Here is a 121,896-nt window from a genome sequence, read left to right as displayed (position 1 = left end):
TGCAGTCACTGGTTTTGAAATACAGCTCTCAAAAACGTCTCTGTATGCAGATAATTTATATAACAAATAGAACAAATGCAAAACACTTTTAGTAAAAATATAAAACAGGTCAATTTGATCTGAACACCACACCGGTGTTTAGGCAAGACGCTACCAAAAACCTTTCTGTTTCTGTTAGATTTACATTAGATTTTATACAAAACATGTCATGTTCTCTTGATTAGTATAAATAAATAATTTTAATTGAGAGATTTCACCATGATGTAAACATTTTAATTCTAACATTATTCTATGAATAGATTTCATGTATGCATATGTAATGTACATGAAGACTGATTTACAGAACTGTTTATTTAATACAATAAAGACTTGCCAGCAATCGACTGTCAAAGATTACTATATTATTTACATTTAGCATACACCCTTATCATCTAGAGTGACTTACAATTTATACAACTGAGGTTTAAGGGCCTTGCTCAGGGGCCCAGCAGTGGCAGCTTGTTGGACCTGGGATTTGAACCTGATTTTGACATTCTGTTCAGTATATATAAAATGCTACATAAAAAGTTAAAAAAAGTTAAATTAAAAAAAAAAAAAAATATATATATATATATATATATATACATAGTATTGAAACCAAAATCATAAAGGCTTGTATCCTTGTATCTATGAATATACATGTTATACCAGGGGTTTAACCAAATACACAAGTCAAACACACATATGTACACTTGCAGAATAGCACCACCTGGTGGATGTAAAGATGACATGCACATTTCTTAGAAATATATGATGCCCTGCACTTCAATTTATAGAAGAAAATTGGGAATGACAAAAAAAAAACACCACTAACATAAAAGCACCATTCAAAACACAAGTGTTAACGCTATAAACCTAAATAAGTCTTTGTCCCATTGAAGGAGAAGCAAGAAAAAACAAACAAATGGTAAATTAGATAGAATTAGACTCGTATATAAAATAACAGCCAAAATTCGAGCATACTGTAGGAAAAAAATCTCTCTATGTTAAAACGTACATAATAATAAGTAAAAAAAAAATAATCTCGATTTCTAGCCCAGCTTTTGTTTCTCTGCTAGAAATAACGCCCGTATTGTCGCGGTGCATTGTGGGTGTTCGTGGAGAAGTAAAATGGCGGACTTGGCAAACGAAGGTAGGCAAATGGGGCGAAGCAATGAAGCCACAAAACAAAACCATAAATGACTTTACGAAGTGCAGAAGCATGTGGAAGTGTGTTATAAGAGTGCTGCGTTCATTCTGGACGTCATTTGTAAAGGTTCGGTGTGATTTTGTTTAGTTAGCGAGCTGGTCATTTGGTGGGAATGTTTTAGCTAGCATGGCTAGCGCTAACCTGGTTAGCATTAGCATTAGCCTGGCTAACTGTGCTAGCTACGTGCTAACCAGCCTCCTCGGGAGCTCGCTAATGTTCCGGGCCTTTCTGTTTTCTTTGATTTTTAGGCGGGTTCATTAGTTTTTACACTCAGGGACTCGAGATCGTAGCTTTCGGAGTAAAGACACACTTTCATGCTGGAACAAATCACATCTAAATATTCTGTGTTGTGTATGTATATAAAGAGAAAATAATAATAATAATAAAGGAGATATTTCGTGTTTAGAGAGGAATCACAGTGATGTCAGGTTACAAACGTTTTGTTTTAACACGTCGCCGACAAAATCGTGCGTGTTATTAACGTTAGTAGTCGTATTAGCATTAATTAGCGCTGTGTGTTAATCGTTCACATTCATTATTAATTCGGATTATTCTGAAATCTGAACCGGTCCGGACTCGATCACACAGGCAATGCTTAGCTTAGCTGCTAGCTAACGTTAGCTGGATTAATTATATTTGCACTTGATCAAACCAACACACCTGTTTGTCTAGTCTAAGAACATGATGTAGTTTAGTGTCTCAGTGTGATGATATAAACTGTTAAATGTTTTTTTTTCCAGGCTTTGCTGATTATTACATTAACAGGACAGTTCAACATGTGCACGCTTTTTTTTTTTTATTATTTTTGTTTTATCATCAACGTAGGGGTATGATTTAAAGGGGTATAAAGATAAACCGGGTAGTTTTGCATATGAAGGTTATTTTGGAGCACACAGCAGTTTGAGATCTTGCTGGTAACCCGTTTTCTGACATTTACAGCATAACTTGGCCACGTTTAGAATGTCAAATGGGATTTCCTGTGCTTTTAAAGGGTGTTTCAGAGAGTGAGTGATTCTGGAGAATAGATATGAATCACACGCGGTTCTCAATAACACTGAGAAATGAAAATATCCCTAGTCTAGATGCCATATGTCGTTCACACGAGTTGGGGTGGTTAGGAAAATGTGTGTTGTGAATGTGAAAATGAGTCACAAGAGTACAGTTATTATTATTTTTTGTGACTGTCATGCATCACTTTAAGCCCTTGAGATACAGGTACTGCATCCGATCTGTGGAGATGAGCATCGCATGTGCAGGCCAGTCGTCTGTAATGTAGGATGAATCCAGTTACTCTGGTAATGAACATTAATGCTGCTAAATCAACACGGTGTGTAATGAAAACTCTTCAGCACGTGAACATCAGGTCCAACTCAGGATTCATTACTGTGCAATGAAATCCTTTTTTTTTTTTTTTTTTTTTTGCATTAGTCAATCTTAAAAATTCTCGCTGCGATAATAATCGGCCGTCTCTATTTGTGGTTTGTGGTGATGGTGGGGGTTATAGGGGTGGGTTATGTGGCTTGATGGGAAATCAGTGTAAGACAGTGCTTAAAGAGAACACAAAAACTAGGCGCCTCCATAAACTATTTACAAACCTGTGTGAATTTTAGAGAAGTGTGTATCCTTGTGATCACAGAGATAACCTGATCCACACAATCATTTAGTAGATTGAACAAAATTGCTTTATTTTGCTCAGATCTGAGTCTAGACCAAAAGGCCTAATCAGAGCTGTGAGTTAACAGCTCAAAAAAAAAAGAAAATGTTGCCATGACTGAAAAATAGGTCAGTATGACTATAAAAATTTGTTATTGTCTTTTTTAAAACTCATCAGTATTGTGATATCTCTTTAACTTTTTAGTGTTTTTAAATAAATCAGGCTCATTGTAACTCTGTGAATGTCGCTGAAGTCACGTAATATTTTTTAAAACAATTTTTACTACTTTTTGTCATTAAACTCATTTGCATCAAAACAGTTGTTTAGTATATCATAATGCTTAATACATGTTGTACAAATGTTACAAATATTATATCACATCACCCAGACGTAGCTGAAAATATTTTGTGCAATCACACCCAGTGTTTATTTTATACCTTTTGTTGCTGTCTGCAATGTTTGGTTAACAGTTTGATGCAGATCCTCTGCTTTTGACTAAGTGCCACATGTACGATCTGTCTGTCTGTGTCTCTCGCAGCCACCATACTTTTTCCCTACACATGCAGTGGTCAGTCCATTTGAATTTAACCCTGGTGTGTTTTCCATCTTTCTGCATTTTATATGTGCAGGTGTTAGCTCAGTATTCACACTTGTGTCAGAACAACCATTCTGAGGCCCTCTGAGTGAGGTGCACTTGGTTTATTTCAAGCCGCATTACAGCTTGGTTTAGTTGCAGGCACAGTGACTTGGATCAACTACAAAAAGTGAACCAAAGATATTGTATGTTTTAGGATGTGTAAAGCTTTTTTTTTTTTGTTTATTCGTGCTGCTAAACTGATCCACAAGGCCCAAGGCACGAACTAAGCCCTGCAGAAATGTAACGTGTTCTGGATATTTAGACCAACGAACAGATTTTAAAAATGAATGCTGGCTGCAGTATGTAGAACTGACTGTTTATATAATTATTTACACCCTGTTTGCTATGCTTTGATGATTTAGGTGTAGCTTTGTTTATCGCTGTACGGTTGACTAATGAAGAGTTTTGCAAGGTAGTTTCATCCCTATTTACCGCAACCATTTATTTTTTGCATTTTACTTTGTATGTGAAGTGTGAAAGCAAACAAAAATGATCACTTTCACTCTGAATCAGACAATCAGAGTAGTAGTTGTGAAAGTGTTTTTGTACATAATGCTATGATATAACAATGAAGTAGGAATACAGGTTGTTTGATTGATTGATCTGTCAAAGTGCATCGTTGTGAAAACCTGTTTATCTGCTTTCATATTACATTGTGTGAGTGCCAGATGGTTCGGAGGTTTCTAGGTTTGAAAAACAACCTAGAAAGAAGTGACTGAATTGAGAAATGTTTAGAAAGATTTGCATTTGTTTTCAAGCATAACGTTATGTAAAAGCGCTGCATATACTGACATGGCAGACTTCCCTTTTGATCGTGTCAGGAAGGTTCACATTTTTGCAAAGTCATGAGTTTGTGGTTTTCAAGCATGACATTGAGAGACCACTAAAAGCATCATAGCTGCTGTACCCAAGCTAGTGCACTATACAGTGGCTATAAATTGTCTACACACACCCACACCTGCTAAAAGTGAAGGTTTATGTGATTAAAAATGAGAAAAAAATTAAACCAGGATACGTCATGTCAGTTCCTTTGCACATTTTGATTGTCTTAGATACTAAGACTTAGAACAACCAGCGTAAGTCAAGTGGGACTTCTTACAAAGCATGCATGGGGTCTCTCTTTTAAAAGGTATCAATCAGGAGAGCAACGTGAAGGTCGCCATTAACCACTAATGAAAATGAATACTTGGTGACATGACCAAGAATAGGACGTTCCACCAAAATAGCTGAACAGACAAGATGAGAACTAACCAGGAAGGTGCTATCTACAACAGATATCTACAGATAAAAGAAAGGAGCTGTGAACTTTGTGTGTCTGTGTGTGTGCGCAAGGCATTTTATAACACTATCTCCATAGTTGTCTTGAAGCATGGTAGTGGCAGCATTTTGCTGTGGGGCTGTTTCTCTTCAGCTGGGACTGGGACTGGGACTTTACTCAAGATAGGGGGAATCCTGAACAGCTCTAAGTACCAATTCTGCCCCAAACCCGACAGGTCTCTGTTAGACAGCTGAACAGTTTCACTGACCAAATGGAAAATGTCCTGGTCATGTGTCGTCCTACTTTTGTGACAAAGCAACAGACGGTCGTTAATTTTCTGTGTTTGAGACGGGGCAACAAGTGACATTTGAAATGAGATTTTTATTTTATTCATTATATATGACCTGATTTTCCTTCGAGCATTGTGTGTGTGGTCAGACCTTTTTTCAGTCTCCCCCATTTATGACATTAGCCCTATTAATTGTCTGACAGATAAAAATTAATATTTAAAAATGTTTCATCTTATCCTGTCCTACAGAGTCTTTGAAGGAAGTAGCGGAGATTGTTGGTGATTGTGGTCAGTTTATGTAGCTTGTAAAGTTGGCTTGCTTTCCTAATATGCTATTGAGAATATAGAATATTTCTCTTACTGATTAGTAGACTAGTCAGTTTGTGTTTTACTAGTTAGATTTAGGATCTATATATACCTACTGACAGCGTTGGCACGTTCGCAAGCAACAGAGGTGGTCACGAGACTCGTCACTTGCTCGTCTAAGCATAAGGTCGTCAATACCTACTTATTAATTCTGTTTATAGTTGTAAAGTGAAGCACACACATTCATTGCTGGGATTTTTTTCAATCTGTCCACACTGAACCACACTGACTGAGCCTGGTCAGTTAGTATCAAGTTTCATTTACAGCACTTACGGCAGCAGATGTATTACTACTGTTGTCAAAAATATCAGATCAGGGTCAGGCTGATCATGTGTCTTTGTTTATTTACAAACTGCAATGTGTATTCTAATTCCGGCTAACCCTGCCAGAGTTTTATTGGGCCTATTGATCATTACATTTGCTTTATCAAAAGTTTACTTTAGAGGTCACCGGAAGTGTTTGCTTCATAATTTGGTCTTGACTTTAGGCCCAATTTTCCTGCCGCAAGCTAATTTTATCGTCTCACCAACAGCCATCTGCACCAGTGTTCACCAAAGGTTCTGTCAAACATGTTTGATTTATTCTATTCTATTCTATCATGTTGGAGGATGAGGGTGAAATGTAAGCATGGTAATGTTTCTGTAAATACGATTAGTACTCCAGTGGTTGTTAAGGAACTGCAAACAGCACAAATCCAAACAAATGTTACTATTCCTACATGGCAGTTTTTTGTACTGTTCCTTCCTTTTTTGCAGAGCAGACAATCCTCACTGCTTGCATTTTTATGCTTTCATCTATAATCTTTCCCCCTCCAGTGTTTTCTCTTAATTCTCCTTTTTTATCACAAGAAGATGGCTCTGATTTTCTCATGAGAAAGTGGATTTAGGGTTGAGGCATGGATCTCTCCATGTGTCCGAGCATGTGTGAGACACTGTACACTGGGCTCGTATGTCAACTGATAGCACATGATTAAAGTCATGTAGTGTTAAAGGTCAGCAATTCAGTGGTTTTGAAAGTCATGTTGTGTGGACATTGCTTAAGCTGTGAGCATTAATCCATCTACCAGTAGAACAGGGGCTGGCTCTGTTTAATCCGTTTCCATCTTACCAGAAACACTGAGACAGTAGAAGCAATTTGTTTGGTCAAAGCTATTGACAGCTTTCGAGAATGGACAACAGCATGTAGAAATAAACTGGAGTCTGAATATTGTGCTTTTATTACCAATGTTTTTTGATAAAATCACTATAACCACCAAAAAATTGACATTATCGCCAGTCTTATGACCGTGAACAGGAAGTATAAGTATTTTATAAGTTATTGTTCACATTGTTGTTTAGTTCATGTTAACTGGTGTTATTGTTCGGATGATTCCTTCCCCTCATCACCTCCACCCCCCTATTATTTATTTGTTTATTTATTTTTTAAGGAGAGAAGCCTGCCATAGCTCCTCCGGTGTTCGTGTTTCAAAAGGACAAGGCACAGAAGGTAGGTCTGATTTAATTTACTGAACGTTTTCCTAGATTTTTTTTGTCTGTGAATTCTCTATCTGTAGGTAGAGGATGGGTTTACGTTTTAATCAAGGCTGCTCTCAGTGGTTGCTCTTGCCACAGATCTTTTGTGGTCTTAACATGGGCACCTTAAGTAAAGCTTCTATTCCATAATGACTTGCATAACAAATAAGGTCGGCGAAGTCAGAATCAGGTTTATTGACCAAGTGTGTTGACATACACAAGGAATTTGGTTCCAGCTGTTTGTGACTCTCAAAAGTACAGACATAAATAGCACTATACTATACATTTAGCTTGGACTAGACAAGACGACAAAACGGACTATACAAGACAATACAGACGATGAGATACAATATAGACAGTATGAGTATTTATATAATATTTATTATATATTTATATAAATACAGAATATACGTCAGATCAGTAATGTACATAAAGTGTGAAGTGCATGGCAGTAAATAACAGTATTGTGCAATATTATGCTTTTGTACAATATGCAGCAGCAGTAGTGTGTGTAACGTATACGGATGATGTGATGACTGACAGTTCTGATAATGCAGTACTTATGGATATGAAGCAGGGAATATAATTATGGTGAGTTGTTAATGGAACTAAAGATTATCAGAGAAATGATTCTTATAAAGAATTTGATTGTGTTTTTTTTGTCAAATGAACATAGTTAGTTCAGCATTTCCAATCCCTTGATGTGGCTCAGTAAATCTCATTAGTTCAGGCATGTCGAAACCCAGTACATTGTTAACTTGGTTTGGTTAAAGGGGTTATGAAAGACTATAATGCCTGTGCTTTAATGGTTATGGCTTGCTTGACTGCTGTCCCCGTGAAAGCAATACTAATTATTTTTGATTATTTTAAACGACGAAAGCTGTGATTTTAATTACTGCCTACGTTAGTAATAATACCAGCATCGTTATCAAGTGGTGAGGACAAATTCAATCCAAGAACATTGAGCACATGAACTGCTTATAAAGCAGTTCTATAAATCTGAACTGTCCATGTGACAACAATAACAACCAATTCTTCCCACTTCTCCTGTCTGTCCTCAGACATTATCCTTATTACTGCTTCCTTAAGGACATGTTTGAAGTTCCTGACTTGAGCTAGCTAACTGTTGAGTAGTTAAGTAGAAGTTTTTCTTTTTTGTCAGGACAGTTAAAATTGCTTTGCTATATCCTTTCAATGCAACCCGGTGTTTAATATAGTACATTTTATCTTTGCTATCTAGCTTTTCACCTGTCAAGCTTTTTATACTTTGTCAGAACTGTTACTAAAAGCCAACCAAACTTTGTAACATTATCAGACAATGGAACCGTATCTGTGGTGACATGATGGCCCGTCCTGGCAGGGGGACCGTCACCACACTGTACGGGTCCAAATTCAGTTAACTGTAAGGGACTCGGCACAAAGACAGCTCTTAGTCAATTGTTTGTTTCCTGAAGGCAGGGAATATTTAGCCTTGTACTTTGATTTATTGAGCTTTATGTAGATTTCTTTAGATGCTTGAAGTTTGGTCAAAGATTTTGAATGGGTTTATTACATATATTTTGATATGTTCACAAATTTATTATGGTTATTATTTTTTTTTATTATTATTATTACGATGATGTTCGGTACATATATTTGATAGCATACTATCTGGAAATGTAATTTCAGTATTGTTTAGGCTTGCACTTAGGTATTTTCTAGCTGTGAATGTCTCTCTCATGGCTTATTTTCTCCATTGCAGCGATCTGCTGATGGGTCCAGTGCAGAGGACGGGGAAGGTACGGCTGCTTCATCTTCCATCTTAATCCACATTTAGAGTTGTTTAGTGCATTGTGTTACAAGGTCATGGTTGTGATCTTGGATTTTGGGAAACTATAAATTAGATTAAGGATGCACCAAGTTTTGTTTTCAAGTACTGGAGAAATTAATCTTTAGTCAGTGCCATGCAAAGTTCAAACTGAGGCATATGGTAAAATGTCTTGAAATCAGAGACACTTTCTGCTTTGATACTATGTGTAGTGTACGTTTTTTGAAATTCCCTTCTTGGACTTATTTGGGTTGACCAATAATACCAATTAAAAGTGCTGCGATAAATGGACATTAAAGCCAAACTTTGGATTGTTGGGATTGGAACTTTGGTAAATTATTAATTGTTGTTAGGGGTGGCTCAGCGGTGCAGCCTCATACCTCCAGGGTCCCTGGTTTAATCCTGAGCTCAGGTTCTTCCTGTGTTGAGTTTCACATGTGTGTGGGTTTCTTCTTGGTTTCCTGCTTTCCTCCTAAAACATGCTGCTAGATGCTGAATTGCTCCTGGGTGTGAATGAGTGTGTGAAAGTGTGTGGGAGACCTGGTGTCCCACCTGGAAGTGTTCTCTAGATCCACCAGGTCTAAAATGCTTTGTGGAAGATTAATGAATTAGTAAGTTGCATCCTCAGATGCCGATAGTGTATTTGCCAGTAAAATGCCAGTATCAATACAAATATTTATTTTTTTTTTTTGTTAACCATTGATTGAAGTGCTCGGGCATAGATAGTACAAAAAAAAAAACATATTTAAGCCGTGGGTTCATCTGAATGTAGTGCCAGAACTTGAATGTAATGCTATAAGTATTTGGGATTATAGTGGATTTGTTTTGTCTTTAGATTCAGACAGGGAGGAGGGAGAATACTGTCCTCCAGTGAAGAGAGAGAGAACCTCATCCTTAACACAGTTCCCACCTGCACATTCAGGTAACTCAGATGAGCTCATAATAATGATGTTTTTCTCCTGTGTCCCTATCTGACTTCCCTTTTATGTTTTTATGTAAATGTCATGCTAATGTGAATATGATTCTGCCACCGAGAAGAACCTCAATGCTTTCAATTCTGTTTCTTTCAAAAACTCTGCAAGCTACTTGGCACTTGGCTGTGTGTTATTCTTCAGCTTGGTGCCAACTGTTAATCAGACATCTGTGTCAAATATTGGCTCATCGTGCTGTCCTAGTCACGCGGCTTCTTCCTGTGTATGTTTGTGTGTGTCTCACTGCAGTTTCCAAGAATAATGTGTTTATGCCGTCAAGTTTCTGTCAGTCTCCAACAGGCAACTCGGACTCCGAGCCAGGTAAGAGAGCATGTGAACCGTGTTACTATTACTTGATTAATGCAAGTCAGTAGTTACAGATTGTGCTAGTTACAGATTGTTTAGTTACAGATTTTGTGCTATTTTAATCTTAATCATCATGAACTGATAGGGAGTTTTCATTGACTTTGTAATTATAATGAAGTTGTTAGTTGCACAGTGCAATTATGAAATGACTTTTCTTTATAACACAGACGTTTGACATGGAGAGGAATCAGTGCTCCTGCTTAAATGTAATCATTGTTGTAGATACAGCTCTTCTGACCTGCTTGTCCTGATGTATAAAATCTGTTTGGATATAGTGTATTTAACTGAGCTCTATCCCAAACTTGTCAGTGTGTTCAATGCGTCTTTGCGTATGCTAAATGGTATAATTGTCTTGTCTTAATCACATTTCAGGCTAATGTAAATAATGCTAACACAGTGCCAGGGTTAAGGTCTGTGCAGCTATTCATTTTTATCCAAATGCAGTTCAGGCTGTCTTTGTAATTGATGTAGCATTTTGTTTGTAAAAAAAAGACGATTTGAGGTTTGTGACGATTTAAAAAAAACAAAAAAATTGGTTTAAAAAGTGTAACACATTTTGACCTGACTGCTTGTTGATTGCTAGTATACAATACAACGAGATTCTTTACATTTATTTTTCATTTTATTTAGGTATGCTGCCTTCAAGAATGTTGTATTTCATGTTGTCTACTGATTGTATCTAAGGATGTCGTCTTCATTATCCATATTCCTAAAGATAAAGAAAAATAGTCGTTTTGCTATTTTAAATTCATGTCAAAGGCTTGTCAGGGAATGAGCCATGTTTTATGACCTTAGCTTTAGTTTTGACACGGTATTTCTGTGCTTGTACACCGCTCAGAAAGTGATTGTTTGTGTTGTGGGGACATAGAAAGGAAAATAAGCGTTGCTTTTTATTACTTCTCTGAGCAGTCAGTCAGGCAGAAACCAAATCTGTCTAGATACCATTTCTGAGAGAGCAAGAATGCTCAAGTTGGTTTCTGGGTCTAGAGGCTCTTTTTTTTGTAAGGGAATTGACTTGGAAGAAATAAACCCATGCTCTTATAAGACAAACGGGGAAAAGAAAACTGATTTTTTATTTTATTTTTTTATTTTTTATTTTGTTTTTCCTGCTCTGACCCTTTTAGAGGAAAAGCCAGTTGGATTTCGCTTGAAACCTCCAACTCTGATTCACGGACAAGCACCAAGTGCAGGTAAGACTTACTCGTTCCATGCAGTGAGAACAAGCTGAAATAATCCTTAATGTTAAGTCCACCAACAGGAAGGGGTGTCCTGTGCAAGGAGAAAAGGTTTCCTGTCAACTGTATGAGTATTTCAGTGATTATGGACGTCTATATACAGTAACGAAGTACCGGATTGATGTTTTCACAACTCTCCACTACTTGGCTACACAAAAATTATACACCCGAAGATACATAGGAAAGATCATCCACAAGTTCATCTGAGTTCATACTGCTATTAATAATTAATTTCACTGTCTTTTATGAGAGGATTTCATAACAGATTAGTCACAGGTCTGCATGCTAAACTAATAAATGAAATCCTTCCCTTTATATAAATGGATACAATTTGCCAACCATAGTTTTATGTAACAGACTAGCATTCACCTCAGTGACACTTTTATTTTCATTTGGGTTTTTTTGTTTGATTTTTGACCGAGTTTCTTCTTAATGTTGGAAGTAGAAAAACGTCTGTTTAAATAGCTTTACCTCACACTGAAAATACCAGGGGAAAACATTTGGCACACCTCCATTTGTACTGTTTAATTAGATCCAGTTGCAACAATGGTATATTTTTGTTTTATCTGTCCTTACTATCAAGGTTCTAATAGCTTTGTGGTTAAACCCAAGAAACGTCTTTCGCATGGTGCCTATAATTCTGAAGCTGATTGGATTGGTAGAAAAAAATAAATAAAATTGACTGTGTTACTTTATTAATGAGTTTATCTCCCAGTATTTTTGACAAGTTTTCATGTGTAGATCTAGGAAGCTGGGCTGTAATTTCTCTTGTAGATCTTCAGCATTGGCTGGCTATTGTAGGATGTTTGGTTTCCGTTCCAATCCATTAGTAGGCTGTTTTTCAGGTGTACCTAGTCAGAAACCTAAGGAGCAGCAGCGCAGCGTCCTCAGACCTGCGGTTTTACAGGCTCCACCCACCAAGTCCCTCCCAGAGCCCAGCAAGAGCAGTGAGTACTTTTACAACGTGTGCTTTCCTTACATACAACAGATTCAGCTTTACACTACAAACCTCCATTCTTTCTCACACCTCTATGTTCATGCACTCACAGTATTGTAAGCATTGTACAAATGTTGTAGTTCAAGGAACTGCATAGGGGATGTAGTGACAATATAAAGCATCTGTTCATGTTAAATACACTCCGTTGTAAAGCTAACCTGCTAGAAGGGTGTTATTACGGAGTGTTTTATGAAAACATGTTTTAGTTATATACTGACGATAAAGTCTGTTCTTGCGAAGCCATGATTCAGTGGAGAAGCAATATTTTGTAAATTATTACCCAGCTAAAGTTGTATTATGTAGTATTATGTATATACAATATTAACTGATTATGTTTCCATAATAGACTCGAGCTGTGGAACAAACGGAGTGGGCAAGTTTTCAGAGGCAGCTACAGAAGGCCGGTCGATTTTCCTGAACAATACAGAGAGCTCAGACAAATCACCGGTGAGAGTCTTTTTTTAACATTGTATTCTCAGCACACTGGATCATAAACACAGACATGCTTTGCTTCGTCTGTACAAGGTCTAAGAAAACAGACTTAGTAAGTCAGTAAACATTTTCCAACTCAAACAGCCTCTAATGATTCCATCATTTTAGCAGCGTGTATGTTTATTATACGTTGCGTCATTGTGTTGCAGAATAAAAAAGACCAGGAAGGAGGAGAGGAATACTTAGGAAAGACAGAGGAGAGCACACAAAAGAAGGATGTTGTGGTTGACCCAGGTTTCGTGTTTGGTCAGAATATCAAAGATAGGGCAAAGGTCAGTGAGTTCTCGTGGACATTGGTCAAATCACAGCCTCAAATTGTTCCATATGAAACGTTTAAATGTCATTTTGTCCGCAGGTGGATGAAAACAGCACAGGCGAATCTAAAGACGGCACACAGGACTCTGAGTCTGCGAGTACTAATTACTTCCTGCAGTACATGGGCACTTCAAGGTGACTACAATTCATCTGTTTGTCTTTAAGGGGTTTTTTTGGCACTTTTACATTCTGATTTAAAAAAGCAGTTTCTCAGTAATTGTCTAATTTCTTTGGCTTTCCAGCTCTCTGAATGCCACGAACAACACAGACAAAGGAGCCAAGTTTGTGTTTGGCCAGAATATGTCCGAGAGAGTGCTGGTAAGATGGATGCATTACTGCAAAAACGTTGGCACTGCTTAGTGGTTCTGGCTTCTAAATGTTAGAAAAGCAAAGTATCCACGCAGTGTAACTTGATGAGAGTGAATCTGAGGATTGTGTGCGTTTTGTTTTACAGAGTCCCCCAAAAGGCGGTGAATCAACAGCAGAGGGCTGCAAAGAAATGGCGTCAGCATCAGAACCCTCATCACAGGAGGCCACCCCAGAAAAGAGTGAGTGCTCTTAGCATTTGTATATGCTTCATAACATTTATTAATTAAAATCAGTGATGGCTACTTTTCTTTTTCATTTTCATGACATGCAAATGTCTCGATCCAGAAAGCTGCACTTGCCATTAGCTAACTGTTCTTGTTCAAATTCCATAAAACCGCAGCGATTTGAGATGTTGAGTCATCCACTGTTGTGCACTTTAAGTGCACCTTCTCAGTCCTGCCTGTTGATGCATCAGGAAAGTGGGCTTAAATAAATTGGCCCCATTTCAGACCGCATCTAATGGGGCAGTGTAATCACTTGACTTAACTGTAACTGACTACATTTATATCATCGGTGCCCTGATTAAACTGCTAGTTAATAATTAATACTCTGGGTTTAATATGAAAAGATATGCATCCCCTCACTCTACTCCTATTCAAGGTGCATCTGAATACTGTGTGTATCCAGATCACAGTGTGACAGAATCTCTAGAGGAATCGGCAGCAGCGTACACCAAAGCCACGGCCAAGAAGTGCATTTTGGAGAAAGTGGAGGTCCGCACCGGGGAGGAAGCCGAGAGCAATGTGCTGCAGGTAAAATGCCACTTTCCGTGTGACGCATGCACGTGTTCAGGGTGCACGTGACGCATGCACATGTACTTGATTCGTTTCAGTTTAGGTCATTTTTACATTTCTGTTTTTAAAAAAAATAAAAAATAAAAATAAAAATTGGAAAATAAGATGAATGGTTGTGTGAATAGCAGCTTGTGAGGGTTTTTTTATTTTTATTTTTTATATATATATATATATATATATATATATATATATATATATATATATATACACACACTCGTATACAATAAACATTCCCTGGTCTTGTCTTTGATCCACAGATGCAGTGCAAGCTGTTCGTGTTTGATAAGCCAGCTCAGTCATGGATTGAGCGAGGTCGAGGGCTGCTGAGACTCAATGACATGGCATCTACTGACGATGGCACACTACAATCCAGGCTAGGTCAGTGTTGTGTTGCATGTATTGTAAGGTTTATTTAAAACAGATGCATGTTTTTATTATATTCATTTCTTTTAGTTACAGAAATGTAGCTTTTCACACTGTCCCCCCCCCAATTATTATTAAACAGTGATGCGCACCCAGGGAAGTCTGCGGCTGATTCTGAACACTAAGCTGTGGGCTCAGATGCAGGTGGACAAGGCCAGTGAGAAGAGCGTGCGCATTACTGCCATGGACACAGAGGACCAGGGAGTGAAGGTCTTCCTCATATCGGTAGGCTGCTCTTAAAAGCATTTTTGCTTGGTTAAAGTGAAAGTGACATACGGCTAAGTACGGTGACCCATACTCAGAATTCGTTCTCTGCATTTAATCCATCCAAAGTGCACACACACAGCAGTGAACACACACTCCGTGAACACACACCCGGAGCAGTGGGCAGCCATTTATGCTGTGGCGCCCGGGGAGCAGTTGGGGGTGTTCACAAGGGCACCTCAGTAGTGGCCGGGCCGAGACTCGAACCCACAACCTTAGTATTAAGAGTCAGACTCTCTAACCATTAGGCCACGACTTCCAGGCATGTTAGGATGTACACACATATAGAGACTGAAATTGTATGAACTCTACTGACTCTTCAGAATGGTTAATAGATGTTCATTGCTGTTTAATCCACATATTTTTTTTTTTGTTTTGAGTTTTGGAGTTCCATTTTGTATACAACTGAGATTCTGTACGATCTGATAGTCAGTAGGTAGACACTGTCTGTCTGTTTATACACAGAGGAATGCAGCAAATCCTTCTTTGTCTGTTTTCTTGAATTCCCTATTAGAGAAATTGCAGCTTGTTTTCAGACATGATTAAACATTCCCCAAAACAGAGAACAGAAACTGAAAATAGACTCGCTGTAGTTGCAGTATTAGCTGAACCCTACACTTCAGGGTCAGTGAGGATCCAAACATTTAAATTTGCCCTGCTGAAGGAATATTTTGAAGGAAATCTCATGTATTCAGTTTTACAGCTGACCTGTAGACAAGTAGGTCAGTCAGCCAAGGGCCAGGTTTTGTGTTCAGACTTTGCTTCTTTATTTGTTTGCCATGTAAAAGAAATAGTTTTTGACGTTTACTATTTGAAGCTTATGACCAAAAACTTGCTTCATGCAAACAGCCTGCCTGTATCTTCAAACCTCAGTAATCTTGTATGCAAAACAGATGTTTATGATAATTCTTTAGAATTCTGTGCAAATGTGCATTCATTTGATTTGGGATCATGTTTCCCTGAGGCTTGTTTTTGATACAAACTGAAAAGCAAAAGCGATCCCCATACCGGTACTGAGAATCTCTTCTGCAGTGTGTTTTGACTGGCTATGCCTTGATGAGTGTGAGTTTCCTCTTACAGGCCAGCTCGAAGGATGCAGGGCAGTTGGCAGCAGCACTCCACCACCGCATCTTGGCCCTGCGGAGCCGAGCTGAGCAAGAGACAGAGAGCACACCCGAGCCGCCTCACACTGAGATCACACAGTCCAACGAAGATGACAGCGACGATGACGTCGAGCCTGCTAAAAACAACAGTGGCAGCAACATTGCCCCTACAGGAAATACCACCGCAAGCGGTACGTTCTTCCCTGTCTCTATAATATAACTACTAGTGATGTCTATAGTTATATCCGCGGGCGATGCCTGATAATCCGTGGGTCGGGCAATACAAAATTTATTGTTTTTTTTTTCTTGATTGTTATTTTTGGAAATTCCGAATTGTATTTTGAAAGGATGGGGCTGATAGCCGATATCCAGTCATTGCTCAGACTGAACAAATTTCATTTGTGTTCGTGTGTGCGTTCGCCTGTTCGGGAGGTTGAGAGAAACGGTGACGTACCAGCTAAGGTCTGACAGGGAGTAAAGATTGTGTTTTATGCTATTAATAAAATGTAGCTTAATCTGGACAAAGAACAACCTTTTGTTTCAATATATATATATAAATATATATATGTGTGTGTGTGTGTATATATATATGTATATATATATATATATATATATATATATATATATATATATATATATATATATATATATATATATATATATATATATATATATATATATATATATATATATACATAAAATCAATTAAAAGAAGCATATGTTCAGTGTATTATGTTACGTGCTGATCTCTGCAACTGCACCGAATGAGCTGTTAAAGAACATTAAGAAATTATGGTGCTGGTGGATGATTTATTTGAAGCAGCAAATTCAGGTGACGTTTGAGCTGATCAGCGCATCTCTAATAACTATATAAATGGTAGTGTTTTGGTCATTAAGAGATAATCACTGCCATATTTTGGTGGTATAAATAGGCTTGAAATGCACTGTTTTGTGTGTGTGGGGAAAAAATCTTCTTGAGAGTGGTGTGATGCAGTCTGATTGTTTTACTTTAACAACGTTCCCCATTGTATTTTCTGCCTACACATTAGGACCCTGCTTCTGGCAATCTCAGTGCATACTAGTTTGTGGTCTGTTTAAATTATATCTTGCAGTGGATGTGTGCTAAAAATCTGTAAACTAAAATATGTTGTTCTTCATATCATTGCCCCGGAGGCTGCAAGTTTAAGCAGCTCTTTTGGGGCAAATTTTCTTTCCATCATCTATTTAAGGCTGTTTTTATATTTAGTATTGTGGTGATATACTGATCTTAATATGTAACACATGACTATTGCACACACTTCCTTATTTTTAAAGCTATTTAAGGGAACGCAGTATATCAAGTGTTCTACAGTAACACCTTCCCCCCCCTCTTCCTCAGGCACTTCTGAAACCTCCGCAGAGGCACCGGCAGCTGAAGGCACATAACACCCTGGCCAGCTGCCTGACTTAAAAACTGCTCAACAGGGTTTTTTTTGTGCAGGCATCTGGGTGGACAGCCTTAACCACCGCAACTCTTTCAGCCCAGCGCTGTGGGTCCTTCAGCTCCAGCCCTGTAGCAGAGCTCCAGCGTCTCTCACTTAAAACTCGTAGTTCATTTTTTTTTTCCCCCTTCCTACATTTATTGTGAATCTGGAATTCAGTTCTTTTTGTTTTTATCACTTTGTTTTGCTTTTTTTGGTTTTGTTTTAGTTTTCCAGGACTGCAAACAAACTAAAAAAAAGAGGGGAAAAAAAAGAGAAACAGACTTTTCCATTTAAGGGTTTGGGACTTGGCTGCTCATCATATTGATGAGCGTGAGGGTATTCCTCTCTCGTTGTTAAGATACGGCACATGTCACAGCTGCAATTTCTACCACAGGATTGGTCTTTTACTTTCTTGCTTTCCCCCCAACCCACTTTTATTTTCTCCTAATCTCTCATGCTCGGCTTCAGACCACCACTGTATGACGTTGTTCAAAATTATCCAACATCCGTTCAGTAACTTTATGCCCTCAACCCAAAACCTTCCTGGACCTCAATCATTCTTTTTTTTTTTTTTTTTTTATTATAAGAGTCTAACTCATTTCCAGTGGTTTCCCCTAAACCAGTACTCCTACTAGTCTGCTATGATGGTAGTTAGATCTCTTATTGATATAATGAATAAAGGACTAAACCAACACGTGGACTGTGCTATTGTGGATCTGTGCTTCTTCAGTATTCCACTGAGAAGATAAGAAAGGTTAAAGGGAATTAACTTTGGTCCCCTCACCATTATGGATTTGCCGCAATCTGCCCTTTAGCTTTGCTTATGGACAGATGCGGTTATTTGTTTTGATTTGAACAAAAATATTGAAATTTTAAATAAACATCTCTGCAGATATCCATGTTTATTTTCCATATTCTGAATGTTTGTAATGTTACTTTTTTATTGTTTTAACTTTTTTTTAAATCCATTTCCATGCCATTGGAGACAGTACAATGGAGATGACTTTTTTTTGTGTGAAATACTGAGTGCATTTAGAAACGTGAATACAGAACTTCATGTAAATTTCTATGAATATATTATCATTTACTAGAACATGTCTCCAATCTCCTTTACAAAACAAATAGAAAAAAAAAAAATCAAAGTTAAAAAAAAAGGAAAGCTTTGAAATAAATTTTTTGTGTAATGTCAAATGTGGTCTATTGTTTACCTTTTTATCAGTCTTTGTCAAAGAAAAATCAAAGTGCTTGGTGTTATTAAAGCAGCAGACAGTGAATTAAAACCTGGAAGTCATCAGTTAACTGGTTCACACCATTAACCTGTTTAATTTTGTTATTTTTGTTGAATTGCACATGGCTTAATTTATAACAAGAAATAGCTGCACATTAACTGTGTAACACATTTACCTGATAATGTGTTCTGATTTATTATAACATGAATTCTACTGGATCTCCTGTTCAGATGACCAAACATCAGATGAATGGTAGTACATTTGTGTGTCCACCAGGGGGTGACATCTTTATTTTTTTAACTCTGGTTTTACAAATTTGTAAATTTCCATGAAGAGATGAGAACCGTGGTGATTACAACTTCCATGCATTCTGCATCATGGTGACAAAGTAATCGTCGCTGTCAACGGAGGCACTGACACCGCTGTAGTAATCCACAAACTCGTCCAAAGTGACCTGCCATGGAGAGGAGCATGTCAAGTTACTACTCCAGCTGCCTAAAGACTTGCATTGCTAGTATGAAAATAAAATGTACAGTGGGTTTTATATAGTGCATATACATGCATACAGTTGTCAGTTTAATTACATATACATATTTGGTCCACTGTTTTTTTAAAAAAAAAAAAAAAAAAACGTGTTCTAACATGATCTCGACATGGTACAGTGAGGTGATCGTGATATCAGTAGCACATACACTGCCACTATCGATACAAGTATAGGAGTCCATGTCCAGTGTGATATACTGTGCGTAGGAAGAGGAGTTATATTCTCTACCTTAAACCTACAAGATGTATTAGCATTATTTGTGATTATTAAAGTACATGTATACATTTGTGTGTGCACTTGGACTAGTCTACCACAAGACCAAAGGAAAAAAGTCAAAATGTTTTGACCAGATATGAAGCTTAAAAATCAAATCAAAATGTCACTCACTGACATAGGAGCTTGTATAAGTACTGACGTGTATAAGTGAACATGGTAAATGTGTTGCACACCAAAAACACTCTTAGGTTAATGTTTGTGACATTTTCTTATTCTGTGAGCTTCATATCTGTAGCAGCAGCTCCCAGATTACATGCACACTTCTACTGCAGAAACAAAGATAGCAGCATATGTGACTGTGCTGTTTTTTTATACAGAGAAACGTTTACAGTAATACCTTTCCGTCTTTATCATATGGTGAGTCGAAACTGTCCAGAAAAGAGCGGAACACTTGTTCCTCAGTCCACTCCCCACTCTTGTACTTGGAGTGATGTTTGCTGTTGTAGACTCCCTCTAAATCTTGCACAGTTACCACTCCATCACCGGTACGGTCCAGCTTCTGGAAGGCTTGTTTGATCACCTGCTTCCTGACACTGGACATAGGTTGCTGGGAACATATAATCTAACATGAGCTTACACAAAAACTTTTCTGTTGCTCATTTGGATGATGGAAAAAAAAAAAAAATAGAACACATTAGCTTTTGAGAAAGGAACAGATTTTATGGAGTCTTAGCACCTAGTCTCTTACCCTTAGTTTCTCAATAAATTCATTGAAGTCAATGGTGCCGCTTTTATCTTTGTCCACAAAAGTGAAGATCTCCTTGGCCTTTTCCTTTTTAATACACAAACCATAGGTCTCCAGACCTTTCTGAAACTCCTCCAGGTTTAAAGACTTACTGCCATCATCATCCATGATGCGGAAGGTTCTGTATACACAGTGGGATCGTTAATAATGACTTTTTAATCGACTCACTATTTTACGAATACAGATGTTACAACTTTGACATTATATTAAGTTCCTTATGTGGTCACGTATGTATGCATGCATGTATGTAATCATGTACATGAGACAAAAGATGCAGTTTCTTGCCTTCCCAAGCCTTTAATCCCAGCTGCTCCTCTACTCAGACAATGTTGTCTCAACTCCTCCATTGTATCAGCCATCTTCACTCTTCCAGGTTTAATTGTTTGAACCTCTGATCCACACAAACTTGACACTTGGCAGACTGTCACTCAGTAGTTTAGAGCAGAAACACTTTGACTTGATTCTCTGTGGTTCAGCTCTGAGTGAGAAGCTCTGCAAGTCCATAAAGAGTACATGTCGGCATGGGAACAAAAGGGTCACGTGGGCAAACAACAATAAAGCAGATACCCCAAGGGTTTAGTTGGCATGGAAACCAAAATGCAAACAATGTTACTTAGGTAGCTGTAACACAACGAACGGTCTCTAAGGTGACATGATAGTTTCTCATGTCCACAAGAACATAAAAATACAATAAAACAAGTACAAAATAAAGTACAAATAACTAATAATAACAACCACATCCTCATTGTTACCTCAGCGGCTCCATAACTCGCGCCGTCTTCCCAGCTGTCTTATATTATAGTCCTCTTCCCGCCTTTGCATTTTTGGCGGAACGCTATTGGCTGCTCTGTACGTCAATCACGAGTGAAACGCTAGAGACTTTGCAGTTGAAAAATTTCTCGTTATTTTTTTTCCCAGGAAACTTTATTTACTTTATTTATATAACTACAATTAAAATACACATATTATTTTTTTTGTGAACTGTATTTTTTGTTCATAGACATATTTGTGAGGTAACTTGTCCTTAGTGGGTTACATTATTAGCCACCTAACTTAGTTGTGACATTGGTTAACGGTCTTGATCCGTTACCTTGACCAAGTCACTGTCACAAAGGTGTACGTTTACGCCCAGTAAATATCTAATGGCTGCCCAACTTCCAACAGCAACAAAATGGTGTTGAAGTTTCTGTACTGGACTTTTTGTTACAGGCTTTTGCTCTGTAAGCTTTGCTAGCTACAGCCTTGAACGAAATGGGGTTACGTTTAATGTTAAACATACATTAGCAAGCATCAGTTTGAACAAGCTAAATAGTTTGAGTATGTGGGTAATCATTCTATTAAACAAACTCATAAATCTGACTGTCATCAACAACCATTATATCTTCACCGTCTTTCTGCACCCGCTGCAGTAAAGCGTCTCAAAAACGGTGAAAGACATTCTCATTAGCTAACTCATTATACAAGATTAAATGGTGGGCGACCAAGCCGTGTGGAATTTAAGGTGGTTCAGTTGCTGTAATGGTTTGACGAGTGTGTATGGAACGAACCCAGGGGACCCGTTTGAGGTGATAATAATTGGTTTCATATGTGGAGCATGAATAAACACAAACCTTTAGCAATCGAGGCCATTTTTAGGCAAATTCCAACCTGCAATTTGCTTTACAAAATTGTTTACAGTCAGTTGTTGTCTTGATGGTATTCACTCACATTTTCCGTGGATTTCAAATGCATGCTTTATCATTTGCTAAATGGAGCTCTTACATTTATTTACTGGTGGTAAGTAGAGTTTGCTAAATGTGTTAAATGTGTTAGCTTGCACAGTGCAAGCACACAACAGAGCAGACATATTTTCCCTGCTATGGTAATTGTTTATTGCAGAAGGCCTTGCTTGTATTTGCAGGCATGTTTCAACAAAGAGTATGTTGTAATACTTTTGTTTTTAATTTTTTTTTTAACTTTTGTATGAACTCATGGCTGATGGATGAGCTACTTGTGGTTGTACAAACATTTTCCCTCACTGCAAAAATGTTCATGCTGGGATCTTAAAAAAAAGACATATAGACTAAGTGGAATTTTACTAACCCTAACCCTGATGTACTGTCCATACTAATGAAGGTGTTCACTAATGTCTAATCTGGTTTCACTCAGACACTAAAGACCACCTCAGAAGAGCTACTTTATAAAATCTTGAATGAGTTTCTTAAAAAAAAATTGACTGTTTTCTTCAACAGAGTTTTTAAACCATGTTTCTTTGGTCTTGGCACATTATTTAAGCCATGTTTATTATTGGATGACGCAGTCAGCCATCATTTTCAGGAATAGAGAAGGAACAATTTGGGTGTAGATGCAATGAAAAGAAAAATAAGCATTGTTTTTTGTAAAGCTGATTATGTTTATTCAGCAGTTACTTAGGAATAGTGGATTTGTTAAAAAATACATTTGGCACAAGCTGTTTATTTAAATAAATAAGTCAATATCTCTTTTTCGAGTAAAGTATCTAAATAAATATGCACACCACTGTCCAATAAATATTGAGTATTCACATCAAAGATGCACTGCATCAACATTTCTGCTGTTGGTGTGAAAAAGTTCCAATGCTGCCAATCTGTAAATTGGTAACTTGGAAAGAAGCTGTCTGTACATACATAGTACTGCCTTATTCAGCTCATCTTTACACAGAGGTACACAGAATGATACAAAACAAAATACACTTTATGTACTTAGAAACAATCCATTCTAAAAAATAATGGACGGAAGTTACACAAAACATATCACCCTCCAAAAACTAAACCGTTGTTTTTAGAGACTTACAAAATATGAATATATTAATGTATATGGAGTTACAAGATGATAAATGTGTATTGAAATCCTATTGCATCACATTCCCCATGGAGTTTTTCATCTTATGCCTCTGAATTATAGAAGTTCCTTTAGTGATAAATTTGGGACAATTCATTATAATTGCGATGTCTAAATATACTGATAAAAATATGATTATTTATATAGTTAAAAAAAGGCCTTTATTGAAGATTTCTTTCCAAAGCAATCTTCAATAAAGACCTTTTTTTTAATTATATAAATCCACAGCTTTATTGCTGTGTTGTTTGAGTGCATCTATGAGGCTGCATGTTCCTTCAGCTGCTATTGCCTTGTGTTCACAGTAAGTCCATTAGATTTTATGGCAGGCTGTGGTAAGAGCTTGATTGTTCCGTATATAATTCAGGCACAATCTGTATTTGTTTGTGTGTTTAATTATGTCCTGTATTTAATTTAACAAACCTTCCATCAACCTGTAGGAGAATATAATCAGAAAGCGAGAAAGTAAATATAGAGGTTATCTAACTGTTCTTTTTGGTTATTTATGGCCGCATTGACTTAAAGGGAATTAGATGGTAATGCTGTGTACAGTGGGCTAAAAATGTGGGACAATCCAACAGCACAAGTCTTACTTAACCATGTGAATGTACTAGAGTATAATCTTTAAGAGCAGAATTAACCTTTTAAGGTGAACCACACACTTTCAGGTAACAACAGTCCATTAAAAGCAGCACATTTGATTAATATTTGACTATGTCATAATTAATATGACAGATAAAATAGATAATTTTATAACATTAACAGAAGTATCTCAAACATCACAGTGTTTATGACCTACTACACAAAAATCCCATTCTGTATTTGGATTGGGGATTACATGAATTTAAGGGAAGCTGGATTCTTGACAAGAGCAAATGAAACGAGGGTGTCCGTTGATGGGTTTTCACTTCAAGTAACAATGCATGCTGTTATTTACAGTATATGACCTGAGAAGACTGTATTTCTAAACATTTGTATCAACGAATAGTTAACCAGAAGGGAAATGGTGTGATGCATATTTCTGTAACCAAATACAAATGAGGTAGCTGTGGATAACTTCATACTTGAATATATTTGTTACAAAATAAACACACTTTTTTCATACTGCTGTAGTCCATATGGAAATATCCTATTTAACATTTTTCTGGATTTTCACCATTGCGGTTTTTCATGTCTTCAGTAAAAGGCCAGTGTTGTGTAGCACTGAAGTTCACTACATCAAATGATGCCACTAAAAATGCTTTTCCCTTAAGCTTGAAACATTCTTTGACAAAACTCCTCCTCACAAACTTCTATATCGCTCCACTCTGCCCTGCCAGAGAGACTGTGGCTTGGATTATGAAATGCATAGATCCAGCATGGATTCTCCAAGTGAGATTTCACAGGATTTGGTTCACCTTCCACTTCGATTTAACTGATTCCAGCTTCTTTCTGAAGCCCCTCTATACATACAATTAATCGCTTATATAATCCCATGACTGCGTTGAACTCGTTTACTACAATCATCTCAGCAAACCGTGCAGTGTCACACACAGCCACACTTTCTGGCTGACACGTCGTGAATTGTGAAGAATTTTGCCTTATTGTCAAAGAATGACATGTTCTCGTATTTGGTGGGCCGGCAGCAGCGGCTGTATGGTGGTCGCTCTTTCTTAGCAGTGCTTCCCTTAGTGGTTATGTCTTTCTCAGATGCCTTGGTCAGTATGACGTTTTTCAGCACCATGTCATAGTTGCTGAGGCGTCTGGTGCACTTCCCTCTGCAGTAACGAAAGCGCACCGTCTCGTCACTTTCATAGCCCAGGCCCAGCTCACTCACTGTTAGCACCACCTGGTGCAATGAGCATGTCTCTGTGCTTTTCGCACGCTTGGTCCTTCTCCCAACTTTTCTGTCCACTAGTGACCTGATGACCCTCTGCAACTCACCCTCAGTGAAGCTCTGAAACAGGTACGAAACTGAAAAAAAGCAAAATCAATATCATTTGAAAAGAAATATAAATCTGGAGATTGGCACTAAAATAAACCAATGAGATGGGAAGGAACATACATGTCTGTACTCTAGATGGCAGAGCATTGCTGACATACTGTTGGCCTGAATTCAACACCTTAGGAAACATGTAAAGAGGGATTATGTCTGCCTTTAAAATACCTTTTCACATTGGCTTGTTGAGTGATATCTTTTGATTTTTTTTTACATGCCTTCTTACATGGATCAGGTAAGTGTATATGATTTGGTTCACTGACAAAATAAATTTAAACCAAAGGAAAGCATAATAATACACCAGGAGAGCTTTAGTGAGCTCTTTGATTTTTCACTTGTTATCTAAATAGCTTACATTTGGAAATAGCATTGTAATATTCTCACTAATATTAAAATCAGTTTACTACTGGCCTGATTCTGAAAGACTGGGCTCTTTTATATCTCTACAGTCTGGCTCAGGCCTTTGGGACCTGAAACATGAGGTGTGATGTGAGCGAGATGTGTAAATGAAACAGCATGAACTGCTAAGCTGGACTCAAATCCCCCCATCAGTTTATTTTTAGACTAACTAATCCATGGGAGAATAATGTGTGTTTATCTTACACTCAGATAGGAGAGAATTCGTGTCCTCGGATGCTCTGGGTGCCCGCTGATGGCTGGCCAACATGGGTGAAGATGAAGATGATAATGGTGGAGATGGTGTGATGGTTATTGTTGAAGGATGTACAGACACGGCTGAAGCCCAGGGGATGATGGGCCCAGCGGGTTTCATTGTTATGAAGAGCAGAAGTGAGAGAGCAGCACTAAGGAGTATAAAGGCAAAAATGGCCTTTTTCCATAACTTCATCTTAGAACAGCGTGGAGCATTGAAACTCTACAAGACAAAGAATAGAAGAGCAGACATTAGGCATTGTTATATAAAGCTAAGGTCAACACAATACTAAACTGTTTCCCTTAAGGGGATATCAGGTAATACCATTCAGATGCTACGAATTAACGTTCGGACTACAGGTGAACTGGTGTTATATACTTAACAGCCTCCTTCAGCTTTTTTCATCAGTGCCACTTTTGATGAAAAAAGACTGTTAGTATGCCATGAAAGAAATCAAAAGGAAACAGATTAGCACTAATAGTTTCTGTGCTCATTATAATTTTTAGGAAATGAGTCACTCTTTTTCCCATTAGGAATGTCCCATTTGTGTCTCGCTTTTCATCACTACTGTACGCTTCTCTGTTTGCTCAAGATGAATACAAGGAGAGTTTTCTTTTTTTTTTTTTTCTTTTGATGCCCTAGGTCATTCTATACTCTTTATGTGAACCTTTTCTCAGTTTTGAGAGGGCGTAGAACATCCGCCAGGGTGGGGACCCCACATCAGTATTTATAAGCATGTCCAAACATTCAGCTTCAGTATTTGGGAAAGTGAGAAACCAATGCAGTTCCCTGTCTTATGAAACTGTTGATTCAGTGAATGGGAGCAGATTTGGCCTGACAAACATAGTTATTCTTGTTGATGTGACTGTGTGTATATATAGTATATATATGGTGTGTGTGTGTGTGTGTGTGTGTGTGTGTGTGTGTGTGTGTGTGTGTTTATATATACCTATATAACTATTGAAGTTAAACAGAACATGTGAGTGAGTGACAGAGACAGAGAGAGAGAGAGAAAGAGAGAGAGAATTAACTCCAAAGTTGAGTTTGCTTATGTTTTTAAGGCAGAAGTGACCTTATCATATATATCATCACCAATCCCCTTTAAGATACCTGTGTAATATTGCTGTCAAATTACCCAATAAAAAAGTAGCCTTACACCCAGTGTATGCCATCTACTGCCTTCCATGACTGGCAATGGGAAAACATTTCCCCCAGATCAGGAAGTGGGAAATGTATGGAGGTTAAGAACAAATCCAGACAGGCAGCAGAGTAAAGTGTTTTGGTACACTTGCTGTGTGGTGGTCTCTGTGGGCTGTGAGCTATGAGCTGTTTAGCCATAGCTGATACAAATCTTGAAAAGTGTATGCTGTATAGAAATGGTAACAAATACTCTACCAGCAGGAACTTTTGAAGTACGAATCACAAGACCACCCTTACTGCACATTTATGTCTCTTTAAAAGTAAACCCAGTGTTAGTTCTGTAATAGACAAGGCATGGTGTGTGTAACAACAAAACCAATTTGTACTTTAGTGGTAAGAAACAAGGAAGGACAACACTCTTCCCTGTAGTGGTACTGAGATGATGTAATAAACATGGCTCTTTTGTGCTTCCTTCAAACATGGTCTAAATAGTATTCAGTGTGAGCATGAATTACCACTAATCACATAAAATATTAGTACAGAGAAAAATGTAATCACGGTGACTTGGCATGGATGCTGGTTACAGATGGGCTGGTTTGACTATTTTGAGAGCTGCTAATCTCTGAGGACTTTTACAGCATTCAGTAGAATTTACATGAAATGGTGTGAAAAACAAAAATGTGTATCCGTCATCAGTTTGCAGGCAGAAACACCATGCTAATGAGAGATCATTAGCCTGGCAGTTTAAGCTGGCATGAAGGCTACAGCAACACAATAACCACTCTTTACAATCATGGTGAACAGAAATGCATCTCAGAATTCACAACATATCAAACCTTAAGGCTGATGTACTAAACCATCCAAAGACCAGATCATATTCCAAAGACCACATCGGATTCCACTCCTGTTAGCTGAGAACAGGAAACTAAGGTTATATTTTGTAGTGGCTCACTAAAACTGGACTTTTGAAAAACATTGCTCTTTTTCCAATTTTTAGCTGTGCTGTAAAAATTAAGTGTTTGACCTGTATTTGCATGACTACCTAATGCACTGCTGCCATATGATTGGCAGATTAAATCATTGGATTAATCCTATTAAAGTGGCAAATGAGTGTATAAACACTGTTTCCTGTTAGATTATTGGCCATCACTTTTGCAGGTCAATATGCATAAAAGCAGCCTTAGGTTTAGATGTCTCACTTTTTAAAATACCACCTGAATCCTGACAAATAATATCTGGCATTACTTTACCAGACAAAATAAATCACATTATTTAACACTCCTTAGTCTCTGTCACATGCAACATTCGATGGGAGACGTCACAAAAAGTTGCTCTGATAGTTCTTGAAACACTTATCTTCATTTATGAGAAACATGCTCCAATTTTGGATCCATTTTTATCTCCTGTTCTGTGTGTTTTGGATTTGGTACCACCTCAATAAGCTACACCACTGAGCCTTATCCATTCTGAGTATAAAATATGCAATAGTATTTTGGCAGACTTTTAATCTTTGTTTTTCATAAATGAAGATCATTTATTATTTTATAATTATTTATTCGTACAGCCGAGCACTTAAGTATTTCTTTACACAAATCCCCATTAAGTCCGATTGCATAATGTCTAACTATCTTTAAAAATGATGGTATTTCAGTAATCGTCTCCAAAAACGGAGCATATAAACCAATGAACTGTCTTTAACATGGAAATCCAATAATCATTTTCTACTCTCTTATTTTGTCATTTGATTGCAGGATGAATAATCAAACACTAAGCTTGATTGCTTGCATATTGAGCTGCATTGCTACCACCACCACCACCACCACCACCACCACCTTTTTTTGCAATTATTGCATTAAGCTCAGAACATTATGGGCACCTGGGGTTAATAGGTGTTAATGTACTCACTATTGGTGTTGTAATTATCTGGTCTATGTACACAAACTGTGAGGATAGAAGTAAATGCATGACTTATAGTCTAGAAAGTGAAGTTATGACAAAGTAAAATTGGTTATAAATGAATACAGAGCCTTGTTTCATCACCATGTCATCTGTTTGCATTTTGGCTGGCTAGAGATTGAAGCTATAGATACGCACGTCCGTCTTGTAAAAGCTTCTCTACCTAATGTACTACTGAGCACGTATATATGTCATCACGTATATATGTGCTGCAACAACAGCATAATACAAGCATAAGTGGTGACTAAACAAACAAATCGTGTGCCTTCTGTCGATGTAATACAAGCTAAACACAAAACAGAAATACAGACAGAAATAAAGACAGTTTAAAAACTTGACCAATACTGCACTGAATCCAGAGCCTTTCCTGACAATGTAGTTTTAACAGTCCAAATACCGGCATGTATTATGGAGGTAAAAACCCACAGGAAACCCACACTGGAATAACAAACACTTGTATGATAGACATAAAAATCTAAAACCACCATCAATAAAGGATGTCTTACTGAATCATTTGAGACTGACTTTTCTGCTAACAAAGTGTTGGAAAAACTGTGCTGCAATTCTGTCAGATTCAGAGCAAAATCATTGCATTATCATATGTGGGAGTTCACTAAAGCACCGCAAGACAGTAATAGCAATCATGTGGATTTAACAAGGTGTATTTTTTGTTGATAAAAATCCTTCAGCATTTACATATACACAGCACATACGCTCACTGGACAATTTAATAGAACATCTGTACACCTGCTCATTGATGCAGTTTTCCAATCAATCAATCATGTGACAGTAAGGGACAATGATGTCGGATCAAGGTGTTGCAATGAACTTTCTGTTCCTGTCTGAATAGCCCTGAGTCCTGTACTTTCTTCAAATACAGACTGTACTTTGACTCATTTGCCTGTTGGAAAGAAATCAAGGATGTGCTTGGTGTGTTTGTACATATCCGGAAGGGTCAATCACACAAACGCGTTCATTGGTTCAATTAAAAATCGAAAAAAAGCATTTTCTGTCAGAAATGTTTGCCAATTTCAAGTTTTTCCATGTCCACTCAAATTAGTTTGATGCCTAATTATTTGCCTCATTGGAATTGAATACGTGCTCATAGTGATCTGAATGTGAAACAAATTCAGCATAATGTCTGTCATTAAGTACCTTTCGTGTTAGTATTGTGTTAGAATGTGGTGGAGGCTGTCAATTTCATCACTGCAGCTGGTTGTAATTGGTGTTACAGCTGATCTCATGAGGATACAAATACACACTGTGGGTTTGAAGATATTTATTTTACACGGTTTTGTCCAACCAACACAACAGACTATTAGCTAAAACCATAGTTTTGAAAAACTTCAGACTTTCCAAAACTAAATAAGAGGATTTGGTTTGTGGTGGTCACAGTACTTAGCTGTTAATTGTTTTGACGATAGGATGTTGCAAATAAGATGCATACTGGTACACACACTGGCTCTGGGTGACTCATGATGACAGATTTAATGCACTTTGACACATTAAAGCATGCTGAATCATAGAAATTCTGCAATTTTGCAAAAACACTTTCTAGTGACTTCTTTCTATTTATATCCTTCCTTTGAAAGAGGAAAATTGTATTCATCACATTACCCAATAAATTAAAGTAAAACTTTCCTTATAAAGTAAACATAAAAGCCTATGTAAATTAAATGAATTGCGGTTAGGCTATTATTATTAATACTGTGATGGCAGTGCAGTAAACTATGACAGCCATTCAGCTTCACATGTTGATTTTCCTTTCACATTGCATATATAAAAATGTTCTGTATGGACTACATTCTGATTATTCAGCAGCCAGTTCAAACGTTTACTCAGTATAATTATCATTCACTGTCAACAGTGTTAACATTTTTGGGTGAATTATTCCTTGATTTTTTTTTATTTATTTTAAAGGATTGAAAAGACAATCCACACAAAACACATGGATGGCATATTTTACTCGGTTGGTGGCTGTGTGGAATATTCCAGGTTTTGATTCATGGCCTTATGAAAGGAACCCTGCAGGTTCAAACAGAGTTAACACAGGCCACAGGACTTCATCTGGCCAGGTGCAGAGCTCCAATTCAAAGTTGAGCTCTATTCAAAGATCTTTGTGTGTGTGTGTGTGTGTGAGTGTGTGTGTGTGTGTGTGTGTGTGTGTAGTGTATAAATTTTGGGTAGAAAAAAAGGTTTCAGAACAAAAATAACTTCTATATAAGCTCTGTGGTACCTATATCAGAGAAGCCTGCAATATGCAAATGGACCCTATAATAAGACAGAATATTCTACAATAAACATACAACGACTGCTGAGAGGTGAGGGTGAAGGTGAACATGTGCTTCCCCCGAGACATGTGAAACCAGCACCCCTCTTGTCACGTGCAGTACTCAGATGGAAGCACTATTTGCCCTCTTCCACATACAGTACATGATCTCAGAGACTCCCGTGATTGTCTAGTGTTTCTGTGATTGACAGGACAGAGAGAGTAATCCATGCCTCCCACCTACAGAGTAAGGCCAATATTGCTTCCTTGGCTTCTGGCCATAGATGGCTGTGGCATTATTTGGATTCAAACACAATCCGCTGATGATAAGACACTTTTTATCCACTACTTAAATATTTGTCTTATGCCATACTTTGCTTAATCAATCTGTGGGCAAGAAGAACCTGAGTTAAATATTTCTTAAACCTAGGATTCAAAATCTAAGTCAATAATCAACAGATATCTAAGAAGCAATTAGTCGAGCATGTGTTTCCTTCTCTTTTATTAAGAACTTTAAAAAAGTGGGTCACAGGTCCCTGTTGGCTGTCCTTTCAGAGAGTGTTGAGAAACAACAGGGGACTGGAAGAGGAGTTTTCTGCAAAAGATCAGGACAGGATTAGTACTAATTCTGCCTGCTTTATCTACAGTCACATGGGCAAACACCTGGGATCAGCTCTCTTTCTCTCTGGGAAGCAGCCAGTGACGCTAATCTGGCAGCTTCCTCATTTAACACCACACACAGTGCACCCACATATGCTAACCATTTCAGTACACCTTCCCCTTACAGAAAAGAAAGTGTACTAGTATACTCCAATTTGAAACCTCACACCACATTGATTATCTTAACTCGTGTCTCATTTCCCAGAAGCTTTGAATTATGTCTTGCTTATGTTACAAACTCATTGAGATTCCTATGCGCTTTGAGTAAAAGCTTTTTAAAAAGTTATTTCCCCTTAGTAATTCTTAACTTGCGCCTCAGGCAATGTTGGGACAGATGGCTGGACTAGTCAAATCAGATTTGTTTTTTCCTGTCTGTTTTAACATAATCACATTTGTGTATTTTTTCAGGTTAGCAGCATGTGAAGTTTTTGCTGAAAAGAACTGGAACAGATATCACAGACCTGGCGCGTACAAGCTAAGCTTGATTCACGAAATAATCCGTTTTCCTCTGGTGACGTGCGATTGTTTTAGCTTTTGATGCTAAAGAAATGGGTCCATTATGTGCTGGATTTGTGAAAACCTATTACATTTCATAGCACAGATGTTACAAAAAGCTAAAAGGGGAAAACAGATTTACATTTAGACTACATATAGTGACAGTCTGATTCCTTTTTACAGGTCTTTGGGTTTATGAGTGTGACACATTTAATTCTGCTGCAAAATTTCTTGTCCGTTTGCCTGGTATGATAGGAAGAATGAATACACAGTATTGTCATAGCCAATGTTGCTGAATTCATGTATGCCACAGAGTGAATCTTGTTTTTCCGCACTTTGAGGTCATGACAGGATAATCAGAGCTCACTTGAACCCTGCTGCTGCAGCCCAAATATCACAAAGCCAAGCCTTGTTGCTTGTCACAGTGAAATAACGCATCATCCCATTAAGTTCCCAAAATATTGGAGACAGTATGGCCATCCATCAACTGGGTTACTGCACTAATAAACACTGTCCACAAGGTGGCAAAATGAAACATTGCAGCCGTATGCTGCAAAATGAAAAAAATAAATAAGTAAAATTCAAAAGCACTGTCAGTGGGCTCAAGCATAATCCCTATACTTACCACTGATTATTGCCATTCAGCCATCAGGACCTTTGATGATCTGGCTGATCATTCATTCATCTTCTACCGCTTATCCGAACTACCTCGGGTCACGGGGAGCCTGTGCCTATCTCAGGCGTCATCGGGCATCAAGGCAGGATACACCCTGGACGGAGTGCCAACCCATCACAGGGCACACACACACTCTCATTCACTCACATAATCACACACTAGGGACAATTTTCCAGAGATGCCAATCAACCTACCATGCATGTCTTTGGACCAGGGGAGGAAACCGGAGTACCCGGAGGAAACCCCCGAGGCACGGGGAGAACATGCAAACTCCACACACACAAGGCGGAGGCAGGAATCGAACACACACACACACACACACACACACACACACCCCCAGCTGATCATGTGTTAGATTATTTAATAGAGCAATGCATACGTTCTTGTCATTAATGACTATTACCATTGTTAGATTTAATGTAATATTTACTCTGATCCATTGTAAAATGATGCTGTTATTTAGATATCCATTACTGTACAAGTGCTACACTATCTCTGTTTGAATGAGTTAAGTTAAAGTTAAGTCTTAAAGTTAAGTCTACATATATGCAAAAATCTTTTCTATCAAGATCAAGATATAATCCTTTACCACACTACAATTTACCACACTACATTTCCCCTTTGTACCATGTTCATGAAGGTCTACTGTGGCCATTTAATGTCACATACTGTAGCTTTCTGTTATCTATCATCCATAAAATTAAATCCAGCTCTATGCCTTTATATTTTAGAGATGGGGAAACTGGCACTGGTATAGCTGAGGCCTTTCACAAAGGCACAAACAGGGATGTTGGAAGGTTTTTATTTCTAAATAGCGTGAAATTCAATCATCAAATCATTTTATGAGTATTACTCTGTTTATATTAACATCTGTCTATGGCTGGATCCGATTATACTAATGTAAGTGTGTTAACCGGGTTAACACCTGGCATGTCTTGACCAGCAATTTACATTTGATAAATAGGTACAGATGTTCCATGTAGTCTGGCTGTCCTTCAGCAAGAATATTTGCACTGCAGCATTTTATATTTTCACTGTGTGCGATGGATATTGTATATGCTTTCAGAGGCATAAGGTTAGGTATCGTCGCACAGTCAGTACAGTATGATTTGTGGATCCATGGAGGTTACTGGAGGAGGAATTTAATCATTTTATATGGCTGCCTTCTCAAGATCTTTCTGTGCACAGGATCTTTGAAGACCACAGCAAGTTCTTGACCCCTTTCTTTCACTTCCATTTATGTCCGTTCGCTTGTTAAAATGTGCCCTGTTTTAGAAACCGAGAAACATCTAACACATAAAAGCTTGGGTGCACAAATGAGAGATGGTGGTGACATGTTGAGGAAATGTTGAGGTAAAAATAAGGAAATTAATATAAATTAAAACTTCTTCTAAATGAAACAGTCTTGATATACAAATGACAACATACAATACTACAATATCTTTCTTTAGGTTTTTCCATTCGGGAATTTTCAGTGATCTTCATTTCATTTTCCCTGGAACACCAGGCACCTGGAGGGAGAATTCACCCCAAATGCACCTACATGCATGTTCTTGTTAGGTTTATGTTTGTTTAGATATAATATTTACTTCTGCGGCAGTAGTTTTAAGGGGGAATTTTTAATGGGGTCATTTAGACGTAGCTTTTTAAAAATGTATGCTTAATACTTAAAATTTTATTATTATTATAATTTATAATATAAATTAAAAAGTTTGTCTCAAGGCTTTTTGCTATAATCTTGACTGGATCTGTACACAGTGAAGAGTTCACACTCTTACAAAACATTCAAACTTTGAGTTTTGTTATATTTGATGGCAGCTTAAAAGCCTAGCTGATGAAGGCTTGGCTGGAGCTAAATGCAGTTGCAGCATGTCAGAGCAGGGAAGGCAGAGAAAACACAACACAAACGCATCAATCTAAACCATGTAGGAATCAAAATAAAATGTCCCAAGACAAGTTACATTCATGCCCCACATGGACTGGAATGGTTTAGAGGTTTTACCACCTACTTAAGTTGAAGATTGATGGAAAGCTTTTCAAACTAAGTCAAACTGGATCCCAGGATACCGGAGATAAAGGATAAATATTACATTCTTGTTCTACTACAATTTACCACACATCACCAATACAATTATGACTATAGCACAGTATAGTTTGACTGCACAATAGCAGATGAACCATTCCGAGTCAGAACATGAGTAACTGATTTCTATTGGCTCAAAGCTGAGACCCAACAAATAATTTCTCCCTTCTGATCTATACGAGTACAATCCATCAAACACGCATGTAGACAAATGTAATTACTTCATGATCCCAACTTGCATTGAAATACTCTCCACCTTTTTAAGTGGCATACCATGAATTGCATGCCATATAGTGCAAAGTTCAGAGTGGATGACTCACAGGAAGTTAACAATAACTGTGGATCCTCTACAGGGATTTAAGTCTGGGAGTATTTTGTAGAAACCAGCAAACATACATATCCTGTCTAAGGTAATCTAACACTCTTAGACCTTTCTCTTAGCCGATGGTTAACTCAGTAGAATTTCATAAACAATAAAATCTTCCCAAAGCATCTCCTAGCAACAACTGGCAGAAAAAACATAATGTATACATAAACACAACAATCATTGGCTAGTAATGTGCATGCTCTGGCACATTGGATCTTCCTGGAGCTTGAGCTGTCTGTTGTGTTTATCGCCGAAACTATAAGGAGCAGCTTATGTTAACAGAAGAAGATGTGTCCTTACCGAGTGCCCCGCTAAGTCGGACTTATCAGGGTGACGTTGTGTTGTGTTGACCTCAGGAAAGAGGTTGGGAGGGTAAATCCCTCATTTTGTAATGTAAGCCAGGATTGGGGACCATAGATCATGCTCCCCCTGTGCCTTATACCTCCATGTGTTGTGGAAGAAAGGAACCCCCTGGCTAAGCTGGGCTCGTCTGGGCTGGTTTGGGTTGGGCTGGGTTGGGTTGGGAAGGGTTGGGTTGTCTGGATTCAGTATAAAAGTAGACAAAGTTTACTACTAAAGCTTCCTTGTCATGGTAACACAGTTTTCAGAGTTTTCTTGAGCGCTTACATCATTCATGAGTCAGGATCCCCTGGAGGAAATTTCGGATCTTTCACATCCTTCAGCGTAGACATGTCCAGGGCTAGCAGAGTTAAGTTTTCTAGTCTTATTCAGCACGTATTTGTTTTACAGCAAGAGCGTATATAAATCCCGGTGTATTGGGCACTTCTTAGGTAGGTAAATGATGAGTCCTTACTTATACAGGTTGGGACTTAAAAAGCAAGATGAAGCAGGGATTCACCATACAGAATGCAAAAGGCAGATCAGTCATCTGAAACAGCAGATCACGAACAGAGTGAACAGTCAAGAAATAATTCCTAAAAAATTCTTTATTAAAAATGAATAAATAAATAAATAAATAAATAAATATTTTTTTTTTTTTTTTAGTTTTGACTGAGTGAAGTCTATGTGAATACACATTTACTACCCAAAGTAAACGGTGTACACAATATATATTCATAGAGACATGTAACAATTTTCATATGCAACAACACCAACCATGTGACAAGAAGGCCATTAAGAAAAAACTGCATTTGTTTCATCGCTTCACCTACCTCAATGAGTAAGAAGAGCTTTTGCACACCCTCATTGCATCTCCTTTGGTCTGGTGGATATAGTCACAGAATAGGCTGTTAGCCTCTGTAAATATCTGAGTGTATTGGAGTATAAGGATTAGACTGTGTGAATACTGTATGTGTGCTCCTCCTGGTAGCACTCCTTCTCTCCTCCCTGTGTCCAAGGCTCCACCTCAGACAGACCAGCGATCACAGACTAGCTCAGATTACTGTTGTCTTGCTAATCGCTTGCGGCATTGCCCTGGTGTCCCCCCTCAGGTCAAGCAGAACACGCTGTCCAGAGACTCCTTATACCTTATTACTACTGTATGTTTCAGTCTCACAAATATAATAGCAGGCCAGGTGTTGATGTTTAGCTGCCAACTTTCAGCCTGTCACAATGGCAGTGATCGGAGTTGCATTGTAACCTGCCAGCACGGATAAGCCAAGGGCATTGGCATTGTGCTTTGGTCTGGATGCATCTCATTGATTTCTCCTATATTTCTCAAAGCACGAGCACAAGCATACATGGCCTTCAGCTGTGTTGACTAATAAGGAACGTCTTCAATCAAATTGGAGAATGATTCCCTCTGGAAGCCATTCCAAAGTAAAACATCTCACAAGCTGAGGACATAAACCAGAGGAGATGTTTGCCAGAAAGAGTAGGAGGGGGACAGAAAAGAACTGAGAGAAAGACATAGACACAAGTCTTTTGAAAGGGGCCAGCTCTTTCTTCTGTGTGAATATTGGGTGTGTAAAAAGCAGCAAATGGCGAACAGATGGAGAGCTTATGGGCAGCCCTCCAGCACTCTAATCTTCAAAATAAATAAATACCTGAGTGTCGCGTAAAATATCCGAGCGTACTATGTGCACATCACTTGATGCTTTTATAACGTACATGGCATAGCAAGGGTCAGTGCAAGAAATTAATAACATGTCTCCCGTTCCTGTCAGTTTCACTAAGCACCCTTTTCATGTGTGACAGAACATTTGCTACTACTTTACATTCTAATGTCAAGCCCCAATTAACGGATTATCTCATGTTTTTATAAATATTTCATCTTAAACTACAAATCTCTAGAGGAAATAAAAAAATTATTTGATATTTTATATCATTTTATCATTGAGTTGACTTGTATTATGTCTGGGGCTGAAATATTCTGTATAGAAAGTGGTAAATATTGTTGGAAACCTGAACCGACTCTTAAAACGTTTACCAAGATGTGAGTTTTTTGTGATTGTGTATGATGGGAAATTGCAGTGTCTAGAAAAAGTTGTCTCAAGACAGACATACTGTACTTATAATTGATTTAAACCTTAAGAGATCCTTAAGCTTTCTTAAAAAAATATCAAAGAGCAGAGCGTTCACTAAGATAGTTGAAAACTGAAGTAAACAATGTCATGCATAAGACTTTCACAAAAGATTTTCACTGTCCCTATGTCCCTCCTCTGGGTCTGCTTCCCTCCCACTGTCAATACATGGACTGGTGTTGCCACTAGGTGTGAATGTGTGTGTTCAGTGGACTGGTGTCACTGTATTTGTGTCTTATGTCTAGTATTCTGGGATTGGCTCTGGATCTACCACGACCATTTAACAGAATATATTTGTAAAATAAATTTGTAGTTAAAATGATGAATTCCTTAGAATACGGTTAAAGTAAATGCAATACGATCAAATCGGTTTTAAGAAGTTGTTCAAACTTACTTGAATTGTATTTATATTGCAAATATATCAACTTTTATAACATCTCATTTCTCTAAATCATCGAACACATAACTGCTTAAAATCCTTTTGTTATCCAATAGCATGACTCAGCAATAATTCAACTTGAGGTTGAATAGAAAGTAAAACAAATCTTTATGCATCTTGAAGCATATTATTTATTATATTCTTGATGATTATAATTTTTCCCCCCTATAGTTAATCACCAAAATCACTTACTCACAACTAAATACTTGTAATGTCATTGCCAGCCTCACCTGAAAACTCGAAACTCTCCATTACCAAAGAACCTCAGTCAGCCAACTTTACGCAGATATGATAATCACATGGCCGCTGATGCCCACAATAATGATGCTCATTACAGTATTTCCCACTTCTAATTATCTATTTATATAATTTGGCTCACTCCAGAGATATATTTTTGTTATTATGAATATTTTCTCTACTCTGTCTGTCTGTCTGTCTGCTTTGCTTTGCTTTAATTTCTGGACTATTTGATATCTTCCTGAATTGGCTCCCCAATTCTGTGCACCTTTCTAACAACACTCCACAAGTGTATTAAATAATATTAAAATGTTTTCATCACTAAAAAAGAAAAGAGTCCAAAGATAGAAAAACGCTTTTAAAATTGTAAATCCCTGATCATGAATCGATGCAAAACCATCAATTTTCTTTGTTTTGTTGCCTGGGTCAATATATTTAGAACGTGACCTGTTACTAAACTCTTGTTGTCACGAATGTTTACAATAGTGTTTATCTTTCCTCACGATTGCCTTGTCAACTAAAGAATTAGGTGGAATTCAGAGTGTATAGTTGATCATAGGCTGTTCTTTGGAAAGCAGTTCAACAGTTCCAGTTAAGTCACAGAACAAGACATTATCATTTGAAGCATAACCAACAGGATTTTTGGGTTTTGTTTTGATATGAAAAGTGCTACAGAAGGATGGGGCTTGGGTAAAAATATTTGAATAAATATATGAAAAAAAATTGCGTTAAGTTTTAAATTATAATAGGTTTTTTTAGTAAAAAAAAAAATATATATATATATATATACGTATTATACGTATATGTATATATACGTATATATATATATATATATATATATATATATATATATATATATATATATATATATATATATATACTTTTTTCCATTAGAAATTTATATTTGTGGGTTTTTTCTTTTGAAATTAAAAGCCAAAGTTAGTTGCTTCATAGGAATTTAGCTTTTACAGTAACGCAGAAACTTTAGATGTACTTATCTCGTTTTGTTCCATATTGTCCCCTTTGGCCAAATTTACAAACAATTTGACTTGCTTGATAACAACCAGTAATTTGGAAGTATATGTTTTAAACATGTACATTTATTAAATTCAAGATTTTGCTTATTCTGAAACAGACACATGTTTTATGAAAAGGTAAAGCATGAATTGTTTTTGTTTGTTCGAAAATCCGGGCAGGAGAAACAAAAGAAAAAATAGAATTTTTTTCTAGAAATAGAAATAGAAACAAAATTGAAATGACTTTTTACTTTTAGAAACTTACAGACTTAAAAATTAAAAGACTTTATTTGTTTCTACGAAAATCAAAAAGAAAACAAGAACAAATGAAATAGAATGACCAAGAAGTACACAGGCCCAAGAAAAATTCTGCAAAGGCTAGCTATATTGAAAAATTACTGTAGTGAAATATAACCAGCTACAATTAGTTATATTCCACATTCACACCTGTCCGGCACTGGCCACTGACATCTTCAACAAAACCATGCCAACACTTAGAAAACCACTGTTAATGCACTGCTAAGTTAACTACAATATCAGAGCCTGGAACATTTTACCATAAACATTATAGGGAACCTGGAGCTGTGACACAAGTCATTCAAGAGATATTACTTTTAAGAGATAATTGTATGCATTGGTTTGCTGATGCTTCATAGTTCTGTTGTCTGTAGACAATATCAGAACCATCCATGTCAATGTTTGCCACATCGTTAAGGAGAACAAAACCTCTGTGAGCATCTGTAGAGGAAAAATTTGTCGGTTAACCAGAGAAGCCTACCATGTTGGCTAGCTGACAATTCTCCAGATGAAACCACAAATCCTCAAATATTGACTGAACAGATCCTGAAAAATTCTTAGGGTGTGAACAAAAATTGCACCAAGGGCGTTTAGATTAGGCATTAATGAAATCAGTCAGTGAATTCAAGATTCGGATCAGACAAACTCTGTTTTTTTATTATGTAACAAATGTAGGAGTAAAAACATTAAGAGAAATGGTACTTGAGTAAAAATATGGGTACTGTGTCAAAATCTTAATCGGAAGTAAAGGTATGGAGCTTAAATTCAGAAGTATTGATGAAATTAAATATTTATTAAATACTCTAGTAGAATTGATCAAATCTGATTACTCACTCTCACTCATTTCCTACCGCTTATCCGAACTACCTCGGGTCACGGGGAGCCTGTGCCTATCTCAGGCATCATCGGGCATCAAGGCATCCTGGACGGAGTGCCAACCCATCGCAGGGCACACACACTCTCATTCATTCACGCAATCACACACTACGGACAATTTTCCAGAGATGCCAATCAACCTACCATGCATGTCTTTGGACCGGGGGAGGAAACCGGAGTACCCGGAGGAAACCCCCGAGGCATGGGGAGAACTTACAAACTCCACACACACAAGGCGTAGGCGGGAATCGAACCCCCAACCCTGGAGGTGTGAGGCGAACGTGCTAACCACTAATCCACCGTGCCCCCCCCCCCCATCTGATTAGCTAATTTAATAAATGCTTAATAATGCTTAAAACATACTTACAAATGAATACTGATTGGAATAGCAGCTGAGCTAAAGAGATTTTAAAGTCTAAATGAAAATATTTCATGCACAGTTTGTATTTCTGTTGTACATTCACTGTTGTAAAGTACAAATCTTCAAAAAGAAATCTTAAAAGCAGAATATGTTTATTACAAAGTACTTATATGGAAAAATCATTCCACAAGATAAAAAAACAATAGTTTGTGAATTCAGGATTAATTCTACAGAAAAACGTTCTTTGGTGCAAGTACACTTCAAAGTGGAACACTGATGAGATACCAAGTCAGCTGATACCGTGCCTGTATTCCATAAATCTTGATGGTAAAGGTGCTTGAATACAATCAGATAGTGACTACAGTAGACGTTTTGCATGTTTGCACAGGATGCCTGTACTGCATATGTAAAGCGATTCATCTAAGTTATGGCTATACTCATCATAGCAATTGCTTGATCTTATAATGTAGCTTGAATGTAACTTCTCTCTCACTCATCTTCTACCGCTTATCCGAACTACCTCGGGTCACGGGGAGCCTGTGCTTATCTCAGGCGTCATCGGGCATCAAGGCAGGATACACCCTGGACGGATTGCCAACCCATCGCAGGGCACACACACACTCTCATTCACTCACGCAATCACACACTACGGACAATTTTCCAGAGATGCCAATCAACCTACCAGTGGGATCAATCTTTGGACCGGGGGAGGAAACCGGAGTACCCGGAGGAAACCCCCGAGGCACGGGGAGAACATGCAAACTTCACACACACAGTGTGGAGACGGGAATCGAACCCCAACCCTGGAGGTGTGAGGCGAACGTGCTAACCACTAAGCCACCATGCCCCCTGAATGTAACTTGATCTTTTGTATATAAAATGCGTTGCAACGGAATTTATTTATATACATAAAATTCGCTGCAATTTTGCAATTCCTCTTATGCGGCTAGTGCGGCTCCTGCCATTTCATATCCAGTGCGTTGAATTATTGAGCCAAAACAACGAATATGAAATCCTCACAATCATTTGACTCGTTGCCACAAATGCTCCTGTAAACACACATTCGTTACAAAGCCAAAGCGGATTGTGATTTGTTGACATTCCAAAAAACAGAACCGCAATGGTTTCTGCACATTTCTTTCTCATCTAATACTAGTAAATTGACAGTACAATGGCCCTTGGTTGCGCAGTAGGTGGGAATATGAACTGGAGAAAAGGATTTGTTCACAAATTGTACTGGAAGGAGCACTGAGCCAGACAAAACTCAGTCAAGGACAGACCTTTGACTCATTATATATACATCTATGCAGGGTGCCTTTCTGTGTTTAAATTAGAGGAGCGCGCTCAAAGGAGGAGATCTATTATTTCCATAGCAAAAGACCACACGAGAGCTCTAAAGTGTTGACCTGATGTGTCACCTTTTTTACATGCATTATAGAGACTCTTAAAAATGTTGACTTTTTTCCTCAGTAGGTATGCAGCTAGTGGGATCTAGTCCAGGTGAAATTTCTCATCTGTCGTTTTTGACTTCTGAAGTCGTGTGGTGCAGGCCAAGAAAACCAAAATAATTTGTCCATTAGAGTGACTGTATTTGCTCTGCTATGAGTATTAATAGCTTCAAGAACAAGGAGTAAGGGTGAGTAAGTGCAAAGTAACCTGACGCTTTTTCTTGCGCTTGTGTTTGGGGTGTAATTGAATACGAATATATTATTCGGAATAAATGGATAACTTCTTCTGAATGGATACAAATAGCATGTCTGTGTGTGCGTCAGACAAAGCAAGGAATTCTTTGACTCATGTGTTAAAGCTTCTGTGTAAAACCATTTACTTTCCTGAAATACAGTATAAAACCTGTGGACATGTCAAGTGACACGCAAACTCCACTGTATTAATTTTCATTCATTTTTTTACTACATGACATTCTGTTTATTTCAGCCATTTGATTCTTGGTGTGTTTTTATTGTGTCAGGATATCACACAGAAAGTGTATTATGTTACAGCTTCTGTCTCAAGGGTTGTGGCCTTTGTGCTTGGTGCGAACACAGGAAACTAGTAAACATAAAAAAATTAAAGGTGGAAAAAAGAGAAAAGGCAAATTTCTTTGATTTTGTTGGCACCAAAAAAGGCAGTTTGCTTGGCAAGTTTAATCAAAACTTATGATCATAGGTTATTGATTGGAGTAAACAAAGCACACACACACACACACACACACACACAACATGCTCTGTTTTTAGTGTTAATCAGCTTCTCCCTGGGCACGACTGTTCACACGATGGAACCAATTACTCGTAACACAATCCAACACCAACACACATCCAGAGGAAACTTCACCCGTTTTTACTGAGGCTTAACATGTTTATTTAGTTCCCTGCATAACTTAAGCAGCTCACCAAGGACATCCTGACATGGTTTTGGTTGATGCTCCTGTAAACATTTCTGTATAATGAAGTGGTAGAATAATGTGTTGCACGTACCTTGCGAGACAGACCAGCTCCGGGAATATGTCTTATTAAATTAAACTGCACAATCGGAAAGAGTTTGTGATCTGCAGGTTAGATATGATTTTAATCTATGCAGCTATGAGTAAGCGCTTTGAAATTATATAATTGAAATGTCATGCACTGCCAAGAGGGGATTCCAGGTGACACAGTCATCAGAGGTTTTATATTCCATGTGCGAGTTGAGAGCTGACTTCATATTTGATGATTTACTAAGCACAAAAATATGCAAGAGGGTGGGGTGATCATGTGGCCAAGCATTCAGTATAAAGAAAACGCTCTGAAGCTGTTGTGATGATGACTCCTTCAAGAGCGTGGGATATAAATATTTGGCGGTTTCTTGTGCTTCAGGGTTTCCTGACGACCATTTAGGCTTTTCCACGACAAAGATTTGGGCTTTACCACGAATTAGGACCATTCACAGAGAAATGTTTAAAGAGTGTCGCTCTCAGCTTTGTGTTGAATCAAAATGTGACAAAAACAAGATCCTCATGTGGATCTGGAGGTAGTGAAAGGTAGCTGGAGGTAGTTCATAATAGCTACTGAATAGTATTTTTAAATATGACTAACTGAATAAACACTGAGTTTAAGTGCTTAATACACTGAGGCCTCACAGAGTTGCAAACAAGTGCAGTTCAATTGTACTGTAGAGGTTTTCTCTATCAGCAGCGCCGTCTAGTGGGGGCTTAGAAACTGGCACACTGGTTCCAGCTTTATTTTCATTGTGCAGGGTTTCGAGAACCATTTATTTAGGAATGGCAGATTAATGATTAATGTTGGACTTCATATTAGTCTGTAGATCGAAAGCTGCATATGTAGATCAATTAAAGGAGAAAAATCCACCCTTAATGGCACTCTTTATCATTAACATGTCATCTCCAGTGGCATTCAAGATTTTATCATTAAATATTATCCACAATGCCATTCAGCATCATAGCTGCTGGTAATATGTGATTTAGCCCTCGCTACATCTCTGCCCTCTACAACCCCACAACATCACTCCTAGTAGCATTGCACTTGTCATGGCACAGATCGCTAACGTCTTGAGCCGTACAACACAACTGTGTCGTATATAAACTCACTGCATTCTGAATTCAGTGTTTCTCTGTGTTCTGTGCTGTCTCCTATTTCCAGATTAGAAGAAATCCAAGCAAAACCTGATCATTATCCCATATTTGTGCGATTGTTAGATCCTTTTTTTTTTTCTCCTATTAAACTGAATTTCAAGATGTCATTAAATATTTCAGTACAAACAGAGTTAACGTTTGGAACTTTCCTTTAATTTCATAGCTAAAAGGGAAAAAAAAATTAAAGAGGGATGTAAATAATACTCACCATTTTGTATGATGGATCCATGCTTTTATATTAAAGAACTCTCAATTTGTCTTCAAGCCATTCAACAAACACAGATCTGCTTTTTTTTATGTTGATATAAATTAATTGAGAAATTGAGAAAATAGTTTTTATTTTCATTTTTATTATTTTATATATTCACACATTTCAGGCAGTGTGTATATCATAGATAGTATAACATAGATCTCTGGCATAGATTGAACCACAGATGGCAGTACACTGGAGCACTGATACTGCACACACACCCACACACACACACACACACACACACACACACACACACACACACACCGAGGAAGAGCAGGAGGACGAGTCTTTCATCTTGGACGTCAAAACTGATCTCCTTTCTTTCTAACACTGAGCCAAGTTGTAGAGTCACTTTGCCTTTCCTTGATGTTCACTTGTTCTTCAAGAGAAACTTCTCAATCTTTCAACACCCTTTTACAGTATGCTGTCCTTCTTGTTCAGAAACTGAACCTCCATTCACTTGTACAGACATGTACTCACACTGCACCTAAAGCTGTTTACCTCCAAATATTTTGCACTCTTTATTAGTGTCCAGTGCATAAAAAACGCATTTACTTACCAGAGGTTTCAGAGGTTCACACTTACATCTGGCATAATTGTTAATCGTTAGTACAATTGAATAATTGAGTTATTATATAGTTTTGAATTTTGATGATGATGATGATAAAGTGAAACAATGCATATTTGTCCCAGCAGTTATTATGACACAGAAGTGTTAATCAACCGAATTAAAGATCGAACACTTGTGATTACCCAAGTCCTTATACTGTATGTAGAATTTAGGATGGATGTACAGTACACCGGATCACACCTATGTCTATTGAAGAATTCATCATTCAAGGGTTAAAAAATGACACTGCTTGCATTCTGCATAAAACCTGTATCTCGTGGCTCACTCTGGAATGTAACGGTCAGAAATGCCATGCATATCCACGCTACTTGTGCTTTTGCAATGGTTTCACATCACCACATGGTTTTGACTAAGAATGAATAGAATAAAAACCATTGTCTTGGGAAGATATACAGTATAGAGCTGCTCGAAGCAGTGTTCTTCAATTTTGCATGCATAATGTTTCTATGCAGTGATTCTAGTACAATAACCTTTAAAAAAAATATTTCCACCTGGACCTTTTTGTGTCAGACCTGAAAACACAGATAATATTTAATGCTGTTTAAATACTGTGTTTAAATTTAAAGTGTTCATGACTCATATAATAAATATATTCTAATCGACCAAGAGATTCAAAGATTGAAATAAGTTTTCCACAAAGTTTTCCATGTATCCCTTTTATCCTTTTGCTGAAAAGAAATCACAAGAAGAAGAAATGTGCGTTGCATTCATTCATTCATATGAGATGTTTTTGGCTTTGAAATAATAAATAACGCAAAAATCTGCCTTGTTTCACCCATTTCACATTCATTTAAGATCTAAAATGAATGAATAAGCTTGAATGCAACATTTCCATTTATGGGATATCTTAGATCCTATTATCCAGAGTGACTTTCATTTATCTTATTTATACAATTGAGGGTTAGGGGCCTTGCTCAAGGGCCCAGAAGTTGCAGCTTAATAATATTGTAATCGCCCAAACAGTATAAATGCATCAGTTTTAAACCATGATCCCATTTACATAAAATCTGCTATGAGAAAAAAAAACGTGTTTCCAGAGGACACTGAATAAATTTGATTTCGTACATTATATCAGTGTATGACATGGGAAAAAAAACAATGAAGGCAACGCACACTGAAAATTATGTTGCTATACAATGCAGTTCCAGCATCCATTACCCTGCACCGACCAAGCCTTCATCTTTTTTTTACCATTCGGACGTTGAACCGTCTGTTGTTATGGCAACCTGCACATTCATATATCCTCAATCTGTTCCTTAGTCATGAGTCACCATCTCTGTGCTTCTGTTTATTTATAAAGTCAAACCCTGTCCCACTGCATAATCACTTGGTGTGTGTCAGCTGCATTTGTATGAATGCTGTAATGTGACACTGATGTTATTTTAATCTCTGGTTGTTTTCCAATGTTGCTTATTGTCTTGATGGTAATATATAACAGCGTTACATTTATATTAACAGTATTTTGTTTTCCTAGCTTATTCCCTGTGTATAAACCATATCATCATCACCAACATCCTCTCTCTCTCTCTCTCTCTCTCTCTCTCTCTCTCTCTCTCTTCCTTTTCCTCTTTGTGGCAGAGCTGTGAATGCACCACCAACAAATCTTTTCTCGTTGCTAGGAGACATGAAAGTGCTCCTGCTGACAGAATTTTATGCTCATTGCATTTGTGTTCACCCTTCGGCCCTGCACTTAGCCACAAATCTGCATTAGTTTGTTTGTTTAAAGAAAACATATCAATTCATGGCAAAAAAAAAGCCCATTATAGCAGGTTATTTAACTGTAACAGTGATATGTTAGTATTTTAGTTATGTTCTACATAACTGCCTCACTTATACAAGGACTACAGAGGTAACGTCTTCAAATTAAATACGCATGTTGGAAGTTATTGTTTTCCCTTCCAGCCTTCTTTTTTTCTTCATGGGACTGTAGGCATGTGTTCCATGGGAAGACAAAATCACTACTCTTTTATCCCTTATGTTAATTATCGGTGTTACAAAAAACAGCAATGTTTAGGAACATCTCTCTCCCCGCTCTGATGCACTTATGTGGCCTAGAGCACAGTAGATCACACAATAGATTTTATAAGCAATGCGTGAGCATGGGGACGGCTCTGTAATCCAGCCGAAAAATCAGCCCATACCTTCCCACTTAGAGCACGAGCACTTAAAATCGGCCCGAGTTCATCCATCAGGCAGAGCTTTAGTCCTTTTGCTGATATACCACAAGAACAAAAGATATCTGTCCAAAGGTAGCAGAGAGATGTGAAATGTAATAAACCATGATGGTCTGCTCTGAAATTAGTTTTATGCTTTCATTTTTTTTCTTTTGTCCTCTGACCTACTTCGGCAGAGTCACCTCTTGGACCTTTCTTGCTGTCTTGGTGCAACCAGCTCGAACGCTCAGCTCAATCTTCAGCTCCAAAAAATTAGCTTTCAGCCTGGGTGATCACTCCACCTCATGCAGCCTGCCATCAAGAGCCTTCTGATCAGGTTTGCCCTACAAAGACACCACTCATCATCGCTTATTTGTTTACAGGCTTGTTGGTTTTTTGTTTGCCAGTGTTTTCGTCAGTCACGGTATCTGTAGTAACAGTCAGAACAGCAGGTGTATCATCTGCACAATCCTTTCTGGTGATGTCTGGTTCCCAGAGAAAGAACTCATGCAGAAGTGTGTTGACTGTGTCTGGGCATTCCATCATGACCATGTGACTGCCCTCTTCAATCACTTTCAAGAAGGCAAAGAGGAGAATCTAGAAATACACATAATGTCAGATTTTTGGTTAAAAAATAATCGCTGGCAAATAAACTCAACTGTTCTTTATTTGCACCACCTGTACAACTGCTCCTTCATGCAATTATCCAATCAGCCAGTCACGTGGCAGCAGTGCAATGCATGAAAACATAATGAAGTAAAGACAAAAGTTCAATTAAAGTTTATTGGAGCATTTGGTGCCAGATGGGCTGCTATGAGTATTTCAGAAACTGATTTTCATGCACGACTATCTTACAAAATGCCTTGAGAGACATCCGAGACCACACTGCCTCAAGCTGATAGGATCACTACAGTTACTCCGATAATCACTCTTTACAACCATTAAGAGGAGTCTAAGGTTACTGTGGACACACTGAAGACTCCGTGGTCTCACTGAACCTGTACAGTTGATAATTGGGAGAAGACCAGCCGTTTTAACCCTTTCACATCTTGTTTTAAGCAGTTTATGGTTAGATTTCAATTACGCGAAGCATCCAGCATACAAATCCATGTGAAGTCGCCGTTACTATAGAAATGCTAACATATTCAAATCAGTGTAATATAAAACTTTCACAGTCGGAACTGCTGACAGAGCTGCTATTATATTATATGCGTTCTGATTAGTCAGTTTTGAGAATTTACTAGTGCTTTGGTAAAAAAAAATAAATAATAACACTACTCAGTAAAATGAAAGAAAGCCTTTGTTTCATTCAGTAACCATCTGTCACGTCTGTGGGGACATCGGCATATACGTAATGCTCCTTAATGAACAATACATTCATTACAGCACAGAGATCTAGTTGTTTATGGTTATCTTGCCATCTATAGTGTTGTCTTTAGGGTAGAAAATCCCATGACGTAAATCATTAAATGAGAACTATTTTGATAAATCTGCGTTTTTGTTATCTACATTTCACCGTACCTCAGCCATTCGTTGGTCCTCATCCATGGGCACAAACTTGTCATAGAGGCCGTGCACGAGCAAAATGGGGACAGTAAGCTCAGCATGGTACACCTCGTCTCCCTCAGGCCAGTACTGACCACTCATCATGGCCCGCAGCACAAACGGAGACACATTAAATGCATTGCCCTCCTTTAGCATCTGTTTCTCTTTAGCTCCCTGTCTAGCAAATCCAGCTCTGTGGAAAAAGCAAAAGTAAGCTTGAGAGAAAAAAGACTAATAATGCAAAAGCGATATGCTACCAAAAATAAGTACTGTTGGGGTACAATATACCTGCTTTGCTACCACTGTAATGACATTACATTATGACATGCCATTACATTACCTACTAATTTGGTGAGTTTGGTGTGAACCCCTTTATAAGGTATTGATCCAGCAGTAAAATCTTAATTCCACTCTAAATCCCTGTGCAGTTGAAGCATTATTTAAGTGTCTGCACATTTTATGTAAATGTGAAGAACGTACTTGAGGAAGCTCCATGCGAGGCAAGGTGACAGGCAGTGCAAGACACAGGAAGGTAGCTGGAAGATGGAGCAGAGACTTGGCTCCAGCGCTGTGGGGCCACCACCGTTTATCATAACCACCTTATGTACCTGCTCTGGGTACTCATGTGCTAGGAATGTGCAGAATGACACCCTGGAATGAGGATAGTAAGGGCTTCAATTAGATTTCAAGTACACAAAAAAATTAAACACTGCCTTTTAAACAAGAGACCTTACTTAAAACTCTGTCTCTAATCCCATCCGGTTCTCTTAAAACTCCCGCTTTCTTTGCCCTCTTTTCTCCTTATTTAGGCTAAAAGATTCTCCTTGATTTAAACCGTATTAACTAAACATTTTAGTTACCTTTGCATGTGAACATGAAGAGCTGATCCAATGTCAGCAATTTTCTCTAGCACATTTTATTAACATGCATTCATGTGTACATGTGTATACATGTTTCCTGAGAGAAGCATGCCTAAGCTCACCCGTATGAGTGACCAATGAGGATGTTGCGCTTGCGGGCATATCTCTTAAAAATGGCACGAAGATCCTCAGCCAGGGCGTAGAATGTGTAAGCAGCCGCTATCTGAGGTGCCGTGCTGGCTCCATGCCCTGCCAGGTCTGGCGCGATGACCTCGTAGCCCAATTTGGAGAAGAAGTCCAATTGACGACCCCAGATGTCCAGTGAGCCTCCAACGCCATGGATGAAGAAGAGTGCCACGTCGGAGTGTGTCCCCTTACAGCTGCTGATGCATCTCTCTGAGTCAATAAGAACTGTGCGCTTGGGCTTCCTCCTCCGTCGCCTGGGTGGCGGAGCTGGTTTCTGCTGGTCTGAAGCCGTAAGAGTAGGAGGAGCCGGCTTGGGTTCTGGAGAGGAAGGTGCAGTAAAGTAATCAGCAAGCTCCAGCTCCACGGTGCTGCACTGCTCCACATCTCCATTGGGGCAATGTAGAATCTCTGCACGCAGCACGTCACCCAGGTTCTCAATTACCAGTTGCCCGTTGCGGTAGACTGTGATCTTGCGTTTGCAATGCACACTGGTACCCTGCTCCTGCTTTAGCTCAGGACTGGCAGGACGCTCTGGCAGAACATGGCGAACACGCAGTACACGGCCTGGCTTCACCTCTACAAACTCAAACCCATCAGATGGAGCGGTGTCCGATGAGTCCACAGGCAGCACCGTATTTCCACTTTTGCCTGTCAGGCAGCATAGGATGCCTTCTGTGATGCTAGTCAGCATGGCGCCCACTTACCTGGACTAATGTATAAAGAGTCTAATTAGTGTCATCTACACATCAGATTAATTAATTACAGGATTTAGAAACCATCACATACGGTCTGATTTTAAACATACACAGAGTTTATTTCAACTATAAATCTTATGCAATCTGGACATATTCACAGTTTTCTAACCTGTCCAATGCAAGAAATTGGTCAAGAAATGAAAAAACAGTTCTGATTGGTTAAAAGGTGTTAAACTAAGTTTCTGTAACAAGTTAGATGAGAGATAACACTGGTAAAGTCTTCAGGACAGCGGATTATGTGTTTTCTCATGTAATGAGATTCACTCAGTATCATTGGTGGCTCGATGGTTAAGGCAGGTTGTAATTTTAATTTCCAGAACTGCCACAGTTGGGTCCTTGAACAAGATATTTAACCACAAACTGCTAAATTGTATCTTCACTCAATTTTAGGACACTTTGGATAAATAAGATAATGTAAATGACATTATCTAGACAATACTAAACAAATCCCACCATTTAAATCCCCTGAATATGTTCTTGACCTGATTTCAGCTGCAGTACAGTACACCAGCATGGACACTAAGCATTTATATTGCAGCGTGGGCTTTTGTTTTGTGCCCTAGAGAAAGAGAAACTCACACAAAAGAGGCTGCGTGCAATTGCTGATGTGGTGCCTGACAGCTGCTGTCAACCGACAGTGTATAAGGACATATTTAGCAGCATTGGCTGCAGAAAAGCTTTCAGTAAATGACAGTAAAATCAGAGTAAAAATTTATGACAGTAAGATCACACTCATACATATAAACATTCCTCAACTGCTTTTTTGATTTAAACATGCTTTCATCCTGAATGGAAATCTTGTCAAATGCCCACTACAAATAACTGTAATCAAACATAATTAAGACCAAACACTCACCCACATTAAAGATCACTTATTCCATTCGCATTAGCCGAAATGGTAATATGATATGGCGCATGCAGCTTAACTGTGCTGTAAGTGACAACGAGGACATGTCAATTCACATTTTGACCTTGCCATTAATCTAAAAATACCCAAGGCTGCTAAAAATCCACCATGCTTCTTTTGGGTGCTGAGAGAAATGGAATGATGGTACAATTGATGGACCATCATACAGAAAAAGGCTACTCTGGGTTGTATTTCGAATGAGAGTGGATGCCTGCCTGCTTACTGTTGTGTAATCAGGCCACTTGTACAGGCAGACAATAGTCTAACTGGATTTCTACTTGGCAGGCTATGTGTTTGTTGTACGGTTGTTGCATTCAAAGCACTGCGTAACATAATAGAGACTCTAAAATGATTTGACTGTAGTGATATTTTTTCTAATACACAATTTTGCACAGATAAACACAGGAGACTTCGGGTACTATGAGGTCTTCCACAGCTCCAGAACAACTTTCCTTCTCTTGTCATTCCTCCTATTTAAGTCATTGTAGCACTTCATTTCTCCTGCTCACCAGAAGCTTGGAGTTGCATTAGTCAGCAGCCTGGCTTTTATAAGTGCTGATGAGAGCTGACAGACTAATAATTAGACAGACAGAACGCAGAGTCCTAAGGCCTGTCGATCGGTAATTCACAAATAGCATTCAGAGCAGCAAGCAGAAATATGAGCACTTATCAGGCCCGTCTCTCTGATATACGCCCTGTCAGTCTGCCTTTTTTAGGACAACATAATAACACCTGCATCTCCCAGTCGTGCTCTCTGTTATTTCCCACAGCTGTGTCTCCTACAGCCACCCCCAGCTTCCTCCACTCATTTTTCCAAGTGATGAGCCATGCATTATTTACAATGAATTGTTTCTGTTTTTTTTTTTTATTTCAAATTGGGAAAAGTACTCGCAAGGAACCATCCAAAGCATGGCTTAAAATAAGTCCAGATCCCAAGAGACTAAATAAGAATATAAAAAAGTGCTTTTATGCTTTTATCTAAGGAGATACGATTTGCTCTCCAGTTCTCTAGCACGGAGAATTATTTTGTTGGTGATTGTACAGGAAGAATCCCCTTTAGTGCATTAGGGCCAATACAAGCTTCAGGCCATCATTGTAGAACAAAATGTTGTACCAGTGTGTCCAACAACTGGAGGAAGAACTACTTAAGTTCAAACAATAGTTCTCATTTGATATGCATGCTTAAAGCTTAATTATGGTCAGTGCATCCTCAGATCCTCATGCTGTAATTACAGCCCATACTTATAAGTCCCACCACCGTCTGTACTAAACGGAACATATCCGACAGTTGAATGATTTTTTTGTATTAATTAGACAGCCTTCAGAACCAGGAATAAAAACAAAAACAAAATGCATTGCAAAGCCATCAAAAAAATTTTCTTGTTAGTGTGAAACACAGAATAGATCTTCATGCAGTTTGTGTTATTAGAAGACTCCATGCATTCAGTGAATTAAATTATTATTATATATTTTTTGAGAGTTTCAGGGACTCAGGAGACGTAAGGATTCTCTCAAATTTGAAATGCATAATAGGGGTGTGTAATCATGTTTTCTTGTCCATTGTCTCCCTGTCTTTGAGATATAGAGACTTGTTTTAGTTCTAGATAACTTTATAGGCGTTTATATTGCTCAAGGACATCCTAACTACCCTGCCTTGCTGACAGATACTGCATTGCACTTTCCCAACTATCGATTGGCAAAAGAGGGTATCCTCTGACGTTCCCACTCTGCGTTAAAATCAATGCTATGGACAAGGGGAATGCTAAAGGGAAGAGTTTTATTCAACCAAGCTTCTGGAGCAATACCCTGTTAAAACAAGAGAAACCATCTTAAATCATCTAAATCACTTGCAAGTACCGTTTAGATTTTTGTAGTATCTTAATATATATCCTTAGAATGCAAATGATCTGTTTCCTCTTAGTTTGATAACACTGGCATTAATAACGGTATATAATCAAAGGCCAATTTGCTGTAATACTACACCTGTTGAACGAATTGGTGGCTGCAAGTTCATTATGGGACACGATATTTACACTAATGATTACCATTACTAATGATATTACGCTAATGAGGCAAGATTCCATTTAGAAAAAAAGGAAGGATCAGATTATCCTGCAGTGAGTGTGCAGTTCACCCATTTCCCTCAGGGAAGCTCAATAAGAGTTGCACCTAGATCAATACTGGAGGTAGACAGTGAAGGCTAGCACATAGGTATGGGGTTGGTTTATAGAGGCAAAAGAACCTGTCAATCACAGGTCCACAACAACCCATGAACCTGTGACGCATCTTTGAACCATACAAAATGCAATATTAAATCCAGTTGTCTGTTTAAAACCTGTTGTCTCAAGGTCAATTGCTAGTCCAGTGCTAGTTTTTAGAACAACTGTTAAATGTTTTTAAACAAATTATGACTTAATAATATTTAATCAATAATATTTAATATCTTACCTGGTAAGTTTATACTAGAACAATGGAATTAAGTTTACATGTCTTATATATGGATAGAGAATATATGTATAAAAAAATTGAAATACAAAACGACTAGAGTATGTAATGTTATACGTTAATGGTTGTAAATAAATAAATAAATAAAGTGGGACATAAATAGTGTGAATGTGCAAGAACTCCTAAGAATCTTTGCATAACGCCTGAAATGTAACTGAATAAAAAATACATTGTCTATACACTACTCAGGTTCCTTGAGATGTATAAGGATGAGTGAAGATGACTGAAATGAATGTATATAAACTAAAATAATGTAGTTATGTGTTCTGTGGTGTGTAGGCATGCAGACCCATCATGTTTAACACATATGGGAACATACAGTACAATGATGCACTATACACTGCAAAATTATTCCCTAATATTGTTAACACTGTTTGGTGCTGAAGAAAAGCCTTTACATTAAATATTAACTGCGCAGTTGACTGATCTAGACTACAGTGCATCATGACACAGCATTTATGTATTAAATATCACAGCATGTCTTGTTTTTAATGCTTTAATATCATTGCTCACCTGGGATGCTTATTCCTTAGCAACGGTTTCCAGGTCTGCAGAGATGCAGCATCCGCTCGCGGAAAAAAAACCACCACCAGTTATGATGTCTCTAATGTACATGCAGTCCAGAATTGCAATAGGACCGGATTCTGCAAAGCACATGAGAAACCACTGGCATCCTTCACATCCAAGTGTGTATTATAGCGAGAAGTGCATAGTGATAAATGACCCAGAGACTCCCGCCGTGACAGGGGCGCGTCTCTGCCCAGCATCCCCGTTTCGCAGTGCATCCAGGGCGGGTTAGTTACTAACCCGGTGCCCTTGTTTTCTGCAGTCGGGGAAGGCGGGGCTTAGCAGTAGAAAGTAGCCAATGAGACGCGCCTGTATTCTGTTGCTAAGGTTGTCAGCCAATAGGAAGCAGAGGGACCGGTACATGCTAGCACTGATGTAGAAAACTGTACTGAGGCAACAAACATCACAATATGAGATGCTCATTAAAAACAAATAACATAAAATCTTGTTCTATATTGGGTTAAAAACACCGTGTAAATGATTAAAGTGGATGTTTTGTGTTAAAATGCATATATGTTTGTTGTTTATTATAAATGTGTGATATAAAACGAATGTTGTTTTTCGTAGCCGAGTTGCTTAAAGACTGTTTTTTTATACAAACAATTTAACATCCAAGTTTTAAGAATGTATGTTTATTTTTCCATAAGCAATATTGTTATCACGCTCCTAAATTCTGACGCAGCATGATTAGAAAATAACAATTAAAAAATATAAATATTTTACAAAACAAGGTTATTTTAAGAAAAATAATTCCAAACATTGTAATAAACAATAAAGAAAACTATTGATTTCCATAACCGCTTCATAATAATGCTTAATACACGTTAAATAAAAAAATTAATCATATTGCAAACACATTCTCATTCATTGCACTCAGTTGGATTCCTTTCTGGACATGTGGACAGGGTCACTCTCAACAGTTGCTCTTCCTCTAGGCCACTATGGGGTCTCCATATGCACAGGATTGCTCGATGGCAAGATTGTACCAGTTTCCTTTACCCGCTTTATATGCGCTGGTGACTATCCTTGCCCAGCCTGCATCACCCTGTGGAGACATGTACAAATTACTGCTGCTAAAATCACAGCCACTATATACAGCTCATCCATTAACATACTTCATTGCACTGTGTCATGCTAGACAGATTAAGGTCTTAGTTGAGGTGCCTAGTATCCTTTTCAGACATTAGGCTTTTAATAAAGTGTTAAAGCTTCTGATAATATTCTGGGTTATAATTCTAGGTTAACAGCTGATCCAAAGCCAGGGATCAGTAAGTAAAAATATCAATGAAAACAGTGATCTTATATGATACATATATGGCCCTGTTCATATACAATGCTGGCTGTACAGAAAAGATGAATGGTGTAGCTCACCCAAAACTCGCCCCAGGAGTTTCTGACTATCCAGTACTCTATTCCATCATCAGTGACTCCCCATCCCGCCACAGATACGATGTGGTTCGTGAGTGGGATGACATGAAACTCTGCAAAGACGCCTCCCTTATACGCCTCGAGACCTTTAGTTGCCATGATTGCACAGCTGCCATGCAGAGAGGATGGAGAAGGAAGGAACAGGTTCAGGTTCAGATTGCATACAATCACTGTAGTAAGTGCTTACTGACTCCATATATAAAGTAGGAAACTTGCCTTATTGGGCCATTTTTGTAGATCTCAGCTTTCATCCGGTCTCGTTCTGAAACCTCACCGTAGTCTCCTACTTTCCACAAAGTGTAGTTTTTCACGACAGAACAGGACCCGAAGAATGAGCAGGTGCCACATTGGTTAAACGGATCACACTCTACATACACAGAAATTTGGAAAATGATGCCACTGTAAATCCCTAATGAAATTAGGCCGACATATCATTACTGATTTATTACAGATCTATATAATATTACATTTAAATGTAATAAACACATTCATTAAATATATCTGATGCTTGGTCACTTCTTTATGTGCATATAAAATACATATATTAATCATAATCATATGGGTGTATATAAATGGACTCTGTACTTACTTTGATTTCTGGCCTGATAATTGTTGCAGGTTTCATCTGGAATGCCCTTGTGATGTGCGTAAGCATACACACCCAGGTGATCGCCTCCAAAACAAGACCCTGCCCCTCCACAATCAATTACATTCTGGACGGAGAGATAAGCTGACGGCCACACGCCTTTCCTTTTGATGTTTATACGATCTTATGAGGAAAAATAAACAAGGTGCTTTGATTGCAGAATATTTTTTCTCTCTTGAAGACCAAAGGAATGCAGCTTTTCATGTCATAAGGAACCTAGAATGTATTAACTGCTCTGTCCTCACTTTCCCATGACATAGTGGACCACTTACTGAAGATCACATACACGTGAACTAAATAAAATAAGTGTATAAAATAACAACTAATATTTGTCATAGATTGTCATGTGTCTAAAATTGTCTTAGATTAGGCTATTCCACATAACCTTTGAATTAAAGCCAGATATATTTTCACAGCTCCTGTTACAGAAAATTAATCACATTAATGTATACCACAACACTCTGGACGAGCCTTTTTGCTCCTTTTACCCAGTACAGCAATAACCACATTTTCCCCCCATAATGCTGACTGGTCAATAGTAGCTGTTGGTTTTGTTCAGTTGCTATATGATGCACTTCATTCCTTCTCCACACACACTGCATAATATATGATATAATAACTTCTGCACTCTAGGTCTAGCTCTTCAGGCTGTACAAAAATTCACCTGGGATTCAGACTGTGTTAATTATATATTATAGTCCAGGTTGTACCTGCAAGGGCACTGGTGGAGCCCATGGCCCAGCAGGAGCCACAGTACTGAGGGATATGCTGATTTCGTGTCACACTCACATAGTTTTTCCCATCAATGTTACGCCAGTCCCAGACAGCAGGGAGCTCAGTGATATTCAAGTACTCATAAGGTCTAGGATAGGTTCTAAAAAAACATGAAAAAAAAACTTTAATCCAAAAACTCTTTTATCTCTATGGATTAAAATTATCTCTATGGATTACTGTAATCAATTTTTTTCACAATTTGTCATAATAAAAAAAGACCGATCAATCACACAAAAAGTAAACAAAATACCACAGAAATCTGACATTTTGTTTAAGATGAAGAACACATACTTTTTGTTTAAGTAATATTTAATATAGTAGAATGTCCACAATACAAGATAGCTCGTGTTAGAAATGAAATATTAATATTATTTTTTAATCTGTTTATGTTGAGCATCTGCAATACTATACCCACTATATGTTACTGCTGTAGAGACAATAACAAATGAGAAGAAGCACATTAATATAAACGTGATTTCCCTTACAATGGAGTCTCCATGTTAAAGTATAGGTGGTTATACCAGGGGTCTCTATGTTAAAGTATAGGTGGTTATACCAGGGGTCTCTATGTTTAAAGTATAGGCGGTTATACCATGGGGTCTCTATGTTTAAAGTATAGGCGGTTATACCAGGGGTGTCTATGTTTAAAGTATAGGTGGTTATACCAGGGGTCTCTATGTTTAAAGTATAGGCGGTTATACCAGGGGTGTCTATGTTTAAAGTATAGGCGGTTATACCAGGGGTCTCTATGTTTAAAGTATAGGCGGTTATACCAGGGGTCTCTATGTTTAAAGTATAGGCGGTTATACCAGGGGTCTCTATGTTTAAAGTATAGGCGGTTATACCAGGGGTCTCTATGTTTAAAGTATAGGCGGTTATACCAGGGGTCTCTATGTTTAAAGTATAGGCGGTTATACCAGGGGTTGATGGGGAAAATTGGAATAAAAATAAAAGAGTAACTACATAGGTAAATAAAAAAAATAAATGAAAAAAAAAATAATAGTATGTAAATGAACAAATGAATAAAGAAATACTAATGAAACATAACAAAAAAAACCATAACACTTGGTTATACCCTAAACATGTTGGTTTATAGAACGATAAACCAACTCCATTAACCAATCAGAATCGAGAATTCGAAAGCGCTGTTGTACATACATTCCTAAAGCTGCGTAACATCACGTGTTTACTCTTAGTTTTTACTTATTTAAAGAAAGCTGTGACTTACACCATAGACACTGTATAAAATGTAAAAGTTACTATGATAACGATTTAAATGTTTTTTCCCTCCAAAACATTTAGTTACCTAATAAACGTAGGTCTGTTGAACTTGACTGGTTTGTAGCAGGAACTGGATATTATATCGACACAAATTACATCCAAAACAAATAACAGCCAAAGTAAAGCACAGGTGATGAGAGTCATGGTGTGCAATAAATCCTCAAAGCGGCCGCGTATCAAGTGCGCAAATGTAAATATTGGCCATGAACATCCACAATGCATTGCGCGTTCCGGTCTAGCCCATGCTAGAGCCGAGTAAAGCCGAAGTTAAAACCGAGTGACGCCGAAGTTAAAACTGAGTGAAGCCAAAGTTATAGCCGAGTAAAGCCGAAGTTATAGCCGATTAAACCCGAAGTTATAGCCGAGTAAAGCCGAAGTTATAGCCGATTAAACCCGAAGTTATAGCCGACTAAAGCCGAAGTTATAGCCGATTAAACCCGAAGTTATAGCCGAGTAAAGCCGAAGTTATAGCCGATTAAACCCGAAGTTACAGCCGACTAAAGCCGAAGTTATAGCCGATTAAACCCGAAGTTATAGCCGAGTAAAGCCGAAGTTCAAACCGAGTGAAGCCGAAGTTAAAACCGAGTAAAGCCGAAGTTATAGCCGATTAAACCCGAAGTTATAGCCGAGTGAAGCCGAAGTTCAAACCGAGTGAAGCCGAAGTTATAGCCGAGTGAAGCCGAAGTGAAAACCGAGTGAAGCCGAAGTTAAACTCAAGTGACGTAACAAAATGTCGTCGATAGATGGCGGTAGAAGCAAGGACACACAGTGTGTCAGGCTTGGAATTCAAAATCTGAAATTTGTTACTCAATCTAGAAAAAATTGAATAGTTATCTACAATAATTATTCGTATATTATAATTTTATCTTATCTAATCTAAATATTTAAAATTACTTGTTAAAAAAAATGTTAAATCTTACAAAATACATGACAATGTATTTAAATGTCCCCCAAGGATGCACAGAGAGTATAAGTGTATATATATATATATATATATATATATATATATATATATATATATATATATATATATAAATTATTAGCATGTTACTAGTGCAGATTAAAGAAAAGCAGCTTCAGATAAATTGCATGCAAGAATTCTGTTCAGAAACATCCATAGACATGTCGCATCTTCTTTAGGTTTTTGCACTATATCCATATAGTTAGGTTCTTAGACAATATCTGTCCCTTTCGGAAATGATTCTGTCGTTATTACACAGGTGTTGTCACCTGGAGTTCATTACCATACATAGCCAAGAGTAAAATCAGTAATATAGATATCAGCAGTAGTTATAATATTGATAGCCTTTTCTCTTAACATTGTTGCAGGCCTTGGACAGAGTAGGATAGATTTATTGGCTATACTTTCGCATAATTAAATTGTTCTTATTAGTATAATAGCTTAGGGTCATTACTTCACGTATTGTCTAGTCAGCAAAGGGCATTCGGTTGAGATTGCCATGTGATTAAATTAGACACAGCAGAACTCCTGTTAACAGCAACCCATCAGGAGCGCTTTCCAAACTTTCCCTGTAATATAATGAGAGTAATTTGGATCATTTAACATAAGATGGAATCCTATGGTAAAAGCACACAAGGAACTAAATAAGCAGGTTTGTTTATTAAAGTATAACAGGAGAAAATTAGATTTGGCAGTTAGATCAGTTAGGAGTGTATTAGACAAAACTCATTAACTTGATGTATATAAAATATAAATTTTAACTTTTTCAAATCGTAAAGAACATGCAAAATAAATGATTAGTCTGAATTTTGGTTGTTTATCTTTTTGAAAGGTTATTTATTTAATACACATGATTGATTATTACATTTCTAAGAGACAGAGCCATGAAAAATGTATTTGTTATAAAACACAAGCACGTAGAAATATCTGCATTTCTCATGAACACTGATTACACATGAACACTGATGTTAGTTGTTCAGTAGGTGGATGAAATGAAGATCTGTGATCCAGCTGTGTGGTTTATATTTATGGATTGCGATTTACTACAGAATGATCTTATTGAACAGGGTCAGTGGCCCCTGAGTGATCCCTTGAGACCATTAAAATAATAATCTAGGAAGAATGATATGAAACTGAATGAAAAATATATTTATTTAAACAGCATGATTCTGGGTTCTGACTGGTTAGAAGGTGAACAGGTGATACATACTGCTTCACTAATATAGTAACTTATATAATTCACAGGGACTTGTATTGCAGATATTCCACATGCTGTAATTTAAACTATTGATAATATCAATGTGGTTTAAAATGGAACATATACAGCACTGGGGGCACGGTGGCTTAGTGGTTAGCACATTTGCCTCACACCTCCAGGGTTGGGGTTCGATTCCCGCCTCCGCCTTGTGTGTGTGGAGTTTGCATGTTCGCCCCGTGCCTCGGGGGTTTCCTCCGGGTACTCCAGTTTCCTCCCCGGTCCAAAGACATGCATGGTAGGTTGATTGGCATCTCTGGAAAATTGTCCATAGTGTGTGATTGTGTGAGTGAATGAGAGTGTGTGTGTGTGCCCTGTGATGGGTTGGCACTCCATCCAGGGTGTATCTTGCCTTGATGCCCAATGATGCCTGAGATAGGCACAGGCTCCCCGTGACCCGAGGTAGTTCGGATAAGCGGTAGAAAATGAATGAATGAATATACAGTACTTTTGTGTCTCAAGGACTAATGCTGTGTCTTCAGGACAGAGCTTTGTGATTTCTCTGTAATATGACAAGACACATTTTTTGAAGCTTTTGAAGAAACGGTTGCTTATAGATGCTTTAAAGTATGTGATATAACTCTAAACTTTAACGTAGAATGTATTAAACACACACACACACACTTTCACCCATGGTTTGTTCCCTACATCATCCCTATATCAATGTTATTTTAATACTGCTTATTCCTTAGTGGCCTGTTCATATCTTATTATCTTATTGCTCCAGTGTTTAAATTATATCACATTTATTTTCAGTTGACATCAGAATGACTCTGTGACTGTGTGCTTCAAGCTTCTCAAACATTGTACTCTCAAATTATGAAGCCTGGATTTCATTAAATGGCAGCTTTTTGACTAATGACAATGTAGTGTGGAGTTTTTTGTTTTTTGATCTGTAAATCAAACATTCAAAGTTGCTAAAATCTTATGAAAAGATATCAAAAGATTAAATATATTAGGTTTTTAATTGGTTAAATAGAAAAAGTTAGATACTTAGTTAAAGCAAGAGCACGTTAGACTATATATCATCATTTGGATAATTTTAGCTTAGCTTTTTTGTTGTTTTTCTTTTCTTTTTTGTTCTATTATTGTTTTGTGGTTGAGAAAGGAACTATGAGGCTTTTTTAATTTTTATTTCACCTTTGCAGAACTTATTGGCCATTTTCCTTCAAATTGCTATTTATGGGTCTGATTTATCCCCCAAATAATTACTGTGTAATGAAAGCAAATGACAAAAGGGCGTATTTTGCTTTTTAATTCTTAATCCGTCAAATAATTCATATGTCAGTTTAAAACAAATGAACATGTCAAGCCCAACAATCCCCAACACCACTGTATCATCTGAGCTTTAATCATATATATAATGATATATATAATGACTTATAATGATATTTTCAGAAATTGCCACTTGTGTGTTTACACCATTACAGCAATATACAATAATTAACATGTTTTTATCTTACAGTCTATCAGTTGTGGAGACATTTTCCTGTAGTTTAAAAAGATGCAAATAAATAAAATATTAAAATGGTTTCAAATGTAATATTTCAATATTATAATGTTTAATGTTTCAGTGCTGAAGCTGCTGCTGACCACTGTGGTCTTTCTCATGGTGTTTTCTTATCATTCATGTAAAGCATGGCTTATTTAAACAGTCTATTAAAATCTTTTGATAGATACAGTATATGATAAAATACTATAGATATTTACCTGATCAAAAGAAAGAAAAAAATCAGAAGCAAATGCAACTTTGTTACTCATACTTAAGCGTATGAAGCGTATGAAGTCTTTCCTTAACCTTCATTCAATTATACAATTAATTTATCTTCCTTCAAAAACTTATATTTTATATCAGTTTTAATTACTGTTAAGTTCATGTCATATGTGTAAATATGTGTATTGCTCTGATTGATTTGAAAACGAAAGCTACAACATCTCTTAACACTCTGACTTTCTCCAGCTCATACAGTATGTTTAGTAGCTTTTCTTATCGTTCTTCTTACAATTATCTTCTGAAGCTTTGTTTTGTAGCACTTGGGTCATTCTCTGTGCTTGAATTTTATAAAAGCACCCACTTGTTTTGAATGTAATAAACCTGTAGAAACTGCATGAAGGTAGTAGCATTACAGTGTAATGTTGTGTATTAAAGTGAGCTAAAAGCTTTGAGTGGTTAGCTCTTAAGTGCAGATTTTCAATGTATAGATGGCTTTCAATAATGGAGATAATGATGGGTAACTCTAGTACTCGGAAGTTAACAAGGCATCATGAATGTTTTACATTGATGTTTTACATGATGGTGAAGATTATTAAAGTGATACTTAAAGTTTCAGGAATCTATGTAAACCGCACTTTTATGGTCCTTTTATGGTTCTTCACAATGAATTGGGACCTTTGTGATATTACGTTTTTAGTAATTCCACAGTGTCTGAATATAAGAAATAATAAAATATCTGAGTCAAACCTCACTGAATTATGAAATATCCAGTGATGTGCTTTACTTGTTACAGTAGAATTGTCTTTATTCCAATATCCACATTATAAACTTGCTCAACCTGTTAATGCCATCATTTACAATCAATGTTTTGTGCATTAAATACGAGTCTTGTGATCAATCATATTGGGGAGATGGATAATCAAAGTTCCCAAACCTTGCCAAGGAAAGAACATGGGTCAAGAAAGTAGCGTGCATTTTGATTGCGAGCTTAACATCTCCTGAATTATGGATCGCAGGCGTATTGTTTCCTGGTGTCTGTTAGTCACAAGGACTTGGCCTTTTGGAGTATAGCATTAAAAACTATCGACATCAATCAATAGATGCCACTTTGCTTTGTATTGATTGACTTTCTGCCACTATAGCAGCATTGCTGGTCATTTGCTTCCTGAAGAAAATTGCCTGAGTAAAGTAGCTGTGTTAACAAGAGCAAATGAGCTCATGTTGTTCTGTACCAGTCAGGCATGACAACTGCTTCTAGAAAATCACAAGTCAGTTATATGTCAGATAGCTGTGTGTCTTCAGTGAAATCGGTTCAGTTACAGATTTCTGGAAGATAAAATGCAAGCGACAAATCAACTTTTTTTTTAGTCTAAATGCAACAGTAAAATAGACTGGAAAAAAACTCAAACATACTAAGTCCTGTTGGGAAGAATTTATCTCTGCAACCATTAATAAATCCTGTCTCTTTTACTGAATAAATGTAATAAAAGTGAATAAAAGTGCAGTTCATTTCAGCAAGTCAAATCCATGCATTACAAGGAATAAAACAAAAAAAAAATAAATTAATAAAAAACATTTTTGTATTTACGCTATTATTTTAAAATGAGATAAAACCTTTCCTAACCTGGTAGACTCAAGGATATTATTTCTGTTACTTCTCAGAACAGAGCAACCTTCACTGTGAACTTAGTGTCACGGGACATTCATGTGCATTCATGCAATTATCAAATCAGATTTGCGTTTATATAAAAAAATCGTGATTTTAGTGACTGTTACCTGGTTGTTAGTGATAGACAGGCTGGTTTGAGAGGCAGCTCTGGATGAGGAAATGCTTTGCTGATGGACTGTCAATAGCTCATACTGTAGTAACTCTTAAAATAAGCCCACTTTACAACTGCAGTGAGCAGACAAGCATGTCAACGCATAGCACATCGGACCTCGCAATGGATGGACTACAACAACAGAAGACTTCATTTCATTCAGGCAAGAACTAGAGCATGCCATCCCTCCCAACGGAGAGCTTGATAAAATGTGCTCTCTTGGACAAGTGCCCATGGATGGCTGTGGCATGTTTGGGATTTATACTGAGGCTCCAGTGGGCACAGGCTAAATGAAAGAAAGCTTTTGAAGATTGAGAAGATTTAGAATCAATGAGAACACATTTTTTTGTGAAGTAAACAGTTAACTGAAGCTCCTGTCCTGCATGATTTATTTTCTGTTCTGCAGCCACATGGTTGGCTGATTGGATGATTGCATAATGTGAATGTTTACTAATAAGTTGGTTGGAGGGTGTATATTTAGTTAAAATTCCAAATGTCATCTACTATTACTTTGATTTTACCCAGGGATTTTGGCAGAATTGACAGTAATTATGCTGTCCCTCCAGGATTTTGCAGAGTTTTTTTTTGTGATTGCTGATTTTACTGAATTCTCGTATGCAACTTTAGAGATCTTTATGCCTTTTTTTTTTTTTGTTTGTTTTGTGCAAAAAACTACATGAGCTGTAAAACAAATGAGCTGTATCTGTCACAAAAAAGACAGATGGTTACTAAGTCATGTGCATATCAAAATACAGTTTAAAAACCCTATGAGTGTTTCACCATGGTTTCTGTGCCACCGTGCATTAGCAAACATTTGCCTGGTTTGGCCATAAGGTTAACACTTTGACCTAAGAGGATCAATATGCAAGATAATTGAAAATAAATAAATAAATAAATAAATAAATAAACCACAAAAAAACACAATAGGTTGGTCTCTCCATTAGATCAGTATTGAAAATGTATGAATCTTCTTGGATTTGAAGGAGGCAGTGAACTTTCTTATGCGTTGCATTTTTTTTGAGGAGTGGTTTAAGATCCGTCTAATCGTGCCTATAACTAGTAGACCTTCAGAGTAAGGCTCAGTGCGGTTAGTTCCTCCAGAAAAGGGTTCATCTGAAATCAGATTTTTGTTTTGCAGAAAAAAATTGCACTAGTTGAGAAATATTGTTACAAAAAACTATATCAAAATTGTCACTGGTTGCATTTTTTTAATTATTATTTTTGCTCGTAATTCCTTAGTTGGCTATAGGACTGATATTCAATGTCACACTTCCTGCAAAGGGTTGGTACAAACAATGTGTGTAATCCTGGTATGTTTATCTGATCTGATAAAACCAATATGATCCTGACTCATAGCCAACTTCTAAGATATTTATGAAACAGAAATACAAAAAGGAGGCTACGGTATGTCACTGTAGCTATTCATAGTTGTAAGGAAGTTGTTAGGCACTAAAAGCAACAAAGAGGTTAGATACAGTAGGCTAATTGCTTTTAGAAAAACAGTAGTGATGTAATTCTATGCCTAAAAGTGATCCTTAAGTAGGTTATAAGATAATGTAGAAGCAACACAATGTAGCACCAGCTCTTCCTTCCTAATCAAAACCATTAGAAGCCAACTTAACATAAATCATATTTATTATAGATGAATATTTAACAAACTTTGCATTACACAGAGCTTGATTTGATAACTTGAATCAATACCTTGTATGAGGGGAAAAAAGAAAAAAAAACCCACCAAAATGCTTACGGTAAAATAAGTAAATTAATGCTAGATGCTCAGAATGACTGAGGGAATTTCTATTGTATGTTTTCTGAGAACATATGAGTAACTATATGGATGTCCTTTATGTGTGTTTCCTATAAATAAAAATAAATCCAATTACAAATATAGCCTGTAGGTGTAGCAGTTGTGGACTCTTTAGTCCAGGAAGACATGATGGTCTCTGATTCATATGGTCATTAGAGTTGAGTAGAGTAGTAGCCATGTATTCTGAACTGAATCACTCATAATTGTTTGTCTACATTCTTCCTGAAGTGGCTTCCTCTGTTTTTCCTGGTTTTGTGTAGATCTAAACAATCACACTACTAAAGTGGACAATAATGTGATTGGCTCCCAGACACGGATCCATTTCTCTAGAAGACTCTTTTTTTTTAATGAGCACAAATGAACTTCCCCTTCAGACTAGATCTGTAGATCCGCCTCCCCTTGATGCTTATTGGTTCTCGGTTTGATCGAGTAGGTAGTTAATGCGCTCTAATTGGTCAGAGTTTCATAGCGTCGTTGCAGCCTTGTGGAGTTTTGATTGAAGTGAGCAGAAAAAATCTTTTAGTCCAGTGCGTCGGCTTTAAAGGCGAGCCCGGTAAATACGCACAGTAAAACTTGATGTTAATATGCTCTGGCACAAAAAAAAAAGGCTTTTGGACAGTGACTTTTGGGTTTGGCTTGTTCGGGCACATGGCTGATGGATAAACTTGATCAAGTGTCCTGGATGGAATGGAATAGGAACAAGAATTAAACTTAACTACAAAGCAGAATGTGACTTCTTCTTCCCTTTTTTTTCCGACTTTTTTAGTTATTAAAAAACAAACAAACCTTGGACTTGATTAGCTGGATCTTGGACTGGAATTGGGAAGCAAAAGTGAGAAAATAAAAGCAATATTAAGAAGAAGATTTTTAGGATCTTATGCGTGCGTAATAGTGCGGTTCCCGGGTGCGCGCATGATGCGGGAGCGCAGCAGAGACAGTGCGGGACGGAGAGTTCTGTACGGAATAGCACAAGTTTTGTTCTGACTGCATCTCTTTTTGCATTTCAAGCTGGGTGAGAAATCTGCAGGGCGATGGCGTCTGAGGTGGTGTGTGGTCTGATCTTCAGACTGCTGCTGCCCTTTTGCTTGGCGGCAGGTGAGTAGACACAAAAAAAAAAAAAAAAGGCAAACATAAAAAGTGATGAGAGATGAACAGGGCAATGCGTAAAGAAGTCATCGAGCTCCTATTGCTCTGATACCTCCAGCTGCCAGATAAGGTGATGTTAGTGTCTGCTGTCAAATTGTAGATTTGAGTTTTAGTGGCTTTAGTGACAGCACATTTTACACACTGGCACACAACACAAACAGTACTGAAATATATACAGTGTTGAATTAACACCTGCAGTGTTGAATGAACACTTACAAGTCTTACACTCTCATCTGTGCTCATGTGTGACCAGCTGGACCTTTGTACACACTGTCGGTGTTAACTGGAATATGTTTCTATGTTCCATAATTGCAGTTGATGTAACACTTCCTCTGACGTTATTTGCACCTTTAAAATAGATTGTAGACTCTAAATTATTTAGCCAGACATAGATATATTAAGGTGTTTTTTTTTCCAGACCAATTACAGCTTTACATCCTCAGGCAAATAGGATCTGGTCCTTGTCACTTGTGTCCATTTATTTTTTACTAAAGGTGCATGTAGTGTAGCTTTTATGGTATTTACAGTGTAATTGTATACCTTAAAGCACACTAGATCGACATTTGCTGGTGAAATACACCTAAATATATACAGTATATAAATATATTATGGGATACAAATAAATACTGTACCATCCCAGGGAAAGGTAGAGAGCGTTTAAGATTAGGATATACAATCTTTACATATACAAAGGTTTTACATTCTGACATTTTTAAATGCAAAACGTAATTTAGCAGCGTTACGTTATGAGTCCAAAAATAGGACTCTCATTAAAATTAAGTTTGGTAAGAACAAATTCAGAAATATCCTTTCAACATTACAGCGTTCACGTTTGGAAGTAACGAAGAGAAATAATCTATAATACATCAAAAGTGAGTTATAGTGTAATAGGTATTTATTATATTTGCGTACAAGGTCATGTGTGTCCAGCTGGACTTTATGTACACATTGGATGTGTTAGAAAGTGCTCTTCATTCACCGGTTTATGTGCATCACAATTTAAGATTAATAAGTACAGTCTAGTCAGAATTATTTAACCTAGAATCAATCTTTAGGCCGTATTAGAATATTATGCTGTTGACCATGTCTGTCAGTATGTAATACCGTACAATACACACTGTATAATCGTATAGCCCAGGCTTTCAGCTTTAAGCTGACACACAGGCTATTGATATGTTCGTATGTCAGAAAAAAATTTTCTAAGTGTTTTTTAACACAGATTGCAGTCTTAATGGCAGTGGTGCTTGATTGCTGTCAGCTCAAATGGGAGATCTCTAATGTTTTTGCTAATAGTGCAACGCGGGCACAATTATCGAACTGGACCCTGTGTACTGCCTGATTCACTTGTATTCCTGTATCCCATCAGACATCAAACATCTAGCACTTCATTTTAATGCTAGCTGTAATCAACAAGATAATGCCCCCTTAATTTCTATACTTGATGGCTTAATTTGATGTACGGTTGACCACAACGGACGTGAATTAACGCATTGACACCCATAAGAGTCATCCTCTCAGCCTGCCCACAGAGCTTTCTGTAGATAACATCCACTCAACTGTATAGGCCGATAATGTATCGTTTGATAGCTTGAGAAAGTCTGCTCTTTTTCCTCAGAAAGCAATTTCACTGAACCATGGAACGTCTACCATTAATCGCTGGAAAGTCGTTTTAACCGCATGAATTAATAATGTGGCATCAGAGGAGAGAAAAACTGGCTGCCCATTATCGTAAACACACCTTTAATATTTGATGATTTGATTTTTTTAAAAGTGAGGATAAGCAGAGGTCAGTCACAGGAATGTGCGGTAACGGGAAAAAAAAAACATGACAGGAACTTGACATGGCTATTGGAGACAAATGCATTGTGGAAAATCAGGAGCACTTGTGTTTGTAGACGTGTCCAGGTGATAAATACGCTGTACCCAACGCTGTTGGGTTGCTACTTTTAGACAGGTACAGAGGTGTAAGTTATTGTTGTGTGTCTTTTTCCAAAGTACAAAGATGACGTTAGATATAACGACTGACCAGTATCACACGTTTTAATGAAAAGCAATGGCATTTTATGCTAGATTTGTAGTGAGGTAACAGAACACTTTCAGATTGCTGTTAGTTGATGTGCTTTTTAGATTTTAGTGAAATGCATAAGATTATGTTTAAGGCTGTATTTGTATTTTATTTTACACAGACATATCAAATGTGTAGAAATTCAGTTTCTCACTCAAATCGCAGACATACACTGCTGCACAAAGTCAAAAATACTTTAGATTCATCCAACTCCGTGTATGTAGGGCGGACATTAGAGTAAGTGTTTTTAAACACAGCAGTTGATGTGGCTTTTCCCTTCTCAAAAGGCATCAATTATTCCTGAGCCAGTTTGCCTTACCGCATATCAAAGCTGACAGTTAAGGCAAGCCCATGAGTGTCATATTCGAAAACCACAGCTTTTTGCATTTATTTTATTTTTATTTTTTTTAACTATAACCAGGTAACAAAGCATCTCTGCTCATTAAATACACTACTTAAAGGCTAGACATCAGTACATAAATATTCTCAAATAACTCTACAGGGCTCACTGTATATATTTAGATAGAGTGGTGTCTTGGACCTGTGGTACTGGGCTTGGCTGTGATTGGTAACAGGAAAAAAGACATTTTATTATTAGGTTCGCTGAGACATTTTATTATTAGGTTGGAATCAGTGTATATTTCAAATCCACTGCAATAATTAAATTAAAGTTTTAGATAAATTAATATTATGAATAGCTCAGTCTTGATTCAATTACATTTTCACCAAAAGTACTTTTACCAATTTTTTTTAGCTTTAAAACTCTTTAATAACTTTTAGAGAGATTTGCTGTACAGTAGTAAATACTGCGTACTACCTTTACTGTTGAGATATGCTGCTGTGTATTAGAAATATTGAATATATAGAGAAATAACATATACAGTCAGATTGCAGTCTTTAAGACTCTAAAGCTTGGGGGCAGAAAAGTGCAGAAGAGATCAGCTGGAACTAAGAAATGAATCCGTCTGTGGTTAGAGAGATTTAATTCGCACATCATCTAATAAACCAAACTTTTTATTTTCTTTTACATTTACGGTTGTTTTATGAAAGAAATTATACATATACATATACGGACAGTGTGCGTTATCATCGTCTGGGTTTGGCTTGGCTTAGAGAAGCAAATTAATTTACATTTATTTAATATGATTCAGATAAAATATATCATCGGATGAAATTTTGAAGTGGTTTAAACAATTAGATTGAAATGTTTTAAAGTTGTCTTGAGGGGATTTCAACATATGTTTTTATGTGGATATTCTTGATGATCACAACAACTAAAACAACCAGGTGTAAAATAACTCATTGTGCTTTGTTTTACCACCTGTAATGGGTGGCGTCATATAGTGCGAATGTGTGACTATAAAGATCCTCAGACCATAGTTCCCGTGAAAAACGGCTAAGTTTTGCTTACATCATCAATCAGCGTAATCTGGGCTTATGTAAAGAAATAGGATTGTGTAAACAGAAACATTGGATCTGAGCTTGAGGTAATAAGGATATATTCTGGTCTATTAGCTTATTTTTGTGCCATCCTCCTGTTGATGGCTTCTGGAGGAGGACTCGCATTCTGAGATTATAATCAGGAAAGCCCATGTCATATCATGAGTAGTAAAGAAGCTTTCATGTGATGTTTATATTATCGTAATTACAAGTTTCTACTTGCACACGAATGACCCGTCAAGTCATGAATACAACTAGGAAACTCAAAGATCTTTTAATACCAGAGATTCCAAGATGGGGGAGAGTACAGATTCTGTACTGAATGACAAGATTTTGTTCAATTTCAGGTCAAAACGAAATTAGAAGCAAAAATATATGTATGAACATAGCTGGACATGTTGTACGTTCTTCCAGACAACAAAGCATGTGAACACAGCATACTCGTAATTACCACTTCAGAAGTGGGAAGTAGGATCATTCTTATAGCACAAAAACCCAACATCTCAACTCACGACCCAGGAATTCTTTGCGATGAGCGATTTTTGTCAGCAACAGCAAAATCAGCCAGAAAATAGCACAGTGTTGAGTTCAAATTGAGTTCAAATCTCAGCACAGCCAAGTAATTGCTATTCAGTTTGGGCTCACTGACCCCACATCCTTCTCGAAACGCTTTCTGTCTAGCAGGATATACATTCGCTGTAGTGATATAAGTCATTGTGCTTAATTGTTTCCTGTGCTGTTAGCTGGCACTTCATTTAGTGTTATCTTCTAAAGCAGACCTGAGAAAACACAAAAGACCTCCTACTGTAGTTCCTTAATAACTTTAGTCCATAAGTTGACTGCTCTGTAAGATGAGCCACGAAATATTTCAACTCGGTGACTCGAATCTGGCCAACAAGTATACAGTAGTTGTCATTAGTTTTAAACTAACAGAAAAAAACAAGCGTTTTCATTCATTTTGATTCGTTGTGATGTTTTGCTGGTTGGAATCAGTATTATGATATTGTGCTATAACACTGTTGTGCTATACTACTCTTGTAATTAAATGTCATATTATGTCAAAATACAGATTTTCTATTATAGAACAGTGCTATTGATTCATCATGTATAACAGAACAGATCTAGTTGCAAGTGAAGTCGCATTAATGCCCCACCGGTAATAAAAAGAAGAGTAAGGAGATTTTTATTTGACATTTATTTGAGGTTGACTGTCGTGCCAGATCTTTGTAACATTCAGTATGTTTTCCTATATGGGAAAGCTTTCAGGACGGACGACAAAGCGCTTCCCGGGTTCTTGATTATCCGAACAAGTTGTGTTTTTCTGTCCTAATAACGTCAGGAGAGAAAAAAAAGATCAATTTGTTTCATAGTTGCTCTACAACATTAAATGGAATTCTAATTTGATAAAAGCGTGACGTTCGGTTCATTAATAAATAAAAATGTAACTGTTGTGGTTTAAGAGGATAAAACGTTTTTTGTGGTGTGCTATTATTGGAAAATAATCAATTTCACGGTTGTAACAGCATTACACCACGTGATCATTGGTAATTTTCCCATAACAGCACATCTCACAGTGCTATAGTCATGAGTCATATAATCATATTTAATGGCTAATCCTTTTTAAAAGCTGTTCAGATCTTTAACAGTTTGTGTTTCATTTAAATGCTATGGATAATATTGCGTATATAGCTACTTTTGATGCACTAATGGCGTGAGCTGCTTGAAGTAAGCACAGTTATATTCCATCAGAGATTCCCACTCAATTTATGTGAACAGCCTGCTATAGTCAAAGCTGGTTGGCAGCCCGTGAGCGCTGAGTGTTTGAATTAGGAAGTTAAAACGACAGGAGGGCTATTGTTCTTCACTTCACTGAAACGAAATGATGGATTAATGATGGGAACGCTTCTGCACTTTCACCCAAGCTTATTAAACTCACCATGTAAAATGTTGTGGTTAAACCAGTACTTTGAGGGATATGGTGGGATTAGGAATCATCCAGCTGTTCCTGTCTGGATGGCAATATGTCAGAGCCAAGAAAGTTCTTGAAACGCCAGATGTGTCTTGATCCTTCACTTTTACACAGATTTAAAAGATAAAGAAAGATATCAACACGGCCTCAAATTCTTCCTAAAGTTTTGTAGGTGAGATTATCTACACAGCACACTGTTTAGTCCTGTGGCTGAATTGTTTAGTTTTTTATTTTTCTGTTGATGAAATGACCAAAAAAAAAGTTATAACATTCTCTTCTACCACTGAGTGCCCATAAATAACTAAGGAACACTGATACGCAGTATAAATTCACAGTGCAATTTAAACACTCCATTAAACTCTACTGACTCAGTGTGTGAAAATGCATTTTCTATATTTATATATATAAATATATTTACACAGCATCTCAAATACATTAACGTTAATGCTTAGACACCTACCGTAACCCACAAAAACCACTGAAATATGGAGCTAGGCCTGGAGGTTTTCCACACTCAAAGGCAAACCTTTCAGATAGTCGTATAAGTCTCCTGAAGCTTTTTTATATTCATTAATATTAATAATGCAGTTAGCAGGATTGGAGTGCATGTAAAGAGCATACACTGACCAGCCATTTTAATAGGAACATCTATACACCTGCTCATTCATTCATCATCCCAGCCATCTCTCTCTCTCTCTCTCTCTCTCTCTCTCTCTCTCTCTCTCTCTCTATATATATATATATCTATATATCTCTCTATTTCTATATATATATATATATATATATATATATATATATATATGTATGTATATTTTTTATTTGATGTTGAATAAGTCTGCAGTTTAGCAAACTGCTGGTAAAAACAGGCAGTTTATCGAATATGACTGACTCCTGGCTAGCAAGGTGTGATTTATTCACACAGTTAATATCACCATTTAGTCAAGTTGTCATACAGCCAGGTTCTCTAGTGAATGAGACATAATTAAGTTACTAATCAAAAACCAGCTTAAAATCTCCTGTGACAGAATGAAATCTTTAATCTTTTTTTTTTTTTTTTTTAAATTGCTTAACCAGTAGCTATTGTCCAAAGTTCACCAGGGTTTCCCGAGTTGACGCACAAACCTGTAAAGCAGTTTCACAGAGATGCATAAAATGGAAATGTCTAAAACGTTCTTTTGACACGTTTACACACGGACTTGGGACATTTCACAATGACACACTGTCCATGATGTCAGATGAAGTGAGTTATTTCAAAGTAAACACTTTTTACAGACTCTTTACAGAGTCTTGAGTGTCTCAGTGGTTTATTTTTGTGAGTTATTGTGCCATTTGGGAGTCTGCATGGTAAAATCTTCAATCTGTGTTAAGTCTTGCATTTTGGATTTTTTTTTTCCTTAGAAATGAGTATGTGTCATTACTGTTACCATGCCAACAAAATTAAAATGCAGTATTAACAGTCTATTGAGAATACTGTGGGGGGGCACGGTGGCTTAGTGGTTAGCACGTTCGCCTCACACCTCCAGGGTTGGGGGTTCGATTCCCACCACTACTAATTGTCCGTAGTGTGTGAGTGTGTGAGTGAATGAGAGTGTGTGTGTGCCCTGCGATGGGTTGGCACTCCGTCCAGGGTGTATCCTGCCTTGATGCCCGATGACGCCTGAGATAGGCACAGGCTCCCCGTGACCCGAGGTAGTTCTGATAAGCGGTAGAAAATGAGTGAGTGAGTGAGTGAGTGAGAATACTGTAAATTCTTATTTTTAAACTTTATCTCTCATAGCACTGTCTGACATTGTCCACTGTCCGCTCGAGAGACATTCATTGATGCCATAAATCTGGATTATTGTAATTTTATTTAAAAAAAACAATTTTTTAAAGCTTTTTGCATGACGGATTTGGGTGAGAATTAAAAAGTTACCCAAGGCAACATATAGCTTCTTATTCTGTACAAACTGATGACGAAACAAACAGAAAACCCCAGATAAAGTGTCTTAATAAAGTGTCGAGACTCCACAAGCTGCCAGAATAACGTCACTGCAGCTTAGCACAGATTTTACGACTCTTTGGAAGTGTAATAAACGGATAAGCAGCATTCTTCCTAAAGGAATTACCTCATTTGGTCTTTTAATGATGGTCGTGGAGAACCTTGTCTGATACTTCTAAGACTCCAAAATCGTCATTATATGTTTGAATCGGTTTAAATCTAGCTATCGTGAAGGTATGAAATTATTTTCATGCTCATGCGCATCGATATGCGAAATACTACAGCATAAAAAGACGCTGTTATTTTTGTTAATTTGTCACCCATCTGTATGTATTGTATCATATCCTCTATATGTATTTACAGGATATGTGATGCCTTTTTAACCATATGTCTGGTTTTTGTGTGTCCCATCTCTCCGTAGCATGCTTCTTCAGGTACAACTGGCTCTCCTTCGTCTACCTCATTTACCTTCTCCTCATCCCGCTGTTCCCCGATCCGTCCAGCACAACCATGCAGAGTAAGAGCAACTCGAAATTCATGACTGCTGTCACAAATCCAGAGCTGGGATGAAATCCGTCTCAACCCTGCTACTAAGTGGTCTGTAAAAGTGAACCAATGCACTTCAATCCGCTAATGATGCAGAGGTTGTATATAAAGAAATGTGTTGTGTCTGCCTTTAATGCAGCTGGATACAGGATTTGGAAGTAGGATTTATTGTTTAGAGTGCTTCAGGAGAATATACCTGACAGAAAAGATTGTGTTGTTTATACCATGGGGCGGTTAAATGTTTGAAACTCATTGGTTGGAAATATGTTGTTGAACATCCGTTTACATTTACAGCATTTGGCAGACACGTGAGTGTCTTATAGACGTGATAGGAGTTTTCATACTACATTCATATGGTTGAACAGTTGAGAGGCTTAAGGGTCTTGATCAAGAGTCCAACAGTGGCAGCTTTCAATATATTATCTTCTGATTAGTAGTCGAGTGCTTTAACTAACAAGCATGTAGCTACATTATACCAAAGTTATTCTTTCACCAGCGTATCTCTTCTCTCTCTCTCTCTCTCTCTCTCTCTCTCTCTCCCTCTCTTTCTCTCTCTCTCTCCCTCTCCCTCTCCCTCTCCCTCCTCAGTCCCACTTTGGGCCGAATAAAGGTATATCTTATCTAATCTTATATCAAATCCCAGTGTATGAGCTGTTACTGCATATTAGAACGAATGCATTAATATTAACCTATCGTTCGTGTTATACAAAAAGAACACACACTTTTATGAAAAATCGAATTCCTTCATTCGACCAGGCTGTAGTATTATTTCCTACAACAGCAGCTGTTTCTCTGTTCCTCTGACAGTTTCAACTCATTAACAGGGACTTTTTTTGTTGGGCACTCTACATCATCTAACCTAAAAATACTCAGATGAAAACATGTATTATCTTTAAAGTAAAAAGTGTATAATCATTGACATGCAAAGATTTCTATATGATTATTAACATTTTTTTTTTTTTTTTTGGGTCTGATGGTTTTAATGTATGTACATGGTAAAGAGTGACATGTTCATTAATTAATTTATATTTGTAATCATTTGTAAATTGTTCATCATTCTAATTATATACGTTTCGTTATAGTAAGAGTGACTCTTATTTGCTTTGGGCAGCATCTCACCACCCCATTGTTGATTATATTCCTATTACAGCAGATGCCATCATGATTTATTCCTTATTTAAATTTAAAATATGTAAAAATCTTTACTCTTTACCCTGTACCAATTTCTGATTATTTTTCCCAATCATGTGTTTCCTATTCATATCAGTACCTTTCTAACTATATATAAAGATATACATGTTTCCTAGAATAATCTCTTTTATATCATGGAATTATTATTAGTAGATTATGGATCTACTAGATTATGGCATCTTAAGCCTTCAGCCATGGAGGAATGTGTGTCTAAGTGAAGGACGCAGTTCCCAGATGGGTCAAAGGAAGGGCAGGGACATCACTGCATTGGCTCTCATAGCGTCACAAGAGAGAAGGAGGATAGCAGGTTTTAAAGTGGACCACTTACACCCTCATCAATAGTTAAAGAGACCTGCCTTTATTGTAAAGGAAATGTGCTTCCTGCATGATGTTTCATAGATCTTTGAGATCTGGTATAGTTGTATAACACAATACCTATTGACAACAGGATAAATGAATAAGTATACATATAATGTATATACACATATACAGCAGATGGTTAGAATGAAATACAGAAAGACACAGACATTATTGATTTCTTCTAAGGAAAATTGAGAGGTTTGATTATCAATTTTAGAATCAGGGTTTGTGATCGTGTGGCCATACATTGCCTTTTCATTAAGGCTTCCACTCAGCTTCAGTAGGTATGCCGAACCCAGCATGTAGCTTTCTGTAAGTCGGAAATCAATGAAAACACATCCATGCACTTACTGTACTGTTTAGTGTTTACTTTGCACTCAGACAAGACTTGGTGTGTCTCATATTGAATGCCAGCACCTCAATTCTTCCTCAAAAAGTCCTCAATTCTTCTCCAAGTTATGTTCTGTAAATGTTGAATGAGTAATGTGCGTTCTGAGTCATGTGTTGCTAATGGCGCTCTTGGCCCTATTAGACGATCTGAGTTGGTTTGCGTTTATTGGTGAACGATTCAAACGCTCTCCACTTTCTAGTCTTCACTTTTTTCAACCTTATGCTTGCTAGCCAAGCATATAGTACATAATGAGGACGTATGCGAGAATAACAATAGCACACCTATATACTTTTACACAGACATGCAGACAGACACAGTATACACTCACTGTCTATTTTATTAGAAACATTTGTAAACCTGCATATTTGTGAATTTACCTCATCACATAGGCCAAGAGTTTCAGATAAAGTTCACGTCAAACATCAGAATAAAGAAATTTGTGGTCTCTGTTGGATTGTGGCATGGATATTGGTATCAGATGGGCTGGTTTTGAGATTTTTAGAACTTTCTGATTTTCTGTGATTTTTTCTAGAATAGATTGAATGGTGTGAAAAACAAAAAACACTGAGGGAGTAACAGTTGTGTGGGTGAAAACTCCTTACTGAGGAGAGAGCTTAGAGGAAAATGGACTTGGTTTGCCCTGCCAAGATGACTATATTAATTCAAGTAATCACTCTTTATTACTGTGAGCATTAAAGTATCCCTGCATGCACAAAACAGCAAACTTTGAGGCGGATGATCTACAATAGCAGAACAACACATTATGTTCCTCTATTATCAGCCAGTAGCAGAATTCTGAGGCTGTCATTGACACAGATTTATTAAAATTGGGCAATAAAAGACTGGAAAAAAAAAACAGGTGTTTAGTTAGGGTGAGTCTGTGCCTATGATCACCTCAGACGTTGTTCTTGCGGAACCTGATATGGTCTTTTGCTTTTGTTACCCATCCATCTCAAGGTACTGTATGTGCATTATGAGTTGGGGTTTTTTTCTCAGCATGGTTGTAAAGAATGATTATACGATTACTGTTTATGACTTCCTGTCAGCTCAAACCAGTGTGGTTTTTCTCTCCTGATATTTCTCATCCACAAAGACTTTCAGCCCACAGACTGTCCACTCACGTGATGTTTTTTCGCCCTACACCATTCTGTTAATTCTAGAAACTGTTGTTTGTGAAAAGCAGCTTATCTGATACCAACAACCATGACATGATCAAAAGTCACACTTGTTTCCCTTTCCTGATGTTTGACGTGAACATTTCATTACATACTTGGATGCATTTTAATATTTTGAAAAAGGCCTTGTATGTTTAACAGCATTCATTCATTTTCTACCGCTTGAGCCTGTGCCTATCTCAGGCGTCATCGGGCATCAAGGCAGGATACACCCTGGACGGAGTGCCAACCCATCGCAGGGCACACACACACACTCATTCATTCACTCACACAATCACACACTAGGGACAATTTTCCAGAGATGCCAATCAACCTACCATGCATGTCTTTGGACCGGGGGAGGAAACCGGAGTACCCGGAGGAAACCCCCGAGGCACGGGGAGAACATGCAAACACACACAAGGTGGAGGCGGGAATCGAACCCCGACCCTGGAGGTGTGAGGCGAACGTGCTAACCACTAAGCCACCGTGCCCCCCTGTTTAACAGCATATTTTTAGTTTTTTAACTCATTCATGTCTGTATTCAGTGTTCAAAATTATGTATTTTGTTTACATGGGGAAAGTTACACATATTCTAATTACAGTTATATTGCAGCCTAAGTAGACTTTCTGAACTCCTCAGTCAAATTGCATAGATTTCGTAAAAAAAGAAATCCATACAGCATTTTATTTTATTTTCTGTTGAATATCATATGATGCATCTTACATTCAAGAGAAATTTTAGAAATAAAATAACAAACAAAAAAAGCTGAATAGAATAATACGATGATATGTGAATTTAAGACATTAAAAAATAAAATCTCCTGAAGGAGACTACTATATTGGCTTATAAAAGCTTATAAAATAGTGCTTGTCTCATTATTTAGCTATTATATTTTTATACCGTGCTCCGTCACATCTTTGGCCGCACTGATAGCAAATCAAGGTCATGAAATGTTAATGTGAGAGATACAGACTTTATTATCATGCTTTTATCCATTACATACAATGTTGATTTTCTGATTATTTTTTTAAGAAAACATTTAAAGTTTATGCTGATTGAACCTTCATCTGCTACACTTACACTTTGAGTTAATTTGTAAGTTTATCCATAACAAATACAGTCCTTGGGATGAGCAGAGTCTTATAATAAGATGCCATCTCCTCCAGTGCCCTCCATTTAAAAAAATAAAAAAATAAAACCTTTGTGGACTAAAATAATAATGGTATTAAGGGATATATTAATTTATTTATTTCACCTTGACCCCATATAGCAGTCCGTAGTCTTTTAAGTATATTCACAGCCTAAAGTATAATACACACACACACACACACACACACACACACACACACACACACACACACACACACACACACACACACACATATATATGTATATGTATATTATTTTATATTTTATATATACAATATATAGGACAGTGACGTCAAAAAGATTTATTTAACCCACAATAAAAATGATGTGGTTATTTTATAAGGAGCAGTCAGTGATTTCTGATCTTCCAAAGGTTTTAAAGGTTAAAGGCAGGAGGCCGATTAGGCTGTCACATCTGTTTAATATGCCTCGGGGATGTTCAGCAGTATAGATGCAGTACCTGAAGGCTAGGCAGGTCATTGAATGGATTCAGATCTGAGCGTGCAAAAACTTACGCACTCACATGACACATTGAAGCATTTTGTCATCATGCTTCCCACTGACAAGCAAACATAAAAACAAAACAACTCTAATGATGAAGCCTGATCATCATTCTAAAAAAGGTTTAACACTGTAGGTGAGAAGATAATGAAATATTAACTGAGCTTTTGTATACCGTATGCACGCACACACCGGTTAATTGTTTCATCTCCCTTGTATTGTTAAGTTTTAATTGCCCGTACAGGAAAGTTGAGTACAAAATTATTGGCACCCTTTAGAAAAATGTGTAACTAGTTCTTTATGGAGGAAGAGAACAAAGTCCTTTTGTGCTTGGAAAGCAAAACATGATCAAATTTTTAAAAGAGAGAAATAAATTAAAATAAATTAAAAATACCTCTAAAATAATGTCCCTGTATGTTTCAGCTCCAAGGGTAATTATTGCTTACTTGTTATTATTTTTTAATAGCTCAGAAACCTTTGATTCTGTTTGGTCAGAAACTGTGCATTATTATTATTATTATTATTATTATTATTATTATTATTATTATTATTATTATTATTATTATTATTATAAGTAGTAGTCGAATATAACAGCCAGCATTGATGGTAGGCTGTAACAATAATGAATAATTGGTTACAATTAATGTACTCAGTCTGACTTGTTTTTGTTTGTATAATAAAAGTTCATACATGATTTAAAATAGTTTAAAAAATGTTGTTTTTGTGTAAAAAGGCAAAGAGTCTCAGTCATGCTGTGTTTAATGTTCCGAGGTCAGGAAATCCAAATAAATTATTATTATTATTTATTTATTTATTTATTTTTGAGTTTATTAGTAAAAATGTATCCTTTATTAATAATTGTAATAATGGTAATTGTAAGTGAACTTAAATCTAAATCTAATGACTTAAAACAGTATAAAAGTCTAAATTTTTACATGATACTCCTAATCACTCTCACTTTGTATTATCATGACAGCAACTGGAGCCAAGTCTGAAAGTCTTAGCAGAGAAATAGGCTTCTCTCTTTTTCTCTCCTTCTCTCTCTCTCTCTCTCTCTCTCTCTCTCTCTCTCTCTCTCTCTCTCTCTCTCTCTCTCTTCCAGCAGCTTCATATTTACAAGTGTTCCCCATTATCTCTGACTGCCAGAGGCAAACTGAAAGGGAAATGCCTAAATAGTTTAGTGCTCTTGGCTTTATTAGTGATGATGAGAATGGACACAGCTTGAAACTGATACGCTGGTCAGAGAAGCTGCTGAATATTTATTATTTAAATCTCCGTACATTCGACTGATGAGCGGTAAATGTATATATAAATATCTATATTTCCATCTTCTGATTATTGCCGGCAGTGTGACGTTTTATGCGACAGTAGGTTACATCGAGAAAACCTTCTTATCAGATATGTATTGTATTTGTATTGGATTTTGTATTTTTAACTACTTACATCGGCGATTTATATTTAGCAAGGCGAGAAACTGAAGTGTTTTTCAATTTTAGCTCAGCTGTATGCGTCTGTACTTGTGACATGAAGGTTATCAGATCAAATCCCTATGCACGTCTGCTAAATGTCTGCTAAAGGAATAAACATATGTAGTGCCTTTTAAAGACGTTTTGATGAGAAAAAGAAGTAAACAGATAAGGCTTATAAGCTCGAAGAAACTCCAGGGATGCGTATTCAGTGGGATATTGTGGATGTACAGATACACAGTGGATATAACAGGGCAACAATCATTCCAGCATAATTTCCTCACATTGACCTGATCCTAGTCTCTTTATGGTTCTTACTCAGTCACAGTTTTGCCACTCGTATAAAAAACATTCTTATACTTACACTTATACTGAGTTATGTAGCCATTCTAAAGGCTGTATGTCCTTGTTATTTTGTCATTTTAAAGAATTTTAACGCGTATATGTTGCTTGGCTTGTCAGAATAGCGCAAATAGGATTTTTTATTAATCTGATTAATGAAAAGTCTTTTGATGTTAATACAATTACAGACCTGTAATGTTATTGTCAATATTCAGTTAATTCATTATTTGAAGATTAAGTAATTCATTATAAACCTAAAGGTTTTTTAGGGGTGTAATTTGGAATTATTTTACTGAATCTTTCATGCTGATATGGTTTTGTCCTTTCACAGGCCACACGGGGCGCTTGCTAAAGTCGCTGTGTTTCACCAGCGCGACCTTCCTTTTGTTCCACATCATCTACCAGATCACGGTCAACAGTCTGCTAGCCAGAAGCAACATCGATCCCGGGTTCAACTGTGAGTCCGACATATTTTTCAGCATGACGCAAAATCACATAGACATACTCAGAGGATTTATGGAGAGACATGCATTCATTTCTAAAGAATTAAAGTCTAGGCTCAGCAGTTTATTTATTATTGCAGTGACTGAGAAAAATTTGATTTGTAAGAAATTCTGCTTGCGATTTATTTTTTAAAAATTGTGAAAAATTATTTCTCACTTTTAAAAAAAACAAAAACATTTATTTACAAAAGAAGACAATGCAAGATGCTGCATGTTATTTGCTTTATTCGTGCCATTTGAAATAATAAACACAAAAAAAGACACATATTGTTTATACCACAGTGGCATGTAACTCTCTCCATTCTGATTGGTCAGTGTAAAATAAACTTTATATGAATGCACTCGTTCTCTTATATTATTGTTACTATAGTAGAACACGTACTGTACACGTGGATTGTATGGCAGGTGCTTTAGAGCATTTTATAACGTGTAATTTTTGATTTGGTGACGTTTTTGAAGGAGTCTCGTAACAGTTAATACAGTTAGAGATAAAGCTGTCATTTTAAAGTAGACAACACCATAAAGTCTGAAGGATGGAAGTTGTTTAAATACAAAATATTCAAATTCAGTTTATTTTTATAGTGCCTTTAATAATTCACTATAATAATAATTATAATTCATTAAAATAATAATAATATGTCTCAAAGCAGCTTTACAAAAGTATAGAAAAGAAACAGAAGAGAAAAAAAGAAATATATATATATATATATATATATATATATATATATATATATATATATAAATTATAATAATAATAATAATAATAATAATAAAAAGAAGAAAAAAATAAAAATAAATAAATACATACATACATTTAAAGTTTTAAATTAATTTAAATATATTCATTTTAAATATATTCTATATATCTATCCCTATCCCTAACGAGCAAGCCAGAGGTGACGACCGCAAGGAAAAACTCCCTGAGATAATATGAGGAAGAAACATTGAGAGGAACCAGACTCAGAAGGGAACCCATCCTTTATAGTGACATGGCAAGCTACTGTCTTATATAATGTCAAGAGAAAAATAAAAAATATGTTGCTGAGAGAGGCACTGTATAAAGCCTTTATAACATAGGTAAAAATAGGAAATTGTTAACATTAACCATCAATAACATTAACCATCATTGGCTGAATATATAGTATAACTTTGTTATATAAATTGTATACATTGTTAGTGTTGTACTGAATCGCTGTGTTAAGATGGGTGAAACATCAGGGTTTTTTAAAAAGCAATAACGAATAAGAACTAACACACATATTCAACTGTTGTCTATGTTACTGCAGCAGTTTCTATTACAGAAAAATACAGCGCACCTTCTGACCAATCAGAATCGAGAATCCCATCCTGTTGGAGTATAATATGGAATAAACTGTGAGAAATGTTTCTATTGTCTTTGGTAATGTTAGATTACCTAGCATAACACAAGATACCAATTTGCATGAATGATTAGGGGCAACATTTTTGTTGTAACTTTTCTGTTCACTTTAATCATATGGAATCAAGCAAATTTATGACATATGCCAACTTGTCGTTTTGTTGAGCCACGATGTCTATAGATACAGAAAGGATATTGTCGTTGTTGAGGTGTTTTAGCTGATAGATTCCAGAAAAAAAAAACATTGCGGTGGTAAATGGCTTTTTTAGGAGCCTTCAGCAGTTTTTAATCATTCCTGATCTTATCTATACTAACTTTTAGGGTTATGGTTATGACAGAAGGCAGATTAGGCTGTCACATCTGTTTAATGCAGCTGATGCCTCAGGGAAGTTCAGCAGAATAGAATGCTAGCAGGTCATTGAATGAATTCATATCTGAGCGTGCAAAGATACGCACACATGGCACATGGAAGCAGCTTGTCATTGTGTTTTGCACAGACAAAACAAACATACATCACGTTTCTCTGGAAACATACAGTAAAATATATGAATATATAAAGTTTAGTACAGAGAAACGTTTTTCATTACATATCCAAGCCGGTTGAAACCAATTTGAAATGGACACAAACTTTGTATACTAAATTCAGTATGGTTGCTAACAGTTGCTAATATTTTCCAGCCATACAGAAAGTACCTTTTTTTAAAAATCTAAAACTTGGTCACAGTGCTAGGCAATATACAGTACACCGATCCGGCATGGACTCCACTAGACGCCTGTAGGTGTTCTGAGGTATATGGCACCAAGATGTTAGCAGCAGATCCTTTAAGTGTTGTAAGTTGTGAGCTGAGGCTTTAATGGATCGGACTTTTTTTTTCAGCACATCCCACAGATTGGGGACTCGTCAAACTCATTGTTGTGCCATTCCTGAACCAGTGTTGCTTTGTGGCAGGGCGCATTGTCCTGCCGAAAGAGGCCACGGCCATCAGGGAATATTGTTTCCAAGAAAGGGTGTACATGATCTGCAACAATGCTTAGGAAGGTGGTACAGTACGTGTCAATGTAACATCAACATGGATGGCAGGACCCAAGGTTTCCCAGCAGAACATTGCTCAAAGCATCACACTGCCTCTGACAGCTTGCCTTCTTCCCATGCCTTCGGATCAGTGTAACAACAGTTAATATTCACACAGACCTGAGCACAGAATAATTTTAATTATCGAAATAAAGGGACGCAGACTATAGAGTGCTTTTATGAAATACAGTTACAGTATAGCTGATAATTGACTTTTAATAGCTTATGAAACACTATTAAACTCTAGTTAGTTTAGACAGAAGTACCCGTGAGTCTTGAGAGGATGATCATCCTTTCAGTTTTTTATTTTAATGTAATACATTTACATATAGCTTCTTGATCAATAAAGAGCTGAGGAATATTACTGTATCAGCATACGCACAAAATACAAGCATTCGTATGCAATAAGACTGACTAAGGTAATATTAATGTGGCATAGGACTGCATTTGCAGGAACACATATAAGCAGTTAATTAAGATTCTGGTGTTTGTTTAAATTTTATTTTCTAGCATTTTTTTTTCCAAGACCTAAAGCAGGAACATTGCTCCACAGAGTGAGAGTGTGTGAGTGAGAGTGTGTAAGAGATGCTCTGATAACATGACACCCTTCGCTCCACATTTCTTTCCTCACAGTGCCAACTAAGCCATTAAGGCTTTAACCAGGAAACATTTGCAAAACCATGACAGAGGTGTTACTTGAGGAAATATTTGTGCAGAAGTTCTCATAAAGATACTTTCGCATGCTGTACGGACAATGTCAATTTTTAACAGACACGTGCTTCTGTTTGGCTTTTTTTTTTTTTATTTAACACACAGTAGAAATATTTACATCAGTGGAATTTCAGAGTTTGTGGTCTCACAGATCTTATCTGTATCATTGGTTGGTTTATATTTAAGTTGTGACCTGTTGTAGAATGTATGTGCTGATCAGCCTTAACATTAAAACTACTAACAGGTGAAGCGAATAGCATTGATTCTCTTGTTTCACTTGTACCCACCAAGGGGTGGGATATATTAAGAAGCAAGTGAACAGTCACTTGATTTGTTGAATGCAGGAAAAAAGGCAAGCATAAGGATGTGTGTGACTTTGACATGGGCCAAATTGTGATGGTTAGACGACTGGGTCAGTGAATCTCCAAAACAGCAGATCTTGTGGAAGTGTTCTTGGTTTATCGTGCTTAGTACCTAACAAAAGTGATCCAAGAAAGCACAACCAGCAACAGGATGATGAATGCCCAAGGCTAGTTGATGCTGGTCCTGGCATTTATGCATGCATTCATGCCCTAACACACTGCAAAAATGTGTTGACCTAGCCTCCAATCTCAGTCCTATCAAGCATCTGTGGGATGTGCTGAACAAACAAGTTTGATCCATGGAAGTCCCACCTCACAACTTGCATGATAAGCTGCTCACGTCTTTGCCAGATACCGCAGCACACCATTAGAGGTCTTGTGAAGTCTTTGCCTCGATGGCTCAGAGCATTTTTGGCAGCACACGGTGGACCTACATACTGTAATATTAGGTTGTAATGTCATGGCTGATTGAAGTATAAATATTATATGGTGTGACTAATAATGTCTTTCTCAGTCCTGGGTGGCTCCTGATCCATCTCAGGCTTGAGTGCATTGTGCTGACCACTATCATTTTTGTGCTGACCAATTCTTCACACACAGGTTACTCTAGTCAAAAAAGACACATTGTTCTCTAGAGTGAGCATGCAGAGCAGAGTGTCTGATAGAGAAAGGGCATTTGGGGCTTGACAGAACCATGACCATATATAATATCCTTTCGGAAAGGTGAATGAAGCAACCTTTTCACCATAGCCTCATTTAAAGTTTCATGAAGATATACTGTATGTGACCCCTAGTAGGTCTAATAAATGTATGACCTTATATACCTTCATGGTCTTGTAAATTGTTGACAAAATTATATTCCTGTGCTCTGAAATGCATTTTAACACAACTGACATTTTAATAGGACTTGGCCCGGGACTATGTAGGCATGAGAGGTGTCACTGTCTGTATCTGTTCACTTTTCCAAGTGTCTGTATCTGCACTTGCATCTGTGTTTGAATGGGAAGTGGATATGGTTTGAACATTCATTCATTCATTCATTCATTTTCTACCGCTTATCCGAACTACCTCGGGTCACGGGGAGCCTGTGTCTATCTCAGGCGTCATCAAGGCAGGACACACCCTGGATGGCGTGCCAAGCCAATCCATCGCAGGGCACACACACAATCATTCACTCACACAATCACACAATCACACACTACAGACAATTTTCCAGAGATGCCTACCATGCATGTCTTTGGACCGGGGGAGGAAACCGGAGTACCCGGAGGAAACCCCCGAGGCACGTGGAGAACATGAAACTCCACACACACAAGGCGGAGGCGGGAATCGAACCCCCAACCTTGGAGGTGTGAGGCGAACGTGCTAACCACTAAGCCACCGTGCCCCCATGGTTTGAACATTTATTTTTAATTCATAAATATGAACTAAATATGAATATGAAAAAAAATCATCCACAAAATATAACAGCAATTAGCAAAATAACTTTATAGAATAATTTTCTGAAAAACTTTCTAGCAAACTGACTGACCCAAAACAAAGAATTATTGATTATTGACAGCACCAGCGGCTCAAACGATAGAGTTTTTAAATTTTACTTTACTTAGATTTTGGGTTTATTACATTCCTGGAAAGTTTGCTGTACATGTTTTTAAATTCTAGTATACTGGATGCATTTTAGCTGCTAGATAAAATACGGTTCTTACAGCAGCATTTCATTGTACACACCTTGTAGAATTAATGTAAATAAACAGGGTTTAGTCCGCGTTGCAGTGGATTGTCTTGCGCTAAATTCCTGTCCTCAGACGAACACCAGAACTAGCGGGGGTCAAGATTTATTTTTCTTTGAGCCCAGTGTTTTGAAGACATTTACCTCAGAAGATGTGTTGATTCGTTGCGACTCTTCTTGAGGAGAAATATGCCGCAAAGCTCTCCCACGGAGTGAGGAAGAGGTGGACAGTTGAAGTGTCCAATGGAGTTATGAGATTTGCGCTCAAGCTATTTTCAAGACTTTAGATTGGTTAATAACTTGTAAAAATAACAGACCCACGTGGGGACTGACCAATAGCATCGATATGTGAAAAAATACGAAATTGACCAAATTTGGACATACAAGGTTTCCGCCCGACAGCGACGATATTTCTTTTGTTACATTCCAGGTGTGTATACAGTATATTTCCCCAATATCATGATTGTAATCATTAGTAAATTGCAAATCATTAGTGAATTGCAAATGTGTATTTCAGTAGTGCAATATCCATAGTCTAGAACTTACTGTCCTAGTATGAGCCAAGATTAATACTATTATACATGTAATCATTGTGTAATGTAGGGTCGGAAGGGCTTTCTCGGCAGAAGGTTCTTCTGACATCGTAGTTGCTTTTAGCAGGGGTAAGTTTCCTTGAGAAGTATGCACAGGGAAGGAGCTTGCTTATTGTGCCATGCCGTGAGAGAACGCCACCGATGCCACAAGTGGAAGCATCCACTTCAGTGACGAAGGGGATGTCGGGGTCTGGGTGTTAACCATAGCTTCAGTTCCTCTATAAACATACTTGTGGCCAGAAGACTACAGAGTTTGTTAAAGAACATATTTAAACAAACAGCATTAGGATGGCCAAAAAAAGCTACGTGGAATTTCTTCAGAATAAGAGAATAAGAGTTCAGGTTCTGGAAAAGTGTTTGTCAGGGTTTGGTTATAAAACAAATCTTTGAACATCCCATGGAGCATTATTAAGTCCCTTAAAAAAAAACCTGTAAAACCTAAATGAAAAAAAAATATTGCCAAATATGACTTGCCAAGAAAAGTCCAGTGACTGGGTAAGCTGTATGAAGCCAACCTCTAATGAAATATAATACATTGTCCATTATGGAAACTGTGACACTTGACTGAGACTGGTTTTAAAATGACAACAAATCCAGATCACAGATGATGAAATGGAAGAACGAGATTCACTGTCTGACGAGAGGGTTATGGGTATGAGATGTCAGAGGAGTGAGATTTCATCTCTGCAGTTTGTTGTGGAAAAGGTAATACGCTCGATATTCTTCCAGCTGTTTGGAGAAGAGGACGTTTTGTGTTGTTTGGATTATTCAAATGTCAAAAATGTTTTGTCTGTACAGTAATGCTCTGTAATGCTATTCCAAATGTGGGAAGTTACTGCTTAGGGACGCTCTACATTGTCAGTTTTCAGCTTAATATAGCTGCATTCATTGACACATACAACTCACAGGGGTGAATGTTAAATAAAATGTTGTAAAAGTTTTCTTTTCTCATTTTTTTATTCAGTACCTTAAAACCAAGCCTCTCATTCAGACCTTTTCCCTAAACCACTTTTCATTCATTCATTCATTTTCTACCGCTTATCCGAACTACCTCGGGTCACGGGGAGCCTGTGCCTATCTCAGGCGCCATCGGGCATCAAGGCAGGATACACCCTGGACGGAGTGCCAACCCATCGCAGGACACACACACACACTCTCATTCACTCACGCAATCACACACTACGGACAATATTCCAGAGATGCCAATAACCTACAGTACCATGCATGTCTTTGGACCGTGGGAGGAAACCGGAGTACCCGGAGGAAACCCCCGAGGCACGTGGAGAACATGCAAACTCCACACACACAAGGCGGAGGCGGGAATCGAACCCACAACCCTGGAGGTGTGAGGCGAATGTGCTAACCACTAAGCCACCGTGCCCCCCTAAAACACTTTTCACAGAGTTATAATGCCATGCAAATTCAGTTTTATTGGTATAATTCTTTCGTAAATAGAGAATGGAAAATGTGGCCTAAAGCAGCTTTATAAAAATCTTATCCTTAAACGAGCAAGCCAGAGATAAATGCTGTGAAGAAAATCTCTCTGATTAAACACGAGGAAGAGACCTTAAAGGGAACCAGATTACTCTCTGAATAGCATGACAGAAGCCTTTAACAGAGCATCGTCTTCTCGGCATCATCTAATCACAGACCATACTGTAGCTGTATAGATTATTACAGTATCAAGTATTCAAGTATGTGTATTTTGTGAATATGACTAAAATCATGAGTACAGCAGCAGTTCTGAGGAAACAAAATGTACTAATTCAATTTTTAGCATTTATTATCTGGATATGTGGATATAATGTTCACACCTCACAGTCCAGCTCGCCAGGGTGTATCCTTGTAAGAAAGATCTTGCAATCAATTTAATGCTCCTAGCCAAAGAAGGTACTAGCCAGCATCAGCGAGATAGATAACAAGCTGAAAATATCACTCAACTGAGAACTTTTAAAGTCCAGGGATCAGGGTGTATGTGTGTGTCAGGGACATCATAATGAGAATACTTTATTAATCCCCAGGGGGAAATTGGGTTCGTTATTGTAGCTCCGTGTCACCAAAATAACAATACAAAAATAGAGACTTATAAAGACTATGATAATATATACAAAAATATATATAACTATATATAAATATAACTATAACAGTAAAGGTGTATTGTTGCACAGTGAGATATGTTGTTGTACAGAAGAATTATAAAGTCAGATGGATGCAGGTAGAAATAATTTCCTGTGTCGCTCTGTGGAGCACCTTGGTTGGATGAGTCTACGAATGAAAGTACACTTTTATCCATCCAGGACATCATGGAGCAGGTGGAAGATGTTGTCCGAGATGACCAGTAGTTCACACAACATCCTTCTTTCTGACACTACAGTCAGAGAGTCCAGCTCCACCTCCACAACACCACCGGCCTTACGGAGGAGTTTGTTCAGTCTGTTGGCACCAGCTACCTTCAGTCTGCTGCCTCAGCATGCAACAGCAATAAAGATACCACTGGCTACAACAGACTTGTAGAACATCATCATCATCCTGCAGATGTTGAAGGACCTCAGCTTCCTCAGAGAATAGAGACGGCTCTGGTCCTTCTTGTAGACGCTTTCCAAGTTCCCAGTCCAGTTCAGTTTATTATTAATGTGAACTTCCAGGTATTTGTAGACCCCCACCACGTCCACAGAGACCCCATGGATGGAAACGGGTCATACTGTAGGTGCCTGCTTGGGTCGACCACGAGCTCCTTTGTTTTTGTCACAAACAAAGCTGTAGATGGTTCCGCTCACACCATATCACAAAATTATCCACTTTAGTCTCCTCACCACCTCTGATGCAACCAACTATACTGTAGCTGAGTCATGAGAAAATTTCTGAAGATGGCAGGACTCAGTACAGTAGCTGAAGTCTGCAGTGTACAGGATGATGAGGAGAGGAGACAGAACAGTCTCTCCTGTGGCGCTCCAGTGTTGCAAACAAATTATGTGTAGACATGTGATGGTTTCTCCCTCGTGTGACATTCCATTAACGTTAACACTCTAATCAGTTTTAGATCAAAAGAATTGATTGGCAGGAATACAGAGAAGCTTTCGGGTTTGGTTTTGTATATCCGTTCATATCTACAGCTATTACGATATAAAGACAAATTAGAAAGTTTAGAAAGAAATTTATAAAGTGTTCTGAAATCCGTTACAGCAGCTATCTACATGCAGTACTTAAATATAGTTGACTCAGAGGTTTGAGCTTATAACATCAGCCTTTATAGAGCATCAGTTAGGATTCTCTGAGAGTAGATAAAGCTGACAGCACGTAGCTGAGGCAGGGAGGTTTAGACCACAGTGATGGATCAGAAGCTGGAATAGTAACAGTGTCATAGTATAATAGGCTCAAAAGGCAATCCGACACGTATTCGAGCTGCTAATTTACTAACAAACCCGTCGGTCGTTACTGTAAATGCTTCAGTCACAAGTAAAGTGTTGCCCAGTTCATCTGTTTGCTTCATCTCTCAGCTGACACAGAAATACTGGAAATGATGATCAGGAACTCAGTCTTTTAATTTTAGTTACTTAATTACTGAGCCTACTGTACGTGTACTTCATTTTCTGTTTGTTCACTGTTTGAAAGCGTATCGAATTGATGAACGGCTCAATTTGAAATAATTACTAATGAGAAATATCTTATAATACATATTACCAGTAATGTTTTATTTTGCTTCACAAATCAGTCCAAGAAGAAGATACAGATTGTAAAAAGCTTTATTTTTTTCCCCACCAGGTTCAGTTTGGGAGAAATCTATACGACAGATTGGATTTGAGAGGTAAGATACAACATTTTATTTTAACTCTATGGATTTTGTATAAACACACACACATAGGGAGAGACAGAGAGAGAGAGAGAGAGAGAGAGAGAGAGAGAGAGAAGAAACCTGTGCATATTTATGTGTTGTTCTTCCTGTCATTTAAATGTTGTGTTAAATGAAATTTATTCCACAGTATTTCCAGTTGAGAATTTTCAGAAGTATTTTTAATGTTATTCCAAAGTTAATACATTTGATTCTGATTCATCCTAATAAGAAAAAGTTGCTAGTGGGAGTTTTATGATTGTCGGCTTGCTGTTTATACCAAACGAGTTCAGAATATTATTTACGTCTGAATCAACTCTCAGTACAAACACTGCATCAACCCAAACTTGGGAAGCTGTAGTCAGAATTTACAACTAGAACTATTCTTCACCGAATGTAATGTCTTGCAGTGCTGTCGAGTAAACAGGTTTTATAGTAACACTGTAAAAATGAGTAATGGTTGTGTAAAATCAGGTTTAGCTCTCAGTGTCTATGGAGCAGATAACACCCACAGTGCGTGCTGTGCTACTAATAATTGTAAGTGGTGGAAAATTATTGACTCACCCTTGGATGTTTGAAGTCTAGGAGCGAGAAAGACCTTTGTGATATTTTTAAATTATTGAGTTGCTTGCTTGTATAAGCATCATCCTGCTGTTAGCAGGAAACAAACAGAGACAAACAGCATTACAGCCCACTTACGCGTGTGTCAGGCAGTCTGCCTATCTCTCCATACAGCTCCACCTGAGCGCTATACCCACTTACACCTGACCTGCTTTTGAAAGCCCACATTTTTCAGAGCCAAATCTGACATGCGGAGGCACTCATAAGACCCTGATACAATTAGCCATGGTTTCTCATAAGTGCGGGCCGCGTGTCTGTGGGTTTATTTTGCTAAGAGTGGAGCCGCTGAAAGTGGCAGGAAGCTGAACTGTAAACTGTTTATGCCCCTAATTGACCTGTTACTCCAACGAAGGCATTTAGCCATGACATTACGGGACGGTGATGTCTCTCTCCTCTTAAGCCTGGCACGGACGCATGCGAGAGGGAGGAAACAGAGCCGCCAGATTGACTTAGAGCCAACACGCTAGGGAGAGATGAGTCTAAAGAGGCCGCTTTGGACCAGAAAAGATAAAAACCAGCGTTACATCTTCTGTTTTATTTAGAGGTATTGGAGCATCTAGTTAAAATGGGCCTTTCTAAAACCTCCGAACTTCACAGTTGACATGGAGACTTGACTGCGTTCATTAGCGCAGCGGGGCCATTTTTGTCGTTGTTTTTTAAGGGTAATCTTGAGCTGATTGGAAACATCATTCAGCTCTAATTAGACTGGAATCCAGTTAGCAGGTGTTGATTAGCTCTTACTGCAACTCTCAATGTTTACGAGGTAAACACAGTCTGGAAAAATGGCCTTTTTTGGCTTCACACTTTTCTGACTGCAGAAAGAATTAATTTTTTTTATGTAGCCATCATGAGAGCTGTTTATTATTGCAAACAGTTTGATCTGAAGTCGAGCATGGCAATGAGAGACGTGAATATTCTTATATAATTAGCGGATAAATTGCAAGGTGCAGGAATATTTTGTAGCAAACAAGGTTTTTTTACAGTAACCATCTAGTAAAACTTTCTTTTCTACATTGGTTAACATTCTATCCCCTGATTTAGACATCTCGGCTACAACATACGTTAATGCCACAACCATCCTTATTAACATATTCTGCAAGATCGGAATCACAGATAACTTTTATGCTGGCTTTAAGTTCCAGCTCTGGCTTTAAGGTCATAAAAAACATTGCCTCTCAAAGAAAAGTTCACTAGAAGCTATTCTAGGACTGTGAAAGAAACTATTTTGAATAAATTGTTCCTAAAGAGAAGAAAAGAAGAAAAAAAAAAGCCTTATTTCCACTGTGGCTGTTTTAGAGAAGCCTTATGTGCTTCTAATGAGAAATATTTATATCCCTTTATTATGGGGAAATGCTGATTTTATAGAACTGGGTGGGGAGGCATATAAAATCCAAGTAGCACACCACAGATGTGCAAGAAGGTGCAGCTGGAAAATGCTGCTTTGGGGGGAAAAAAACCTGCATTCCAATAAACTTCCCATCTTTCCGGCATCACAGATGGTGTTTGTTCACAGGACCTCCAAAGCCACACATGGTATTCAGGTTAAATAAACAACTACTGTAATAATACGTTTACATGTTGGATATCATTCCTGTTATATCCTAGAACATCTTTATTATTCATGGTGTTTTGTTTGCATTGGAAAATGACTTTGGAAAAATAGATATTGGGATGATGTATATTAAGAATCTCTTTGATTTCAATGACCTACAGTAGTCAGTGCTTCTGAGTGTAAGAAGACCGTTCTGTTCTTCTCTCCGATTAGTGTTATAGGTGCAGATTTCGGGAATGGCATCCGGGTGTTTCTGCCAGACATTGGCATGTTCATGGCAGGCCTGGGTATCTGGCTGCTGTGCCAGAATCTGCAAAAGAAGAGAACAGTGGAGGAAATGGCACAGTACAACCAGGACTTTGATTCAAAAGAACTGGTGAGATTACATTTAGCACCAATTTCTTTGTTCTTTACAGACACACACACACACACACACACCATAATTAGGCCAGAACTTACTTAACTGGATGCTAAATAATTCATACTACCAGTCAAACGTCCGGACAAACCGACTCATAGATTTATTAAATATATAGATGAAAGTTATATATAAGATGAAAGTGACATTATTTGATATTCTCAAGTAGCTTCTCCTTGAAAGTTTACTAAGGATGTTTTACATCTGAATTACTCGAGTTCAAACCAGGACCAATTGTGGCTGCACTGGATTCACATAGAAAATGTCCTTCTGAAGTGCGGCACAACTGCACAAACTCAGACGTGAACTTAGTGGTAGACATTGTGCTTTGCTGCTTTTTATTATTTTCTTGTGGTAGCAACTCAAGCAGAAACAACTCCCAAACAAAAAAGGTCTAGAAGAGTAAGAGTAGTCTTTCACTGCTTCTTCTTATTCTCCTAATTAAAAAACTACTTTATAAGAAAACTAGTTAATCTTAAGGAAAAACTACGTTAAATACTTACAATAAAGGTTAAAGACATGAAATTGACATTTCAGAGTGTTTTGTTTTTTAACTTAAACTTTTGTTAATTAGCTAATAAATTGAATGCGCTGAAAGTCTGTGAAATTCTACAGAATGTTAAAAATTTATTGATAAATTGTGAATTGCCCTTGACATTGCAATTATGTATAATACTAAGGTTAATCCAGGAAAGTATCCAGGAAAGCAGGGCTATAATGTTTATTCAGTAAGTGTTAGCACATGGTGTATAAAGAGACTCACCGGGCAGAGACAGTGTGCTGTGCTGCCATTAACAGGCTGCTGGTTCCTGTGCTCCAGGCCACACATGTGGAGCAGTTAAAAGCTTGTTTGGTTTATTGTGTGTTGTTGCTGAGAGATTCAGAGTTATCTAATCTACAGCAGCTTTGTTTGTCATACACATCATTTGTTTAGAAAGTAGTGTGCGCTGGAACAAAAAACTGCTGTATGTTGTTATATTGTTCTTTTTTTTTTTTTTACAAAGCAAATGGCAATATTTGATTGGAAGAGGCTGGGTTGAATTGTTTCAATATTTATAGGGGCTTTTTAAAATTGTAAAATTAAAATTTCTTTGGGAACTTGGCAACCAAACCTTGCCTGTATATAGTAAAATAGGCATAAAAAGATCTTCCAATATCATGTTTTTCGGTTTTTTTGTTTTTTTTTTGTCATATCACCACTGCCTACGTACTTATAATTATTTTATTTACCTTTTTTTCTAGAAACAGATTGGAAGCTCTGACGTACGGTGTTATGGAGATGTGTTATTTAAAAAATGTATTTACGTCTTCACAAAGGAGGACATCGACGAGAAGAGAATCCTTGATGATGAAGAGGGTGACGAAATGCTGTACGATGAAGACTTCGATGCTGAAGATGAAGCGGAAGATGAAGACGATGGTCCGCTAGATGAAGAACAAGAGGAGGAAGAAGAGGAGGAGGAGGAGGAGGAGGAGGTGAAGGAGAGCACTAAGATGAAGGTCCTGCGCATAGTTGCGGGAGTGGCTTCGAAAGTGAAAGATATCATTGGTAATCTTATCACTACAGCAGGGAAGGTGGTGGTGACTATACTGCTGGGTCTGACAGGTGAGCAATTGCATGTCAGTCTTGGTAGATGTAGTGCAGAAGCAGATGGTTAAGATTTCTTAAAGTGTCTGATGTTAGCGCGTTCATTTTGATTTGTGTGTTTGTAATCTGTGCACCAGCTGACACTCATTGTGCATCCACACTCACAGGCATGATGTTGCCCTCTCTGACCTCAGCCGTTTACTTCTTCATCTTCCTTGCTCTGTGCACATGGTGGTCCTTCTGCCAGACCTTTGACACACTCCTCTTCAGTTGCCTGTGTGTGTTGATTGCCATCTTTTCTGCTGGTCACCTCATCGTTCTCTACCTCTACCAGTTTCAGTTCCTCCAGGACAGCATCCCACCTGACGACAGCTACATCAGGTTTAGTTTAACTGCTTTTTGGTAAAACAAGCTTTCTCACACTAGAGTTAAATGATGCCAGGAATGTAAGGTCTAATACATATGGCTGCCCAAGAAAGTTAATAAATAAATTAATAAAATTATACAGTGATGGGGGGACACGGTGGCTTAGTGGTTAGCACGTTCACCTCACACCTCCAGGGTTTCCAAATTTCTCTGGAAAATTGTCCGTAGTGTGTGTTTGCGTGAGTGAATGAGAGTGTGTGTGTGCCCTGCGATGGGTTGGCACTCCGTCCAGGGTGTATCCTGCCTTGATGCCCGATGATGCCTGAGATAGGCACAGGATCCCCGTGACCCGAGGTAGTTCGGATAAGCGGTAGAAAATGAGTGAGAGTGAGAATTATACAGTGAAGGTATCAGGCACCGTCTTATAATGTTGTTTCATAACTAATTCGCACGTCTGGTGCATTCGTACTACTATTATGCAACCAAAGAGCTCTGTTTAGGATCCCTAAGGATTATTCTGAAATCTGAGGTTTTTTTTTACTTTTATTTTATTTAAAATCAATAATAATGTATGTCTAAGAGTGCCCCTACCCTGCAACATACTGCTGTATCTCTGCTGTGGCCGATTTAAGACATAGGTCACAACCTGTTCATCATCTGCGCACATCTGCATAATACAACCGGTTGCTATAGAATCGGCTTTAATGTGAAGGCTGCAGCTGAGTTTATCAGTGAGTTGTTTTTTTAGCTCATTTTGTTCATAGTATGCTTGCATAGTATATATGTAGAGTATATGATTAGTTACCTCTTATAGTGTATTATTATCATAATTATTCTCAGGCCTATAGATAGCTCTCGTAGTATCTGTCTCTAATTGCAGTGATTGACAGACACTTCAAATCTATATTGAGGCTTTACTTCCTGGACAACCTATGATTTTTTTTTAACTACTACGTGCAACTGCACTATAACCGTTATCATAGTCTTTACATGGTGTTTCCTTGCATGTGGTAAACATTCTAAAATGCACCTTACTTTCCCATCTTATTGAATATGTATCTCATAAAATCTTATTAATGATCTCTGACTGATGTAAGAATCCAGGTTTCTAATAGCACACAGAGTAGGTTTCTATTCTTGTCATGGACTCCATGGTTACAAATCAATTTCAGGAGCTTTTATTCATTCACCTTGAAACATTAAGACCATTATTTCTAAGTATAGTTTCAGCGCCTTGGATGATGCTCACATGCCTCTATTCATTTGAGCCTAGTCTTAGACCCTATAAAGGCACTCTCACGTCCATGAACCGACACTCCATTATTTGTCTGCAGTGGATTTTATGACCATGAGAAATTTATATCATCTGGAATAAAGTGAAAATTGACTGATCAAGTCAATTAGTTTACTGTAGTAATTTCAGTACATACTGTTTTGATGCCTTAGTATTACTTTACTGAATATTGGTGTTTTTAGATTAAACTAGGTGTTGTTTTGGCCCTTCTTTGAGCATACTGAATCATTGTAACTGCAGAAACACAGTAAATGTGTCCCGTACATGGCCTAATTATGGCTGATGACAGAGCCTTGGCCTTGGTTTGCACAACTGTTGAAAGAGCGTGTCGTCAGACTCTGCTTCCCAATAGAGTCACAATAGAGTCATGTGACTTGGCCATTCCCAGGTGCAGGAAGAGGCCAAGCAGGAAGTGATATCATCACCCAATGGGTAGCACCCGAGACACGCGTCTAACTCAAGCATTGCAAAAAAAAAAACACTGAGTGATTTTGTTGTGTGTGTGTGTTTTTTTTTAATTTTTTTTAAATAATGGACAAATTACATATTTTGGATTTTGGAATTATGGATAAATTATATTTTATGTGCTGTAGTTTTGGATTAAAGTGGACTCACTGTTATGAGTTCTAGACTACTACTACTGTATAGACCAGGGGTCGGCGACCTTAAACACTCAAAGAGCCATTTGGACCCGTTTCCCACAGAAAAAAAAAACACAGGGAGCCACAAAACCCTTTTGACATCTAAAATGAAGATAACACTTCATATATCGTTTTTTTATCTGTATGGAAAGTATAGAAAAAACTGTAGTGTGTTGCATTTATGAAATCAATGAACTGCTACAGAGTAAACTAAATTTTATTTCTGCGGGTTGAACAGATTGAACTAACCTTAACAAAAAAGACGCTGGGTTGAAGGTTACTTTCAAATAAAATGTTCAGTGTCTAATTGAGTCCTCTTCGTATTCATGACATCAAAATTTTAACTTGCCGACTGCAGCCAAGCAAAAATGCGTCTGCTTCTGTGTGTCGGATTTCGCAAGTCGGCAGTTATGACGCATATTTTGAGCGACAAAAAAATTAAACACGGTTTATTTTCATTTTACAAGAGCGTCATCGTCTTAGAATTTAGAATTACATTTAAAAAAACTAACTAACTAAAATAAAAAAATTATTTTTCAAATCTACAGGGAGCCGCAGCAGAGGGATGAAAGAGCCACTTGCGGCTCCGGAGCCGTGGGATGCCGACCCCTGCTATAGACCATTACAATTATGCATTAGAATGCATAAATTATGATAAACACACTAGAATGAGTGCATTAACAGAAACTTGTGATTTGTCTTGGAACAACTCTAATAGGAAACGAACCAAACGTTTCTGACCATTGTCAGTGTGGTATAAGTATCAATAACGCAGTGATTGTTTTTAAATTTTGGTGTGTAAGTCAATAGACATAGAAACGGGTTCATACCAGGACGATGATGCTATTTATAGTTCATATAAAGACAGTAAAGTTAGCTTTAACAGGTTTTGAGCTTCTAGAACGATATACAGTATTTAAGATTTTTTTTAACTACATTTCTCCTTTTTTTATTCTCTTCACCAGATTGTTTGGCATTTCTCCTATAATCAGGACAGACTGCTCATCTACATGGAAGCTAATTGTCTATCCTGGTCTCAGTTGGCATCATTTTGTCAATCCCATCATGCTCCTGGTGCTATACTACACCCTGGCCACACTGATTCGCCTTTGGCTGCAAGATCCAATGCTCACGGTTAAGGTTCTTTATTAGATTCTCAAGTCTACTACACTGAAACAATGAGCTAACCGTATCCCCATCTCTAGTATGTACATTCTAAATTAGTATTTAGTAGGATATGCATAAAAAAATGCCATAGCACGTTATAACAGTAACATTTTCCATTAGTAGTTCAATTTAGTGTTGAGGAGCATTAACGAAAGACATTACAAATAAATTTTCATAAGTTTCAGTTATGCTATTAGCTGTTTTCTGACCAGCTGAGAAACTAAAAAACTTTCCATGTCAAAAACAACGCATACCTCTTACAAAGTGCTGACAATGGAGACTCCTTCTGAAAATACAAAATAAATATCTCTTCACAGGAAATCACATTTTATTCAACTTTTTCTAAACAGAGTATAGAGATCTTTTGTTCCTGTTTTGGCATCCCTAAAATAACACGATTAACATTTCAGAGTTTATTCTAAAAACTCTGCAACTAAAGAAATCAGGTGCAATTTCTGTTTTCATACATGAAGCACAAGGTGATGATTTCATTCATGTGGATGACTGCAAATAAGAAATAGCAGTCTATAGGATACTCCATAAAATCTGAACGACCAATGTCTTTTCAGCTAGCTATATAAGTTAATGACGCTAAAACCCCCTTGGCCAATCAATACACTGAAACACAATAACGCAATTAATAACACTGCAAGCCTTTGTTTATTATTTATTTATTTAGTTAGTTAGATAGTTAGCCATGTAAAATTCCACAACACTGTATCCCCAGCATGGCTTCTCAGTTGCCAAGAACAGATTAATACTCTATTCTGTCCCTCATAGGGCTGCAGGTTTCCAGAGCACAGGATTTTATAGAGTGGTCAATAGCATGTGTCCTTTAAAAACCTGCCTGTCTGAGAACATATTGATCTGCGGGCTGAGTGTTTCCCTGTTTGCAGTTCAGAAAGCAAGGCATGAACATCTCTGATTACAGTGTAAATCTATTGATGACACATAAGGAAGACATTCCAGAAACAGCCAATATCAGTCAAATTAATCTCGGTATTACTACTGAATGTGTCTATGGGTCAGCATCCAAGATCATGTACATGCAAGATCTGCACGATGATATTTATGTTTAAAATGGTGTAAAATATCCTGATCAAATAATATCATATATCATGATCAAATTGTCTGTATTACAGAAAATGACTAATTCACTTCTTTTTATGGTTTATTGCCTTGTCTTATAGGAGAATGAGGAAAAGGAGGTGATTGAAGAAAATGAGCCTCCCACAGCAGAAAAAAGGAGGCAACTATGGTGGACTACACGAAAGAAGACTGAAGAAAAGAATGTAAGTCATTATATATGGATTGATATTATATGCTTTCCATTAGGTCTCAATGTGACATTTAAAAGGACAAAAAGAAACCTCAAGGTTTCCAAGGATGTGCAAAAGATGACTAATATAACCTTATATTAGACGTCAGACCGTTCATGGGTCAAACATTTTGGGATGAGATTCAGACATACCAGGAGCATAATAGTGTCAGGCCACACAGGCCAAATGCAGGGAATTCATGGTCATCTGTAGTCAGTCTGTTCTCACTGAGCAGAGCTGGATTGGTTTAATATTCATCACTATCACATGCAGTGTTTTATCCTGCCCAGTATCAGTGGTATATCCTTGCACGTTTCCAGAGAGGATAACATGAAATATAAATACCACTAAAACAGCAGGGTGTGTATTAAATCAGTTTGTGAAGGACCAGTCTCAGAAAATCCTTACTTACAGTACAATGATCTGGATAAGCAAACAACAGGATTGAATTTTGACACCTACAGATACCTTTAAAATCACAGTTTGCTCACATTGATCTGAATGCATAAGACAGGTTAGTTTGGACCTTGAAGAAGAGAATAAATACAAGTTTCTTTCTACATACTTCTTTAAACATTCTATTTTTGTTCAATAGCCATTGTCACATTTCATTGGCTATATATATATATATATATATATATATATATATATATATATATATATATATATATATATATATATATATATATATATATATACATGTATGTATGTGTGTGTGTGTAAATTGAATGGTTTAAATGTTAATAGACAGTTAAGATTAAAGTATAAAGAAGGCATCGAAAGCTCCTGGTCAGAATTTAAATCCTGGGCTTTGTCCAGCAGAAGACGTCCATGTTGAAGGTTGGAGCTCTCCTCAGAAACACTAAAAGCTTTTGCCCAGAACAAGTGTGTGAGTGATGGCCTATAATATCTCAATAGTGCTGCTCCTCATTGTTCCAGCTTAGCGGTGGTGTTAGAGAACAATAATGCCATCGACCTTCTGCTGGTCAATATCTTCACCTCTCTCTCTCTCTCTCTCTCTCTCTCTCTCTCTCTCTCTCTCTCTCTCTCTCTCTCTCTCTCTGTCTCTCTAGCTTCTGTCCACTCAGGATGCTTACAGCACCAGTGAGGTTAGAGAACATTTGTGGTTTTCGAGAGTGTTATGTAAATCCTTCACATCAGTAAATTTAAGACCTGATATATGTACTAATATCGATCTGATCCTTGTGTTCATCCAAATATTGCATTTGCTATGTGCTGGCATTATATTTTTATAGTTTTGATGAGGCTTAATGTTATGTTATGTTGATGATTTGTTGGATCATTTACTTTTAAACACAAGAAGAATGTATAATAAGGCAAGACCATTTTTGCTTGGTTGAGATATCTTTAATGAGTCTATTTCTTGCATATTTCCTATGTAAAGGTATTTAGATAATGTAGTTTATTTAGTTGCTTCTTTTGCTGCTTGGTCTTTTGAACCAATATCTTCAGTTCAGTTTTCATGCCATATGTTATGTGGCTAATGTTATCCCAGCTTTATTTTTGTGAATATGCACTATGTATGTTGCATCTAGTATGCCTTTAAAGTCATAATATGGTTATATGTCTGTTTGTTTCTGGACACCTGACCATCATGCACACATGGGCTTTTCTTGCTGAATGGGCAAACATCCCCACAGGTACATTGCACATTCGAGTGATAAGCCATTCCTGAAGATTAGAGGTTATTATAAAGAAAAAGTGGAAATAGATGTTCTACAAGCACATATGGGTGTGACTGGTCAGGTCCATATCCTTTCAGCCATATAGTGTATTTTGGAAGACCAAAGAATTATTAGTATTAATTACTAGTATTAATAATAATAATTTCACAGTTTACTATATTTATAACAAGCACCAAAAACATCAAGAAAGCAAAAAAAATAATAATTTACAAGAATAATTCTAAACAAATGTGTCCGATGCAAAGTGCGTCTTTGTATAAGATTTATATTTGAGGGTATCTTGAAATTTGAGCATCACATTGGCTATAAAATATAAAATTTTAAAATAAATATTAAAATAATATAATAAAATATAATTTCTACCAAATTTACCTCATAGGCAGTGTTGGTGAACTCCAACGGGACGTCTTTTGGTTATGTCCCCACCCTAAATGCAGAGAATGGACCAGTTAGCTTGGACCTCTTCTCCATCCCTAAGTATAAGGTGGACCAATCCAATAATATTGAGGGTAAGATGAAATTTTACATTCATCATAAAGAAACATGATTTTACATAAGTGCAAAATCAAGATATTGTCGTTTTGGCAAGACAGTGCATGGTGATTATTGATATCCTTTGATCTTTATTGATGCGGTGATTAGATATAATGCTGCTCTGTGCAGATCAAAAGGACGGAGAGGTGTATGAGGTGGTGGAGATGCCGCCGGAAGAGGAAGAGGACTTAAAAGATGGCGATGAGGATGAGCAGAGCGCGGTTCCCGCTGGCCTTGTCAAAGTCTTTCGTTTCATTATGAAGCAGAGTTACGTCTGCGCTCTCATCGCCATGATGGTGAGCAGGTTTAATCAGCACATTCAGTCACCACAAGGTTTTATCATAGAAATATTCTTTATGTAAGGAATTATGTATGTACAGTAATGTTCCGACATGCCCTTATCGGAAAATAATCAAAGATTTAGTGTTGACCGATGACCTTGTTACTAGAACAAAGTTCATTGTTTTGTACTTACAGAACATGAATTCCTCTTATACAACTGACATTTATTGCATTTTTTTTTTTATTTAATAAAGAATGACATCTATTTATTTTCTAGCTTTTTTGTTGAATGTCCACAATACAGGTTAGTTTCTGTTATCACTGCATAAAAAGTGCAAACTCTCTCTCTCTCTCTCTCTCTCTCTCTCTCTCAGGCCTGGAGCATTACTTATGTGAGCTGGCTGACATTTGTCTTCCTCATGTGGTCTTGCACTTTGTGGATGGTGCGAGACAGGAGAAAGTATGCCATGCTCACTTCACCCTTTATGGTGGCTTATGGAAACCTAGTAATTGTGCTGCAGTACATCTGGAGCTTTGAGTCCCTGAGTTCTGTCCCCGGCCTGTTCCTCAAGCCTGTTGATCCCTTCACTGAACTCTGCTCCAAGGTAACAAGAGAAATGCATGCTCCATGCTAATTAGAAAGATTAAGGGATAAGCAAATCAGTGGCACTATTAGATTATAGTTTTTTAATTAGTAGTTGCGGTCAGAAGATAAAAAATAAAAACCTCTACCCAGCTGCAAGTGTATGCTATCAACTGCTTTCTCTACAGTTTTTCTAGATTAGTATATCGTCGCTGTCGGGCGGAAACCTCGTATGTCCAAATTTTGTCATTTTCATATTTTTTCACATATCGATGCTATTGGTCAGTCCCCACGTCGGTCTTTTATTTTTCCAAGTTATTTACCAATCTAAAGTCTTGAAAATAGCTTGAGCGCAAATCTCATAACTCCATTGGACACTTCAACTGTCCACCTCTTCCTCACTCCGCGGGAGAGCTTCGCGGCATATTTCTCCTCAAGAAGAGTCGCTACGAATCAACACGTCTTCTGAGGTAAATGTCTTCAAAACACTGGGCTCAAAGAAAAAAAAATCTTGACCCCCGCTAGTTCTGGTGCTCATCTGAGGACAGGAATTTAGCGCAAGACAATCCACTGCAACGCGGACTAAACCCTGTGCACTGCAGATAAGGTACGGTGTTTTTTTAATTTCCTGAAAAATAACGGTTTTGGAGATACGAGGTTTCCGCCTGACAGCGACGATATCTTATAAGTTTTATCAGTTTTTGCATGGAAACAATTGCCAGTTTGTCAATTGTCAAACGTTGAATAATATCTGTTTACTCTGTTGATTATAATGGATGTGGCCTGAAAAATGATTTTCCTGTCCATAATAAAAACTTTTTGATGTTATTACTAATGTGTTCCCTGATGTATGTTCAGTAGATTTCTCTGTTGGTTTGTCATTAGGTGCTGTTCTTGCTGAGCTTCTGGTTGCTTTTGCATCAGACACTGACTGAACGTCAGGACAAACTAAAAGAGGAAGCAACGCTTTCTGAAGTTTCAGTCGACTCAGAGAAAAAGGGTGAGCTTAACAGCTGACCAAACGGCCAAACCCTAAATTATTATGCATGGTGATGATCTGCGTAGTCTAATGATTAGTGTTTGATTGGTCGGTACATCGATAATTTCCTATCCAAACTTGTTAATTTCTGACAAGCTGAGGAGTCTGAGGACAGGGTCAGCCATGATACAGCAGTTCTGGAGGAAGATTATGGTTGAGACCTTGCTCAGTGGCAGCAACTTGGTGGTGATGGGGCTCGAACCCCTGTATTTCAGATCCTTAGCTCATATCCGTTAACCATTCAGCTAGCAGTTGTAGAAGACCAATAGGAATGTGTATAAGTTCTGCATTACAACTTTAGTGTATGCTGAATCCTAACTCAAAAGTACTACTATCAGCTCAGACTGACTGTTCCAGAGACAGCCAAGTAATAATAGAGTATGTAATGCTACGTATATATGGTTAGAATTCTCTTCTCTAAGTATTGATAAGGGAGGAGAAATATTTTGTGTTGTAGAGGTAGAGAAGCCAGAGGAAGAGGACGGTGGTGAGAATGACCTGATGCAGATGATAGGAAAACTGGTCATGGCCATGCTGGTGAAGTACTGGATCTACGTTTGTGGTGGCATGTTCTTCTTTGTGAGCTTCGAGGGACGCATCGTCATGTACAAGATCATCTACATGATGCTGTTCCTCTTCTGTGTGGCCCTTTATCAGGTATCAAGTTTTATATTCCCAGAGAGAATGGAAATGTCAAATTATTCTGCCGTTAATTGCTCTGTGATCAATCTCTAAGTGAGTACAGGATCATTCCTGGAGTTGTTTGCACTGGTACGCTCGGATACGATCGAGTCTTGTGTTTCCTTATTAAAGAAATTTTACAGTTCCACATGAACGTTCCGCTCGAGCAACATGAAAGATACAGTTTACTTAGAATGTAGAATAAAACACTGGTCAAATTTTAGCATGTTGAACCTCAAAGATGTGACGTGGGCTTCTTTGTTCGCGCAGGTGCACTATGAGTACTGGAGAAGGATTTTAAAATATTTCTGGATGTCAGTGGTGGTGTACACCATGTTGGTACTGACCCTCATCTACACGTGCCAGTTTGACAACTCCATCAACGTCTGGTCCGACATGACAGGCATGAATGAGGAAAAGTGAGTTCATCACCTCTAGTGTTCGTGTTTCTGTAGCACCTCTAGGGATCATATTACAGAATTACATAATGGTGTAGATATCACAGGTCACTTTATTTCCAAAGATATGGGAAATAACAAAATTTCATGAATAATTCTCATTCTTTAATTTGGAAAGTGCAAAATAAAAGCATAGGACATGTTGCTTGCAGTCATTCATTTATTAAAGGTATTAAACATAACACAAATAATATTCGATTGATTTGATGATTATGGAGTATTGTAGATTATGGCATACTGTAGAATTGTTGTTGTTTTTTTACACACACCTCCTCTCCCTTCCTCCCTGTCTGTCTGTCTGTCTGTCTCTCTCTCTCTCTCTCTTTCACTTTCTCTCTATCTCTTGCTCATCTAGACTGAAGGATCTGGGTCTGGAGAGGTTTTCTGTAGGTATCCTCTTCACACGCATCTTCATCCCTACTTCCTTTCTACTAGTCTGCATCCTTCATCTGCATTACTTCCATGAGCGCTTTCTTGAGCTCACTGACCTCAAGGCTGTGGCTGCCAAACAGGACAATGCCATCTACAGGTGAAGAGTTGATAAACATTATTATTATTATTAGTAGTAGTAGTAGTAGTAGTAGTAGTAGTAGTATTAGTAGTAGTAGTAGTAGTATAAGTATTAGTATTATTATAACTAGTATCTGACATAATTTATAAAACATACTTTTTTCTCTTTACCCCTTTTTTCTCTTTACCCCCACTAAAAAGTCCCCTTGAATTCTCATCATCATCATTTTTTTCTTGTTCACATTCATTCTCTTTTAGGATTAAGTCTTTATTGTGTCATTTCAGATTTGTTATATGTACCCAGAAAGATCTTCATAGTCAAGCAATAAGCTTTAAACATGTACTTCCTGTCCCTGTTTTAACCATTTGTCTGCTCTCGTCTCTCTTTTGCCATCCATAATGGCACTGGCCCCACAGCCATGCCAAAGTCAGTGCCCGTATCTGTCTGATTATGGATAGGTGGGTGACTGCTCGTACTCCGTAGCACCCATGGACCCTCCACTCTGAATGTTCAAATCTCCCTCCCTCTCTCTTTCCCCTCACCTATGTTCATTAATCAGTTAGTGAAAGAAAATTAGAGCTCAAATGTGAATGATAACATATGATTTATTGAGCAATATGTTGTATGTTTTGGAACTTTTGGTATTATAACATTTTTTAGTGAATGATGTATCCTTAAGCACACTACTTGCACCACCAGTGACCCAAAAGACATGTTTGACCCCTAAAGTAACATCCCTACATCTCTTTGTATAACCTTTTCCATGCATTGACTGCATTCAAAATCCTCCATAAAGTTCTCTCCTCGGCATGTCAGCTAATGTGCACGTCCCTTTCTCGAAGCACCTCTCATTTTCATAGTCTCCTCACCCGTTTCCTCCTCATATGTACCTATTTGATGAAGTTACCTTGTTCTTTGATTTAAGGCATTGATATACTGTAAATTTACAGTCTGCTATTTAACTTAGGTATTCAGTGGTTTGATTTTGTGTTTCAATTATAAAACAATTGCTTTTTTAACAGCATCAAGCAAAAAATTCCACATCCTCAGAGCAAGTAAGTGCGCTCTTGTAAGGACAGAAAAAAATAAAAACCTTTCCAGTGCCATGCAGCCATAACATGCAAGTTTTCAACCCCCTTGACCCTCCATCAGCTGAGACGAAGACATCCTATATGATAGTACTGCCCTTTTTTTTGCAACTCAAGCTTTTCATTAATGTCATGGATCCCACCTTTAATTCTGACTGATAATAGAACATGAAATATATTTTCCTTGCTATCAATTACTGACTGACTTTTGACCTTAACCAATGAACTGACCGTATTGTTTGTGCTGAAATGCTTTCACATTCATAACCACATCCCTGCTGCTCTGTGAAGACTCTGAGCTCACAGCATCCATGATCTGTACCCTGCCTGTACAATATAAGCCCAGTCAAGCTCTTTACTGTCTATAAAGGCACTAACCCGCATCATCTGCTAGCTGGAAAGGATAGAATGTTATTAGATGCTAATCTAATAAGCACTGTAGCTTAAAAAATATTAGGCTTTTAGTGAATTCCAAAAGTTTGTGAGCATCATCGGTTAGTGCTCTTATAAACAGGCAAGTGCACCATCTGCCCCTGTTTCTCTAATGAAAAGTCTTGATGAACAGACTCGCCCATCCAGATGGGAGCTTGGCAGATCTCACAATGATGAGCTCTTCTCCTGATTCGTTGGTGGACAAGGAGAAAGAGATGTTGGTGGTGGAGAGCATAGCGGAGGAGAAAAAAAAGGAGGAGGACTCCATCCATGGTGAGAGTCAACACTGCAGTGTGACTACAGATCCAGAAATGCCATCAGAAGAGAGCTCAGGTACAATGATACTTTTATTTTTACATTTATGTGTGGTTTGTGTTGGTGGGGTGTGTAGTTAGTGTGGGCGGTGTGTGTGATGTTTATGAGGGTGGCGTGTGTGTGTGGTTTATATGGGTATGGTGTGTGGTTTGTGTGGGAGTGTGGACGGTACAGTTTGTTGTGTTATGCGTAGGCAGGATGTGTAAGAATTTTGTGAGTGGGGTGTGTGTGGGTTATGTAGGAGTGGCATATCTGTGTGTGTTTGTGTGTCGTCTACATATGGGTGGAGTGTGTGAGATTTGTATGAGTACACCTAAAACAGAGGCATGTCACAGTTACAGTATATGTGATTTCAGACCTTGGAATTTTGGCCATTTCTCTTGGCTTGAACCAGGAGCAATAGTAAATCCAGTGTCACTGTCTGACAGCTTGATGTATCCACAATATGTCATTCAGAAATTAAAGATTTATGAAATATTGAAAAACCCAAGGGGGCACGGTGGCTTAGTGGTTAGCACGTTTGCCTCACACCTCCAGGGTTGGGGGTTCGATTCCCACCTCCGCCTTGTGTGTGTGGAGTTTGCATGTTCTCCCCGTGCCTCGGGGGTTTCCTCCGGGTACCCTGGTTTCCTCCCCCGGTCCAAAGACATGCATGGTAGGTTGATTGGCATCTCTGGAAAATTGTCCGTAGTGTGTGATTGCGTGAGTGAATGAGAGTGTGTGTGTGCCCTGTGATGGGTTGGCACTCCGTCCAGGGTGTATCCTGCCTTGATGCCCAATGACGCCTGAGATAGGCACAGGCTCCCCATGACCCGGGGTAGTTCGGATAAGCGGTAGAAAATGAATGAATGAATGAATGAATGAATGAATGAATGAAAAACCCAATGACACTTCTACTCAAGAAATGTCTGACAACCTCTGGCCACTCTGAAATTCCACTTACCGAATTCTGGACCGGACTCTGAATATGAGGAACATGTTCCACATAAATATTGATGTATTTTATGGACTTTGCCAGCGATTAAAATGGCCCTGTGTACATACAAGGTATCACTTTGCATGAAGCAAAGAGCAACAATTAAATGTTCAGAAGGATTTTTCATGCTCGACAGTTTACATTAGCAGGGCTGTCAAGTGTCACGCATTGAGCATGACAGTCACGCATTTGGGTCTTTTGTCACGCTCTCCCGCCACACATCGTATTTCCCACACAGAAAAACGTACTATTTATCATATACAGTATTTAATATGCCACATCGCCCAAAATGTATCTGTCCGCACCGCTGTCTCTATGGTCTCTATGGAACCGGGCAGGAATCAAGCGCGTCTCAGTTCTTAGTCGAGCCTGACACTTATCAGTCAATCAGAAAATATCACTATTGTATCTGGGTAAGATTTAATGCATATTAAAAAAACATATCATTAGCGAGGGTAATTTAGATGGTCGTTTTGAACAAAACCTCAACACGAAACAGCTTGTCTCTGGACGGGACATTGTCCTCAATCATGACCCTAAAAATGTCTGGGCTTGAGCTGAACTGTTTTATATGGGAGCAACATTACAAATGATAAAGGCAACAAACACTTACAATAAACAACACCAGTCATACTCTCTCTCTCTCTCTCTCTCTCTCTCTCTGTCTCTCTCTCTCTCTCTCTTTCTCTCTCTCTCTCTGTCTCTCTCTCTCTCTCTCTCTCTCTCTCTCTCTCTCTCTCTCTCTCTGTCTCTCTCTCTCTCTGTCTCTCTCACACACACACCCACACACACACATAAATTAATAAATGGAAATTAAACGAATACTTTGTATTTGGTTAATTTGCGGTCAGTGATCCTTTCCAAAAACAACAACTCCCCCATTATTGTTTTTTTTTTTTTTTTTTTTCACGCTTTTTTGTCACGCTTGCCTGTCTTCAAAACTTGAGAGCCCTGCATTAATCCTAAACTCACTCTGTTTGTAGATCTGAAAAATAAGTGGCACCTGGTGATGGACCGTCTAACTGTGCTGTTCCTGAAGTTTCTGGAGTACTTCCATAAACTGCAGCTTTTCATCTGGTGGCTTCTAGAGATCCATGTCATCAAGATAGTGTCTTCATACATCATCCTGGTGTCTGTTACTGAGGTAACCGCAGTCGTTTACTTCATCTGATTCAAATAAGCCATTCGTACTGTCTGTCTTTTTATATTTTCTACACTTTGTTCCCTTTTAGTCCAAATGTAACTGCCTTAGAAAGATAGAAAGTGTTATATACTTATATACCCTGTACTTCTCATATAGACTAACGCCATTTTAGCATGAAGGGTCGGTCTGATTAATGTAAACTGATGTTTGCAGGTGTCTCTGATGAACTGGGTGTTCCTGGCTTCATGGGCCTTCGCTCTTCCCTATGGCCAGTTCCGAAATTTGTCCTCCAGCATCTGCACTGTATGGACTTGTGTTATCATCATCTGCAAAATGTTGTACCAGCTAGAGTCAATAACCCCAGAAACATACTCAAGTAATTGTACAATGGTGTGTGAACGTTTTTAGACGGTTATATGAAGCTATTTAATTTCATGTCTAATAACACTCGTTGTCTGAGATTTTCATATTCAGTATCTGACGGATGTATCTTCGTATTTTCTGTTAGCCTATAAATTACACACAAGATCAGCGGAAGTACATGGAGAGCTCTTTGCTGTACGAGAAGCCAGTGGACCCTGCAAACTGGGTTGGACTGGTGAAGTTCCAGTCTCTTTTGCCAAATCTACGGGTGAGGAGACAAATTATGTAAAGATGTAAGAAATATGACGAGCGTCATATACACTTACGGAGGAGAAAAAGCTGAGGATGAAAAACTGTGATAGTGCTGATTAAAAATGAAACAATAACAACATCTTTATGTGGAACACTTTAGGTCAGACTATATAATGAACAGCCGTACACATTTCTCTGTCTCCTTGTTCTCACTGGATACTGGAAAGCGTGATTCATTTAATAAAAGGAATGGATAGGGAAAAAAATTTAAAGGATTCACTCAATCAACCAAGCCATGTTTGGTGTCACTGATGTATTTGTCTATTTAGTAATTTCATGTGTTATGTTAGCATGACGTCTGCTCTATAAAGGCTGAGTGTTAACCGTGCAACATTATTGATGCTGTCTTTCCTCCAGAATAATTTGCTGATGTTGGCGATCTTGGCATTTGAGGTAACCATCTACAGGCATCAGGAGTTTTTCCGGCTACGGAACAAGCTCTCTCCTCCTCCTTTTAGAACAATTTTCCATGAAATTACTCGTCAACACCTTGATAACGGCATCATCAGCTGTGCCAAATACTTCATCAACTACTTCTTCTACAAGTTTGGGGTAGAGGTAGGTCACCAACAGTTCGACTGTTCCAGCAACTTTACTATATGGAATCAGACACTTTGGTGTGTTGGATGCAGCGATGGATTATTAAATTATTTCAACAAATAGTTCCTTCTGATGCAAAAATGACATGATATGAAAAATGTTTTGTTTTATCCTGCCCAATCTGTGTGCTTCATTTCTCATCTCAGGTATGTTTCCTTTTGGCGGTGAATGTTATTGGCCAGCGCATGGACTTCTACTCTATGCTGCATGCCTTTGCTCTGGCAGCAGTGATGTACCGGCGCAGGAGAAAGGCCATTGCTGAGATCTGGCCTAAATATTGCTGTTTCCTGGCCTGCATGATCACCTTTCAGTATTTTGTCTGTATAGGCATCCCTCCAGCAGCATGTAAAGGTGAGCTTGAGTGTGTCCATGCAGTCAGTCTGTGTATAGATGTTTGTAGAACGCTACCTTAGACTGAAGGACTTGATATGGTAGTCAGTTTACATGTAACATGGCTGTAACATGTCGTCGCTGTCGGGCAGAATCCTCGTATCTCCAAAACCGTTATTTTTCAGGAAATGAAAAAAACACCGTACCGTATCTGCAGTGCACAGGGTTTAGTCCGCGTTGCAGTGGATTGTCTTGCGCTAAATTCCTGTCCTCAGACGAGCACCAGAACTAGCGGGGGTCAAGATTTTTTTTTTCTTTGAGCCTAGTGTTTTGAAGACATTTACCTCAGAAGACGTGTTGATTCGTTGCGACTCTTCTTGAGGAGAAATATGCCGCGAAGCTCTCCCGCGGAGTGAGGAAGAGGTGGACAGTTGAAGTGTCCAATGGAGTTATGAGATTTGCGCTCAAGCTATTTTCAAGACTTTAGATTGGTTAATAACTTGTAAAAATAACAGACCCACGTGGGGACTGACCAATAGCATCGATATGTGAAAAAATAAGTATTCCATTTATTTAGCAGTTTTTTGTAATCAGTTTACTTCCCATCAACCGGACCCTTCAGTAGAGTTCTGTGGCTCAGCAAAGTTTGGTTGTCATGGCCTACATGTGCTCCTGCGGCTAGATCTTGACACAGCACCACTTCCATCCTCCCACCCTTTGGATCTACCTGATTGATCCTGTTGCTTTAATTCCTGTACTGTATGTCCTAAAGATCTACACTTCTCAAAAAGAAAAGAAAACACACTTTGATCAATGGATAAATGAATCTTGCATACTATAAACCTAAGAACCTTCTACTGTACATACTTATAAAAGCTGTCCTGTGTTCATCTCAGGACTCTTCTTCAAAATATGTTCTTAGTGAACATCCTACTACACCACTTCTACACCTGTATAATGCAATTATTTATAATCCCACTACTGGGTGTCATCCAGAAAAAGGATGGGTGCCTTTCCCAGTCTGGTTCTTCGCAAGGTTTCTTCCTTATGTCACCTCAGGGAGCTTTTTCTTGCCACTGTCTCCTTTGGCTTACGTATTAAAAATCTAATATATAATACATGAAGATATTGTACGGTTGCATTGTGACAATATTATTAAAAGCTCTACATAAATAAAACAGTTAAAATTGAATTGAATGGAACTGACTTGACATGTTTTTTCATTTTGCAGACTACCCTTGGAGATTCCCTAACTCTTCAGCAGATTCCAATGTCATTAAGTGGCTCTACCTGCCTGATTTTCGCACAAAACCAAACCCCAAGTTCCTCATCTGTGAGTTGTGATTAAAACCATTGATAACTACTATAGTATTTTAGTATTATAATAAACTGAAAGGACGAAATTTTTCACAGAAGTACAATTGTGCCTTTCCCGTATTCATTCCTTCTCTTCTCTGTTATAGATGACTTTATGTTGCTGCTGAGTGCGTCGTTGCAGCGACAGGTGTTTGATGAGGAGAATAAAGCAGCAGTCCGTCTGATGGCTGGAGAAAACGTAGAGATCTGCCGAGATCTGGATGCTGCCTCGTTTAGCGTACACAACCCCGTCCCAGACTTTATACACTGCAGGTGCTAACATGGACACACACATAGTGCTTTTCTTTTAAATTAGCAGTATTAAGTTGTGTACCTTGATGCTAGTAATTGAGAGAGATATGGTGGACCAAACAATCACCAGAGCTTTTGCGCTGTTCAATTCTATTTTACTTGTATAGCGCTTTAGGCTTTAAAAATGTTGACACAGTTATTTTGGAACCTAAACCTATAAGCTGGCCGTAATTCTTAGTTTGTGCAATGTTCAAATAAATAGATTGTGTTATCAAAGTTTTTCCGTGCCCTGGCTTGACTCTACGAATGCACAAAATGCACAAAATAAGTATGCACAAAATCTCCACATCCATCTATCCATACATCCTTCCTTCTTATCTTCCTTCCTTCCTGTCCTCTCATTCCCAGTTTCTTCTCCCACAGATCAGGTTACAGATGGAGAATGTTGACTGTAGCCAACCTTCACTTTCGATCATATGCTTTTTTTTCTCTATAACTCAATAAGCAGCTTTTATGTACAAAGTGAATTGTTGTCTCAACAAGGTGATCGGTGAGGAAATGAGAAAGTGAGCGAGAGAGAGAGAGAGAGTGAGAGTTAGAGGGAGATAAGAATCTGTCCATTCTGACCCATCAGCAACACTTGTATGTATCTTTTCATCAAAGCCCTTAATACAGGCTGAGTAGTGGGACCTACATTTAGCTATCAGTGTTTCCACACACAGCTCTGAGTGGCTGTGAGAGGTAATGTGTGGAGTGATGTAACACACACCCAGGTGGGTAAGAGGTCTAGAGTGCACTCAGATAATGAAGATCCATACATACCAGCTTTTACAGCCCATATGGTGAGCGCTCGCTTCCTTTATACTGTATATGTACAGTATATATGTGTACATGTACTCGGAAACATCGGTTCCTCTGACAGTATAGCACGTGTTTACTATTAGCTGCGTAGTAAGATTTAGAACCTTTACTAAATACTGTTCAGGCATCAGTGTCAGAAAAAGGCGTTTAAATATCATCATACCAAATGAATAAAACGGACACACGAGACTGCAGCATTTATGTAACATTGCATGTTGCATTCATGAATACAACATGTCTAGTTACAGACATTGTGTGTAACACATAATACAGCACATTTGATACTGGTACAGTTCAGAATTTTCTGCTGGCTCTTCTGAAGTGGTACCCTGTGTCTTATAGGTCATATTTGGACATGCTGAAGGTGATCATTTTCAGCTACCTGTTCTGGTTTGTCTTGACCATCATCTTCATCACGGGTACAACACGCATCAGTATTTTCTGCATGGGCTACCTGGTGGCGTGTTTCTACTTCCTGCTGTTCGGCGGGGAGCTGCTGCTCAAACCCATCAAAAAGATCTTGCACTTCTGGGACTTCCTGATAGCCTACAATGTCTTCGTTATCACCATGAAGAACGTCTTCTCTGTGAGACACATCAGTATTTGTTTGTTTGTTTGTTTGTTTTTTACTCATCTTAAGGCTAAAAGCTTGTAACTTCCATTACTATTTTGTCATTTAACATAAAGAACACTTTTTAGTGACTGAGGCAGAAGGAGGCATTAAGGCTAATAGACTCATATTTCTAGGACACACTTGAAACAATTACCCCAGGGTTATTCTAAACCCTGAGTAAACAGAATACTGAATGAACTTAATTCACATTTTACATTATTCATACTTTAACCCCAGGTATTCATAACCTAGCGTGTTGCACTGCACAGGTTCTGCAAATTTACAGTGTCAAAAACCATGATTGGGTAAATACAGCCAGCGTCTGGCTACTTTAAATAATGGCTTGTTTCACGCTTTTTGAGTTTGTTGCATAGTTAACCAGGTGTTCATTGATATTTCACTTATTTCTAGCACTTCCCAGTGCTTTGCCGCCTGCAGCTGCCCAGCTGTATTTGTTAAGGGTTGCTTTGTCCCGGTTTTCACATGAAATGAGGCATACAATGTTCAGTTTCTGATTGGGTGTCTGTTTCGCTCTGTATCTGGTCATATGTTCTAACACCACATCGCATCAAATTGCACACAATTGGCACAGCATTGCAACATCTGTGCAGGCACTGCTTTGGAGTAAAATATGGTGCTAATGCCACTTCTACATTATCAGTGTGGTTCTCATGGTTGCTTTGCCCAGATTCTTGCCTGTGGCTACATCAACAAGTTGAAGGTGAACTGCTGCTGGCTGATCCAGCTGCTGAGTCTGGCCTGCACCATCAATGACTATGAGGACCTGCCAGGTACAGACCTCTTGGTACTTTGTCCCAATGAACCCAACCATCAAGATTTTCTTAATGAAATCTGGATTTGGTATAAATTCACTCAGCAAGTGTTTACGTGTACTGTCATGGATAAAATCAGTAAATGCTGTTGTTTCCACATGCATGTGGTATGACATTATTCAATTGACCAGAAGACAATAGCTGATTGTTGTGCACAAATTTCTTTGAGGTGTCTGTTTTTTTAGTCTCTGATACACAAGGCTATTAGATATTAGATATTAGGGTGAACTTTAGATCATAAATGATCCAAAGATTATCTGATGTGAAATGTTATATACAGTATGTGTGTGCCCATGTGTGTGTTCAGTCTCTAGTGCTGTCTGTGACTTGCCTAAGGATGAAGCAGGAATCATCTGGGACAGCATCTGTTTCAGCTTCCTGTTGCTACAGAGACGTGTCTTCATGAGCTACTACTTCCTGCATGTTGTAGCTGATATACGCGCTGGACAGATTCTGGCTTCTAGGTAAAACGTGTTTAAGAACATTGACCTCATTATCACTCTTCACACAGCAATCACTGCTGAAATAAGGTTCATTATTTTTTTTATGTTGGCTGTTTCCCATTTTTTAACTAGTATTCAAACATTAAACTGTCTAATGTGACCTCGACAGTGTGCATAATGGATAATTTAACAGCCGTTTGGAATGTTTGCAGTCAGAAGCTTGGCAAGTAACCAACATCGGTGTTAAAGTGTAAAGTGCACTATATAAGGAAAGGTATCAATTAAAACATCCATATTCAAACTTCGTAATTATCTTATGTGAGCCAAGGCGAGGTTAGAAGGCTAACAATAATTAAAAAAAAAAATTTTATGAGTAAATACATTGTTATGAGTAAATACATTTTTTGTCTCGTGTTTTTTAAGTTAAAACATCTTATAGACCATTTTAAAAATATATTGGGCAAAATTTTGAGCTAAAATTCATCCACTGCACAATCCAGCAACACCAGGCATATGCGATATAACCGTTGTAATTGTGTTAACATTTAGTAGAACATCTTATATTTACTCTTCCTATCCCATTTCTTTCCTCTTAAAGAACAGTTATTCTTAATCAAATGAAATATGTTGGATAAAGCCTACTAAAAATTTCCTAACAGGAAAACCTTACTAGTATTTTTCACTTATCTTCTACACAGTGTTCTTGCCAGGTTGTGAAAGAGTCTGCTCAGTTAAATTTATGCACCTGAAAGACGACACGAAAAAGAAGAACCAGCCAAAAAAAAAAAAAAAAAAAAAGGAATTCACAGTTTCTAAAATCTAATAGCTGTTTGTTGTTCCAAGTCTGGTTCAAGAATTTTTTTTGTTAAATCCCAAAATGATAGTTGCACATTAACTGGTCATTATTCATACAGTAAATGTTCTGTTTCCAAAAAACTTTTTTCACTTAAGCAACAGAAATGCAACCTCTTTTTTTTTTTTGTTATTCCATTGCTCTGTGTGTGTGTGTGTGTGTGTGTGTGTGTGTGTGTGTCTCAGAGGAGCAGAGCTGTTCCAAGCATCTATAGTAAAGGCAGTGAGAGCTCGACTGGAGGAGGAGAATAAATCTATGGAGCAGCTCAAGAGACAGTGAGAATCATCACATATACACACTATACCTGGAGCAGAAGTTTACCTAGTTCTTGCCTTTGAAATCATGTATTAACCAACCAATTTCTTAATTCTGTAACAAAATAAGGCATCAAATATGCACTAGGCTGGATCATTAAAAACTAGTTGACATTGAAAAATTATTATTGCACAAAGAATAGAAGGACTTTGCATCACCAAATGTTTGGAATTCAAAGAATAATATGTTTCCATTACATTTAGCAGACACCCTTCATCTAGACTGACTTATGTACATTTAGTCTCATTTTATACAACTGAGCAATAGAGGGTTAAGGGCCTTGCTCAGGGGCCCAGCAGTGGTAGCACTGTGGACCTGGGATTTGAACTGGCAACCTTCCGATTGGTAACCCAACACCTTAACCACTAGGCTACCACCTCCCCTGATATGTTAGAAAAGAAATAAGAAAGACATCTGAATCATATCTGCTGATTCATGTGAATGCCTTAACCCAGGATGGACCACATTAAGACCCGGCAGCAGAAGTTTAAGAAGGGGAAGGAAAAGATGCTGAGTCTGACCCAGGAGTCTATAGACAACCAGACCTTAATTCCACCTGATGCTGGTGAAGACGATGATGACGATGGTACGACAAACACATCTGAAGTAAAGGATAATATGTTTAAACTGGTTGTAGACCAGTTTCATATAGGCTGATTTAGGTCAAGAATGAAATTTTAAAATCTCTGTGCTGTAAAAATGCTTCATCATATGTCATTATAGAATTTTGCACCTTAGACACAAGAAAATACACTAACTTGTATGTGTGATTCATTTTTTATTCAGTTATATTAATGATCTTGCCACCATTTTATTGTAGGAGCAGAGAAAGAGAAAGCCAAGGCCAAAAAAAAGCAGTGGTGGAGGCCTTGGGTTGACCATGCTTCCAGTAGGTTTACTATCATAATTTCCTCTGCTCTGAGTGTTCCTTGTGTCCTTGACCAGAATTCAGATGATTCCCATACTGCACCAGGGCTCAGTGAGACCGACCAATCAGCAAACTCAAATCACCCAGGCCTTATGCTTCTCCTGAATCTATTTAAGGCTTATAAGAAAATATAGACAGCTCCAGAATTACTGACACCTTTCATGACAAAGTGCAAAATGAATAAATTAAACGTGTGTATGCTATATAGTTCAAACGTTAAGGTTTTCTTTTAGTAGTGTATTTTTGTTGACCCTGGAAAAAACACTGGAGAAAAAAACAAAGGATAAAATTGCCAGCACTGTCATCATGTTGTGTGAATTCTGGCTCTGACAGTTCCACAACCTCAGTTACATCACTCCAGTTCATGATTAGTTTCAACTAGAGATGTGCGCGGGACTGTTTTTTTAATCCCGCTCACGCAGTTATTATTTCTGTTTGTACCCGACTAATCGATTTATTTGACTTTGTTTCCCAAAATATATCAACACCACAAGCTAAATTTTAAACCACTTGACCCCTGACCAGGCAGTTACTAGGGCGGAATGAATGAAGGCTGTAAATGCACTGCGCATGAACATGTTTGTCCTGCAAGCCTCATATCCGACTTGCTCGTGCTCGCATGAACGTAAAACTCCCGCCCGGGCGACCTTTTTGTTGCATCCTGCGGGATAGCAGTATCGATGCACAACTCTAGTCTCAGGAAGATGCTCTTTAAGCATTTATAGCAAGCTTTCGTAAATTCAGACCACAGTTTTTTTTTTACATGGGTTCAGATTAAAAACAATTCAAATGGCTGTTATAAAAACTCTATCTACAGCATGGAAATCAGTCCTCCGAGGCAGAAGATCATCAATCCTCAGAGCCAACAGACCACCAGCCTCAAAAAAGTCCCGCCTCCATATTTTACAGCCAGTGGGCTACCACATGAAGTTCGGATTTTTGCCATGAAACCATGCCGAAGATTTACCTAGACAGCACTTTTATCAGTGATACTTTGATTTAGATGGGCACCTAATAGTCAATATAAAACATGAAACTTTTAGCTTTGAAATTTTTATGAAAATCTGTTACAAGGACAACAACTACTTGTGCAACTCACTTGTGCATTTATTCTTTTAGTTCTTAAAACTAGAACACCGTGCAATTTTGTTTTAAAACTTTTTTTTTTTAGTTTAACTATTCTTTACTGGTAACATTTTGCCACACATGAATTTAAGATAAAATACTATTAAAAAATAAGTACAGAAGATACTAAAGAAAAGTTTGTCTTTTCCCACAATTGTTTGAGGGGAATCATTTTTTAAATATTTATAATATTTTATCATTTTGTCCATTTTCTTGAAAGGTGCCAATAAATCTGGAATTGGCTGTGTATTTATACTGTAATATAGAATGAATGTCCCTCAATACTTTTTCTACATTTTGTAGTGTTACAACCTAGAACTAAAATTGACTCAATTAGGATTGTATTTCATGACTCTACACAAAATAGAACATAACATTTAAGTAGGGGAATGAGTATACTTTAAGTTGCATAAGTATTCATCCATATCACTGTTAAACTTTCCATGTTATTCATCCATGTCACTGTTAAACTCAAAACTGTTGTCATCAGAAGTTATTTAATTAATACAGTGTAGTCCATTCATTCATTTTCTACCGCTTATCCGAACTACCTCGGGTCACGGGGAGCCTGTGCCTATCTCAGGCGTCATCGGGCATCAAGGCAGGATACACCCTGGACGGAGTGCCAACCCATCACAGGGCACACACACACTCTCATTCACTCACGCACTCACACACTACGGACAATTTTCCAGAGATGCCAATCAACCTACCATGCATGTCTTTGGACCGGGGGAGGAAACCGGAGTACCCGGAGGAAACCCCCGAGGCACGGGGAGAACATGCAAACTCTACACCCTCAAGTGTAGTCCACATTTGCACAAATAAAGTGCCACATGATCTCAATCTACTTTACAAGTCATTTTAAAAGATTTGAAAACTTATATTCCGTCACAGTCTTTTTCCTGTCTGACAGAACCTAAGAGCTAAGAAGATGCCTATTTTTGATCCATTAATTGACGTTGATTCATTCGTTGTCCTTCCAATTTTCTGGGTGAGGGTCATAGTGCAGCAAGCTGAGAAGCGTCTCTGTCCAGAAGGACACACCTGATACAGTTACTGTGTGAGGAGTATTGGGGCATCCTTATAAGGTGCCAGAACTATCTCACTATACCAGTTTGTCATTCCCAGTCCATAGGCACTGCCCCAGATTTTTATGACAAATTGAAGAGACAAGTTAACAAAACAAACCCAACCTTGTCTAATGCGTTCAACATCACATGCTTAGCTAGAACATTACTGAGGCCATCTAAAAGTCATTTTTT

General features: G+C 37.8%; 6 protein-coding genes across 10 annotated transcripts in view; 2 read left to right on the top strand and 4 right to left on the bottom strand.

Annotated features, from left to right (window-relative positions):
- The first annotated feature begins 1,118 nt into the window (after positions 1 to 1,118).
- On the top strand, positions 1,119 to 18,822 carry ranbp3b (RAN binding protein 3b). 4 transcript variants are annotated; one of them, XM_060870674.1, is made up of 17 exons: positions 1,119 to 1,171; positions 6,859 to 6,917; positions 8,685 to 8,721; positions 9,586 to 9,672; positions 9,971 to 10,042; positions 11,212 to 11,277; positions 12,156 to 12,269; positions 12,666 to 12,766; positions 12,961 to 13,083; positions 13,167 to 13,261; positions 13,369 to 13,444; positions 13,581 to 13,674; positions 14,096 to 14,247; positions 14,547 to 14,667; positions 14,795 to 14,937; positions 16,057 to 16,270; positions 17,458 to 18,822. In XM_060870674.1, exons 1-17 carry the CDS (start codon positions 1,150 to 1,152, stop codon positions 17,502 to 17,504), a joined length of 1,623 nt encoding a protein of 540 aa, XP_060726657.1. In that variant the 5' UTR covers positions 1,119 to 1,149; the 3' UTR covers positions 17,505 to 18,822. The 4 variants fall into 4 exon arrangements, with proteins under 4 accessions (XP_060726657.1, XP_060726667.1, XP_060726675.1 ...); XM_060870684.1 differs by having other exon boundaries at positions 1,126 to 1,171; positions 12,168 to 12,269; XM_060870692.1 differs by having other exon boundaries at positions 1,126 to 1,171; positions 14,123 to 14,247.
- Positions 18,823 to 19,027: 205 nt separating this feature from the next.
- On the bottom strand, positions 19,028 to 21,122 carry capsla (calcyphosine-like a). Its single transcript, XM_060870715.1, has 5 exons — positions 21,089 to 21,122; positions 20,622 to 20,828; positions 20,280 to 20,457; positions 19,929 to 20,138; positions 19,028 to 19,225 (listed from the first exon to the last, which is right to left on the bottom strand). Exons 2-5 carry the CDS (start codon positions 20,693 to 20,695, stop codon positions 19,124 to 19,126), a joined length of 564 nt encoding a protein of 187 aa, XP_060726698.1. The 5' UTR covers positions 20,696 to 20,828; positions 21,089 to 21,122; the 3' UTR covers positions 19,028 to 19,123.
- A 2,313-nt stretch (positions 21,123 to 23,435) lies between these two features.
- On the bottom strand, positions 23,436 to 36,773 carry LOC132862534 (neurturin). 2 transcript variants are annotated; one of them, XM_060894714.1, is made up of 5 exons: positions 36,641 to 36,773; positions 36,096 to 36,357; positions 35,769 to 36,007; positions 25,774 to 26,044; positions 23,436 to 25,145 (listed from the first exon to the last, which is right to left on the bottom strand). In XM_060894714.1, the coding sequence occupies exons 4-5, from the start codon at positions 26,015 to 26,017 to the stop codon at positions 24,718 to 24,720; spliced, it is 672 nt and encodes a 223-aa protein (XP_060750697.1). In that variant the 5' UTR covers positions 26,018 to 26,044; positions 35,769 to 36,007; positions 36,096 to 36,357; positions 36,641 to 36,773; the 3' UTR covers positions 23,436 to 24,717. The 2 variants fall into 2 exon arrangements, with proteins under 2 accessions (XP_060750697.1, XP_060750614.1); XM_060894631.1 differs by having other exon boundaries at positions 35,769 to 36,357.
- An 8,496-nt stretch (positions 36,774 to 45,269) lies between these two features.
- On the bottom strand, positions 45,270 to 55,350 carry abhd8a (abhydrolase domain containing 8a). The gene is made up of 5 exons (XM_060894520.1): positions 55,111 to 55,350; positions 50,367 to 51,139; positions 49,865 to 50,035; positions 49,361 to 49,577; positions 45,270 to 48,436 (listed from the first exon to the last, which is right to left on the bottom strand). Exons 2-5 carry the CDS (start codon positions 51,119 to 51,121, stop codon positions 48,209 to 48,211), a joined length of 1,371 nt encoding a protein of 456 aa, XP_060750503.1. The 5' UTR covers positions 51,122 to 51,139; positions 55,111 to 55,350; the 3' UTR covers positions 45,270 to 48,208.
- Positions 55,351 to 55,803: 453 nt separating this feature from the next.
- LOC132862373 (cathepsin Z) lies at positions 55,804 to 59,563 on the bottom strand. Its single transcript, XM_060894402.1, has 6 exons — positions 59,319 to 59,563; positions 57,949 to 58,112; positions 57,182 to 57,361; positions 56,809 to 56,959; positions 56,536 to 56,701; positions 55,804 to 56,209 (listed from the first exon to the last, which is right to left on the bottom strand). The coding sequence occupies exons 1-6, from the start codon at positions 59,513 to 59,515 to the stop codon at positions 56,096 to 56,098; spliced, it is 972 nt and encodes a 323-aa protein (XP_060750385.1). The 5' UTR covers positions 59,516 to 59,563; the 3' UTR covers positions 55,804 to 56,095.
- A 33,108-nt stretch (positions 59,564 to 92,671) lies between these two features.
- The window catches only part of LOC132846117 (piezo-type mechanosensitive ion channel component 2), a 48,613-nt gene continuing 19,388 nt past the window's right edge, over positions 92,672 to 121,896 (top strand). Inside the window, exons 1-27 of the mRNA XM_060870661.1 lie at positions 92,672 to 92,708; positions 95,119 to 95,281; positions 96,641 to 96,929; positions 97,079 to 97,292; positions 100,178 to 100,352; positions 101,570 to 101,671; positions 103,784 to 103,913; positions 104,068 to 104,234; positions 104,595 to 104,825; positions 105,689 to 105,803; positions 106,300 to 106,499; positions 106,794 to 106,942; positions 107,337 to 107,510; positions 109,146 to 109,345; positions 111,287 to 111,447; positions 111,661 to 111,837; positions 111,956 to 112,078; positions 112,480 to 112,680; positions 112,869 to 113,073; positions 114,284 to 114,385; positions 114,516 to 114,681; positions 115,864 to 116,107; positions 116,823 to 116,925; positions 117,275 to 117,431; positions 118,449 to 118,538; positions 119,034 to 119,164; positions 119,399 to 119,467. Coding sequence (XP_060726644.1) covers positions 95,174 to 95,281; positions 96,641 to 96,929; positions 97,079 to 97,292; positions 100,178 to 100,352; positions 101,570 to 101,671; positions 103,784 to 103,913; positions 104,068 to 104,234; positions 104,595 to 104,825; positions 105,689 to 105,803; positions 106,300 to 106,499; positions 106,794 to 106,942; positions 107,337 to 107,510; positions 109,146 to 109,345; positions 111,287 to 111,447; positions 111,661 to 111,837; positions 111,956 to 112,078; positions 112,480 to 112,680; positions 112,869 to 113,073; positions 114,284 to 114,385; positions 114,516 to 114,681; positions 115,864 to 116,107; positions 116,823 to 116,925; positions 117,275 to 117,431; positions 118,449 to 118,538; positions 119,034 to 119,164; positions 119,399 to 119,467 — 4,183 coding nt within the window. The 5' untranslated portion in view covers positions 92,672 to 92,708; positions 95,119 to 95,173. The remainder of the gene's footprint in view (positions 92,709 to 95,118; positions 95,282 to 96,640; positions 96,930 to 97,078; positions 97,293 to 100,177; positions 100,353 to 101,569; positions 101,672 to 103,783; positions 103,914 to 104,067; positions 104,235 to 104,594; positions 104,826 to 105,688; positions 105,804 to 106,299; positions 106,500 to 106,793; positions 106,943 to 107,336; positions 107,511 to 109,145; positions 109,346 to 111,286; positions 111,448 to 111,660; positions 111,838 to 111,955; positions 112,079 to 112,479; positions 112,681 to 112,868; positions 113,074 to 114,283; positions 114,386 to 114,515; positions 114,682 to 115,863; positions 116,108 to 116,822; positions 116,926 to 117,274; positions 117,432 to 118,448; positions 118,539 to 119,033; positions 119,165 to 119,398; positions 119,468 to 121,896) is intronic.

The sequence above is a fragment of the Tachysurus vachellii genome, chromosome 1, assembly GCF_030014155.1.
Source record: "Tachysurus vachellii isolate PV-2020 chromosome 1, HZAU_Pvac_v1, whole genome shotgun sequence".
Lineage (NCBI taxonomy): Eukaryota > Metazoa > Chordata > Actinopteri > Siluriformes > Bagridae > Tachysurus > Tachysurus vachellii.
This window is presented reverse-complemented; position numbering and strand designations above follow the sequence as displayed.

Coding starts and splice junctions, on each gene's coding strand:
- ranbp3b (XM_060870674.1), top strand. CDS start 1,150: ATGGCGGACTTGGCAAACGAAG. Junction 13,262..13,368: donor CAGTACATGGGCACTTCAAG/GTGACTACAATT, acceptor TTGGCTTTCCAG/CTCTCTGAATGCCACGAACA. Junction 14,938..16,056: donor TGAAGGTCTTCCTCATATCG/GTAGGCTGCTCT, acceptor TTCCTCTTACAG/GCCAGCTCGAAGGATGCAGG.
- capsla (XM_060870715.1), bottom strand. CDS start 20,695: ATGGCTGATACAATGGAGGAGTTGAGACAACATTGTCTGAGTAGAGGA. Junction 20,458..20,621: donor GGGATTAAAGGCTTGGGAAG/GCAAGAAACTGC, acceptor CTGTGTATACAG/AACCTTCCGCATCATGGATG. Junction 19,226..19,928: donor CATATGATAAAGACGGAAAG/GTATTACTGTAA, acceptor TCTCCATGGCAG/GTCACTTTGGACGAGTTTGT.
- LOC132862534 (XM_060894631.1), bottom strand. CDS start 26,017: ATGAAGTTATGGAAAAAGGCCATTTTTGCCTTTATACTCCTTAGTGCT. Junction 25,146..25,773: donor GAATTCTCTCCTATCTGAGT/GTAAGATAAACA, acceptor GCTTTTTTTCAG/TTTCGTACCTGTTTCAGAGC.
- abhd8a (XM_060894520.1), bottom strand. CDS start 51,121: ATGCTGACTAGCATCACAGAAGGCATCCTATGCTGCCTGACAGGCAAA. Junction 50,036..50,366: donor CTCATTGGTCACTCATACGG/GTGAGCTTAGGC, acceptor TCCTCATTCCAG/GGTGTCATTCTGCACATTCC. Junction 49,578..49,864: donor CTCGCATGGAGCTTCCTCAA/GTACGTTCTTCA, acceptor CTTTTTCCACAG/AGCTGGATTTGCTAGACAGG.
- LOC132862373 (XM_060894402.1), bottom strand. CDS start 59,515: ATGCATTGTGGATGTTCATGGCCAATATTTACATTTGCGCACTTGATA. Junction 57,362..57,948: donor CTCCACCAGTGCCCTTGCAG/GTACAACCTGGA, acceptor TTTCCTCATAAG/ATCGTATAAACATCAAAAGG. Junction 56,702..56,808: donor TACAAAAATGGCCCAATAAG/GCAAGTTTCCTA, acceptor TCTGCATGGCAG/CTGTGCAATCATGGCAACTA.